Genomic DNA, 121,896 nt, shown 5'->3' with positions numbered 1-121,896 from the left:
TCACAAGAATCAATTTTGTGTAAGATAGGACCTTTAAGAATGGATCCATATTTGAATAGTTATCAGTGAATGCTATATTTGATTTGAACATGTTTATTTCGTATTTGGGTACACAGAGTTTATGAAATTTTAAATCAAGTTCTTACTTAGGCTGTTTCCTTTTAAAGGTGTTGCTACAGGCTTCATACTCTTAAATGAGACGCTGCAGTGACATCTACTGGTGTAACATATGCAATATGTATACCTGTCATAAACTAGAAATTGCAATCATAATCATTCATAATTTTGGACCTCGTGGATAAGAAGCTGTTTGCTTTGGGACAGTGGAGTATGTGCTGATTGGCTGTGTGGGACTCTGAGGCATGTGTGGATTGTTCGTTTGCTCCGGGACAGTGAGGTGTGTGCTGATTGGCTGTTTGCTCTGGGACAGTGAGGTTTGCGTGGATTGGGTCTTTGCTGTGGTGCACTGAGCGAACACTGAGCGTCTACATGTGTCTCCACAGACCCAGACAGAAGCACATATGATGGGTTGGTCCCTTCAGGCTCTGCTCTGGTTTGAGGCCCAGGTGCTGCTCTCCCTGTGGGCCAAGCCGGTCTTGCAAAGTCCCAATGCCTTCTATTACCAGGACCTCACCAACGGCCTCAACAAAAAAGGTATGTCAGGTCTGCATGGCTTATGAGGAACAGGAATATGAGAATGTGAAGGAACTTTTCTGTTTCTTTCTATGGAGATGATATTGCCTTGTTTGAAATGTTATTTTTATTATTATTTTTTTTTTTACATACACACACCTCCAGGTGTATAAATGCAAGATGGATTATAGTATAATGCTAAACTGTGGATAATTTCAAATTAAAACAAAACATTTTTGTGGAGACAAGCAGGTGGACTGCACCAGAAAAGTTACACCGTGCACCTTTAATGTTCACAGCTTTATTGACAATCTAAGGAAAACTTTGAGTGTGGTAAGCATAAATCCTGGCTCTGATAGTTTTGCTGAATGTCTTGAGAATAGGCTAGTTGCAGTATTTGATGTGTTCTGCCCTTGTATTTCTTCTACAATAGATGCAAGTGGAGTGCAGCTGCATATAGACTCGGCTCAGTCCACAGTAAATGCTCAGCAGGGCGGACATGCCACTCTGCCCTGTCGCTTCTGGTTTGAGCCCGACCTGAGTCCTCCAAAACAAGTCCGGATCAAATGGTCCAAAGTGTCCTCCTCCAGAGAGCCCGAGACTGATGTGCTGGTGGCCATTGGGGCCCGGAGCCGCAGCTATGCACACTACAGGTGAACACGGGAGCAGGGCTTACCAACGAATGGAAAAAAAAACATGCCATCTAATTGTGATTAGATTAGAGATTAGATTTGCAGTATTGATACTTTGCGGCTGGTGTCAACATTTCCCTGGGGTGTGATGTTAACTAAGACACTGCTCAATCTCAAGTTCTGTTACTCAAATTAGACTTTAATCTAAACTTTGTTTTAACACAATCTGACCAGAATGAACTGACTTGATTGACACTACAACAGGTGAGCTGATTTGTGCTGTTATTTTTTAGAAAATCAACAATTTTATAGAAAATCAACTAACTATAAACAAAACTGAGGAAATAAACAACAATTTATTTGTACATGTGGAACCCACCCTAGCCAATTAAATTGTTCAACCAGTGAATATTGATGGATTAGATCAGTGGTTCTTAACCTGGGTTCGATTGAACCCTAGGGGTTCGGTGAGTCACTCTCAGGGGTTCGGCGGAGGTCAAGACACGCACCCGACTCATACGATTAGCGGACTGCAAGCATCTCCAGACATTGGCCCATTTCAACAAATGCACCCTTTGATGTGTCTATCGAAGTATCTGCCCAACTTAAATGAGCCGTTTGAACAGCATAAAAACATAAAAATGAAGAAAAGGAACAGACTTTGTTGTGAAAATGACATGAGAGTGGCACTTGCCAAGTTGAAGCCACGCGTTTCTGACCTGGTCTCTCAAACGCACCAGCAGAAGTCACACTGATTTGCAGTAAATATTCATTAGATCAGGGGTCGGCAACCCGCGGCTCCGGAGACGCATGTGGCTCTTTCATCCTTATACTGTGGCTCTGCGTGGCTTGGGAAAATACATTTCAAGTATTTAATTGAAGTGTATTTTATTTGTGTTGGTTCTTTTTTATTGTAGTTTAAATTGGAAGATTATTGTGATCTTGAAATATTAAAATACAATATATTTACAATATATTTTCTTATTTTTCATTGATCAAAATAAGCGGCACACTCCCGGACACTGCTCACGCCTCACAGACACAGCTCACAGTCCTGCGTAAAGACACAGCCCTGATTTTCAGACGCTGTACGCACAGGGGTCAGGAGCAGGAGGATGTAACTGTGGCCCGTACCTCATGACACGCTAATAAGCTTGTCCGTAGATGAATAATGAAAATACTGAGGAAATCGCCACAGAAATCTATTTGATGTTGTGACAAGTTTATTATATCTGTGATAGATCTGCTCTTGTCTCCGCGATGACGTTTCACGTATAACACATCAGACACGTCGCTCAAAAGTAGAGCCACAAGTGAGTGAAAATGAGCCAAAACAAAAGACTTTGGAGAGCTTTTTAACAAAGGAGAAAAGGCCAACTGAGGAGCCAGAAGAGGAGCCTACGACCTGCAAGAAAAAGAAAGCTAAATTTAAGAGACAATACCTGGAGTCCTACTTAAATATGGGTTTGTTGCTACAGGTGAGTCTCATGTGCAGAGTCCACTCTGCGTAATATGTGGGAAAAGCAAATGAGGCAATGAAACCTTCAAAACTATTTTGGCACATGGAGACTAAGCACCTGGGATTAAAAGATAAGCCTTGAGTGTTTTTTGAAAGAAACTACGGAGCAGACTAGACATAATCACACTGCGGGTGTCATTGTCTCTCGTCACTCCTGGATGGCTCCACCACATCGCAACGAAACAAGTGCAGGGCTCCCTCTGATGCAGTGGTTTGGTGAGTTGTATTTTTTATCCACTTAACTTATTTTTGCCATATTTATCTGCCATGTGTAGAAGGCTTGTCCATGAAAATAAAACCTACATTATTCCGTTACATTATTATTATAATTATATACAATGTTATCTTCATTGTAGATGTCAAAAAGTATTTGCGGCTCCCAGTATTTTATTTTCCGTAGAAACTGGGTCCAAATGGCTCTTTGCGTGTTAAAGGTTGCCGACCCTGTAGCGTGATGGAAATTAGGTGATGGGTGTGTGTTAAAATGTTAAAAATAATAAATAGCATAAATACATTAAGTTCTTTATTGAAATACATAAGGTTAAAAATGTAAATAATTTCAGTGTGGTAGTATTTAAAAAAGTCATGTCTTTGTAAAAAGGTGTATATGTGTCGTAACGGTGGATGTAGGATGCAGATCTCGGGACAGATTTACAGTGTTTTATTTACAAGGTGCGGGATTCAAAGCCAATAGTAATAGTCACAACTGGGGGCAAGGTGCAGGAGGCAGAGCGGGCGGGCGCAGGACGGGACAAGGTAGGACGGACCGGAGCGGGAGCGGAGATAGCCAGAACCGGAACAGGACCAGGAGAGACCGAGCAGGAATAATCCAACAGGTGAGAGCCAAGGCGGAGGACGGGAGACGAGCCGGGAACCCAGACGGGACAGGAGGCGAAGACAAACCGGAGCTGGAGTGCAGGAGCAGGAACGAGCGGGAGAACAGGCATGTTTACACACGGACGATCTGGCTCCGAGTGTACTCTGCCGAGCCCTCAAATACTCGGCAGCAGGTGATGGTGATTGTGGTGATGCGCTCCAGGTGCGTGCAGGAGGAGTCAGGGGCTCCTCCCAGCTCCAGGCAGACAGGTAGGGGAGGGGGAGAGGACACAGGAGGACAGGCAAAACAGGCATCATGACAATATGTAATTTGTTGTGAGTTCATGCATTGTATTGGTTTTATTCTTTGAACACAGTGATGTTAATGCACGATTCACATCACTGTGTAATGTTAATGCACGATTCATTTTGTGCACCAGTAAAACATACATGTCTTGAATTTGGAAAATAAATATATATATATATATATATATATTCAATAAACAAGGGTTCGGTGAATGTGCATATGAAACCGGTGGGGTTCAGTACCTCCAATAAGGTTAAGAACCACTGGATTAGATGAAAGAATCATTTAAAATTTGATTTTTAATACATTAATTGAAAGAATGCGACTGTGAATGTGACTGTTGGGTTTGCACTGACCCAAGCATGCCGCTTGACCTAAGTGGACGTAGACGACTTAGACTTTGATGTTCCCATACATAGATTTGTGTTGTGTTTAAAATTTAGCAAGTTCTTTCAAGCAGGTTCTTTCAATCTCTCGATTGTTTAAACTGTAATATATTGCTATAGATATAGATATGTTGTACCACCTAGCTAAAGGCTGCTGCCTCAGTTTTGGCCAAAGTACTGAACTGAAGTTGAAGTCTCTGCACATTATTAGTTGGCCAACATCTTTTGTGTTTAACCAGAGCCTAATGCATTGTGGGGTGCAACCATGTTTAGCTGATCTTGTCTCAAACAACAATCAACATGATGGGATTATTTTGGCTTTGTCTACCTTCACCTGCGTCCATGTTGGTCCAGTGTATATATAATTTTTTTCCCATATTCCAAAATGTGCTTTAATTGTTACGCGCTTAACCCAAAATCCACCTGAAGTGAGCAAATAAACTTTTATGCCAATTAAGGGCTCCAAATGCGATATTTGTGCGTTTCCACCTCCCGTTACTTATGGGAATCTTCAAAATTCATATTAAAAACATGGTGATGGAAAACTGACATTTTAACTTCTTCACTAATACAAGAATCCCATGCATTTCAAAACATGTTTGTAGAGGTCTAAACTACAATTTTTTCTATAAAATGACAGGATATATATATTTTTTTTTTTCAGAAAACATCCTATGTAATTGCAGCCTTTGCGATTTGATCATTTTACCAACTCCAATTGCAAAAATGACATAATGTGCAGCCCTACAGTGGAGAAGGCAGTTTTTAAGTCATTATATTTTGGAGTTTGAAATAAAAATCCCTCTGCTCATTTGAAGCATATTTATAGCTTTTACCATGGTGTGAAAAGTTTAAGAACTTCTCCATTAGAACAAGTACCACCACAAGAAAATAGTGGCCTTTGGAATACCACCACGTCTAACTGAGGTTGGTAAGAGGACTATTCCAGGTCCATATCATGTCATTGCTACAGTAGTTTTTAACTAGCACAAACCAAGACACACCAACTTGCACAAATTGCCTCAGTTAATCTGTTTTGCATCTGCAAATATCAATACAGCTGGCTGCAAAAGCGTTCAAATAGGACATTGTCCCCTTCATGTGGATTTTCATGCATCCAAGCCACTGTGGGACCAGTCTGATATGATTGCAAAGGTTTAAAAAAATGTAATATTGTTCTATTATTCTTCCTGTTCAGTGGGCGTGTACACCTGAAGCAGGACTTAGAAGGAGATGCCTCATTGGTCATCTCTGCTCTGCAGCTCAATGACACAGGCCTTTACCGCTGTGAGGTGGTGGGGGGCCTGGAGGACCAAAGCACCTCCATCTATCTGGAACTACAAGGTAACCACGCCCTGCACCCACTGCAAAATGATTCCACAGCAGAATTTTCTTTTAAAAAACAAAGAAAAATGGCTTTCAATATTCAATTCAATATTATATAGGTCACATATTTTCCAGACTATACGTGGTTCCAGTGTATAAGTTGGACCTGCGAAAAAATGTTTAATAATGAAGAAGAAAACATAAGTCGCACTGGACTATAAATCTCATTTTTTGTGGAAATGTATTTTACAAAATCTGAGACCAAGAACAGACATTTTATCTTTAAAGGCAAGTTATAATAATAACAATAAAATAGAGAACAATAAGCTGAATAGCAGTACAGCACGCTAACGTAACTTATTACCAGTATATTTATTCAGCTACATGAAGCATAGACATCCAACTGAATAAGTGTCTGGTATGTTTACATAAGACATTAACAGTTAATCAGATACACTACACTAACGTAGGCAAGGCAAGTTTATTTGTATAGCACAATTCATACACAAGGTAATTCAAAGTGCTTTACAGAATAAGAAAGACATTAAAATCACACAAATCAAAACATAAATAATCACAAATAATCATCATAAATTTACCATTAAAAAGGGAAGAGTGCAGAATAAAAACCTTTCAGTCGTATGCACAGCTAAACAGAACCGTTTTGAGCCTGTATTTAAACTTTGTCAAAGTAGAGGCCTGTCTCACATCTTCAGGAAGACTGTTCCAGGTTTTAGCTGCATGAAACTTAAATGCTGATTCCCCATGTTTAGTCCTGACTCTGGGCACCAGCAGGAGGCCAGTCCCTGAAGTCCTCAGTGTGCGAGATGATTCATATGGCACTAACATGTCGGAGATGTACTTTCGACCTAGGCCATGGAGAGACTTACACACAAGCAGAGCTGCTTTAAAGTCTTTTCTTTGAGCTACAGGAAGCCAGTGCAGAGACCTGAGCACAGGACTTATGTGCTCGTACTTCCTGGTTGTAGTCAGGACCCGAGCCGCAGCGTTCTGGATGTACTGCAGCTGTGTTAGGGCTCGTTCGGAGAGGCCAGTGAGCAGGCCATTACAGTAATCTAACCTACTGGAGACAAATGCACGTATAAGTCTGGCTTTGACAGTATACCTTTGATTTTTGCAATGTTCTTTAGGTGGTAAAAAGCTGCAGATGTTATTGATTTGATGTGGCTGTTAAAGTTCAAGTCTGAGTCCATTATTACCCCTAGATTTCTAGCCTGAGTTGAAGGTTTTAGAGAGAGACTGGAGGTGACTGCTGACACTTTCTCTATATTTCTGTGGGCCAAAGACGATGACTTCAGTCTTGTCTGAGTTTAGCAGAAGAAAGTTGTTTTGCATCCACACACTGATAAAGCGCTTTGAGCACCTTGAAGGTGGGAAAGCGCTATAGAAAAATGTGACCATTTACCAATGTGACCATTTGATCTGTTGGATGCAGTGCCAGAGTGAGTCCACTGGTCCATATTCACCTGCTGCCAGTGAGACATAGATCTGAGTGTCATCTGCATAGTTGTGGTAGGACACATTATTGCTGCGTATTAACTGGCCTAACGGCAGCATGTAGAGATTGAACAGCAGGGGTCCCAGCATTGAACCCTGGGGCACCCCACAGGTCAGGGACATTTTATCTGATATACATTTTCCAATTTCAACAAAGTACTCCCTGTTTTCTAAATAGGACTTGAACCAGTTTAGTGCCGTACCAGAGATGCCCACCCAGTCCTCCAGTCTCTGTAAGAGGATCCCATGATCCACAGTGTCAAAGGCAGCACTCAGATCTAACAGGATCAAGACTGAGACTTTGCTTGCATCAGTGTTCAGGTGGATGTCATTTGTCACCTTGATAAGAGCAGTCTCAGTGCTGTGGTGGGGTCTAAAACCTGATTGGAAGACTTCAAAGGAGTTGTTCATTTCGAGGAAGTTGTTGAACAACTTTTTCGAGGACTTTGCCTAAAAACGGCTGATTTGAGATTGGTCGTTAATTGTTCAATATTGTGGCATCAAGACCACAGTTTTCAAAATCGCTTGGGAATGTTCCAGATTGAAGTGACATATTAACTGTGAGAGTGAGTGGTGATAGCAAACTGTTGAGCACTGACATTACAAATTTAGTGGGTAACACATTGAGGCAGCATGTAGATGAACTCAGACTGGTGACAATCTCTTGGACAGTTTTGTCAGTTACAGGTGCAAAGTGAGTCAGCTCTAAGTGTCTAGGTGGGTGCTGAGGTATTATTTGCATTGTGGAATTTATGGCATTTTTAATGCCCTGAATCTTGTCATTAAAGAATACTGCAAACTCATTGCACGGCAGTGGAGCTGGGGGGTTTGTTAATCTGTTTACCATTGCAAACAGGACATGAGAGTTGTTACAACAACTTCCAATAATGTCAGAAAAATACTTTGCCTTGTTCTACATAAACTGTAGTTGTACATGTGCATCTTTTCTCTGTAAATCTCATAATGAACCTGGAGCTTTGACTTGCGCCATTCCCGCTCGACTCTCCGGCACTCCCTTTTCTGTGCCCTGACCGAGTCATCATTCCCCCATGGCGCTTTCTGCTTATCTTTAACCATTTTAACCTTCATCAGGGTAATGGTGTCCAGAACATTCAAAACACTCGAAGTTACAGCATTCATTACCTGTGTTTTTGTCGAGCCATGTTTCAGTTAAAAACATAAAATTAAGATTAAAAGAGGAAATAAAATCATTAATTAAAAATTACTTGTTACATAAAGATCTGACATTGAGCACTGCAAGTTTCAGATTAGTTTCAGTAGGACTGGATGTTATCATCTTACAGGGAATGTGAACTAAATGTCTTTGATTGGACAGTCTCACTGTCCTTCTGTTAATCAGTCTACGTGGTGTAACTGTGGATATAGCTCCATCACAGGGCCTCAGCATGATATTATCTTTATCGTGACTGTATGTCCTGAGACAGCAGAGGCCCTGTGTGTCCTAGCTCTTGTTGATAACAGCTCTGGGGGAGGGCAGGGAAGGGCAAGCTGGGGGGAGTTTGGGTGAGGGACCAGGTGAGAGCCAAAGAGGAGCAGGGGGCAGTTTGGGTGAGAGACCAGGTGAGGGCTGAGGAGGCGGAACAGGGGGGAGTTTGGGTGAAAGACGAGGGGGGATAGGTGTGTACGGGGAAGAGTTCAGCATAGTTGATGCCAGTCCTCTTGATCGCACTATATTAGGTGTGAGGGGAGCCATCTTAATTCCTGATCTGATGAGACTTTCTAGATAGTCGGGAAGGGCCATAGGTGAAGGTGGGGAGGAAAAGGAGAGTGAGGAGTCCCTAGAGGGAGTAGATGTAGCAAAGGGGACCCAGGGCTGGTCTGTGGGCAGGGGAGGTGATGTGGGTGCTGCTGGGGCTGTCACAGACAGGTTCAAGGCCTGTGATGTGGGCCCTGGGGGAAGTGACGCTGGAGATGCATCCTTCACTTTTGAAGGTGGTGGTGATGCTGATTTGTTCTCTTGGAGAGGTGGTGGTGCTGCTGAATCCTTCGCTGGGGGAGATGATTGTGGGGCTGGTGATGACTCTTTTGCTGGGGGAGATGATTGTGGTGCTGGTGATGACTCTTTTGCTGGGGGAGATGGTTGTGCTGCTGGTGGTGACTCCTTCGCTGGGGGAGGTGGTGGTTGTAGTTGTGGTGCTGCTGGTGGTGCTGACACATTGGCTCGGTCTGTGGTTGGTGCAGCAGGAATGCTTCTCTCATTCCTCTTTTCTCTCACTGGCCCAGGACCCTGTCCAGGCTGGTGCCTCAGAACGCAGAGGAGGTTATCCGTCAACACTCTTACTCCACCTCTGCTCAGGTGCAGGCCATTTCCCTTGAACAGGTCCTCTCGTTTCCAGAATAGATCAATGTTCTCAATGCAGTGCGGTCCTGTGACCGCACACGTGTTGAACAGCCATGTGTTCAGCTGAAACAGCCGGGTAAATTTGTTCATCTTCCTTCTGTCTGTGCTAGGAAGAGGTCCACTGATGAAAGTCTTAACCTCCACTTTATCAAGCTCCTCAAGTAATTCAATGAAATCCTTTTTCAAGATTTCAGTCTGATTCATTCCGGTGTCAACTGCACCCACGTGCACAATCAGCTGTTTAGCTCCTTGGTATGTTGACAAAACTTTTGGGAGGAGTTTTGTTATCTCAGAGACAGTGTGACTGGGGTACAAGCAAGTTTGGATTTCTCTGTGAGTCACGTCTCTGATAGCACCGTTTCCTAGCAGCAGTGTATGTCTGACCTTGACGTTTGGCACAGACCGCCTGTCTGCCGCTGCTGCTCTTTTGCCAACTTCATTGCTCTTGTTTTGCGACAAAAAATAATTTTCCGTTTGCATATTAACATCAACATCAGTCTGTGACAGTGGTAAAAATCTGTTTGTAAGCTGTATTTTGGGTGATGTAACTATATTAACATTGCCTCTTATCACTTTGATAAGAGGCGTTTGCTTGAAATTCTTGTCTTTACAAAGTTTTGGAAAAGACACCGTATCACTCAGGTTTAAGTTGAAAGTAGCAGTTTTTTCACTCTCTTCTCTGAAAGTAACTGTAGGCTGCTTACCACTGGTAGTCACAAGGAACGTTCGGTGAAGTCCTTTTTCAGACTCTAAAACAAATATCCGTGATTGTAGCTCATTAATTTGTTGTTGATAGTTCCGACAGCGTTTGCAGAAAGAATTCCTTTTGTTTCTTCCCCCGAACATCTTGGTGGCTTGTCAAAAATTTTGTAAAAAAATTTAAAAATGGTTTAAAACTCTTGGTTTACTTAAGAGAAAATCATAACTAACCAAATCTCCCAGCAATGGAAGAGGTAAAATGATTAAAAAAGCAAAGTAAGGAGGAAGCAGCAGGAGCAAGCAAGGTTTGCGTCTGCACTCTTCAGAAGCAGACGCAAAACGTAACATATGCTTGTCCACAAACACGAGACACGAGAGTTCTTTTCACTGGTGTTTACTGTGGTCTGTCTTCTTCATCACAGTTCACATCGTAGAACTAGCAAACACATAAAATATAATATAAGTTCTGGCTCATATTACATATACACACAAACCTGCATATGAAAGCAAGAAAAATATACATACCACTTAGGCCTGCTAGTAAACAAACCGGTGAACCGAAAATTTTATATTTTACTTTTCAATTGTTTCTTAAATTGTGCTCTGTCGGGTAAGACTTTGCATTAGCGTAAAACAGGAAGTAGTTTTCGTGACTTTTAGCTAGACTTATGATAAACTAAACATTTACATATTGTCCCAAATGAAAAATTATCACCTTTATGGTCTTAATAAATAAATAAATGAAGGGGACATAAATAAGGGGAAATTAAATATGAAATGTATAAAAGAAAATGAGTCAAGTACATTTTCTTACAGGTGTTACAAACACATCAGCGCTATCTACTGGTCAAACAAGTGAACTGTAACATGTATAATCAACTGTTACATAACACATATTTACATTAACAAATTGAACAAGTAAAAAAATTGTTAGATTTATTCCTCCAAACCAGACTGACAGGACTGGCTGCCGACCTTGTTGATCACTGATCATAAGAAATTATTGGAATAGTTGGAATAAAATTGGAATATTTAAATTTGATTTCAATTCATTTTTGTGTCTGTTTGAAAATACCACACTTTGTGCATTATTTAGTGTTTTGTCCTTCAAATTATAAATCAGATGTTAGGTCCTTACAGTTACTCTTTAAATTACTGTTACTTGAGTAATAATTTTCTCAAATTCTTTTAATTTTTTTTTTTTTTTACTGTTGTACTACTACTACTACTACTACTACTGAAATATTTTTTGAAGTAACATTACTCTTACTTGAACAAAATTTTTGACTACTCTACCACCTCTGGATGAATTGCACAGATGGTATGGTATTATTTCATAAAGTATATTATTTTATAGCACTGTCCTTTTTTTTTCTTTATCAGTGAGTAGATTTACATGGCTACTAATAATTACATAACCCAGTAATGAAGTCTGATGTGCCTGTTAACCATTGGATTTTATGAGTAACTGATGTATTTAGACAAAAAGCACAATGCATTTAAAATAACTCTCATTGTCAAAACCTGCACAGATGTGAACCATCCTAAAGAAATCCAATTACTCACACATCAGATGCAACCATGTGACATTTCAATAATCTTATATCTCCAGAAATCAAATAATGATCAGATATATGGTGTGCATGTAAAGCTAGTCACTGTAATCCTAACTCCTTCGTATGTCTCTGCTTGCTCCAGGGGTGGTGTTCCCATACCAGCACCCTCAGGGCCGATACCACCTTAGCTTCGGGGGGGCTCAGCAGGCCTGTGCCGAGCAGGATGCGACCCTGGCCACCTTCACCCAACTGTACGAGTCCTGGAGAGAGGGGCTGCACTGGTGTAATGCAGGCTGGCTGGCAGATGGCACCGTGCAGTACCCCATCACCCATCCCCGTGCAAAATGTGGGGGGCCCGGAGTGGTCCCTGGAGTTCGCAGCTATGGCAAGAGACATCCACACCAGCACCAGTACGATGTGTTCTGCTTCTCCTCGGCCCTCCCAGGTACTATGACAAAGGAATTATTTCTGTTTAGAACCCCATGATCGGGCGCTTGTGTGTGTGAGTCTGTTAAGTTTCATTCTAAATAATGAGGTGAGTTATGGCTGGATCTTTTAGAGCCACTCAGAAGACAGGCTCTTTAAAGGGCCCATATTACGCCATGTTCTGATCTATGTTATAATGTTGTTTCATTTGTCTGATAACAAATTTTATCCAGTCGCCACTTGGAGGAATATTGAAGGCTAGGATTAAAATGGTTCAAAGTTGAAATGGGAATCCACTTTTCACTTGCAACAAATAAAATAGAGCTGGGCAGTAATTCAATTTTTTTTTTTTAAATAATTCTTTTTATTTGAGTTTTTCTTTAAAACAAATGTAAAACAAAAACAATGTACAAAGTAAATACATAAAAAAGACAACAAATGTAAAATTAAATAGGTTAAATAATATGCTATCTGAACCCCGCCCCGGGGGGGCGGGGTTCAGATACCATATTCTATACCTGCATATTCACCTGTCTATCCTGTCTATCACAGTTCTCCAGAAATCCATCCCATGTCAGGTGGAAAGTGTCCACTTTCCCTCTAAGTTCGAATTTAATTTTGTTCTAGCTGGACATGTTTCAATATGTCATACAACAGATTAATATAGGTTGGAGGGTTTTTTGTTTCCAGTTCAACAGAATAAGTCTCCTAGCCAATAATGTCACAAATTTGACAAACGTTTTTTGTTCATTCCGGAGATTTGCACCAGCTGAGGGTACGCCAAACAGTGCCAGCGCAGGGTCAGGATCTAACTGAAGTTGACAAACGTCTGACATCATGCGGAATATTTTTGTCCAATAGGGGGACATTTCTGGACAACTCCAAAAAGTATGAGTCAGTGAGGCTTGGCCCTGCCCACAGCGCTCACAAACTGTCCGCTCCAGGAAATATTTTGGAAAGTCGCACCTTTGACAGATGTAGTCTATGTAAAATTTTAAATTGCAGTAGACCATGATGGGCGCAAATCGAAGAGGAGTGGACATTGTCCTGGGCTTTAGTCCACTGATTGTCAGTTATGTCCACTCCAATGTCCTGTTTCCAAGCGTCCTTGAGATGGTCTAGCGTAGGCATATCTTCCAAGTCCAACAAGCCATTACAAATTCTGGAGATTGAGCCTTTTTTCAGAGGATCTCTCAAAAGTATAGTATCAAGTTCATACTCAGGAGGCTGACAGGGGAAGGATGAGAGCGTTGATTTTACAAAACTGCGAATCTGCAAATATTTGAAGAAGTCTCTCTTTTCTATCTTATTTTCCACAGAGTTGATCAAAGGTGGCAAATGTTTTTTGGATAAATAAATCTTGCAAGGAATTTATTCCCATGGTTGCCCATTGACTGAAAGAAATTTCCGAAAGTGCTGGAATAAACTCATGATTATATGTTATTGGTGCCATTGTGGAGATCTCTTTCCATTTAAAGTGTTTTCTAATTTGATGCAAGATTTTAACTGAGTGGGAAACGATAAGATTCTTAAATTTGGGAATAGTCGCTTTTAAAGAAGCATAAATAAGTGCTCGCAGTGAAGTTGGGCGGGCACTGTTTTCTTCAATTTCAACCCAGTCAGCCTCCCCAGCATTACACCAGAAGGACAGAGATCGTATATTATATGACCAGTAGTAAAATCTGAAGCGGGGCAATCCCATCCCCCCAAGCTCTCTGGGTCTTTGTAAAAATGCTTTCTTAATCTGGGGGGTCTTTTTATTCCAAATAAATTGCGAGATCAAACTATCTAATTTGGAAAAAAATGATTTGGTGATGAGGTAAGATATGCATTGGAATAAGAATTTAAAAATTTTGGTAAAATATTCATCCTTACAATATTAATCCTCCCTGCCAAAGAGACTGGAAGACTCATCCATTTGTCGAAGTTCTGTTTCGTTTGTTCATACAGAGCTAAAAAATGTTGTTTAAAGAGACCAGAGAACTCTTGTGTCACATTAATGCCCAAGTACTTAAATTTTATCTGAAACTGTAAAGGGATATGCATTAAGAGGGGGACAGGGCTGTTTAGATACATTCTTGATTAAAAAGAGGGTACTATCCCAAAGTCCTGCAGTACTGACATTATGATTGGTAGGGAGCGTTCGGGATTTGATATGTGCAACAACAGATCGTTGGCATACAAAGATACTTTGTTTCATTTCTCCCCTAATGATGCCTGAATATCCCACATTTGTTTTTAATGCTATGGCCAGGGGTTCAATTTCTAAAGCAAATAACAGAGGGGACAGTGGGCAACCTTGTCTTGTTGATCGGCCTAAAGGAAAGTAGGATGAATAAATGTCATTAGTTTGTATGGATGCTTTCGGGTGTACATACAGCAACTTGACCAAAGATACAAAAGTAGTGACACACCGGTAAACTGGACTCAAATGCAACACGAAGTGAACCGTCAAACGTCTCAAACTACAACAGAAAGTGTCCTTTAAGCAGGTAATTCAGAATATGCTAAATCAGAGACTAAACAACTGAGGAATAAAGTCTTATTTAATGTCAATGAAAAGCTCTTCCACACTGGGGATTCAAATGGGGAAACAGGCTGGACCAATAAACTCAGGAACAGGTAACTCCAACAGATATAAATGCAGGTACAGAATTGCAGAAATGCAAACAACAGAGTATAACAGAGGAGCTTGAAAGTTGCTCTTGTCTAGTCAACAACCTAGCAAGAACTAATTGAACAGAAGCAGTATATATAGGCTACCCTGAGCTGATTAGCACAATGAGAGGCAGCTGCTGGGAAACCAGGAAGGTAACAAAAGAAGGGCCGGAACAGGCTGAAAAACGGAGCCGGACTGAGGAAAAAAACAAGCAAACAGGTAGAACTATGACAAGTAGGGCCAAATCCAAACTTCGACAGGGCAAAGAAAAGGTAGTCCCATTCGACCCTGTCAAAAGCCTTCTCCGCGTCCAAAGAGAGCAGCAATTCCTGATCATTTTTGTTTTCTTGGGTGTAAATTATATTTTGTAATGTCCTAATATTAAAAAACAGATGTCTGTCTTTTATGAAGCCCGTCTGATCTTGAGATATGACAGTCAGAAGTATATTCTCTAGGCATGTAGCCAGGATCTTGGCTAAGATTTTATAATCGACGTTTAACAAACTTATTGGTCTATATGAACTAGGCTCTAAAGGGTCTTTGCCAGATTTGTGTATGAGTGAAATACTAGCTTCATAGAATGATGGAGGCAGCAAACCTCTGATCAGAGCCTCGCTAAACACTTCCAACAGCGTTGGAGAAATCTGGCCTTTAAATGTTTTATAGAACTCAACAGTATATCCATCAGGACCAGGGGCCTTCGAGTTTTGCATTTTAAGTATTGCTTCTTTTATCTCTCCTAATGTTATCGATTTTTCCAACATGGCCCTGCGGTCAGTACTAACTTGAGGAATACTGAGCTTTTCAAAGAAGTTGTTAACTAATTTAGAGTCCCCCTTTCATTCAGACGTATACAGTTTGCTATAGTATTGTTTAAACATGTCATTAATCTCTTTAGGATCAGTTGTGATCTGTCTCAAACCAGTCCTGACTTCAATAATTGATCTTGACGCCTGTTGTTCTTTAATTTGGGATGCTAGGAATCTACCCACCGTCTCTCCATGTTCATAGTATTTATGTCTTAGCTGTGTTAAAAGCTTGGTTGTTTCAGAATTATACAGTAAATTAAGTTCAGTCTGGAGACATTGCCTTTTATTATACAGGTCAGATGAGGGGGAGGTCTCATATAGGCGATCTATTTCTTTGATTTTGCAAATAATAGTGGATTCTTTTTCTCTTCTCTTTTTGTTATTGAAACTGCTCCACGAAACTAGCTGACCACGTAAGTAGGCTTTTTGAGTCTCCCATAAAACGCATCTTGTTATATCTGGGGCGTCGTTAGTGACTTGAAAGAAATGAAGGTGTTTCTCAATTTCTTTCTTGCTTATCTGATCCAATAACAGAGAGTTGTTAAATCTCCACACTTTATTTGTATTTTGCCCAATTGCAATTTGTAATAATACTGGACTATGGTCTGACAAAATTATTGTTTTATATTCACAGCGTTGAACTTTAGATAGTAGGCCCTGATCAATTAGGAAGAAATCAATCCTCGAAAAGGAGTGAATGAATATGTTCAGGGGGTCAAATTCCTGCTCAAAGAGCAGAAGAAGAAAAAAAAAAAAAAAAAAAATTAAAGCCGCAAGCGGCATCGAACGGCCCTTGCGGGCCGTGCTTCGCACTCGGCCGACCCGGCACTCCCTGTGGGTGGCGCTAACGCGCCACTTATCCCTTTTTTATTGCGGCTTTGGGCTGCACTTGTCAAAACACATTGGAAGTGCTGATGCACAAAATGCAAAAACATGGGTTTTCCAGGCGTCGCCATGGCAACACCGTGCAAAATACAAAGTTGGCCCCCGGACTTTTTTGACGGGGACGACCTGAAGAATCACTGTGCCAAATTTCACATTCCTCAATGAAGTGAATAAGTCGTTATAAGATTTTGAAATGTACGAAAATTTTGAAATTTTCCCATTAGGATAACATGGGCTCTTTTGCGCATTGCCATGGCAACCCAGTGAAAAATATGACTTGGGTCTGATTGACTTTTTTGATCAGGATGACATGACGAGTACTGGTGCCAAATTTCACATTATTCCATGAAACTAATATTTTTCCCATGAATGGGAAAAATTGGGAGGTTTCCCTTTAGGATAACATTGGCAGTTTGGCACATCGCCATGGCAACACGGAGCAAAAAAACACATGGGTGTGATTGACTTTATTGATTGGGATGACCCACTGGAATTTTGTGTCAAATTTGGTAACATTTGGAAAAACTAAATTTTCAGCCTTCCATACAAATTTATTTCTTATTCTGTAGGGGGCGCTGTCACGCCAAATGTATTTCTTTCATAATCATTAGAATTAGGCCGGAAAGTTTTACAACTGATTTGAATTTGAGCCAAATCGGACTTTGCATGCGCAAACGGGAGCAAATTTTGAAATTTGAAAATTGTAGTGAGCATTTAAATCCCTCAATGATATGTGTAACTAATCAGTTCATTTCATTCAATTTTATTTTGAAGAGAATAAATACAATTCTACATAGATAGATATTATGATACGTTTATTAGATGCTATTTGGCCATAATATGGATTGGTGAAACAAAAGACTGGAGAATTTTTGAAAAAAACAAAACAAAACATTCAGCCATTTTGCAAGGTTTGGTCAAACAAAAGGCTGGAGAGTTTTTGAAAAAAAACAAAAACATTCAGCCATTTTGTAAGAGTTGTTCAGACTGAAGACTTTTGAATCAAAACATTCGGTCCTGATTGGCTGAGAGACACATCAAAGAAAAGAAGTCTCACTTTCCCTGGCTTCTGATTGGCTGAGAGTTCGCACCACTGATGACGCTGCAGAAGTCTTAAATACAGGTGCAGAGTCGCCCTGCCCCTTTGTGCCTCTCATTCTTCCAAAGTTTGAGCTGCACTTGACTGCCCTTTCGCTGTCTTTTCGCTGACTTTTCATCGATTTTGCGATCATCGGATCACTGGATTACTGTTTTTCGTCGTGTGTCTTTTGTCCGTGATTTTGTCCTGTGCATCCGTGTTTTTGACAAACCTTTTGACTGAGGACATCAAACCATCTTTGTTCTCAATCCCGGACCGCAGAACTTAGGATAAAGGTAAGAAATCTGACTTTTATTTACTTTATACTGCTGGTTTCTTCAAATGTGTGTTAAATAAAGCTGCTTTGTTATTTGAATGTAGCTGTAGTGAAAATTCACCGTCTATTGTGTAAAAGCTAAGCTAACTTTTTTTCTTGGGCGTGTCCCCATGTGCTGTGTGGCTAATGGTTTATATGGGCTGTGTATGTGTGCCTGCTAATGTGCTAATATTCACCATCTATTGTGTAAAAGCTAAGCTAACGTTTTATTTAGGGCGTTTCCCCATGTGCTGTGTGGCTAATAGTTTATATGGGCTGTGTATGTGTGCCTGCTAATGTGCTAATATTCACCGTCTATTGTGTAAAAGCTAAGCTAACGTTTTATTTAGGGCAGGGGTGTCCAAACTTTTTACGAAGGGGGCCGGATTTGATGTGGTCAAATGTGGGGGGGCCGACCTCGGCTGACGTTCATTACATAGAGCAACAATATATTTAAACACATTTTAGCAAGCCATTCTGTGTTTCACATTTGCTTTTTTATTTTAATTTCAACAACCAAACATGCATTTTGGTTCATCTGAAACATGAATATCACATGCAATTGAATATTCAACTTTTTTTTCTTAAACAGAAGTAATTATACTCTTGAGTGCAAATTACATTTGAACATGAATTATATCATCATGGGAGTTCAATGTTCACAGAATTTTTGAATAACAGAAATGAGTAAGCAATAGTCATTAACCACAAGTGCGGGGCTCATTTGATATATGACATATCATCAAATATAAATGTTGATTGAACAGTTTATTCTGAAGTGAAAACTGACTTAGTTTTGTTTTGTTCAGTCACAAATTCAGACAAGTTGTCAGAGAGTTATTTAAATGACAAATGACTTGCCTGCATTAATGTGACGGGTGATACTGAGATCTGGACTGCAGCACAAAGGCCAGGTCTGGCTCAAAGGCAGTGGTATTGATGCGAAAGATGTCTCGTAGGTGAGAGTCTGTGAGCCGTGTCCTCAAACGGTTCTTATTTAAGTTCATAACCGAGAATGTCTTCTCACACAAATACGTCGACCCAAACAAGCTCAGCATTTTCTTGGCAAACTCTCGAATCTCTCTAAACCTGCCTTTATCCAGCTGTCGGTAAAAGTTGGCGAGAGAAAGTTGCTGGTGCCGACTGCGGCTCTCAGCGTCACACTGCAGCTCAATGAGCTCCAGCTGTAAATGGTCTGGAACATCATCTGTGTCCACAGAGAAGGTGAGGAAAAAAAAGCGATATCCTTCTCAATAGCTGCAAAATCCCGAAAGCGTCGTGTGAACTCTTCAGCCAAAGATAAAATATCTGATGCGTACCTCCTCGTTTGCGCACTGACATTGCTCTCTGGGAATCTGGCCATGATTTCTTGCAGCGCTGAAAAATGTGCAGTATTGGGCTGGGTCTGCGACAGGTGTCTTTCAAACAGTTTGAGCTTGGTTCCAAAGGCTTTGATTTGTGAATATAGTTGGCTTATGACTGCGTCTGGTCCCTGGAGATTGGTGTTGAGGACATTAAGGTGCTTTGTAATATCAACTAGAAAACCCAAATCAGCTAGCCACATGGGGTCACTTAGTTCTTGCATAGGTTGTCCCTTTTCAGCCAAAAACTGACCGATTTGCTGCCTAAGAGAGTAGAAGCAGAACCCCGACTGAGCCATCGCACGTCAGTGAAATAGACAACATCTCCATATTCTGCATGAATCTCACTTAGAAACTGTTGAAACTGACGGTGGCATAGCGCTCTGGAGCGGATATAGTTAATAGCCTTTATCACCGGTTTCATAACATGTTCATATTGGAGATGTTTGGCACACAGAACTTGCTGATGAATGATGCAATGGATTTTTACAGCTCTACCCCCTTCTTCACTTACTTTGTTACATATTAGTGTCAAGTAGTTCTTCAGTAATGTTCATTTCATGATCCACTCCCCTCAAAAAAATAAGCAATTGAGCAGTGTCCAAGGCGTCTGTGCTTTTGTCGCAAGCCAGCGAAAAAAATTCAAACTCCTTTCCTCTAACTCCTAATTGTATTTTGATGTCTGACGACACTTCTTCAATCCTGCGTGCCACGGTGTTACGTGCCAGGCAGACTTTAGCAAACTCTTGCTGCTTCTCAGGACATTTTCTTCACCATAGTCATGACGCAGCCTTTGATAAATTCACCCTCGGTGAAAGGTTTGTAATGCTTTGCGATCAGTGCTGCTACCTCGTAACTAGCCTTTGTGGCATTCTCATTTGACTCTCGGGCTCTTGCAAAATACTGCTGCTATGAGATTAAACTAGCTTCAAGTTGCGTCAATTTCTTGCTGCGTTCCTCCCCTGTCACATTGTCGTACATGTCAGCGTGTCTCGTTTGGTAATGACGCTTGACGTTGAACTCTTTAAAAACAGCCACTGTCTCTTTGCAAATGAGACACAGTTGTTACGTATTTCTGTGAAGAAATAGTCCAATTTCCACCCATCTTTGAAGCGTCGACCCTCGCAGTCAACTTTCCTTTTTTTGTTTATTGTCGCCATTTTAGAAAATTGGGGGTAAAAGGTCACACGGGGTGATGTCGCGTAGAGTGCTCCTGCCCTCTAGTGGGTAAATTAGGAACAGCACCCCAATTTTAGGGACTCTCGGTAGTAAGTATATGTTCGGGCCAGAAGTTATTGATTTTATGACAGAGGCTGCGGGCCAGATGAAGTTTGACCAAGGGCCGCATTTGGCCCCCGGGCCGGACTTTGGACATGTCTGATTTAGGGTGTTTCCCCATGTGCTGTGTGGCTAATAGTTTATATGGGCTGTGTATGTGTGCGTGCTAATGTGCTAATATTCTTGTTTAGTCACGGTCTTGTAACGTGCGGTTGTATGTATTTCTACGGGCTATACTTTTAGTGCTAAAGTGCTAGTGAGGCCTAGTACTAAGCGAGGCCTAGTAGCCGCTAATCCCAGCTGCATGGTGCCAGTGTCCGTATCAATACTGACCTATATATAGGTTTTTGTGTGCTTAAAAGTAGTAATATTCTTCTTTAGTCTTGGTCTTGTAACTTGTGGCTGACTTGTACTTAGATAGATATAACTTTATTGCGTTAAAGTGTTAGTCGGGCCTAGTAGGTAGCTCGTTGTAGCTGGATCCCGTAGCAAGTATCAGGGGCACGTGTCAGGGCCTCTGGAGATCCTTTTGCGCCCGTGACTGTAAACTTGCAGTTTAGGAGAAAACTGTGTGCGCTGTTTGTTAGGAACCACTTTGAGTTCTGGTATGATTTGGTTTAATCCTGGTTTTGATCAGGCCCGGTATTATGTGTGCAGGTACAGTGTCTCAGGTTTGGTTTAGTCTGTTGTGAGATGGTTTTGGACCTGAATGAATGAAAGTAATAAACTTTGCACAGATAATCTGTGATTTTTAAATGATGCTTTTCACAATTGATGTTGAGTCATGATGTTTGTTGGTTTAAGTTTTAGTCTTGGTCTAGTCCTGGTTGAGTCCTGGTTTTAACCTGTTTTGGGCCTGGTTTAAACCGGGTCTAATCCAGGTTCTGGTGTGTGTGTCTGGGTGTGCGTGTGTGTGTGTGCGCGTGCGCGCGTGTGTGTGCGCGTGCGCGCTAACCAATCAAAAAGCAGTGAGCCTAGAAACAGCCAATTATATCACTCGATTGCTAAGCTGTTGTAGTGATAGTCTGTTTTGTGAATGGGTGCGGTTTGATGTGTCTCAGAAGAGAGAATTTTTCACTTGTGTTCTGGTCTAGCCCTGGTCCAGTCATGTCCAGTATAGCCTAGTCCGGGTCTGGTCCTGATATGGCCCTGTGTAAGAACGGGTTCTGGTCCTATATACTTTGCTTTAAATGGTTCCAGTTTTTTCGTGGTGTAGTCCTGATCTAGTCCAAATATTGATCATGTTCAGACCAGTTTTAGATGTATTTTCATCGTAAAAGTTATGTTAATTCTATTCTTGCTCTATTCTGTTGTTACTGACCCTACTGTGATTGGTCCAATCTTGGGTTAGGCCCGGTCCAGTCCTGATCTGGTCCTGGTCCTGGTCTGGTCCTGGTCTGGTCCTGGTTGTTATGTGATTGTAAGTGTGTTATAAAACTTATCCTCATTCATAAGCTGTAAGTTTGCTTTAATTGAGTCTGGTCCTGGTTTAGTCCTGTTTCAGTCCTGGTCCAGTTTTGGTTGTACTGTGATTGTGAAGTGTGTGTATTGCGACTTATGCTCATTCATAATGGTCATAACTTTGCTTTAAATGTGTCTAGGTGTGGTCTTGGTGTGGACCTAGTCTTGGCCTGGTCTAGTCCTAGTTTGGTCTAGTCCAGGTCCTGTCCTGGTCCAGAACGGGTTTAGGCCTAGTCTGGACCAGTCCTAATTTGGTCTAGTCCTGGTCCAGAGCTGGTTTAGAGCTGGTTTAGTCCTGGTCTGGTCCTGGTCTGGTCCTGGTCTGGTCCTGGTCTGGTCCCGGTCTGGTCCCGGTCTGGCCTTAATGCAATTGTGAGTGTGTCTTACACAGTTAATGCTCATTGATTATGGTGAATACTTGGCTTTAAACTGTTTTGGTCTTGTCGTGGTGTTGTCCTGATCTAGTCCAGATTGTGATATGTGTTAACCAATCAGAAAGCAGTGAACCTACAAACAGCCAATGATATCACTCATTCCAAGAGCGGGAATCTTGGTTTCCTATCCAGTGTCTGTTTTGTGAATGTGTGCAGTTTGAAGTGTCTCAGAAGAGATAGAATTTTTCACTTGTGTTCTGGTCTAGTCCTGGTCTAGTCTTGGTCCGGTCCTCTACTAGAAAGGGTTTGGACCTAGTCTGGTTTAGTCTGTGTTGGGATGGTTTTGGACCTGAATCCTGGTCTACTCACTGTTTTGTCACTGTTATATTCTAGACTAGGTTTTGTTTTATTTTACTTAACTCTTGTAGTAACCATTTGTGTATGTATTGGATTTTGATCCAGTCCTGGTTGTACTGTTATTGTTCAGTGCATGTTATATGACTTATGCTCACTCATATTGGTCATAACTTTGCTTTAAATGGGTCTGGTCCTGGTCTTTTCCTGGTCTGGTCTTACTGTGATTGTATGTGTGTCTTCATAGTTTATGCTCAGTCATTATGGTGAATACTTTGCGTTAAACAATGTTGGGCTTGTCATGATGTAGTCCTCATCTAGTCCAGATATTGATCATGTTCAGACCAGTTTTAGATGTATTTTCATCATAAAAGTTGTATTAAGTCTGTTCTTGCTCTATTCTGTTGTTACTGATCCTACTGTGATTGGTCCAGCCTTGGGTTAGGCCCAGTCCTGGCCCAGTCCTGGTTGTACTGTGATTGTTAAGTGTGTGTTATATGACTTATGCTCATTCACAATGGTCATAACTTTGCTTTAAATGTGTCTGGGTGTGGTCCTAGTCTTGTCTTGGTCTAGTCCTGGATTACAACAGGTGTAGACCTAGTCTGGTCCAGTCCTAGTCCTGGTGCTTGGTTGCTTTTAAAGGGTTTTGGTTTTGTGGTGTAGTCCTGATCTTGTCCAGGTTTTGATCATGTTCAGGCCAGTTTTAGACCTATTGTTGTCGTAAAAGTTGTATTAAGTCTGTTCTTGCTCTGTTTTCTTGTTACTGATCCTACTGTGATTGGTCCAGTCTTGGGTTAGGTCTAGTTCTCGTCCGGTCCCAGTCCGGTCTGGTCCTGGTTCTTCTGTGAGTGTAAGTGTGTTATGAAACTTATCCTCATTCATTACAGCCATAAGTGTGCTTTAAATGGATAAACTGTTTTGGTGTTGTCGTGGTGTTGTCCTGATCTAGTCCAGATTTTGATAGATGTTAACCAATCAGAAAGCAGTGAGCCTAGAAACAGCCAATGATATCACTCATTCCAAGAGCGGGAATCTTGGTTGCTATGCCGTTGCCATGTAGTTGCACTGACTGTCTGTTTTGTGAATGTGTGTGGTTTGAAGTGTTCTGGTTTAGGCCTGGTCTGGGTCTGGGTCTGGTCTAGGCCTGGTCTGGGTCTGGCCCAGTCCTGGCCCAGTCCTGGTTGTACTGTGATCAAGTGTGTGTAATGCGACTTATGCTCATACATAATAGTCATAACTTTGCTTTAAATGTGTCTGGGTGTGATCCTGGTGTGGTCCTAGTCTTGTCCTGGTCTAGTCCTGGATTACAACAGGTTTAGACCTAGTCTGGTCCAGTCCTAGTCCTGGTCCAGTCCTCGTCCACTACTGGGCAGGTCCTGGTCCGGTCCTAGTCTGGTCCTGGTTGTTATGTGATTGTATGTGTGTTATGAAACTTATCCTCATTCATTATGACCATAAATTTGCTTTAAATGGGTCTGATCCTGGTCTGGTCCTGATGTGGTCTTACTGCAGTCTTACTGCAAGTGTAAGTGTGTCTTGTCCTCATGAATACTTTACGTTAAACAGTTTTGTTTTTGTGGTGCAGTCCTGATCTTGTCCAGGTCTTGATCATGTTCAGGCCAGTTTTAGACCTATTGTCATCGTAAAAGTTGTATTAAGTCTGTTCTTGCTCTGTTTTGTTGTTACTGATCCTACTGTGATTGGTCCAGTCTTGGGTTAGGTCTAGTTCTCGTCCGGTCCCGGTCCGGTCTGGTCCTGGTTCTTCTGTGAGTGTAAGTGTGTTATGAAACTTATCCTCATTCATTACAGCCATAAGTGTGCTTTAAATGGATAAACTGTTTTGGTCTTGTCGTGGTGTTGTCCTGATCTAGTCCAGGTTATGATATGTGTTAACCAATCAGAAAGCAGTTGTACTGTTATTGTTCAGTGCGTGTTATGACTTATGCTCACTCATATTGGTCATAACGTTGCTTTAAATGGGTCTGGTCCTGGTCTTTTCCTGGTCTGGTCTTACTATGATTGTATGTGTGTTTTCACAGCTTATGCTCAGTCATTTTGGTGAATACTTTGCTTTAAACAATGTTGGGCTTGTCATGATGTAGTCCTCATCTAGTCCAGATATTGATCATGTTCAGACCAGTTTTAGATGTATTTTCATCATAAAAGTTGTATTAAGTCTGTTCTTGCTCTATTCTGTTGTTACTGATCCTACTGTGATTGGTCCAGTCTTGGGTTAGGCCCAGTCCTGGTTTTACTGTGATTGTTAAGTGTGTGTTATATGACTTATGCTCATACATAATGGTCATAACTTTGCTTTAAATGTGTCTTGTCTTGGTTTAGTCCTGGTCCAGTCCAGGCCTAGTCCCGGTCAAGGTCCGGTCCTGATTTAGAATGGGTTTAGACCTAGCCCTGATCTAAGCCTGGTCTAGTTCTGGTCCGGTCCTGGTTTTAGACCTGGCCCGGTCCAATCCTGGTTTAGTCCTAGTCTAATACTACTGTCCTCATTTAGACCTGCTGTGATTGTAACAGTTGTGAGTCATGATGTTGAGTCATTATGGTTATAACTTTACTTTAATTAGGTCTGGTCCTGGTCTGGTTCTGGTCTGGTCCTGGTCTGATTATAAGTGTTTCTTATATAATCCATACTGAGTCATTAAGGTATTTATTTAGCTTTAAATGGTTCTGGTCTTGTCATGGTGTAGTACTGATTTAGTTAAGACCAGTTTTAGACTTATTTTGATCATAAAAGTGTTTATTTAATCTATTCTTGCTCCATTCTGGTGTTAATTTTAGTCCTGGTCCTTGGTCTTGTCCATAACTGTACCTGTAAATTTCATTAAGCTTCATGTATGTACAATTTGGTTTTGTAGCCCATTTGTGTTGTGGTTTGGTAACTTCTGGTCAGGGTGTGACCCTACTTGCTAAGGTTAATCTTAAAGCTGCTCAAGGCAGGCGATTTCCCAGTAAATACTATAACAAGGTCAGTAGATTATGCAGCACAAGTGCAAACTCGGGGCCCTGACATCATTTCAGTTAGATGCATATATTAAAAATATATATTTTATACCTTTACTTTCCAATGTATTGGTTTAAGGCTAGGTTTGACTCTTATAATATGTTTACTTCGTTTAATTGTAACAATTATAACTTTGTTATTTTCAGATGCCTAAGGTCAAGGGATGGAAGCACTCCCTTGCTGCGAAGAGGAGGAGGGATGAGCAGCTTGAGGGAAAGCCTGCTTTCCCGATAGCGGTTCACCTTCCGCCTTTTTCTGCCGATGCTGAGACCATTACCCGTAAGTGTATTTCAGTATGTTTTTACAACCTTTATGTCTGTCTAGTTTTGTAAATGCTGAGGTTTTTTTAAAAAACATGGTTCTTTTTTAGGCCTTGGTACTGGTTCTCGCCATTCGGTGAAGCCGTGGCCAACTTCCACAGTCACCGGGAAGTGCCACAAGTTGTACTTGCCGCCGGACCTGTCCCCCGACAAGAAGGCAAGTCTATGAGTTTCAGTATGAAACAAATTCTTAAGTAATAGTTGAGGATTGTTAAATATTTTCTTCTTTTTTCTAGTTCGTTCTGATTGTCAGGAACTCGCATCTTCGTGCTGTCGTTGATGCCATTGTGCCGATGCCAGAGGGCTGCCTGTCCTTTGCCATCAGTGCGACTCCCGGAGGTTCCGCCCGTGACCTTCGGATGCAGCTGCTCAGGAGCTATGAAGGCTGAGCACCTACCCAAAGGTGAGTTTAGTAATGACCATTAGATCATCTTTGGTAAATATTAAATAGTTGAACCATGAACAATGTGATTGAGAAAGTTGAACGAATGATTGTCTTTTTTTTCAGAGCCTGCTTTGGTGTGTGTCATGGCGCCATGCAACAACCTCACGGCCAGCAGGACGGTTGACGAGGCTGCAGAGGAGTTTGGCCAACTCCTCAGGTATGTCTGCGGCCGCTGGCCAAAGGTATGTAAAATAGCTGCAATTCTTTGATAATGATTGTATTGTGTAGTTGGTAAATGGTGATTTATTTCTTAAGGTGTGTGTCGTGGATTTCCCACCTCGCCTTGCTGGCAGCGTGGAAATTCAGACCCTCCTTTGCCAGGAGTACCACCGTGTGTCAGCCTTCAGGTCAACTTTGTCCAGATAGCCGACCACTTTCCCCGACACTGACGAGAGCTGTGGTGCAGGGATGGCGTAAGTACAATCTACGCTCTCATTTTACCAACTTCCTTTTTGCATGTGAGTGGTTTTATGTAACATGCCGTTATAATTTTGTTTCAGATCCACCTGAGTGATAGCGATGGAATGGGGATCCTTGTTCAGTTGCTGTGACAGGCTTGCTACACGCAGCTAGAGGTCTCTTCCCCCGCTTCCTCTGTGGTGGCGCCCCACCCTCGCACATCCACCAGAAAGGTCTCGCCAAGAGTGGTTGTGACGGGACCACTGCCCGTGCCACGACCACCCCCTCCTGAGTGGATTCCCATTGTGCGGGGCAGAAAGGTGAGAGATTGTTACTTTTTTTAGTTTCAAGCCCAAGTGGTTTATTCTGTTTAATGTATATTTTCATTACAGAACCAGCCTAGGGACTCGGCCTCCGCTGCGGGTCCCAAGGGGCGCCTGGTTAAGCGGGAGGTTAGTAAATGTCATTCCTGTCTTTAAATATTGACGTTGACATTATTGTTGTATTGTGATTTATATATTTTTTTAAATTTCTGTTGTAAGGTGGAGACCGTCTTCTCCATCCCCCTGTCGCCCATCCTCTTCAGCCCTGCTATGCTGGTCGAGATGGATGCGAGGTTTCCATTTGGCCTGACCAGCTCTGTGGAGGACGTGGCCACCTTTCCTTCGGGAAAGAAGGTAAGCATCTTGTGTTATTTTCTCATTGCTAAAAGTTAACAATTGCCTGGTGTGAGATTGAGTAACTTATGTATCCTTTTTTGTTTTAGACGTCTCGGGCGAGGCGTCGCAAGGCTGCTTCCTCAAAGAAATGCCGGCCCAAGTGGCAGGTGAGTGTTACACATTTTCAGACATGTTTTGTTGAATTTGTGCTTTTTTTTTTATATTAATATTATTACATTTTATGAAGGCGGAGGCAGCGCCTGTGGTTGTGGAGGTGAGACCCGGCTCACCATCCAGCTTCGTGCCTGCAGTAGAGGAGGACCAGGTTTGTGTCATTTTTAATATGTTGATTGTTTTTGACACATTGTTGCCTGTAATTGTTTTTAATTATATATTGTTTTGTAGGTGGAGGCAGTTGTGGTGGAGGTGACACCAGGAACGTCCCCTACCAGCGTCGTCATCCTGGATACTTTCCTGGAGGACGAGGTTTGTTTTGCTTCTTGCGTTTTGTTTTTATTATTTATCATTTAAACAGAATATCTGCTAATGTAGACATGTTTTTGCAGTCTGGAGATGTGGAAGTGACTCCAGGAACGTCACTTGCCAGTTCCAGGGACCAAATGCAGATGTTGATGGACGAGGTGAGTTTATTTTTAACATTATTATTATAGTAGTAGTATTAGTATTATATTGCAAAAAAATTAAGTGTACAGTAACAGCCTGATTAGATTAGTTTAATAATATATTTTCTTTGCATCTTTAAGGCCATGGACATCAGCTCTCCTGTGACCCCGCTGCTGCCACCTCTGACCTGTCCTCTTCTGACCTGTCAGCCTTCTTCTTCTGTGACCAGTCAGCCTTCACTTCTCAGCCCTCCACCAGCTGTCCAAGAGGAGAGAGCTTCTGACAAAGATAAGTCTTGTTGTGCACATGTTGTACCCGTCGGTGTTCCATCTGTCGTTAGGGATAGTTTTCATCAGGGTGATTTTAGGTTTGAGTATGCTGGTGTACAGTGTATGGCGATAGCTTTGGTAGCTTTAGCTAAGCACTCGGTGTGTAATGTGTTTTCATGGGATCAGAGGCAGTTAGATTTGGTTTTGAATCTTGGGGATGCACTGTACACAGATCGGCGGAATCGGGGCTTGACTCATGGGCGTGACTTGTTAATTGTTTCAGACCTGCCAGATGAGTCGGTTATAGATGGACAACAGCTTTTCTTTCAGTCAGCCAGTTAATGGGGCTGCAAATGTTGTTGAGCATGAGTTTATTGAGGTGGGCGTGTGGGTGACTTTAGATGGTGCTTTAGAGCAAATGTTGGGACAGTGCAACACATGTCTTATGACACTCTGTGGTGCTGCATGTGCCGTTATTAAAGACAATGGGCGGTATGCTGTGGTGGACTCTCACTCGCGGAGTGCTGAAGGGTTGGTAGATCCTAATGGTAAAAGTGTGGTTATGTAGTTTAGTCATATTGATGAACTTTACAGTTTTTTTTGTACATTGGCTGCGTGTTATGGTGATGATTCAGATGAGTCTTTCAAAGAGTTTGAATTGACTGGTGTTGATGTCGTTGTTGCAGCTGATTGTGTGAGGGGCTTAAAGTGCCAAGAGGCCGCAGAAGTTTCTTCTTCTGTACTCCCTGACAAAAACACAAAGCAGGACATTGAAGTTGTTGTATCTGATAGTGTGAGGGGCTTAAAGCACCAAGAGGCCGCAGAAGTTTCTTCTTCTGTACCCCTAAACAAAACGACAGAAGACACTGTTGTTGATGTAGATGTGCGGTGCACCAGTGTTCAAGACAATGCTCTGGTCTTCAATCCACTTAGTGAAAGTGTTTGTAAGGATTTGTGCAAACACATTAAAGTCGAGTTTCAGAAGCTCAGCGTAGCAGATCCTAAAACTGTAGGGCCACTAGGTGCCCCGTGTCAAAATGACAAAATCGTTGCGGACGGTAATTGTTTCTTTCGAGCTGTTTCACAGGCTATTAGTGGCACACAAAAATACCATCGAAAAATTAGACTTGCAATTGTGAAACAGCTCAAAAATAACCCTTCAAAATACAACACCCTATTGCGCAATGACCACTCGTCTGTGGACCAATATATCAGCGAGTCAAACATGCATAAAGTTGGCACATGGGCCACAGAGGTAGAAATTTGTGCGGCCGCGGATTTTTTAGGCATTGACGTATTTACATTTTTTAATGGACATTGGCTGAAATACGGTTGTACTACCGAGCCTCTGTCAAACAATGGCATTTTTCTAGAGAATATTAACAGTTGTCATTATGAAAATGTAATTTGTGTTAAAATACCAAATGCTAATGCTTGTTACGAATGCTGCCGAGTCCACGGATTGTCAATGGAGAGCTACAATAACAGGCCTAAAAAGATAGCTCCCAAATCACAGGTTAATAATGAATTGAATATGAAACCTATATTATCAAAGTATATGCAAAAGAAACAACTTAAGCATTTAAAAAGTAGCTACAACACACATCATGATACAATCAAGGAAAAACAGCGAACACATTATAGACACCCACATGTTAGAGATGCCTCACAAAAAAGATTTAAACTAAAATATAGAGATAGTTTGGAGTACAGAGAGGGGAAAAAGGCTGCAAGTAAACATTCATATAGGATGAATGAATTGTATAGAAAGAAAAAAAAGGCAGCAATTAATGCAGCAATCAAGCAAAAATACAGAACTAACATTGAATATAGACAAAATCTTAAATCAACTTATAAACACAAATACAATGTTGATTTAGAATATCAGAATAAAGTTAAGGCTGCTGGTATTGCTAAATATAAAATTAATTTAAATTATCAAAATAAACTTAAGGCTGCCAGCATCCACAAATATAAAGTTAATCAACAACATAAAGAATATTTAAAAACAGCCAGTAAAGCCAAGTACCACACAAATCCCCTACATAAACAAAAAGTTAAAGCATTTGGGAAACAAAAATATCACAGTAATGAGCAATTTCAAAACAAACTCGGGCAGCATTCAGGAACAAGCAAAAGCAACTGAAACAAAAACAGAAAATTTTTACATTTGTTTTGGATGAATTTTTAAAACAAGATCAAAGTGGTCCAGAGTAGGTTTGCTGCGTTTGTTTGAAACTCTTATTTAGGACCTGGGTCTTGCCTTGTAGAAAGGACAACTTTATGGCTAAACCAAAATGTGCGGAAGTAGCAAATGCCTGTATCTCCGAGGCCTATTTACATATATGCAATAATGACTGCCCAGCTCCATGCCCGCTCTGTGATTGTAGAGGTAGTTTATGGATCTGCTACACGTGCAACTCTAAACTGTGTAAAGGACAAATGCCATGTGAATGCTCAGTAAATAATTTACAATTGGACAATATTCCCCCTGAGCTCGCCTGCTTGAACACCGTTGCTGCTTGCACATAGTTGCACTTAACATACATTTTATGCAAATTTTAGCTTTACCAAAGGGGGGGTCAGCGAGGTATCCACGGTCCGGTCACATGTGTGCCTTCAAGGGTTACAGAGTCAGTTAAGCTATTGCCGCGTAGTAACATGGACGGTTGTTTATTGCCTATAAACCTTAGCGTAAACTTGCGTATAAAGGGAATTATGAGTATCAATATGTAGATACAGGGCGCGTACGGAGAGCTATTGCTTTTCTTAAGCAAAACAACCGGTATTATTTAGACATTGATTTTAATGAAGAGTCGGTTAATGAGTTTGTTCCTGAAGAAGAGGAAGCTATGGATACGGGTGCAGGCATTAATGTAGAAGAAACTGTTAAGGACACATGTGCAGATGTTACTGTTGACACAAAAAACCGGGCAGAACAGGAACAGGCTGAAGATTTAGATGATGAGCTTCTACATGATCGGCAGCGTCATTGTATCCATCAGGATACATTTTTCATGCCTGTTGGTATTGCTCAGGAAGCTCTAGACCACTATTTTGAGGGCATTTTAAATTTAGATCCAGCCGAGGGGAACAGCCCAGTTAGTTTGTTGTCTGATAAAGAGAATGAGGCTAAATGTTTTCCAAAGGAGTTTCCGTTTGGACGCAATATGTTTCATAGTCCTCGGCCTGTTCCTTTGACCATGTGCAGATATTTCATTAACAGACTGCTGCATGTGGATGGTAGATTTGCACAAAATTTTAAGTTTCTTTTCTTGGCGTTATACATGTTGGAAGTTCAGCAGGTCGTATCTAAAGTGTTAATTGCTTTGCGAAAGGGACATTCTGGTCAGGCCAATGCTGCTGCAGGCAAAGGAACTTTAGAAAATTTACTACAATATGATAATGGTTATCGTTTTATGCAGCCTATTAGAGGCACCTCGCCCTTCTGGCAGACTGCACAAAAAGATTTATTTGCATGCATTTGGCAGCTGGGTATTCCGACGTGGTTTTGTTCGTTCAGTTCCGCAGACCTCCGTTGGCCAAGCCTCCTTAAAACGCTCTTAAAGCAGGAAGGTAGTACCCGGAGTGTTGAAGATTTAGATTGGACAGAGAGGTGTGACCTTTTGCGTCGTCACCCTGTAACTGCAGCTCGCATGTTTGATTCCCGATGGCACCATTTTTTACGTAAAGTTATTCTTTACCCCGCTCAGCCAATCGGTAAAGTCATAGACTATTTTTATCGCGTAGAGTTCCAACAGCGCGGGTCTCCCCATGTCCATTGCTTATTTTGGATTGAAATTGCTCCAAAGCTTGGAGTACATACGGATGAGGAAGTAGTTCAGTTTGTTGATAAATATGTTACGTGTGAACTACCCTCTGATCCGGATTTACTGGAAAAAGTTACTTCAGTGCAGCAGCATTCTAAGTGTCACTCAAAAACATGCAAAAAAAAACCCCAACAAAGTCTGTCGTTTTCATTTTCCACGTCCGGTATCTGCACGCACATTTATCAAACAAAAGGTTCCCGATTCAGAGCCTCTTGTTACAAAAGAGGAAGCGGAGTTTATTATGAGCGTGCTGAAGAATGCTATCGTTGATGAAACTAACCTGTGTCTTAGTGCAGAGGAGTTGTTTGCGTCGGTGGGTTTATCGCAGTTCACATTTGAACAAGTGTACAGTGTTTTAGATGGACACACACACATAGTTTTAAAGAGGGACGTGGGCGAAGCTTGGATTAATAACTACAATGAGAAATTATTAACCTGCTGGAATGCCAATATGGACATCCAGTACGTTGTAGATGCGTGGGCTTGTGTCGTTTACATTATTTCATACATTTCTAAAGCAGAGAGAGACATGGGTTTACTTTTAACTAATGCACAAAAAGAAGCTTCCAAAGGTAATGTTAGTGCAAAAGAGGCTTTTAAAAAATTAGGCAGCGTTTATCTTCATAATCGTGATGTCTCGGCACAGGAAGCTGTCTACCGCGTGACAAACATGCACTTAAAGGAGTTTTCAAGAAAAGTTACATTTGTCCCGACAGGCGATAATATAGTGCGTATGAGTAAACCAATTGGCGAAATAGATGATGAAATGGGGGAAGATATTTGGATGACAAACACCATTGATCGTTATTTAAGTAGACCAAATGACAGCACATTTAATGACATGTGCATCGCGACATTTGTTTCTGAATATCGCTTGCTCGGGCCGTCAGACAAATGTAAAAATCCAATTATTTTACAGAACGAATTAGGTGCAATTACTAAAAGAACACGGACCAAGCCCGCAGTTGTTAGATATGCGCGTTTTTCTGAGACTAAAAACACAGAGTTATTTCATCAAAGTATTCTTCATTTATTCATGCCGTATCGCGTCGCCATTGATCTGAAACCGCCTCCATTTGAAACATTTGAACTTTTCTATAAAACTGGGGATATACGTTTGAGTGACGGGTCTGTGCAAATGGTGAAGTCGATAGTTGATTCAAATAGGTGTCGCTTCGAACTTGCAGCTGAGGACTTGGATGAGGTTCATGAGCAGATGGAATCTGGAGAGATACATGAGTATTCATGGGGCTTGCTCTGCCCAGAACAGGAAGTGGAGAGGTTGGAGTCGAGGGAGGAGTTCAGAGAGATGTTGCAGGCTGTTGGTTCTGAGCAAGAGCAAGAAGATGTTCCAGACTTGGCTGTAAGAAACGAGCAAGTTTGTCACTTAGAGAAAAGAAATGTTATGAGTCGTCAAGAGGGTCTTTTACTTGTAAAAACTCTGAATGAGCAACAACTGTCCATTTTTTACAAAATACGGCAATGGTGTTTAGACAAAGTAGCTGGTAACAACCCAGAGCCATTGCACGTGTTTATCACAGGTGGAGCAGGCACAGGGAAAAGTCACCTGATCAGAGCAATTCAATATGAGGCGTTCGCTCCTATTTGTCATAGTCCGGACAATGTTAGTGTTTTATTAACAGCTCTGACAGGGATAGCAGCATATAATTTGCAGGCAGCTACTATCCACACAACATTTAGCATCGGTACTAATGTTTCCATTCCCTACACACCACTGGGGGAGGAAAACATTAATACACTGCGCGTTAAATACATGGATTTACAAATTGTAATTATCGATGAAATATCCATGGTAGATAAAAAGTTATTTACATGGACGATTGCATCAAATCAAACAGTCAGGTGACTTTTCTCCATTTGGAAATGTGTCTTATCGCTGTTGGGGATTTCTATCAATTATCACCGGTCATGGGTCAAGCTCTGTACAAAGAAAACATAGGTGTTAATTTATTTACAGATTTATTCAAGATGGCAGATTTAACAACTGTAGTCAGACAAAAAGATAACACGTTTGCAGAGCTATTAAATCGGCTTAGAGTCCGCTCAAGGTTAACACCACTGCTTGATGGAGACATAGATATATTAAAACGTTGTGAAACAGGTGAAGATCCCAACGTGTTACACATTTTCACTAAAAACAGCTTTGTGTCAAATTATAATTTAAAGATATTGAATAAAGTATGTCCGGAAAAGGTAACAATCAGTGCGCGTGATTTTGGCTATGACAAAAAGACCGAGAAGTTAATTGAGATACAAGGCCATCTCCATAAATCCAAACAGGCCAGTTTGGAGGAGTCTTTAATCTTGGGTGTAAATGCGCGTGTTATGCTTTATAAAAATGTAGATTTAGCTGACGGTTTAGTAAATGGGGTATGTGGTATTGTCACCTATATAGTTGAAAATCCACAGAATAAACAGCCTCCTCTTGCAATCTATGTTAAATTTGACGACGATCGAGTAGGCGCACAGAGGAGGAGGCCCTGCTCACCTGACTGGTTCTACTCGCATAGAACCAGAGGAGGAGCAGGCGAATAAACGAGGGGAAAAGCGTCGTCATTTTCCACTTAAACTCACGTGGGCGTGTACGGTACATAAAGTACAAGGTGTTACCGTAGATCATAGCCTTTTTACTTCATAAAATAGAAACCAAACATGTGAACATTATCTCTGCAAAGGTTGAAACTGATTAGATGAAGCAGATCAAAAAAAGAGTGATTTTAGTACAGGTATGTCAGGCGAGGTTTCCATTTTGGCACCATTTGGCACACATAGTGCCATTTGCATTTCTGTCATGTAAAAGTTATATATTTCATTTTTATATCACTAATGGTGTTCAGTAGACCTAAAGAAAACATTTTTTGACATTTTTAAATTTTTTGTATTAAATTAATAATTATTAATTAATAATTATAATAAATATATGTGTATATGAATGTTTCCCCTACAAATAAAATGACCGCATAAAGCATTTGAATGATTTTTTTTAGATGAATTTAGTGAAAAAAGCAAATCTAAGTTTGTCTGGTGCGCTGTGCGTCCTGCGCGTAAAGGCGCTGTTGCGCACACAAGCGTGCTTACTGTACGCGCGGACTTTACTCCCCAGCGGATTGGTCAATCTGCATGAGTGACACCTCTCTGGAATCGTGAAAGCCAATAGAAAAAGGCTATAACTTGCAATACAAGATTGACAACAAAGCCAGCCAACCAGAAGGGGAAAAACAAAGCCATGTGAAAGTGCCATGCTTTTCCATTGGTTTACAGTAAGCCCTCGGTACGAACTATATATCACTATTGTATTGACTGTTTTAAGTGATGGACAACCGTCGGAGCTAACAGGAAATAGCTTTTATTTACAAATGGAATAAACTTTTCACGGCAAGACGACAAAGGTAAGACAATTTTTACTAATGTGGTTTTGAAAAACAATGTTTTGTGATCTGTTGCGCGTCGCTTCGTCTTTAATCATTTATTTACTTTCATATGACGTGAAATTCTTTTAATTATGGATCATTGAGATTGTTGTAATGGGTTTTAAATGGTTGGTGACTTGTCACTGTGTTGTGTTTATCATGTGAATTGTTAATCATGAATTTTAAGGTGTTGTAATCAGGTGATGTGTTTTTATTGTATATTTAACTCTTATATATGTTTGTATTTAATGTGGCCATACAGTGATGAGTGCACACATACTGTATGGTTTGTCTTTTGTCAAAGTTCCACTGACTGGTCCACCTGCACATTTCTCTCTCCCCCTCTCTCCCCCCAATTCTTTCTCTCACACTCACTATATCTCTTTGTCCAACTCTCCATCTCCCATTCTCCCTCCACCACCCTCTCCATCTTATTCCTTCCATCTTCCTCTCACCATCTCTATGTAGCCATCTGTCTTTACCTCAAATCTCTCTGTAACTCAGTCTTTTCTCATCACCATCTCTCTCTCTAGCTCCCTCCGCAAGTGTCTCTCTCTAAGTCTAGAAAAAAAATTCCACTCTCAAATTCTATAACTCACTCTCTCTCGGCCTCCCCCTCTCTCAACCCCCACCCCCAACTCTCCCTTTTTCTTTAACGCTTAACTCCCTCACTCTAACTCTGTCAAACTGTCTCCCTCTCTCTAACTATCTGTCTCTTGTTAACTCTCTTTCTCTTTTTCTGACCTTTCTGTCCTTTGTTTCCCCCTCCCACTCTCTCTCTGTCCCTTGTTTCCTTTCCTTTCCTCCTCTCCTTGAACCACCACCTTATCGCGGTGGAGAGGTTTGCGTGCCCAGATGATCCTAGGAGCTATGTTGTGAGGGGTTTTATGCTCCTGGTAGGGTCTCTCAAGACAAACAGGTTCTGGGTGATGGGTCAGACAAAGAGTGGTTCAAAATACTGAAATTGATAAAGAAAATAAAAATGTGTTCGTTCATTGCTATTCACATGGTGTTCCCTGTCCCACTCTTCTCTGGGGAGTGCAACTGTTTCAGATGCCTGGTCAGTGTCCGCCGATGATGACTGGACCCTTGATGCCCTCCTGTGTCCTGATCCTGTTCTGTGGACCTGGAACCTCCCTTCCTTCGCTTGGCCTGGTGCCTATCTGGTCTGGGACCTTCTCTCTCCCTTAGTTGAGTGGCTCTGGCCCTACAGACTGAACTCTATCTGCCAATGGATGCACATTAGTCCTTGACACATCTGCAGCCAGTCCGTCCATGGGAATGGAGTTGTCCTTCACTAGTTCTCCTCCAGGTGTCTAAGGACAGGGGGCTCTCTGGGACAGTTATGCATTGTCTGTTTCATTGTTGATTTTCTAACTTTCTGTTGGTTAAATGAATTCTCATGTTCAGCCCTAAGAGACGACTGCTGTTGATTTTGGGCTTTACAAAAATAATTTGAATATAGTTGGTTTTATGTAATGTTTTGGTTTACAGTTACACGGCTAATGTGATCTGCAATAACATGTTAATATCGTATGTTATATATGTTAATATAAACACAATTTTAAATGTTAGAAAAACACAGTTGTATGTATTAACATTGTAAATGCTCTTTGTCAATTTTATTTAGAACTGATGAAATAAGTAAAATCTTTGAAATGAAACTCATTTGTATTTATTTAAAAGAAAATGTATGCAAACATTTTAGTGAATTAATTAGCTGTAATATATATTTAGAAATTATGTAAAAACAATGTTTTGGCACATTTTGACAATGTATAATTTTATTTATTTTTTTCTTTTGATTAATAAAGAGGATAAGTTTAAAACACCACAAACCTTGGGAATGTGAGATGTTTTAAGGCAAAAGACACATATTGGGGTTTATTGTTGGGTGAACATGTTTTATTAGTCCTATTTGGTTTAAAAGTCCATAATGTGGTGTCTCCAGCATAAGCAGGTCTAATATAGTGGGTGAGAGCTTTGACCATTATCTTCCTAATCCACCTTCAGAGTCCAGCAGGCAGCCCAGGACAGAGCTGGCCCTCTTGACCAGTCTTGAGTCTCTGTTTTTTTTTTGCTGGGACACTGCGTGTTGATGAATAGACATGATTAAACATGAGCATAAACACACCGGATTATAGCCAAAGGCTAATTTTCATATGTTGTCCCGAGGGCTGGTGTCGCAAAAGGGTCAAAGTAAAAAATTGCACACTACACTCACTGCAAAGTTCCCATAGTTGCACTTGGTGTTTAGGAGATCACAGTAGCAGGGCTGGGAAAGGTCAGTCATAATATGTCATAGCAGAGACATGCACACTCCAAAGGCGTCTGAGAAAAACAGTACACAGAAGGTGAAGGCCACCTGGTGCACAGAGAGGAACCAGTCCATCGTTTCCTGAGGTACAGCGCACACAGACACTTAATACTGCCCATCACCTCCAGTGATGTAGGTTTAAACACAGTAATGTAGTTTTAAACACTAAATGTTTGGCAATGTGTCATTGGGGCTTAATTGATTAATCTGCCAGTGGTGTCAGACAGATCTTTATCAGAATGATTTTCTTGGGATTCCAGGGAATGGAATAACCTGTGTGTGTATTCGGCCTTTTTTGGATATATTCTACTCAGTTAAGAAAAAAGTGCCTTGGGGATAAAAAACATCAGTAGAGGAAAATGTAAAAAAAATCTGGTGGTTATGAAGTTTACCCAGATTCAGATTTCAGCAGTCAGCTGGTCTCCACAATTTCAACATGGAAACATGACCAAACCATAACATTACTCAACCCCAACCTTCTGCTGATAGTGGCATGACAAGAATACTGTGCCCTTGCCCAATAAGAATAAGTAACGGTTTGTGTGGTCAGAGGGTAAAAATGTTTATTGCATAAAGAAAAATAAATACAAAATGCTAAAAAAAAATACATATAACACAGGACTTGAAATAGAGGTCACGGTTCTGTGAGAGTCAAATCACAATTTAGATTTTTGTTATCTTTCTATTACCTTTAAGAGGTACATAAAATCGGCTTCTGAGAGTTTACATTACCCTGTGATTGGTTAAAGCACTCACTCAAACACTTACAACGGTTAACCAATAGGAATGGATGGAAAAAATTGTGACTGCGAGCTGACAGGTGTATCATATAGACCAAGAGAATCACCATATGTAAGCAGATCAGGATCAGGGTTTGAATATCCTCATCCTGCCCAGCCCTAATGTTGAAGTTTGGTATATTTATGGTGCATTTGTGTGTGTTAAGAATCATTTTTACCATATCATTATGCAATATATCCACTAACGACACTACTGACTGTAGCATTTCCCCTAGATTTTCTAGTTTGACTATTCTGCATGAGTATGTGGTAACGCACATGCATAGAGGAGAAAAATATAGACCTTTATATTATAGATTTATTACTGTCAGTTTCCTTACTGTAATATTTAAATTCCCATGTATTTAACATTGCTTAAAGCAATGTTAAATACACCATAAGAATTTTGGGCATTTTAAATAAATTATCTCACAGTTTGTTTAATTTGATAATAAGCCTTTAATCAGTTGCAGTAAATACTTCTGAAGTTACCACCTAATAGTTATTTCTGGTGTTTCTAAATAAAACCAGCAGCAGACAAAATCAACACAGCAGTCACAGGAGCAAACCTCAGTTTCATTCTTTTATTTCTTTACAGAACCAATGCACACCTAAATGTATCTGTCAAACAAAGTACGCTAGCAGACTTGAAGTAGTTGGTTTACTCTGCATTTTGTTAAATTTCAAAGTGGCACCTATATATAAAAATGTGACCGTTTACCATTACGAAGCATTAATATGCATTTTATTATCATTTACAAAGGCAAGTACAAGGCAACGCTATGCTAAATACAAACACCGTGCAAAATACAAACTTGGCCCCCTAAACTTTTTTTTGAGGAGGACGACCTAAAGAATAACTGTGCCAAATTTCATGTTCTTCATTGAAGGTACTCGTTATAAGACTTTTAAATATACGAAAATTGGGAAATTAGGATAACATGTGCTTGTTTGCGCATCGCCATGGAAACCCAGTGAAAAATATGACATGGGTCCAAATGACTTTTTTGATCATGATGACATGAAGAGTCATTTTGCCAGTTTTCACATTATTCCATGAAACTAATATTTTTCTGATTGACTTTTATTGATTGGGATGACCCAATGGAATTTTGTGTCAAATTTGGTAACATTTGGGAAAACAAAATTTTCGGCCCTCCATACAAATGTATTTTTTATTCTGTAGGGGGCACTGTCGCGCTAAATTTATTTCTTTCACAAACAGTAGAATTAGGCAGGAAAGTTTTACAACTGATTCAAATTTGAGCCAAATCGGACTTTGTGTATGGAAACGGGAGCTAGGGATGGGACGATATTAAATTTTACACTCACGATTATCGTGGCCAAAATAATTGCGATTAACGATATTATCGCGATAATTATTAACCTGTTAACGTTCCGACGGCCCGGGCCTACTTTACAACTTTACGTGTCACCCGCACAAACAATCTACACATTAGTTAGTTAGTTAGTTAGTTACTTTATTGTCCCCGAGGGGAAATTTGTCTTCACAGTCAAAAACACAGAGAAAAACGCCATACATACATACAATGCCACACAAACACATCACATATATTGGACAAACACAAAGGCAGGTAATTGACATTGTAAAAGTGCATAATGATAATTAGAGTTCCGTAGTCTATAAATTGTTCAAGTTAATAATGGCTGTGGGTATGAGACTATTTTTGAAGCGTGCTTTGTTACATCTGAGAGTCCTGTATCGTCGTCCTGAAGGCAGTAGAGTAAAGTACCGGTGCAGTGGGTGAGTGTGGTCCTGTGTTATTGTCTGTGCTATACGAGTGATGGCTTTAGAGTTTAACTGTGACAGACTGGGAGTAGGGAGACCAATGATTTTTGATGCTAGGTGGGTTATTTTTGTAAATGAATTACGGTTTTTAACTGTGAGCATGGTAAGAAAACATGGTGAGCAGTACAGTAGGACAGGTTGGATGATGCTGGTGTACAGAATAAGCAGTAGATGTGGTGAAACATGGAGTCCTTTTAACTTACGGATAACAGAAAGTCTTTGATTGCATCTTTTTGAAATGTCCAGAGTGTGAAAGTCAAAAGTCAGTTTATGATCAATTGTGAGTCCAAGATATTTGAAATGTTCAACAGTGTCTATTGTGATATTGTCAATACTGGTAGGGTCAAATATTCCAGGGCCAAAGGTCATTTCTTGTGTTTTCTTGAGGTTGAGTTGAAGATGATTTTCTTTACACCATGTGGTGAAGTGTGATACAGAGTTCTGATATTGTCCAAGTGATGTGCTGTCTGAGAGAAGTCCTAATATAGCTGTGTCATCTGCATATTTAATGTATACTGTTCCAGGTGATGGGCTGGTGCAGTCATTTGTATATAAAGTATATAGGAATGGACTTAGTACACAGCCCTGTGGCGCTCCGGTGTTGGTGGTAAGAGGGGCTGTGATTGCATTATTAACTCTGACAGCCTGTTGTCTGTTTGAAAGAAAGCTGTGTATTATTTGAATGAGTCGTGATGGAACCTGGAGTTGGTTCAGTTTTGATATGAGTCTATGGCGTTGAATTGTGTTGAAAGCGGAGCTGAAGTCTGCAAAGAGAATCCGTGCTGAAGTGCCAGGAGAGTCCAGATGTTCCAGAAGAAGATGCAGCAGGCAGGCCACAGCGTCTTCCGTCCCTCTCCTGGCCTTATAGGCAAATTGAAGTGGATCCAGTTGCTGTCTGACGACTGGTACAATTATTCCAAGAAGTAGGTGTTCTAGGCATTTCATGATCAAGGATGTTAGGGCTATTGGTCTGTAATCATTTAGTTCTTTGGGTCTGTTTTTTTTGGGTACTGGGATGATAGTGGCTTTTTTCCACAGTGAGGGAATCTTGCAGCTGTCATACACCTCACTGAAGAGAGAGTGAATCACTGGTGCCAGTTCAGATGCACAGGTTTTCAGCATCCTCCCAGATATGCCGTCTGGTCCTGGTGCTTTTCCGGGCTTGCACCTTTTCAACTGGCCACGAACGTCCTCGACTGTGAAAGGAGCCACATCCCCAGGATCCAGAGGAGGGAGATTGTTCAGTTCATTGACACACTCCTGTGAAAAGTCATGTGTGTTGAATCTATTGAAAAAGATGTTTAGGTCGTTACCCAACTCTATTGATGTTACCGATTGGGATTTGGGAGGACCCCCGGTGAGAGTCTTAACCATCTGGAATGCCTGTCTGGTGTTCATATTGCCAAAATTTTGCTCTATCTTTTTTTTGTATCTATGCTTAGCATTGAAAACCTCATTCTTTATTGCGCTGGTATGCAAAACAGACGAGGCGTTTACGTGTAGAGACTGTGCTGTCGCAGCAGAGCGTGCGCCATAGGGAGATGCCCTCCCATCAAATGAAAGCTGCAGTGCTCGTCTTTCTGGATATGCAAACCATTTTCACCTGCAATCACCACAGTGCTGGCAGGAAAGACGTTTTTATAGAAAAGTCACAAAGTGTGAATCTGGACTTCACTTACCATTGAGCGCTCTAGTTCTGTCAAACATCAACATATTCACACAAAGTTGGTCTCATTTCTTCCGTAAAGGTCCAGAGAATATATTCCAGTCAAGAAATTATGTCCACAAAATAACATCCTCCATGTCCAATCTGCTGCAGGAAAGTACTCCAAATATGAAATCTGCTCCGTCACTTCTTTGCCTTTCTTTAGTCGATTTCAGGCATAATAAACTTCTGACAGCGCCAACTTGTTCCCCAGTACTAAACACTCGTGTCAGCTTGTGATTGACACCAGTGTTGGCCAATAAGGTGGGGGCTGTGGGTTACTGAGCCCGCAGACAGCCAATGAGCAGCGGGACAGGATGATGTATCACATGGCATGGTTTTCCGTAAACAGACGTACCCGGAAGAAAATGTGTACTCCTCAATGCCATGCTGTCGAAATGGACCGGTCCTTGTTGCGCCGGAAGTGACGCAAGTGCCCGTCGACGAACACTTAATTTTTTTTAATTAAGGCACTTTGGTGAATTGGGAAACGAGTGGATGCAGAAATGTGTGCATAATGGCGCATTTTACGCACTGTTGTTTTGCGTTTTAAACATGACGAAACGGACAAAACAAAGGGAGGACGTGATCGAGGACACTGTGGATGTTTGTACAAGTTAAACTAGAGGCATCTCTGACCTGAAGCGGTTCATGGCAAAGATTAAAGATCCCACAGTGGACTCAGGAGTAAAGGACCTTATTTTTGATGGATTGGATGCTGTTCTCGATCGGTAAGCGTGGTTTATTCTGCTACTGACTTAATTGTAGGTAAAATATACCGTGTATAATCGTTAGCTTTGCTTCTGTGCATATAGTGCGCATTCGGACCATGCGCTCTGGCACATTTGTGTTCAGCTGTATGAATTAGACTTAATTTGTCTATTGTTTAAAAGGTGTTGTTTTATTCTGCAGTTTACATTATTGTAGGTAAAAATCTAAGATGTACACACATTAGCGTCTCATCTGTGCGCATGGGTGAGACGCGCGCTGGTACGTTCCTGTGGATAGTTACGGATCAGACTTTGTTTATTGTTGATATCTGACAGAATATAGTTCAGACAGAGATAAGCACAGAAGCTACAAGTGTCATTGCTATGTCAGAGTGGGCAAACACCACAAACTAACATCTAAACGTTGTATTGTAACTGGAAACATGAGGCAGTGTGGTGCCGTAAAGGCGATTATAATCGTGCGCGATGATCACGATTATTAAAAAATGCCACGAACGATTAATTGCGGACCTTATTTATCGCGATTAACGATATTATCGTATATCGTCCCATCCCTAACGGGAGCAAATTTTTACTTTTGAAAATTGCAAAAATATCAACGGAATTGTGCGGCTTTGCTGCAAGCAAACCATGATAGGCATCATCATAAATTGGATAACTTTTGATGCCCCACTTGTCTAGATGATGTACAGTGATTTTCAGCCCTGCAGGTGAAGCGCCTTCAGAGGAGTTGATGAAAATGCGATGTCAGCGAAAATGCTGAGTCGGCATTTTGGAATTTTCAATCCAAGATGGCTAACTTCCGTCAGGGGGGTGGCCATAATAATAATTTTTGTTTGGCATCACTTGAAGAATGTAAGTTCCGAATTTCGTAGCTGTACGACAAAGTTGACGTCGGGACGTCTCCCATTGACTCAATGTATTTTGACTTTTGCAAGGGGCGCTGTCGCGCCATTTTTTTATGCCCAATGATGCAACACATAAAAAAATAAATTTTTCGGCAGACCTGAATTTTGGGCAAAATTTGGGGAGTTTTTGAATATTATATTGTTATATAATATTCCAGGCATCGCCATGGCAACACCGTGCAAAATACAAACTTGGCCCCTTTGACTTTTTTGATGGGGACAACCTGAAGAATCACTGTGCCAAATTTTATGTTCGTCGTTGACGGTAATAAGTCGATATAAGACTTTGAAATCTACGAAAATTTGGAAATTTTCTCATTACGATAAGGGCTGTTTTGCGCATCGCCATGGCAACCCAGTGAAAAATATGACATAGGTCCCATTGACTTTTTTGATCAGAATGGCATGAAGAGTCATGGTGCCAATTTTCACATTATTCCATGAAACTAATATTTTTTGCCCAATGATGCACCACATAAAAAAATAAATTTTTCGGCAGGCCTGAATTTTGGGCAAAATTTGGTGAGCTTTTGAATATGTTCAGGGGGTCAAATTCCTGCTCAAAGAGCAGAAGAGGAAGAAAAAAAAATTATAAATTTTTAGCAAAAACAATATATCCGATAACATTACAATGACATATTATACGTTTTTTGACAGCTCTCGACTTTCCCCACGTCACCGTGGGGTCAATGACGTCGGGGTCCGCCATTGACCTCCCATTGACTTAATTTCATTTTAGCAGTAACAAGTATGGCCCATGCCTGCGGCATGGGGGCTTGGATAGGGCTCGATGTTGCGAGCGCCCAACTTCATGAAGACAGTCTGCAACGATGAGTGTATGGGCGAAGCCCATGCACTCATCGTTGCGGAAGCAATAGGCCCTACGCCCTGTATGGGCTCGGGCCTAATTAAAGCCGCAAGCGGCATCGAACGGCCCTCGCGGGCCATGCTTCGCACTCGGCCGACCCGGCACTCCCTGTGTGGCCACTTGCCTCTGTTTTATTGATGATTATTAATGACGAGCGCGTTAGCTTGACTTCCATTCATTTTAGCAGTAATAAGTATGGTCCAAGTAATAAGTATGGTCCAAGGATAGGGCTCGATGCCAGGAGTGTGTTTGGGGGGCTTCGCCCATTGACTCAATGTTGTCGGGTCTAATAAAAGTGTCAGGCCTTATCTCTTAAACAACAGTCGTTTTTTTCCCCCGTTATGTTCATCTCCTGGTCCTCAGCATGGTCCACTTCTTTCAGATGTCCTCGACGCTGTCAGCTGCAGATGCAATGCTTTGAATAAACTTCTCCACTTCCCGTGGCTCGGTAAACACATGTGTAGATCCCTTCACATTTATCGTCAGCCTCGCTGGATAGTATAAGCTGTACGGAACTCCTACTGCGCGTAATTTGGCTTTAACTTGGTTGAATGATGTTCGGAGTCGACTCACTTCTGGGGAGATGTCTGGAAATATTTACAATGGGGCACCGTTATATGAAAGTCCACCTTTCTCTCTGGAGAGTCGTAATATTTTTTCTTTATCAGCGTAGTAGTGCATACGGGCGAGTAGCGCACAGGGACGGCCACCCCGCCTGTTCTACGAGGCACCGGTCCTGAGTGGAGGAGATTCAAAGTTATCTGCCCTCAAAGTTATCTGCCCCCAGGACCTGCTGCAAGAGATGTGCCAGAAAGCGGCTGACAGCACCACCTTCAGCGCCCTCCGTGCCTCCCACAAACCGCAGATTTTGTCTGAGGCTCCGGTTCTCAAGATCCAGGCATTCCTCCCATACTTTTTTGTACTCTTTCGAAAGTGTTTCGTATGATTTCTCCATTGCAGTCATCTTGTCACTGTTGTCATTGAGTGATTTTTTTTCCATCTCGCGCTGAGTTTTTCGGGTCTCTGTGTGCATGCCGCACAGTGTCTGTATTTGTTGGGACAGTTCGGCTCCAAGTGCTGCTGTCTCGGCTTTGGATTCACGGCGGAGTTGGGCAATTTCTTTCTGAAGTTCCTCTTTCATATTCTCCACTTGTATTATCAAGTCAGCCGATATACCCTCCCGGAGAGTTTTCAGTTCGCTTTGCAAGATTCGTACCGTGAGGGAGGAATCCTCCACTCTTTGCTCCGCCACCTGTACAGTGTCCGCCATATTGCTAACCTCCGCCCGATATGCTGGCTGAGGGACCCGATGCTGTCTGAATAGTCTTCTGCATATATTTGCGAGTGCCTTTTTTAGTAGTCATATCCCTGTCCACATATTTAACATGTTGTAGTGTTATTGAAGCTTCGTCTGGCCCAGGGGGGGGTTTAATATCGATGAAAATAAAGCGGAGATGCCACAGGTGTTCTGCTCACTCCATTAGGTGGAAGAATTTTTTATCACGATTAATCACATCCTTGAATTATGATTAATTGTGATTAATCAGATAATATTCTCAAAGTAAAAAAAAAACAATATAATAAAGGTTTTTTGGCTTTTAAATACAGTTGAAACCAGCAGTTTAAATACACTATATCAGGGGTGGCAAACAAGTTAGGTACAAAGAGCCAAAATTTTCAACCATAAGAGTCAAAGAGCCACACGATGCACTGACCTGCCAAGACAGACACACACACAATTACAACAATATTACTTCCCAAAACAACAGCAAGCATTGTACTTCTGTTCATTTCAAGATGAGTGTCCACCCTCAACACACACATCAAAGAGGTCAGATACCCCCCCACATACACACATAAACACACAGGCATCTCTTCCTCTCTCTTTCTCTCGCTCTATCAAACACACACACACACCTACACATGCACCCCCCCAAACACACACACATTTGCTCTTTATCTTCATCTCTGTCTCTCTGACACACACAACTACTGAACACACTTCAGAAACACCTGTATAATGTAGATACAACCTTATACAACCTGTATAATGTAGGGCCTGTATAATGTAAACTGATGGAATATATTTAGTTTATTTTTTAAGTCTATTTTTAAAATTATTCTAAGCTATTTATATATTATCTTGTTCAATTGCATATACCTTTTTCCTTCTGTTATTTAACTGTGCGGTGCAATACTGGAATTTCCCCACTGTGGGACTAATAAAGGCTTATCCTATCTTATTAAAATATTAACACAAGCATAAGTCAGGTGTTATAGCTACAACATCGAGAGCAGATTTTAAGGTGAGCATTGTTCTGTCAACCAATTGATCAGTGACAATTGGATTAAAATTATTTTCATTGTCACATGACATATCTTTCAGTAATGGCTCAATAATTTCTTTAAACTCTGTAACCGATTTATCTGATAATGTTCTCTTCATTATAGTTTTTTTCTGTGGGGCTGGATAGTCTTTTAGAATAAATTGAAAGGTAATTAAGAAATGGTCAGAGAGTATAGGGTTTTGAGGAAGGACAATTAGATCATTAATCTCAATACCATAGGTTAGAACAAGATCTAGAGTGTGATTGTGACAGTGAGTCGGCTTATTCACACTCTGGGTGAAACCGATCCCATCCAGGAGCGCGCCAAAAGCATTACTGAGGCAATCACTGCTGTTATCTACATGTATGTTGAAATCTCCAACTATAACAATCCTTTCCCAATTCAAGACTAAACTTAAAATGAAATCAGAAAACTCTGTCAGGAAGTCGGCATATGGACCAGGAGGTCGATAAATTATTATAAATATAACAGCTACAAACTACATCACAGATTTTCTTACCTTGTGTCGTAATGGGTGAGTGTAGCGGACCAAAGGATGCAAACTCGGGGAATATTTACAGGATTTATTGTAAGAATAGGACAAGTACAAACAGTGGGTGATCCGGAGGTGAGCAGGTGAGCAGGAACACAGGAAACACAGGGACCGAGGACATGAAGGGACGAGGTGCGTTGATTGCGCTGATGGGCTGCAGGTGCGCGCAGGAGGAGCCAGGAGCCCAGCCCAGATCTGGCAGGTGAGGGAGGGAAAGAGCAGGACAGGAGTAAAACCAGGAGCGGACAGTGCGGATCATGACACCTTGTTGGAGTGATGGGATGATAATCTCAATGGGATTTTTTATTATCTGGAGCCAAGGTTTCAATTACATCCACAAAACTTTAAAAAACAAAGTTTTAAAAACTCTCCTTCGTTGTACGTTTTTTTTTAGCACGGGCAACTTTATAGGATGCAAGTGTCACAGTTTCTCCATGCTTTTTCAATTGCTGAAACATTTGAAACTGTCTTTTTACCTGTTTTTTCAAAGTGCTCAGTTTGTGCTTGCGTAGTTCAGAACCTTTGGGGAATTCCTTGTCCATATGAGCCTGGAGAGTGCTAAAATGACGCTGAAGATTTGAAGCCTTGAAATGTGATATTGTAGTATTGCAGATTAAACAGTGTGATTTGCCATTCCGTTCAATAAAAAAGTAAGCATCTTCCCATTCTTCCAGAAATGTCCTGTGTTCATCCTCATATTTGCGTTTAGTTTTGCATTTTGCCATTTAGACGACGAGGGTAACAGTCTGCACGTGCATGAAATGTTTACTTATTTTCGTGGCATTAGACGTAACCCGCGCAGATGACTAGCGGTCACGTGTCAGACGCAGCGTAAAAAAAGCTGATAAATCAGTTTTTATATATTGTTTATTATTTGTTTTAATGAGCCCTGGCGGATTTGAATGTGTTTTAAGACAGAAAAAATAAGTGAAACATTAAAGCCGCAAGCGGCATCGAACGGCCCTCGCGGGCCGTGCTTCGCACTCGGCCGACCCGGCACTCCCTGTGGGTGGCGCTGACGCGCCACTTGTCCCTTTTTTATTGCGGCTTTGGGCTGCACTTGCACAATTCCGATGGAAATTTGCGGCTTCGCCGCACGGAAACCGTAAACGGGATCATCATAAATTGGATAACTTTTGATGCCCCACTTGTCTAGATGATGTACAGTGAATTTCAGCCCTGCAGGTGAAGCGCCTTCAGAGGATTTGACGAAAATGCGAGGTCAGCGAAAACACTGACTCGGCATTTTGGAATTTTCAATCCAAGATGGACGACTTCCGGTGCGTCCGAGGGCGTGGCCATGATAATATTTTTTGTTTGGCATCACATGAAGAATGCGTGTACAGAATTTCGTGGCTGTATGAAAAAGTTGATGTTGACATCTCCCATTGACGTCAAAAATTTGACTTTTGCAGGGGGCGTTGTCGCGCCATTTTTTTCATGTCCAATGATGCACCACATAAAATTTTTTTTTTTTCGCCAGACCTAAATTATGGGCAAAATTTGGTGAGTTTTTGAATATGTTCAGGGGGTCAAATTACTGCTCAAAGAGCAGAAGAAGAAAAAAAAAAAATAATAATAATAATTTTTTTTTTTTTTAGCAAAAACAATATATCCGATAACATTAGAAACACATATTATACGTTTTTTGAAAGCTCTGGACCTTCCCCACGTCACCGTGGGGTCAATGGCGAATGACGAGCGCGTTAGCGCTCGTCATTCGCCATGACGTCGGGGTCCACCATTGACCTCCCATTGACTTCCATTCATTTTAGCAGTAATAAGTATGGCCCATGCCTGCGGCATGGGGGCTTGGATAGGGCTCGATGCCAGGAGTGTGTTTGGGGACATTAGCGCTTCGCGCTGCGTCAGCGTCAACATTGAGTCAATAGGCTTCACCCATTGACTCAATGTTGACGCTGACATGCTAGCAAGAACAAATATGCATGTCCCATGCCTACGGCATGGGTTGCTAGGACACAGGAGTCTGTGCAAGGTCGCGGTGCTGCCACGAAGTTGCGCGCTTCGCGCGCAACTTCGTGAAGACAGTTTGCGGAAGCAAGACAGTTTGCGGAAGCAATAGGCCCTACGCCCTGTAGGGGCTCGGGCCTAAAAAAATAATAATAATAATATTTTTAGCAAAAACAATATATCCGATAACATTACAATGACATATTATACGTTTTTTGAAAGCTCTCGACTTTCCCCACGTCACCGTGGGGTCAATGGCGAATGACGAGCGCTAACGCGCTCGTCATTCGCCATGGCGTCGGGGTCCGCCATTGACCTCCCATTGACTTCCATTCATTTTAGCAGTAACAAGTATGGCCCATGCCTGCGGCATGGGGGCTTGGATAGGGCTCGATGCCAGGAGTGTGTTTGGGGACATTAGCGCTTCGCGCTGCGTCAGCGTCAACATTGAGTCAATGGGCTTCGCCCATTGACTCGATGTTGACGCTAACATGCTAGCAACAACAAATATGGGTTGCTAGGACACAGGAGTCTGTGCAAGGTCGCGGTGCTGCCACGAAGTTGCGCGCTTTGCGCGCAACTTCGTGAAGACAGTCTGCAACGATGAGTGCGAAGCCCTATGAGGCCGTATGAGGCCGTATGAGGCCCTACGCCCTGTAGGGGCTCGGGCCTAATAATATTTTTAGCAAAAACAATATATCCGATAACATTAGAAACACATATTATACGTTTTTTGAAAGCTCTGGACCTTCCCCACGTCACCGTGGAGTCAATGGCGAATGACGAGCGCTAACGCGCTCGTCATTCGCCATGACGTGCGCTAACGCGCTCGTCATTCGCCATGACGTCGGGGTCCGCCATTGACCTCCCATTGACTTCCATTCATTTTAGCAGTTATAAGTATGGCCCATGCCTGCGGCATGGGGGCTTGGATAGGGCTCGATGCCAGGAGTGTGTTTGGGGACATGAGTGCTTCGCGCTGCGTCAGCGTCAACATTCGCCCATTGACTCAATGTTGACGCTGACATGCTAGCAAGAACAAATATGCATGTCCCATGCCTACGGCATGGGTTGCTAGGACACAGGAGTCTATGCAAGGTCGCGGTGCTGCCACGAAGTTGCGCGCTTTGCGCGCAACTTCGTGAAGACAGTCTGCAACAATGAGTGCGAAGCACTCATCGTTGCGGAAGCAATAGGCCCTACGCCCTGTAGGGGCTCGGGCCTAATTATACGTTTTTTGAAAGCTCTCGACCTTCCCCACGTCACCGTGGGGTCAATGGTGAATGACGAGCGCGTTAGCGTTGGGGTCCGCCTTTGACCTCCCATTGACTTCCATTCATTTTAGCAGTAATAAGTTTGGCCCATTCCACAGGCATGGGGCCTTTCATAGGGCTCAATGCCAGGAGTGTGTTTGGGAACATGAGCGCTTCGCGCTGCATCAGCGTCAACATTGAGTCAATGGGCTCGCCCATTGACTCAATGTTGACGCTGCCATGCTAGCAAGAACAAATATGCATGTCCCATGCCTACGGCATGTGTTGCTAGGATAGTGGAGTCTGTGCAGGGGGCGACGTGGGACGACTCCTGCTATTGACTCCCGTTGACTCATGTCAGCGTCAACATTGAGTCAATGGGCGAACAAATATGCATGTCCCATGCCTACGGCATGGGTTGCTAGGATACAGGAGTCTATGCAAGGTGCGCGCAACTTCGTGAAGACAGTCTGCAACGATGAGTGCATGGGCTTTGCCCATGCACTCATCGTTGCGGAAGCAATAGGCCCTACGCCCTGTAGGGGCTCAGGCCTAATAAAATACAACACAGGCAAGGCAAGGCAAGTTTATCTGAATTACTTTGTGTATGAATTGTGCTACACAAAGTGCTTTACAGAATATGAAAGACATTAAAATCACAATACTACAAAACACAAATAATCATCATAAAATTTACATTAAAAGTGTAGAGTGCAGAATAAAAACCTGTCAGTCATATGCACAGGTAAACAGAACTGTTTTCAGCCTGGATTTAAACATTGACAAAGTAGAGGCCTGTTTCACATTTTCAGGAAGACTGTTCCAGCTCATAGCTGCTTAAAACTGCAAAGCTGATTCCCCATGTTTAGTCCTGACTCCGGGCTCAGAGTGCAAGATGGTTCATATGGCACTAGCATGTGGGAGATGTACTTTGCTTGTGTACAAGTCTCTCCATGGCCTAGCACCAGAGTTGTTTTAAAGTTTATTCCCTGAGCACAGGACTTACGTGCTCGTACTTCCTATTTCTAGTCAGGACCTGAGCAACAGCGTTCTGGAAACCAATGAGCAGGCCGTTAAAATAGTCTAATCTACTGAAGACAAATGCATGGATAAGTCTCTCCAAGTCTGGTTTTGACAGTATAAATTTTGCAGTGTTTTTAGATGGTAAAAAGCTGCAAATGTTATTGACTTGATGTGGCGCACTAAAGTTCAAGTTCGAATTTGATTATTACCCCTAGATTTCTAGTCTGATTTGAAGGTTTTAGAGAAAGAGACATGTTCTTAGATTCTGTGGGCCAAAGACTATGACTTCAGTCTTGTCTGAGTTTAGCTGGAGAAAGTTGTTTTGCATCCACACACTGATCTGTTGGATGCAATGGCAGATTGAGCTCACTGGTCCACATTCTGCTTCCAGTGAGACATAGATCTGAGTGTCATCTGCATAGTTGTGGTAGGAAACATTATTGGTGCGTATTAACTGGCCTAACAGCAGCATGTACAGATTGAACAAAGGGGGTCTCAGAATTGACCCCTGGGGCACCCCACAGGTCAGGGCACATTTTCCAATTTCAACAAAGTCTTCTAGATAGGCCTTGAACCAGTTTAGTGCAGTACCAGAGATGCACACCCAGTTCTCTTTGCCTACGAACGGCAAATTTGCGACAGGTCGGTAATTGTTCAGTACTGTGGCAACAAAACTGCTGTTCTTTAGGAGAAGACAACAGCAGTTTTCAGAGCTCTTGGGAATGTTCCAGATTGAAGTGACATGTTAACTATGTGAGTAGTGATAGCAAAATGTTGAGCACATACTAGTGGGTAACACATTGAGGCAGCATGCAGATGACAGTTTTGTCCAAGAGATCATCACAGGGGCAAAGTGACTCAGTTCTAAGTGTTAACGTGGCTGCAGGATTGTTATTTGCGTTGTGGAATTGATGTCATTTAGAATGCCCTGAACCTTGTCATTAAAGAATACTGCAAAGGTCTTGCACTTAGATGTGGAAATTGGTTCTAACAGCAGTGGAGCTGGAGGATTTGTTAATCTGTTTGTTGTTACACAACGAGAGTTGTTACTGCAACTCCCTTTTCTGTGCCCTGACCAATTCATCATTCCCCCATGGCAGTTTCTGCTTATCTTTAACCATTTTAACCTTCATCGGGGCAATGGTTTCCAGAACATTCAAAACACTCAAAATCATGGAGTTCAACAAATCATCAACATTAGAACATGATGCATTTTCAAAGTGTATCATTCCCATGAACAGTGCTCCTGTGTTGTCATTTATGTGTCTCCTTCGAACAACTGCAGGTCCAGCTTTGTTACATAAAGATCTGATACTGAGCACAGCAAGTTTCAGATTAGTTTCTGTAAGACTGGATGCTGGCTTCTTCCAGGAAACGTGAATTAAATTTGGACAGTTGAAGTGTCCTGTTTACCAGTCTACATGGTGGAACTGTAGTTCCATCACAGGGCCTCAGCATGATATTACCTTTATCATAACTGTACATACTGTGACAGCAGAGCCCTTGTTCTTGATGATAACAGCTCTAGGGTAAAGCAGGGGAAGTTTGGGTGAGGGGCCAGGTGAGGGTTGAGGAGATGGAGCAGAGGGGAGTTTGTGTAGGGAACCAGATGAGGGCCGAGGAGACGGAGCAGGAGGGAGTCTCGGTGAAATATGAGGGGGGATAGCTTGGAGTGCCTTTGCTGGTGAAACAGCTTTGTGCAGGTTCAGATGACAGAACTCTTGTTCATGCTAGAGGGTTGGAAAGGGCCATGGGTGAAGGTGGGGAAGAAAGGAGTGTGAAGAGTCCCTAGAGGGAGTAGAAGTAGCAAATAGGGCACAAGGCTGGTCTACGATGGGGGTGCTGCTGGGACTGAAACCTCTGCTGAGGCTGTCAAAGACAGATCCAAGGCCTGTGACGAGAGCCCTGGGGGAAGTGATGCTGGTGATGAATTTTTTGCTGGTGGAGGTGGTGGTGCTGTTGACTTGTTTTCTGGGGGAGGTGGGGGTGGTGGTGCTGGATCTCTCACTGGTGTAGGTAGTTGTGCTGCTGGTGATGACTCCTTTGCCGGGTAGGTGGTTGTGGTAGTTATGATGCTACCGGTGGTGCTGACATATTGACTCAGTCTCGAGCTGACACAGCTCTCTCATTCCTCTTTTCGCTCACTGGTGACACAGAACCCCGTCAAGGTCAGTGCCTCAAAGCGTGGAGGAGGATATTCACCAGGACTCTCACTCCACCTCTGCTCAGGTGCAGGCCATTTCCCTTGAACAGGTCTTCTCGTTTCCAGAATAGATCGAAGTTCTCTCTGTGTTCAGCTGAAACAGTCGGGTAAATTTGTTCCTTTGGTCTATGTTAGGAAGAGGTCCACTGATGATTGTCTTAACCTCCACTTCCTCCTTGAATAATTTAGTGAAACCTCTTTTCAAGACTTCAGTCTGTTCCATTCTGGTGTCAAGTGCAACCACGTGCACAATCAGCTATTTAACTCCTTGATGTTTTGAGAAAACTTTTGGGAGGAGTTTTATAATCTCAGAAACAGTGCAACTGGGATAGCAGCATGTTTGGATTCCTCTTGGCTCACATCTCTGATAGCTCTGTCTCCTACAAGTAGCATATTTCTGACCTTGACGTTTGGCACAAATCGCCTTTCTACCTGTGCTCTTTTGCCAACTTCATTGCTTTTGTTTAGTGACAAATTCATTTTCTGTTTGTATATTAACATCAGTCTGTGACAGTGGAAAAAATCTGTTTGTAAACTTTATTTTGGGTAACCAATATTAGCATAGTCTCTTATCACTTGCTGTTTAGGCTTGGCATTTTGGCCTTTACATAGTTTTGGAAAAGACACAGAATCACCAGACACCAGATTTAAGTTGAAAGTAGCAGTTTTTTGGGCTTCTTATGACTGGAAGACAGAGGCAGAGTCTGATGAAGTCAGATTTTTCAGATTCTAACGCAAATGTCCATGCTTGTAGCTCATTAATTTGTTGTTGATTTTTTTTTTTTTTTTTGAACATGTGGCTCATCACATATTTTGTTAGAACATGTAAAAATGGTTTAAAAGTCTTGATTTACTTAAAAGAAAATCTTAACTAGACAGATTTTCGAGCACTGTCAGAGTTAAAATGATTAAAAAGCAAAGTACAGAAGGAAGCAGCAGGAGCAAACAAGGTTTGCGTCTGCAGTCTTGACAAGCAGGAAGCTAATGCCAAAGAACTAGGCAAAGAACAATACAAGAATTTCACCCGATATGAACTAGGGAGCCACTGCAGGTTGCACAGCACAGATGTGCTCTCATCTTAGTTTTTGTGGGCAGACGAGCTGCAGCATTCTGGACATTCTGTAAGTGTTGCAGGGAGCCCTGGTTGAGCCCCACTTACAAAGAATCACAATGATCCAAACACTATGTTACAAATGCATGGATTGCTTTTCAAAATCCACCTGGGGAAGGTAGAGCTTTACTTTGGCAAGTAGCCTCTACTGAATGAAGCTGGACTTTATGACAAAGCTGATGTGAAACCATACTCTAAGGGACACACAGCGGAGTACTGCCCTAAGCTCACGGAAAAAGTCCTGTCTGACAGATAGGAATGAATCTGTGTGTGGGAGTGCTGTACCCCATAATTCCCACATGTGTCTGTCATAACATCTGACAGGAGGGACCAAAAAGACAGAACCCGGGGAAGGTTTAACAAGTGTTTATTTACAAGAGTGCAAGTTCAAAACTGATGGTAGATCAAACGGTGAGTCAGGAGCGGGGTGTTTGCTGTGGTCCAGGGACAGAGCATGAGTAGCAGAGATGGAGACAGGACGAACAGTACGGCTAGAGAAGAACAGGGTCGGAGGCGGGAGAGCTGAGCGGGTCCAGGGAGCAGGATCTGGTGAGTAGCAAAAGTATCCAGTTTAGCAGAGTCAAAAAGCGAAAAAAAAACATGAACTGAGGCAAGCAGGGAGTACCACAGAGACACGTGGATGATCTGGCGCTGAGTGTCAGGCCAAGATCTCCGCTCCAACTCCAGGCTCAGACACAGAAAGGAAGAGAAAAAGACAAAGAAAAAAAAAGGCAGAACAGACAGGGATCGTGACAGTGTCTCATAGTCGGGACAGAAGTATGCTGTGATCCACCGTGTCAAAAGGCAGCGAATAAATGTAAAAGCAAAACAACTGTGGATTTCCCAGAGTTAACAATAAAAAGCAGATCTTTAAATACTTTTAAAAGAGCTGTTTCAGTACTGTGCTGGGATTTAAAACCAGATTGGATTTTTTCTACAGTTCGTCATATGCAACCTTATCTAAAACCTTAAATACAAAAGGCAGTCATCTCCATTCATATTTTCAGATGTGCTGAATGCTCCAGAAAAGAAAGACAGAGTCACAGAGTTCATTGTGCTTGCTCACCGTGCTAGGCTACACGGTCTAACTACACTTTTAGGAGAACAACACATCAAAGTCGTCCGAAAAGTATATCAAGACCCACCAAGGACACCACCAAGACCAAAGGGCACCACCAAATCCAGGGTGTGTCCTTGCTCGTATGTTGAAGCCAAATGGGTTAAGATAAAAGACTTTTTAAAGTTGATTAACCCATTTTGTCAGAGGTCTGGATTCACAACAGAAATGAATATTAACATCCCCAACAATCAAAAACTTTTATGTAATCCAGAATAAAATCTGATATTATAATTTCTGAATAAATAAATAAACCTTTTTACAAATATAAACAGAGCAAAATAGATCTTAATTTACAAACAGTACCAGCATATTAGAAAGGATAACTTGGTTCTTTTTTGAAGAGTTACTGGTCAGAAGAGAAGAGGATGCAGAGGAGAAAGGCAGAGGATGTAGAGGAGAGGGTCAGATGGAGCATTGATGTGATCTTTTTTTCTAATATAATACCTATCCTTCGAGCCGGATGTTTACACTGCAGACTTCAGACACAACACGGACAGCCGCATCCTGCAGAAGTTCTCTGATGACTCTGCCATCATTGGCCTCATCAAGGATGACGATGATGTAGAGTACAGAGGACTAACACAGGACTTTGTGGACCGGTGTCAGCAGAACCACCTCATCATCAATACAGGGAAGACCAAGGAGATGGTGGTGGACTTCCGCAGACGGCACTCTACTACCCCCTCAGTGCACATCCAGGAAAGGGAGATTGAGAGAGTTGACTCATACTCATAAGTATCAGGGTGTTCATCTGAACAACAAACTGTACTGGAATCACAACACAAGCACACTGTACAGGAAGGGCTAGAGCAGGCTTTATCTCCTGAGTAGACTCAGGTCTTTTGGAGTGAGAGAGCCACTCCTGAAGACCTTCTATGACTCTGTGGTGGCATCAGCCATCCTGTACGGTGTGGTCTGCTAGAACAGCAGCATCACAGAGAGGGAGAGGAAGAAGCTGGACGAGGTCATCAAGAAGTCCAGCTCTGTCCTGGGCTGTCCTCTGGACTCAGTGCAGGAGGTGGGGGGCAGGAGGGTCCTGACTAAGGTCCTTTCTATGCTGGGCCATCAGTCCCACCCCCTGCAGGATGCTCTCTCTGTCCTGGAGAGCAGCTTCAGTGACAGACTGATTCACCCTCACTGTGTGAAGGAGAGGTTTCGCAGGTCTTTCCTTCCTGCTGCTGTCAGACTGTACAGCGAACACTGTTAACACTGAACATGTGTCATACCCATGTGCAATACTGAATACCATGTAAATCTACTGAAGTCACTTTACTGAGATCTATTCTGTTTATATGCAGCACTGTTACTCTTTTGTACATAATAAGAAACAGTGTGTTACATTAGTCTATATTTTGTTTATTTTTTTGTTTATTTTTAAATTATTTTAAGCTATTATCTATTATTTTGTTGTATTGCATGTTACCATTTTCCTGCTGTTCTTGAACTGTGGGGTGCAATGCTGGAATTTCCCCACTGTGGGACTAATAAAGGCACATCTTATCTTACCTTATCTTATCTAAACTTCAAAGATGTTGGTACATCCTTCAGCCATCACTGTTTTAGAATTAACTTGCTTTCCTTATTCGACTTCACATCCTGGATCTCTTGGCTGGGTGACCCTGTCAAATTCTCTGTCCATCCAAGCCTGAGTGCAGTAATGAAAATGTGTTTTTGTCATAATGCTGGTGTAGGGTGGACCAAAAAGGTGCAAAACTCGGAGCAGATTTACAGTGTTTATTTACAGTTTGTGAAATAATAGACAAGAGTTCGTTAAACCGACAAGGAGTGAGGAGCAGGGTGCGAGCCAGAGTCCAGGAATGAGTCGCGGAGAGGAGGGACAGGAACAGCCAGTACCGGAGCGGGGACAGGACCGGGGATGGAGCCAGAGGTAACAGAGCAGGGGCAGTCCGGGAAACGGGAGCCAGAGCGGGAAACGTGGGGCAAGCCGGAGTCCAGGACAAGACAAGGTGGTGAATACAAGGAGCAGACTATACCGGAGCAGGAGCGCGGGTAGTGATGGGTCATTTGAAGCCGAGGCATCGAAGCTTGTACCGAGTAATAGGGGGCATGTCAAATGAAGCCCTGCTTCGAGGCTTGAGTCAGATTGCTAAAAAACACGTGACCGGCGCAAAGCGAGGCCTCACTTCCCACCGGTCATGTGACTGGTTTAGGCTACGTGTCACTTTTCTAAATAAAAGCGCGCAGCACCTCGCGGCATGTTGTGGGTGTCGTAGGTTGGTTGTAGTTTGAGCGAGTCAGTGACAGATAGTAATAAAGTGTTAGGAATAAAGCGTTCCTGCACTCATAATTTGTTAATTCAGTATACTTAGAGAGTCATGTTGGGAATGGCAATGAAACATAAAGTACAATTTAACAAGTGAATACGTTCAGCAATTGATAAAATGTTAGAAATCTATCACAAAATTGCCATGAAATAGGTGGCACGATGGTGATAATGATGTGTATAACCTGGCAAACACGGAGCGCGTAGGTTTAGAAAGCAAAAGGTTGGAGGATCGCGATTCACTGCTCTATTACTGAAAAATATCATCATTGTCAATACAGAATTGTCTTACAGACAGACAAAATAACTTTTTCTTTAATAAAATACGTTTTTATTTAGTGTAAGACACTATGACTTTACCTGCTTCACTTGTTTATGATCACAACATGTTGCACACTTGCATATGCTTCAGATTCCCAAAACGCACGTGATCTGGCATTGCGAGGCTTCGCTTTTGTGAACATGACATCATCGCTTCATTTACGTGTCGCTTTACCTACGCGCTCCCATATAAACCACTTTCTTTCCCTTTTCATTCACATTCACTTTATTAAAACTAAGATTTTGAAGCTCATATTTTTAGGACTGGTAGAAGTTCAAATGAGCCACGTTTAGTTTACCGTTCGAGGTTTGTAAAAACTGCTAAAGTAGTTTAGTAATTTTATAAAGTGGTTCAGTTCTTATGGGATGTACAAAAGCAACACAGGCGCACAGACAGTCTTTAGAAACGTGTTGGATTGTGTTTGCGAGGTTTTCAATGTAAAACAAGCGCAATGAAAATTACAATTTAACTTTGAAAACGTTTCATCACTCTCACTAAACACATGTATTCAAAAGATGAGCTACTTATTCTTCAGCATGTGTTCAGTGTTTGCCTGGCATGCAGAGGGTTGAGAGATTGAGACTTGGGCTACTCAAATTATACTTCGAAATATAAATTATACTGTAATAGAATGATTGCATGCAAAAAAATAAAAATAAAATTGTGCACTATTTGTGTGATTTTCTCAATTAAAAGGTCAATTATTTGCTTTATGACAGTGCATCACTTGACATGTGTACACTTTTTATGGCCACAAGATGGCAGAGTCGAGCAATTACACTCTGGGCAAGGCATCGACTCTTGTACCGATACAATTGGCTGAAAGCCTCAGGTGGTTCATGAGGCTTCAGTTGACCATCACTAAGTCAGGAACGGAGCTGGGACGGTTGAGTGAGCAGGAATCTGAGGGGCAGCAAAATCCAGTAAGCATCAAAAAGGTAGGTAACAAAGAGTACAAAAACAGAGCTGGGATAGTCACGTTTGATACGTGGACGATCTGGCACCGAGTGTCTGGTTCTGGCTCCTCTTATCCACGGGGCGCAATGAGCAATTACCGACAACCAGTGTGGGTAATTGGGCAAGACCCTTCAAGCTACTGCCTACCTCATACAATGATGAGTGTATATATATATATTGATAGGTTCACCCTTTTAACCTATATTACAGTTCAAAAAGAGAAGAGAAGACAAGAGATTATTTTGTCTCAATATTGAGGAGAAAGAGCGGGGAGGCAGAACCTTCAGTTACAACCTCGCACCCCTTTCTGAAGTCTCCACCTTCTTTCTCCTCCTTTTATTTACTTAGGAACCCTAGTTACAAATGCACTCTCAAGGGATGGGGGACATACTTTACATACTTTGCAAGCAGTGTAAAAACATATGATGAAATTCACAGAGAAATATATTTTGTTTTTGCATTTCTAAAGGTCATTCCCAAGATGTTTCTGTTTCAGGGTTTCAGAGTGACCTTCTTCCCGTGGGATCCTGCAACTTTCAAAAGACATTTTCTGCAAGACTCAAGAACAAACATTAGTGCAGATTACATAGTTTACATAGTTGAAATGAATATAATGATTATAGTACCTACAGTTACATTACAGTACCTACAGTACCTACAGTACTTTTAAAATGAACAGTGAGATATATATAACTTGAATATATATTTTGAATCCATCATATATATATATATATATATACACATATATATACATATATACATATATATATATATATATATATATATATATATATATATATATAACAAATTTATTTCTTTTTCAATATATATCAGTACATCCATTGCAATAGCAACAGTATGCTGTTGCTATTGCAATTATGTTTTTTCTCAAATTCTCTCAAATTGTTGACTACTCTCTGGTTATTCACTATTGCATGTTATTGTATACACAGAATTGTAAATGTAATACCAGCATTAGTTTGATGTTTAGACAGATGTTACACATTTCTGTTATATTTGCTCCTAACCACTGATCTGTACCCCCAGGTGCAGTGTTCTACCTGCAGCCGGCACACAGGATGAGCCTGGAAAAGGCAGAGCGGGCCTGTGAAAAACAGGGAGCAGTCATCGCTAAAGTGGGACAGCTATATTCTGCCTGGAGGTTTCAGAGCTTGGATCACTGTGAGGCTGGCTGGTTGGCCGATGGCAGCGTCCGTTATGCCATCACCAAACCCCGTAAGAACTGTGGGCCCCTAGAGCCAGGGGTGCGCAGCTTTGGCTTCCCCCCTCCACATCACAAGTATGGGGTGTACTGTTACAAGGCGCACCATGGATGATGTGGAACAATCTTTCACGTTAAAAATCTATTACTGACTATTTGGAACTAATGCCGAGTATTCTCTGATATATGTACCTTTGATGAAATACCTTTGACTATATTTTGGGAGAATGTTGTCACACTTAAAATCCAGAGTTATTAGGCATATATTGAATTTAGTTTATTCATGATTCTTGAGCGTTGGGACAGGTCCTCTCTAAAACACAGCAATTTGTAGAAAATATTTTCAAAATATCCTAATTGGCATACTTGACATTAATAACATTAAATCTAAGGGAAGCTATTTATTAAAACATATTTTTGATTTTTTTTTTTTTACAATTTTGATGTAAATGTAAATTCAGTGTAATTTTGTGTGTCCAGCGTTCACATAGTTCATCTGCTCAAAAAACATTTAAAATGTGATATTACAAGGATTTAAATATTCAAAAGGTAAACTTGTGAAAATATTTTTCTTCAAAATTCATCTTGTCAAAGTAGTGTTCCATCTTTTTTCTCAACAGGGCCGGACATTTTTAAAAACCTCAGTAAATCAGGGAGAAATGTCACTATCTAATAATTAAGGGGCATATTTATTACCCTTACTCTACTGAACGTAAACATTACCACACACAGTCTGGTAACTTTTACGCTTGTTGACTTGAAGTTGTTGATATTTCTGCCATCATAGCTGGAAAGTGTCAAATCTGTCAGATTCACTCCAGTATTGTTAAATTTTTTTCTTGACAAAAATATATTATTGAATAGATTATCACATTCTATATTGCTTGAAATAGTATTGTCTGTTATCACCTATATTATGCTATATCACAATCAAGTGAACACACTAGTTTGCAATGCAAAGTAAAATATGCAAGATCACCAACATACAAATTAATACAAACATTAATACATTAATACAAATTAATGGAGGGACAGAGTAGTGGGAGAAGAATTGAAGAGAAACACTGGAGAGGAAGAAGAGGTGAAAGGGTGGATAGAGAGTAAAATACGGGTGGAGTGGACGTTCCTCCCCTATAGTTCTTTTGGTGGTTGGAAGTGAAATAATTGTCAGTGTTTTTGAGATGTTTAGTATTAAACTTGTAGAATCTGTTTTAATCTGGATTAAAACATACTTTGTTTTTGTTTTTTTGTTTTTTTTTGCCATTTAAAAAAAAAAGTTGACTTTTGCATTTGAGTTTATGTGATTTAAGCAGTAAAGGAAAACCTGATTTGTATCGATTACAGTAATGTATTTTATGACATTAAAATTGAATATATATATATATATATATATATATATATATATATATATATATATATATATATATATATATATATTGTGTATGTATATATATGTATGTGTATGTGTGTGTGTATATATATATATCCATCCATTTTCTTCCGCTTATCCGGGGCCGGGTCGCGGGGGCAGCAGTCTAAGCAGGGACTTCCAGACTTCCCTCACCCCGGACACGTCCTCCAGCTCCTCCGGTGGGACCCCAAGCCGTTCCCAGGCCAGCCGAGAGACATAGTCCCTCCAGCGTGTCCTGGGTCTTCCCCGGGGCCTCCTCCTGGTGGGACATGCCCAGAACACCTCCCTAGGGAGGCGTCCAGGAGGCATCCTGAGCAGATGCCCGAGCCACCTCAACTGGTTCCTCTCAACGTGTAGGAGCAGCGGCTCTAGTCCGAGCTCCTCCCGTGTGACCGAGCTCCTCACCCTATCCCTAAGGGTGCGCCCGGCCACTCTGCGGAGGAAGCCCATTTCAGCCGCTTGTATCCGCGATCTTGTCCTTTCGGTCATTACCCAGAGCTCATGACCATAGGTGAGGGTAGGAACGTAGATTGACCGGTAAATCGAGAGCTTCGCCTTCCGGCTCAGCTCCTTCTTTACCACAATGGACCGATACAGCGACCGCATCACTGCAGACGCTGCACCGATCCGCCTGTCAATCTCCCGCTCCATCCTTCCCTCACTCGTGAACAAGACCCCGAGATACTTGAACTCCTCCACTTGGGGCAGAGACTCACCACCCACCCGGAGAGAGCAAACCACCTTTTTCCGGTCGAGAACCATGGCCTCGGATTTGGAGGAGCTGATTCTCATCCCAGCCGCTTCACACTCGGCTGCAAACCGCCCCAGTGCCTGCTGCAGGTCCTGGCTCGAAGAAGCCATCAGGACAACATCATCTGCAAACAGCAGAGATGAAATCCTGTGGTTCCCAAACCAGGCCCCCTCCGGCCCCTGGCTGCGCCTAGAAATTCTGTCCATAAATATAATGAACAGAACCGGTGACAAAGGGCAGCCCTGGTGGAGTCCAACATTCACCGGGAACAGGTCTGACTTACTGCCGGCAATGCGAACACAGCTCCTGCTCCGGTCATACAGGGACCGGACAGCCCTTAGCAAAGAGCCCCGGACCCCATACTCCCAGAGCACCCCCCAAAAGGCACCACGAGGGACACGGTTGAATGCCTTCTCCAAATCCACAAAACACATGTGGACTGGTTGGGCAAACTCCTATGAGCCCTCGAGGACCCGATGGAGAGTATAGAGCTGGTCCAGTGTTCCACGACCAGGACGAAAACCACACTGCTCCTCCTGAATCCGAGGTTCGACTATCGGTCGGATTCTCCTCTCCAGTACCCTGGAATAGACCTTACCGGGAAGGCTGAGGAGTGTGATTCCCCTGTAATTGGAACACACCCTCCGTTCCCCCTTCTTATACAGAGGGACCACCACTCCGGTCTGCCATTCCACAGGTACTGTCCCCGACCGCCACGCGATGTTGCAGAGACGTGTCACCCAAGACAGCTCCACAACATCCAGAGACTTGAGGTACTCAGGACGGATCTCGTCCACTCCCGGAGCCTTGCCACCGAGGAGCTTGCCAACCACCTCAGTGACTTCAGCCAGGGTGATGGACGAGTCCGCCTCTGGGTCCCCAGTTTCTGCTTCCTCCTCGGAAGACGTATATATATATATATATATATATATATATATATATATATATATATATATATATATATATATATATATATATATATATACACACTAAGGGTTATAGAGCTTTACTTTAGAAAAGCTCTACAAAAAAGACTTAACAGGTAAGTCTTTTTTTTAGAGCTTTACTTTAGAAAAGCTAAAAAAAATAAATAAAATTATGTATTATAATTATATTTTATTAAGTATTTGTTAAGGTTGGCCAAACTCCAAAGAAACAATAATAGAATTTTCACATTATTTTGGCATGTAATAATGATTAAGAACCAACTAACTCCTTTAGTTCATGATTAGTTCAACAAGTATGCTGTTTTGTAAACACTTCTATTTAGACTTAATTAAGTATTTGTTAAGGTACTATACTAGCCATTATCTAAGCTCAGAGTGGCATGACTCATTTTCTCCTGAATTTGAGAGAGTTGGCCAATAAGGCGGGGGTTGTGGGTTACTGGAGCCCCAGACAGTGACTCAGTGCTACAGATGACTGAAAGATTATGCCCCCCTTGTTGCAGTTACATTACACACATTTAGTGATGTTTTCCCCTTACAACCAATGCGCAGCGGAGCACGACGATGCATGACATGCCATGGTTTCCCGTAAACAGACGGAGTATGCTGCGCATATAAAAGGAAGAGATGCAAAGCTCTGCGCGTAAAATTACGCACGCATAATTGCCTAATTTTACACACTGTTTTACATTTTAAACATGACGAAACGGACAAAACAAACGAAGTACATGACCGAGGACACTGAGGATGTTTGTACTAGTTAAACTAGAGGCATCTCAGACCCGGAGCAGTTTGTGGAACCGAGTGAAGATCTCATGGTGGACTCAGGAGTAGAGGACCTTATGTTTTGATGGACTGGATGCTGTTCCTGATCGGTAAGCGTGCTTTTCTGCTATTGATTTAATTGTGGGTCAAATATATCATGTGTAATCATTAGCATTAGCTAATGCTAATCTGCGCCATCGGCCCCTCCACCACCACCAATCTTTCACGCACACACCACTTTCATACTAAGCAATGGGTGAAGTGTCTTGCCTAAGGACACAATGACTTGACTGCAACCTTCAGTTGGGGGACTGTTGAGGAATTTAGCCTTTTCCTCTTGTGTTCGTTACTTTCTGCTAAGACAAAGAATAACCTTGAAACAGAGATAAAGTTCAGAAAAGTATTTTACTCCATCAGCCAGTAAAGAGCAATACTTGTACACGGAGTCTGTGCAACTGACATTCCCAGGCAGAGACTGATTGTTTACGCCTATACAATGAATTTTTATACGCATACTATAGTGGGAGGCCACCATGGTTTAGACTTAGAGTCTCTTTGTTGGTGCACAGGCCAGACAGGCCTCTTGGCACTTGCACAGTCTTATCAGACTGTGACGAGCATCCTTGTTGTCTCTTGCTCCGATTGCTTACACCTATTTTGCTGGCTTAACCAGGGTGACAAGTCATGAGTCAGTACATGCCTATCAATAAGTCATTGCCCTGCTTAGTTATTTGATTAGATTTATAGATAGATGTAGAATATGTTGTACATGTCCTGAACATATATCTGTGTCACACAGCTGTAATCAAGTCCTCGTCTTCACATGAGCACTGGTACAATAATGAACTTTAGCAATACATTAATAAATGATGGCAGTGGTTATCCAGAATAGCTAAGCACAGTTATTTTTCCTAACAGGACCAAAGCTCTAACCCCTGAGCCACTGTTGCATAATGTCACACAGTCATAATCATGTACAGTGTGTTTTCAGTTTGCAGTGTGTGTTTGTTTACATTTTGAAGTGTGTGTGTTTGTTCACTGTTTGCAGTGTGTGGTTTGTAAATATATATTTATTTTGACCCATACCACTTGTTTTGACTATATTTTATATACAAATATACATTTTATTTGGTGTTTTGATATTCTATATAAATAGCCCTCATTGATGTCTGTGGGTTGAAGCTTTCAAAAGTTATTGCATTTTTTCCAAACGTTCTCCAAATGTCTCCATTTGGATAGGTTTGGAGAGGCCTGAATCTACTAATGATAAATGAGTGTAAAAATCTCATTTTCATAGATATTGACCTCAAATTTGAAATGTGAGTTGTCAACAATATTTTCAGTTGAGATCTAGGGTATTTTTGTTCCCAGCTACCTACTGCAGCTTTCTACACCTTCAGTTTAACAAAAAATTTTAGGTGAGGATAAAATATTTTTATGTGTGTTCCAAAGTGTAAAAATGCTTACCAGACATACTTACACTGATTCTGACACCTGTGGGTAAAACTATAGGGTGTTACCTTTACAAAGACCCCAAATTTGTGTATATGCTACTGAGGGTTCATTAATGGTTATCATTTTGATTTGGAGAGGTCAGAACAAAGGCAATTTCAACAAAATGACCCAGAATGGTAAGGGGTTAATCAAAAAACATGCCTGAAGAGGTTTTAGATTCATCCATGAATGTTTGAGTGTTTTATCGAACTCTCGCCCTATTCTCCACCCTACTCTTCTTACGGTTAGCTGTAAGATTCAGTCCAAGCCTACGTCACTGTCAAGAAAACTCTATTCACAGTCACCCATGCTCCCACACGACAATTTTCCATAAATATCAAAACGCATATTGATTGTGAGGTAATTGCACTCTGAAGGGGGGGTAACTGATTAGTGGTGTGGGAAGCAAAGGAAGGTGAGACACAGCAACTGAAAGGGAAACTTATAAACTATACTTTGTTTTTGGCAAATATGGCTTTTTAAAAACAATAAAAGGTTTTAGCAGTCAATACCCCCTCTTTAAACATTCAACATAGTTCAGAAAATACATGATGAAAATGGGAAACTCCTGAAGCATGCCTGAGCTTTTGAATGGAGATCAAAGCATTTGATGAACATGTGCTGCAACCTGTTTCAGAGCTCATGGAGCAGAGACACAGCACAGGGGGAGGATGTCACTGTTCACACGCACATGTGAAGGCTCTCTCATGTCACACAAGACACATAGCTCGGACTTCTGGTGTTTATGTATTATCTCTACATTTGCAACATTTGACACAGAATACATTAGAGCGCTGTAATTCAACTGTTATGTTATAGACCAATTATTGTCCATTATGCTAGCTAATGGCTATGCATAATGCATTGAAATATAGTTATTGTCCCATTTTAAATGGAGACTGTATTTAAATAGAATACGGTGTACCAAGTAATCTCACAGCCACATCCAACATTAAATACGGAGAGGTTTTGATAGTTGAGCAGTGAGAACATTGATGAAACCATACTCAACATTCTCAATGAAGATAGATACGTTTTACGTCTTACCATTTGATATTATAGCCAAAGGAACATTTCTATTGAAACAAGCAGGAGGAGGCCCTTCTCTAGGCCAAATAACAGTCAGGTTTGTGGAGATGCAAGTCCACTTACAATAAGGGATGGTTTTCTTAGATTTTCAGTGCAATAAACACCTTCCTTATGTCTTTATACTATAGATAATTACAGATTGTAGTAGTTTTGTCTAGATTACATTCAAGATTAAACACTGACAATAGACACTGATCATATTTCACAAATATAGCTTACATTTTGGTTCTTATACCTTGCATGCCAAAGATATGAGCATTTCCATTTTCTATTCCCTTAGAAGCATTTTCAGCACCTGAAAATCTAATACCACTTTTGGGGAGTTCAATGCAATATCCTATAGGGACCCCAGAATCTGAAACGTGAAATTGTGAGGAAACTACAATACATATACAAACTTTCTGTTGTGCAAAGAGAGGATGAGAACCTGTACACACTTTTAAAACTTTGGTTCTGTCACCTTGTATGATAAGCGTTTTCTCTTTTTATTGCCTTAAATGCATGATCATGTCATGTATATTTATATGCACATGATGCTTTTATGGTCTAAAACAGGGATCGGCAACCCACAAAAAGAAGTTGCATGCGGCTCTTTTATCCTTATACTGCGGCAGCTCAGCATGGCTTGGAAAAATACATTTTAAGTATTTAATTGAAGTGTAATTTGTCTTAGTTCTTTTTACTGTAGTTTAAATTTGAAGATTATTGTAATCTTGAAATATTAAACTAAAATTATATGTTCTTATTTTTCGTTCATCAAAATAAGCATCACACTCGCGGAACAATGTTAAAAACAATCACCGCTCACGCCTCACAGACGACAGCTTACAGTCCTGTGTAAAGACACAGCCCCGATTTTCAGATGCTGTGCAGAGGTTCAGGAGTAGGAGGATTTTCTCCAACGTAACTTTCGCCTGTCCCTCGTGACACACTAATAAGCTTGTCCGTAGTATATAATGAAAATCTGGATTTGGTCCAGAGTCAGCTTTGTTCTCACTTTTAGCTTAGCATTGGAATTATTCCGTTAGCATTTTCAGGAGCAGTTCTATTACACCAACTTCACAGTACTCTGATATAAGTGATCAGAACAGTGCTTTCATACATTGTGGGTGCTTTTCAAGTAAAAATGAGTAGAATCCAGAAGCAAACTCACTCATAACTAATTTGGTGTGTGGAGGACACTCATATGACTTTCACCAGAATTCAATGCAATTTCCCATAGGCACCCAGAACTGAAAAAGTGAAATTGTGAAATATCCATAATAGATATCAACTCAATTATTGCTGTGCAAAATAGGGCATGGGGACTTGTACAACATACATTTTAGAGTTTGGTTATATCACCTTGCAAACTACAGTTATAGGCGTTTTCATCTTTTATTGATGTAGCGACCTTAAGCCTGTGTTGCTTTGAGAGGAGTCCGTGTCCAATACCTCGATCTGACGCGCTAATGTTTGGAAAAACTGAATGACTCACGAAGTGGGTTTTATGGTGGTTTAATGAGTTGAGTATCTAAGCATGTTACACATACAGAGATGGTAAGTTGTAGGCCTACAGAAAACTAGTATGGTAACAAGCATAAAATAAAGCGATCAACGAAAAATATGGCTACCCCTCTCCACCTGTCAGACAGCAGGAAACCCGAAGCCTGTGAACCTCCCAGCACGTCACCCGTGCCCACGTGAACCCCTCACGCATTACCATGGCAACCAAAACACCAAATGACTCCTACAATTGGTGCATTCACAGTTTCAGGAGCTGAACAGCTCTATTACGCCAACTTCACAGTACTCTGATAGAAGTGATCAGAACAGTGCTTTCATACATTGTGGGTGGTTCTCAAGTAAAAATGACTAAAATCCAGCAGCAAACTCACTGATAACTAAGTTGGTTTGTGCAGGGCACTCATATGACTTGAGGCAATTTCCCATAGGCACCCTGAACTTGAAAAGTGAAATTGTGAAAAATATCAACTCAATTCTTGCTGTGCAAAATAGGGCATGGGGACTTGTACAATAAACATTTTAAAGTTTGGGTTTATCTCTTTACAAACTAAAGTTATAGGCATTTTCATCTTTTATTGATGCATTTGCATTTTCAGGCGCTGAACAGCTCCTTTTCACCAACTTCACAGTTCTCTGATGTAAGTGATCAGAACTGTGCTTTCATACATTGTGGGTGCTTCTCAAGTAAAAATGAGTCAAATCCAGCAGCAAACTCACTGATAACTAAGTTGGTTTGTGCAGGGCACTCATATGACTTGAGGCAATTTCCCATAGGCACCCTGAACCTGAAAAGTGAAATTGTGATAAGTGAGTGAGATAAGTTGATGTGTGCATATGACTTTAGGCGTAATTTAATGCAATTTCCCATAGGCACCCTGAACTTGAAAAGTGAAATTGTGAAAAATCCACAATAAATATCAACTCAATTCTTGCTGTGCAAAATAGGGCATGGGGACTTGTACAATATACATTTTAAAGTTTGGGTTTATCTCTTTGCAAATTAAAGTTATAGGCATTTTCATCTTTTATTGATGCATTTGCATTTTCAGGCGCTGAACAGCTCCTTTTCACCAGCTTCACAGTTCTCTGATGTAAGTGATCAGAACAGTGCTTTCATACATTGTGGGTGCTTCTCAAGTAAAAATGAGTGTAATCCAGCAGCCAACTCACTCATAACTAAGTTGGTTTGTGCAGGGCACTCATATGACTTGAGACGGATTTCAATGCAATTTCCCATAGGCACCCTGAACTTGAAAAGTGAAATTGTGAAAAATCCACAATAGATATCAACTCAATTCTTGCTGTGCAAAATAGGGTGTGGGGACTTGTACAACATACATTTTAAAGTTTGGGTTTATCACTTCGCAAACTAAAGTTATAGGAGTTTTCATCTTTTATTGATACATTCACATTTTCAGGCGCTGAACCGCTCCTTTTCACCAACTTCACAGTACTCTGATATAAGTGATCAGAACTGTGCTTTCATACATTGTGGGTGCTTCTCAAGTAAAAATGAGTATAATCCAGCAGCAAACTCACTAATAACTAAGTTGGTTTGTGCAGGGCACTCATATGACTTTAGGCGGAATTCAATGCAATTTCCCATAGGCACCCTGAACTTGAAAAGTGAAATTGTGATAAGTGAGTGAGATAAGTTGATGTGTGCAGGGCACTCATATTACTTTAGGAGGAATTCAATGCAATTTCCCATAGGCACCCTAAACTTGAAAAGTGAAATTCTGAAAAATCCACAATACATATCATCTCAATTCTTGCTGTGCAAAATAGGGTGTGGGAACTTGTACAATGTACATTTTAAAGTTTGGGTTTATCACTTTGAGATCAAAAGTTATAGGCATTTTCATCTTTTATTGATGCATTCGCATTTTCAGGCGCTCAACAGCTCCTTTTCACCAACTTCACAGTACTCTGATATAAATGATCAGAACAGTGCTTTCATACATTGTGGGTGCTTCGCAAGTAAAAATGAGTAAAATCCAGCAGCCAACTCACTCATAACTAAGTTGTTTTGTGCAGGGCACTCATATGACTTGAGGCGGATTTCAATGCAATTTCCCATAGGCACCCTGAACTTGAAAAGTGAAATTGTGAAAAATCCACAATAGATATACACTCAATTCTTGCTGTGCAAAGTAGGGCGTGGGGACTTGTACAACATACATTTTAAAGTTTGGTTATATCACCTTGCAAACTACAGTTATAGGCGTTTTCATCTTTTATTGATGTAGCGACCTTAAGCCTGTGTTGCTTTGAGAGGAGTCCGTGTCCAATACCTCGATCTGACGTGCTGCTGTTTGGAAAAACTGAATGACTCACGAAGTGCGTTTTATGGTGGTTTAATGAGTTGAGTATCTAAGCATGTTACACATACAGAGATGGTAAGTTGTAGGCCAACAGAAAACTAGTATGGTAACAAGCACAAAATAAAGCGATCAACGAAAAATATGGCTACCCCTCTCCACCTGTCAGACAGCAGGAAACCCGAAGCCTGTGAACCTCCCAGCACGTCATCCGTGCCCACGTAAACCCCTCACGCATTACCATGGCAACCAAAACACCAAATGGCTACTACAATTGGTGCATTCACAGTTTCAGGAGCTGAACAGCTCTATTACGCCAACTTCACAGTACTCTGATAGAAGTGATCAGAACAGTGCTTTCATACATTGTGGGTGGTTCTCAAGTAAAAATGACTAAAATCCAGCAGCAAACTCACTGATAACTAAGTTGGTTTGTGCAGGGCACTCATATGACTTGAGGCAATTTCCCATAGGCACCCTGAACTTGAAAAGTGAAATTGTGATAAGTGAGTGAGATAAGTTGATGTGTGCAGGGAACTCATATGACTTTAGGCGGATTTCAATGCAATTTCCCATAGGCACCCTGAACTTGAAAAGTGAAATTGTGAAAAATCCACAATAAATATCAACTCAATTCTTGCTGTGCAAAATAGGGCATGGGGACTTGTACAATATACATTTTAAAGTTTGGGTTTTTCTCTTTGCAAACTAAGGTTATAGGCATTTTCATCTTTTATTGATGCATTTGCATTTTCAGGCGCTGAACAGCTCCTTTTCACCAGCTTCACAGTTCTCTGATGTAAGTGATCAGAAAAGTGCTTTCATACATTGTGGGTGCTTCTCAAGTAAAAATAAGTAAAATCCAGCAGCAAACTCACTCATAACTAAGTTGGTGTGTGCAGGGCACTCATATGACTTTAGGCGGAATTCAATGCAATTTCCCATAGGCATTCTAAACTTGAAAAGTGAAATTGTGAAAAATCCACAATACATATCAACTTAATTCTTGCTGTGCAAAGTAGGGCGTGGGGGCTTGTACAACATACATTTTAAAGTTTGGGTTTATCACCTTGCAAACTAAAGTTACAGGCATTTTCATCTTTTATTGATGAATTTGCATTTTTAGGTGCTGAAAAGCAAATTTTCACCAACTTCACAGTACTCTGATATAAGTGTTTAGAACTGTGCTTTCATACATTGTGGATGCTTCTCAAGTAAAAATGAGTATAATTCAGCAGCAAACTCACTCATAACTAAGACGGTTTGTGCAGGGCACTCATATGACTTTTTTTACTGCTGGATTCTACTCATTTTTACTTGAGAAACACCCACAATGTATGAAAGCACAGTTCTGATCACTTATATCAGAGTACTGTGATGTTGGTGAAAATGAGCTTTTCAGCGCCTGAAAATGCGAATGCATCAATAAAAGATGAAAACGCCTATAACTTTAGTTTGCAAGGTGATAAACCCAAACTTTAAAATGTATGTTGTACAAGTCCCCAGGCCCTACTTTGCACAGCAAGAATTAAGTTGATATGTATTGTGGATTTTTCACAATTTCACTTTTCAAGTTTAGGGTGCCTATGGCACTGAATTGCATTGCATTGAATTCCGCCTAAAGTCATATGAGTGCCCTGCACAAACCTTAACCCTAACCGCAACCCCAACCCTAACCCTAACCCTAACCCCAACCCTAACCCTAACGCTAACCCTAACGCTAACCCTAACGCTAACCCTAACGCTAACCCTAATGCTAACCCTGACGCTAACCCTAACCCTAACGCTAAACCCCACGCCCTACTTTGCACAGCAAGAAATAAGTTGATATGTATTGTGGATTTTTCACAATTTCACTTTTCAAGTTCAGGGTGCCTATGGGAAATTGCATTGAATTCCGCCTAAAGTCATATGAGTGCCCTGCACAAACCGTCTTAGTTATGATTGAGTTTGCTGCTGGATTATACTCATTTTTACTTGAGAAGCACCCACAATGTATGAAAGCACAGTTCTGATCACTTATATCAGAGTACTGTGAAGTTGGTGAAAATGAGCTTTTCAGCACCTGAAAATGCAAATGCATCAATAAAAGATGAAAATGCCTATAACTTTAGTTTGCAAGGTGATAAACCCAAACTTTAAAATGTATGTTGTACAAGTCCCCACGCCCTACTTTGCACAGCAAGAACTAAGTTGATATGTATTGTTGATTTTTCACAATTTCACTTTTCAACTTCAGGGTGCCTATGGGAAATTGCATTGAATTCCGTATAAAGTCATATGAGTGCCCTGCACAAACCAACTTAGTTATGAGTGAGTTATCTGCTGGATTATACTCATTTTTACTTGAGAAGCACCCACAATGTATGAAAGCACTGTTCTGATCACTTATATCAGAGTACTGTGAAGTTGGTGAAAATGAGCTTTTCAGCGCCTGAAAATGCGAATGCATCAATAAAAGATGAAAACGCCTATAACTTTAGTTTGCAAGGTGATAAACCCAAACTTTAAAATGTATGTTGTACAAGTCTCCAGGCCATACTTTGCACAGCAAGAATTAAGTTGATATGTATTGTGGATTTTTCACAATTTCACTTTTAAAGTTCAGGGTGCCTACGGGAAATTGCATTGAATTCCGCCTAAAGTCATATGAGTGCCCTGCACAAACCGTCGTAGTTATGATTGAGTTTTCTGCTGGATTATACTATTTTTTACGAGAGAAGCACCCACAATGTATGAAAGCACAGTTCTGATCACTTATATCAGAGTACTGTGAAGTTGGTGAAAATGAGCTTTTCAGCACCTGAAAATGCAAATGCATCCATAAAATATGAATACGCCTATAACTTTAGTTTGCAAGGTGATAAACCCAAACTTTAAAATGTATGTTGTACAAGTCCCCAGGCCATACTTTGCACAGCAAGAATTAAGTTGATATGTATTGTGGATTTTTCACAATTTCACTTTTCAAGTTCAGGGTGCCTATGGGAAATTGCATTGAATTCCGCCTAAAGTCATATGAGTGCCCTGCACAAACCGTCTTAGTTATGATTGAGTTTGCTGCTGGATTATACTCATTTTTACTTGAGAAGCACCCACAATGTATGAAAGCACTGTTCTGGTCACTTATATCAGAGTACTGTGAAGTTGGTGAAAATGAGCTTTTCAGCACCTGAAAATGCAAATGCATCAATAAAAGATGAAAATGCCTATAACTTTAGTTTGCAAGGTGATAAACCCAAACTTTAAAATTTATGTTGTACAAGTCCCCACGCCCTACTTTGCACAGCAAGAATTAAGTTGATATGTACTGTGGATTTTTCACAATTTCACTTTTCAAGTTCAGGGTGCCTATGGGAAATTGCATTGAATTCCGCCTAAAGTCATATGAGTGCCCTGCACAAACAAACTAAGTTATGAGTGAGTTTGCTGCTGGATTATACTCATTTTTACTTGAGAAGCACCCACAATGTATGAAAGCACTGTTCTGATCACTTATATCAGAGTACTGTGAAGTTGGTGAAAATGAGCTTTTCAGCGCCTGAAAATGCGAATATATCAATAAAAGATGAAAACGCCTATAACTTTAGTTTGCAAGGTGATAAACCCAAACTTTAAAATGTATGTTGTACAAGTCCCCATTCCCTACTTTGCACAGTAAGATTTAAGTTGATATGTATTGTGGATTTTTCACAATTTCACTTTTCAAGTTCAGGGTGCCTATGGGAAATTGCATTGAATTCCGCCTAAAGTCATATGAGTGCCCTGCACAAACCAGCTTACTTATGAGTGAGTTTGCTGCTGGATTATACTCATTTTTACTTGAGAAGCACCCACAATGTATAAAAGCACAGTTCTGATCACTTATATCAGAGTACTGTGAAGTTGGTGAAAATGAGCTTTTCAGCGCCTGAAAATGCGAATGCATCAATAAAAGATGAAAACGCCTATAACTTTAGTTTGCAAGGTGATAAACCTAAACCTTAAAATGTATGTTGTACAAGTCCCCAGGCCCTACTTTGCATAGCAAGAATTAAGTTGATATGTATTGTGGATTTTTCACAATTTCACTTTTCAAGTTCAGGGTGCCTATGGGAAATTGCATTGAATTCCACCTAAAGTCATATGAGTGCCCTGCACAAACCAGCTTACTTATGAGTGAGTTTGCTGCTGGATTCTACTCATTTTTACTTGAGAAGCACCCACAATGTATGAAAGCACAGTTCTGATCACTAATATCAGAGTACTGTGAAGTTGGTGAAAATGAGCTTTTCAGCGCCTGAAAATGCGAATGCATCAATAAAGATGAAAACACCTATAACTTCAGTTTGCAAGGTGATAAACCCAAACTTTAAAATGTATGTTGTACAAGTCCCCAGGCCCTACTTTGCACAGCAAGAATTAAGTTGATATGTATTGTGGATTTTTCACAATTTCACTTTTCAAGTTCAGGGTGCCTATGGGAAAATGATTTGGATTCCGCCTAAAGTCATATGAGTGCCCTTCACAAACCAACTTACTTATGAGTGAGTTTGCTGCTGGATTATACTCATTTTTACTTGAGAAGCACCCACAATGTATGAAAGCACAGTTCTGATCACTTATATCAGAGTACTGTGAAGTTGGTGAAAATGAGCTTTTCAGCGCCTGAAAATGCGAATGCATCAATAAAAGATGAAAACGCCTATAACTTTAGTTTGCAAGGTGATAAACCCAAACTTTAAAATGTATGTTGTACAAGTCCCCAGGCCCTTCTTTGCACAGCAAGAATTAAGTTGATATGTATTGTGGATTTTTCACAATTTCACTTTTCAACTTCAGGGTGCCTATGGGAAATTGCATTGAATTCCGCCTAAAGTCATATGAGTGCCCTGCACAAACCAACTTAGTTATGAGTGAGTTTGCTGCTGGATTATACTCAATTTTACTTGAGAAGCACCCACAATGTATGAAAGCACTGTTCTGATCACTTATATCAGAGTACTGTGAAGTTGGTGAAAATGAGCTTTTCAGCGCCTGAAAATGCAAATGCATCAATAAAAGATGAAAACGCCTATAACTTTAGTTTGCAAGGTGATAAACCCAAACTTTAAAATGTATGTTGTACAAGTCCCCAGGCCATACTTTGCACAGCAAGAATTAAGTTGATATGTATTGTGGATTTTTCACAATTTCACTTTTCAAGTTCAGGGTGCCTATGGGAAATTGCATTGAATTCCGCCTAAAGTCATATGAGTGCCCTTCACAAACCAACTTACTTATGAGTGAGTTTGCTGCTGGATTATACTCATTTTTACTTGAGAAGCACCCACAATGTATGAAAGCACAGTTCTGATCACTTATATCAGAGTACTGTGAAGTTGGTGAAAATGAGCTTTTCAGTACCTGAAAATGCAAATGCATCCATAAAAGATGAAAATGCCTACAACTTTAGTTTGCAAGGTGACAAACCCAAACTTTGGTAACACTTTATAATAACTACACCCTATTTAGCCTTAATAAAGCATGAACAAAGACTTAATTAATAATGAACAAACACTTAATTAATAGTGATTCAGGCTTAATAACTACTTAATTACAACCTTAATAAACACTTAATTAGCAATTGATTGACTTGTGTTGTGTATAGTTACTCATACTTATTTCACAATTAGTTAATCTTTAACTAATCATTTGTGTGTGTATTTGTAAATGCATATTTAAGTATCAACTCAAACGCTTGTTAATGATTAGTAAGCTATGAAAGAATGATTTACTAATCCGGCAATGCAATGATAATTCAGGCAGCTATTACTGGTTAAATAAGTCTTTTTGAGAGCTTTTCTAAAGTGAAGACTAATTATGCTTTATTAAGCATTTGTTGAGATTGGCCAAATCCCAGAGAAACAATAATAGAATTTTCACATTATTTAGGCCTGTGATAATTATTAAGAAATGTTTGAATAACACCATTAGTTCATGATTAATTCAACCAGTAGCTAATACCTTTTCGTAAACCCTTCTAAAGTGAAGACTCTTTTAACTTTAGTATAGTACCTTAACAAATGCTTGACATTATCTAAGCCCAGAGTGCCATGACCCATTTCCCCATGAATTTTAACTTCAACAGAAGTGGGAATCAACTATACTTAAAAAAGCAAGAAACATGGATATCAAACTTCAGGATGTGTATTATGTATCAAAATCCGTTTTGTCTGCTAAACACATTCAAGCAGGATTCTGTTTGTGAACTCTTCTTTTAAAGGTCTCAAAGAACTTTGATTAAAAACAAAAATCTGGCAATCAAATGTTTTTAAAAAAACTCCAACTTATCAATAAATGTGCCTTTACAGTTTTGAGGTCACATAAAAAAAAAAAAAAAACAGTATTAAAACCCCCTCCCCGAACCGCCACCTTAACGTGGTGGAGGGGTTTGAGCACCCGAATGATCCTGGGAGCTATGTTGTCGGGGGCTTCATGCCCCTGGTAGGGTCACCCATGGCAAACAGGTCCTGGGAGACGGGTCTGACTAAGAGCGGTTCAGAAGCCCCCATGGAAAGTAAAAGATCAAGGCCAGTTACGTCGCCCGGACTGGCGTTACCGGGGCCCCACCCTGGAGCCAGGCCTGGGGTGGGTGCTCGCCAGCGAGCGCCTGGTGGCCGGGCCTTTCCCCTCGGGGCCCGGTCGGGCCCAGCCCGAAGGAACGACGTGGGGCCGTCCTCCCGTGGACCCACCACCTGCGGGAGGAACCATGCGGGGCGGGTGCAAAGAGATCCGGGCGGCAGTCGAAGGCGGGGACCTCGACGACCGGATCTCCGGACATGGAGACTAGCTCTGGGGACGTGGAACGTCACCTCGCTGGGGGGGAAGGAGCCTGAGCTTGTGCGGGAGGTTGAGCGTTACCGGCTAGATATAGTCGGCCTCACCTCCACGCACAGCTCGGGCTCTGGAACCCAACTTCTTGAGAGGGGTTGGACTCTCCATTTCTCTGGCGTTGCCCGCGGGGAGCGGCGGCGAGCTGGTGTGGGCTTGCTCATTGCCCCACAGCTCAGCCGCTGTGTGTTGGGGTTCACTCTGGTGAACGAGAGGGTCGCGTCGGGGACAGGTCTCTCACTGTTGTGTCGGCCTACGGGCCAAACAGCAGTGCAGAGTACCCGGCCTTCTTGGAGTCCCTGGGAGGGGTACTAGACAGTGCACCAACCGGGGACTCCGTTGTTCTCCTGGGGGACTTCAACGCCCATGTGGGTAACGACAGTGACACTTGGAGGGGCGTGATTGGGAGGAACGGCCTCCCCGATCTGAACCCGAGCGGTGTTGTGTTATTGGACTTCTGTGCTAGTCACAGCTTGTCCATAACAAAAACCATGTTCGAGCACAAGGGTGTCCATCGGTGCACATGGCACCAGGACACTCTAGGTCGGAAGTCGATGATCGACTTTGTTGTCGTGTCATCTGACCTCCGACCGCGTGTCTTGGACACTCGGGTGAAGAGAGGGGCTGAGCTGTCAACTGATCACCACCTGGTGGTGAGTTGGATCCGCTGGCGGAGGAGGAAGCCAGACAGACCTGGCAGGCCCAAGCGCATTGTGAGGGTCTGCTGGGAACGTCTGGCGGAGCCCTCTGTCAGGGGGGTCTTCAACTCCCACCTCCGGGAGAGCTTCTCCCTGATTCCGGGGGAGGTTGGAGACATGGACTCCGAGTGGGCCATGTTCTCCACCTCTATTGTCGATGCGGCTGCTCGTAGCTGTGGTCGTAAGGTCTGTGGTGCTTGTCGCGGCGGCAATCCCCGAACCCGATGGTGGACACCGGAAGTAAGGGATGCCGTCAAGCTGAAGAAGGAGTCCTATCGAGCCTTGTTGGCTCGTGGGACTCCTGAGGCAGCTGATGAGTACCGGCGGGCCAAGCGTGCCGCGGCTCGGGCAGTCACAGAGGCAAAAACTCGGGGTTGGGAGGAGTTCGTAGAGGCCATGGAGAAGGACTATCGGACGGCCTCAAAGAGATTCTGGCAAACTGTCCGACGCCTCAGGAGGAGGAAGCAGTGCTTCACCAACACACAGTGCGGGTGGAGAGCTGCTGACCTCGACTGGGGATGTTGTCGGGCGGTGGAAGGAATACTTTGAGGATCTCCTCAATCCCACTGTCACGTCTTCCGAGGAGGAAGCAGAAACTGGGGACCCAGAGGCGGACTCGTCCATCACCCTGGCTGAAGTCACTGAGGTGGTTGGCAAGCTCCTTGGTGGCAAGGCTCCGGGGGTGGACGAGATCCGTCCTGAGTACCTCAAGTCTCTGGATGTTGTGGGGCTGTCTTGGCTGACACGTCTCTGCAACATCGCGTGGCGGTCGGGGACAGTACCTGTGGAATGGCAGACCGGGGGGGTGGTCCCTCTGTATAAGAAGGGGGACCGGAGGGTGTGTTCCAATTACAGGGGAATCACACTCCTCAGCCTTCCCGGTAAGGTCTATTCCAGGGTACTGGAGAGGAGAATCCGACCGATAGTCGAACCTCGGATTCAGGAGGAGCAGTGTGGTTTTCGTCCTGGTCGTGGAACACTGGACCAGCTCTATACTCTTCATCGGGTCCTCGAGGGCTCATGGGAGTATGCCCAACCAGTCCACATGTGTTTTGTGGATCTGGAGAAGGCATTCGACCGTGTCCCTCGTGGTGCCCTTTGGGGGGTGCTCTGGGAGTATGGGGTCCGGGGCTCTTTGCTAAGGGCTGTCCGGTCCCTGTATGACCGGAGCAGGAGCTGTGTTCGCATTGCCGGCAGTAAGTCAGACCTGTTCCCGGTGCATGTTGGACTCCGCCAGGGCTGCCCTTTGTCACCGGTTCTGTTCATTATATTTATGGACAGAATTTCTAGGCGCAGTCAGGGGCCGGAGGGGGCCTGGTTTGGGAACCACAGGATTTCATCTCTGCTGTTTGCAGATGATGTTGTCCTTATGGCTTCTTCGAGCCAGGACCTGCAGCAGGCACTGGGGCGGTTTGCAGCCGAGTGTGAAGTGGCTGGGATGAGAATCAGCTCCTCCAAATCCGAGGCCATGGTTCTCGACCGGAAAAAGGTGGTTTGCTCTCTCCGGGTGGGTGGTGAGTCTCTGCCCCAAGTGGAGGAGTTCAAGTATCTCGGGGTCTTGTTCATGAGTGAGGGAAGGATGGAGCGGGAGATTGACAGGCGGATCGGTGCAGCGTCTGCAGTGATGCGGTCGCTGTATCGGTCCGTTGTGGTAAAGAAGGAGCTGAGCCGGAAGGCGAAGCTCTCGATTTACCGGTCAATCTACGTTCCTACCCTCACCTATGGTCATGAGCTCTGGGTAATGACCGAAAGGACAAGATCGCGGATACAAGCGGCTGAAATGGGCTTCCTCCGCAGAGTGGCCGGGCGCACCCTTAGGGATAGGATGAGGAGCTCGGTCACACGGGAGGAGCTCGGAGTAGAGCCGCTGCTCCTACACGTTGAGAGGAACCAGTTGAGGTGGCTCGGGCATCTGCTCAGGATGCCTCCTGGACGCCTCCCTAGGGAGGTGTTCTGGGCATGTCCCACCGGGAGGAGGCCCTGGGGAAGACCCAGGACACGCTGGAGGGACTATGTCTCCCGGCTGGCCTGGGAACGCCTTGGGGTCCCACCGGAGGAGCTGGAGGACGTGTCCGGGGTGAGGGAAGTCTGGGAGTCCCTGCTTAGACTGCTGCCCCCGCGACCCGGCTCCGGATAAGCGGAAGAAAATGGATGGATGGATGGAATATTAAAACCCTATCAAATATGTATTCTTTAGGTACCAATGGTTGCCCCTATTGGCCTGTACAGTTACTTCAATGTCCTGCATTCCTGTATAGGCTTGTAAGGGCAACCACTGGTACCTAAAGAAGGCCGTATTCTGCATTAGACAGATTGTACAGGCCAGAGAACCTTATAGATTGGGTTCTTATATTATATTAATTTGAAAAAAAAAAACAACAACACTTATAACATACATCAATGAAATGATGACCAAACAAAAATCATAATAATAACAGAGTGCTACAAATCAATTGAACTGTTTCCCTATATCATAGATCAATCTTCCTAACGGTCCGTCAACATGTTTTTTGCGAGCCATTCCATCCATTCAATTGCAGCAATGTGCTCAGATAACAAATTATCAGTTCTATTCCCCCTCAGACTCCAGACCTCCTCTTTGTAAGAGCGCCATGCCTGTTCAATATGTTGTGTATGGGCCCCTGTGTTTGGATCTACATAACTCCTGCTGTGGTTAACTGTGTAGTGATGGTATCCCAAAATCTGATATGCTCGCCATTCATCACTGATAACCGATGAGCCGACTCTCACATGACGTGCAATGATGGGGACTAAATGCCTCCTTGATCTGCACGCTACAAGCCGTAGAATTGGCTTTCTTCCACCATTATTTCGCACACCCAACATTCCAAATACCCATCTCTTCCTCTTCCATCCACCGGCCTTTCTGCCCCTTCCGTACTGCAACCAAAGTCAAACATGTTAAAGGTTATATTAGATTGTTAGATTGCATGAATCTTTGTTTTAAGTTTACCTTTCATTTGTGTCGAAAATAGCTTTCATCTATTACTACAAATTCTCTTCTTCCTCCAATCATTTGGCCAGTCTGTCTCTTCAGTCTTTGCATTGCTGTACAACACACATCTCTTACTTTTTTGGCCATTTTTTTGTAAGTGTCGCTGAACTGGCAGCTATGGAGTCATCCATCATGTCTATTTGTCTCATTCTTAATCCTTGACAAAATAAAAAAAAAAAACAGACAAAAGTATTTAAATCAATAAGGACATATCTTGCTAAATTGACTTCTAACCATGTCATAACAGTTGTATTTTGGCTGATTCATAAATGTTTGTGTAATCCTTTAAATTATCCAGCTTTCAAGTTGAATGTACACCCTGTACTTGTACCTGTTCTTAAAAAAAAAAAAAAAAAACCATAAAAAGCTTTGGACTGTAGACTGAAAGTCCCTATGTTAAGTATGCCAAATACTTTTTTAATAGAATTTGTTGATGTAATATATTCTATGGTTTTGATGTAATAGTTTTATGGTTTTAATGTTACTTTTATGCCATAAACTAGCATAAAAAAAGACATTCATCAAATCCAAGTTAGAGATAAACCGATATATTGGGCTCATATTTGGACTTTTTGGCATATCAGGTATAGGTATAGGGTGACGGGGACCCCAGCCTCTATCAGAATGAGATTCACACACGCACGCATACACAACACACACAATGGGTGAGAGAGTGAGAGAGAGAGAGAGAGAGAGAGAGAGAGAGAGAGAGAGAGAGAGAGAGAGAGAGAGGTGGGGGGGAACTCAGTCAGCATGAGATTGGCACACACACACACCCACCCACCCCTACTGGTCCACACACGCACCGATCCACACACACTGATCCAGACACACACTGATCCACACATGCACAGATACACTCACACACTGATCGACACATGCCCTGATCCACACACACGCACTGATCCAGACGCACTGATCCACACACACGCACTGATCCACACACACTGATCAACACAGGCACTGATCCACACACTGATACACAAACACACTGATACACACGCACTGTTACACACACACACCGATACACACGCACTGATCCACAGACGCACTGATCCACACACACACTGATACAAACGCACTAAACCACACATGCACTGATACACACGCACTGATACACATACACTGACACACACGCACTGATCCACACACTTACTGATACACACACTTACTGATACACACACACACTGACCCACACACACACTGACCCACACACACACTGATACACACACACACACACAGATCCACACACACACCCCTCCACACACGCACTGATCCAGACGCACTGATCCACACACACACACACACACACACACTGATCCACAGACGCACTGATCCACAGACGCACTGATCCACACACACACTGATACAAACGCACTAAACCACACATGCACTGATACACACGCACTGATACACATGCACTGACACACACGCACTGATCCACACACTTACTGATACACACACTTACTGATACACACACACACTGACCCACACACACACTGACCCACACACACACTGATACACACACACACACACAGATCCACACACACACCCCTCCACACACGCACTGATCCAGACGCACTGATCCACACACACACACACACACACTGATCCACAGACGCACTGATCCACACACGCACTGATCCACAGACGCACTGATCCACAGACGCACTGATCCACACAGACGCACTGATCCACACACACACCCCGACACACACATGCACTGATACACACACACACATACTAATCCACACACGCACTGAGCCACACACGCACTGATCCACAGACGCACACTGATACACACACACTGACACACACATGCACTGATTCAATTCAATTCATTTTATTTTTGTAACGCCCAAAATCACAACAACAGTTTTGTTTTAATAGCCAAGCCTATACAATTCTAAGTCTCAAAAGTGATGATTGAAAAGCACAGTAAAACATGTGGCTATATGGGTCAATGTATAAATGAGTAAGATACAATTAGCCGCAACTGTCATTGGTAACTTGACAGTAGTGAATATTTATATTGAAACACATTGTAAGAAATGGAAACAGGTTCAGTATAAAGACACTGATGCCCTGTCCATATAAGCCAGGTGAGCCAATCAGTGTCACCTTACAGCATTATGTAATCTGGTGCCTTCTAATGAGCTAAAATGTGATCACTAACAACTAATTCTTGTAAAGTACAAGTTCAAACTAACTAGTTTAATGCTTAAAAATTCCTGGTAAAAAGAAAATATGGCAGGTTGAGCCCCTTCACTTTTGCCCAGTTAAACAACTGTTTTTAAAATATGTAAATGAATTTGGATTTAAATACTCTAGATTCACTCTTTTGTTTCACAACCTATGGACATCAAAATACTGTAATAATGCATATGTAAAGTAGCATATTCAAGCTTTAAACAATGCTTTTTGCTGTCAACAATGCTTTTTTTCAGGTAAGGCCTTGAGTTTCATGAAAAAATGATACATTTTTGTTGCATAAATTAATGCATAATAAATGGTGCAAATATATAGAGCTGTTTTAATCCTATACTGTATTTATTTATTTTTATTTTTTTTTTACATTACCGCCCAATGCAACTCTTTACTTAGAAAGTATTCTAAATATTCAGAATACACTACTCTGATTTTTACCATGTAACAGAATACATTCTAATTCAACTATTCAGAATTGATTTGAAAAGTATTCCTCCCAACACTGGTGTCATATATCTATACCTGCCAATATTGCACAAGCTATTCACTCTGCATGTTGTAATAAATGTAACAATTTACTGAACAAAATGCATACATTTAATTTTGCAATCAAGTTATTAGTTTACCCCTTGTAAGATATGTATGCTTGGTCATACAAGCTGTAATCAATATAGTGGTCTACAACCAATCAGAAGTAAGGCATAGGGAAAATGCAACACACCCTTTTAGATGGTTATCTCTGTGTGGTCTGGAGCGCTCTCTAGTGGCGCCTGATCAAACTGACAGTTCATATTAGGACAAAAGCAAAATCTTAGTCTGTTTGATGCTTGTAAACTCTATTTTTATTTACATATATAGCTTAAAATTGCAATTTAAGAGAACGTGCCATCTGTTCACCATGAAACTAGAATGGACCAATTTCTAAGAGAATGACATGGGTGTGGTTTCCGAGACACTTCAATAAGCACACATTGGTTCTGACTTGGTTCGTTGTTTTATTGCTGGTAAAAGTAATATGCTCTATTGTTTTATAAGGGTTTTTTTTCATGTATTCATGTGTTTTCTGTCTTTGTAAAGAATATTTTACTATTTCAATTCCAAAGAAAAAAACCCAAACACTGACATTGTTCAGGGTAAATTTCTACTTATCATTCAGTGCACCTGGCCAAGTGTTGATGTGATGAGGCACTTATCTAACCAATATTGTCTATGTTCTATTTTTCTCTTCTCAGCACTTAATATATTCTATACCCACCATTTTCAACAGCTACCTTTCTGTCAAGTTAATTTGTGGATTAAAAAAACTGTAGGTAACATTCACGTCAAAATATCAAATGGAGGGGTGAGCCTATAGCAATTTTGTTTTTGCATAGCATTTGTGTCTATTGTGTGTAAATAATTTCAAATATGTTAATTTATGTTGATAGAGAAGACATTGTTACCAGTTTCATGTGGAATGTCTCAGTAACTGCACAAATATTAACCAAAAACATGATAAACATTCAGAATTTTGTCAGTACAATAGCAATATCCTCCATATAAGTCTGTATTATAGGTTTGTTGAAAATGAAATTACTTGAACATGAGTTTAATGTCTAATTTAATTTATTCATAATGATGCATGTATTAGAATCAGAAGAATCAGAAGACTTTTATTGCCATAGTCTGTGAACACAGTTCACAAACTAGGAACTTGCTTCGGTGAAAAAGTGCAACATAAACACACTGAATAAATACAAATACAAATACAAATAAGGGCATCCACAAAGTTAAAAAGATATGCTTAAAAAAATCAAATGAAATACTTAGAGGGAGAAAATATGTACAATAGCAGCATCAGAACAACAGTGCAAAGTGGCTTATTAAAGTGACCGGTGTTATAAAGTGTCCAGTATAGTGCAGATATTATAAAGTGTTCATGAGACAAACAGCAGAGGGGAAGAAACTGTTCTTATGGCGAGAGGTTCTGGTCCCAATGGACCGTAGCCTCCTGCCAGAGGGAAGTGGCTCAAATAGTCCATGTCCAGGGTGAGAGGTGTCAGCTGCTATACGGCCTGCTCGCCCCCGAGTCCTGGAGACGTACAGGTCCTGTATAGATGGAAGGCTGCAGCCAATCACCTTCTCAGCAGAGCGCACAATTATAAAGCAGACTTGACCTTCACCGTGACCCGGAAAAATTAGGTCATCAAAAAATATATAGCCTTGTGGATGATGTTGTTTTAGTGCTAAAAATGGACAAAAACAAAGCTCTGATTGTGATGTAAGAGATAATCGAATATTACATTTGGGTCTGGGATTAAATAAATGATACTTCTTCCCACTCCCTTTTTTTAGGTGGAGATTTTGATCACAGTTCATTATCACAAGGTAACAACAGCTATCTGTTGTGTGAGAGAGGTCACATTTGGTGAACTCCACCTGTCACCATAAACAAAACCTCATCATCAAATCCACGGGTCAGGCATGGAGGAGAGCTGGAGGAGCTGTCCACGGACCAGTGCTGCTGACCTCTGCTCCTATTTGTCTGCACCCCAGTGTGTCTTCACAATGGAAACCATATCATATAGGTCTCTAGTTTGAATCGCACCTTAGCATAGCATTATGGGAGATTCAATCGGGGCAGTAACTGAATCTGTATCTGAAGACCTACCTTGCTTGTGTGACCCCTCTCTTTCTCTTTCCCTGCTCTCTTGTATTTATTTACTTTTATCTTAGTTGCTCTCTTTTTTTATTTGCTCTCTCATTTGACAACGCTTTTCATTTATTGCTAGTCACACATCTGTCTATATCATTATGTTTGTTAATGCCATTAAATGTTTCCTTTCTCTGTAAAAAAAAAAAAAAAAAAAAAGCTCATAAATGTAAAAAATGATTTTTAAAATTTATTTTGATATTATGAGAATATAAAGTTAATCGATAACCTATATTATTTTGGAAATAAGTTATGTAGGCTACATTACTTGCAGTTTTTATGTTTAGTCAATGAATTTGTTCCACGTGTCACTTTTCAAAAAACAAACAAACAAAAACTGTTACTTGTACTGTATACAGCGCAGTATACAGGTGTCTCAACTCACCAGCAACAGAAAGTGCAAGTGTGGACTAAATTATTATCAGTACACTTTCTAATACTTTCTAATAGGATGTGGAGATTTGGGTTTGCCCACTAACTTGTCGATTGGTGGGACACTCGTACTTCTCCTGTTTAAGTGTTTTCGGAATATAGGCTATTGTACAATTAGTATACAAGTAGTATACAAATAACTAATATTATACTAATATTAATATTATAATGTATGTATAATGTACTAATACTAATATTATAATGTATGTTATGTTCCTATAAACAGTTTCTGTGGAGACTGTACTTTTACTTTATAAAGACTTATAACTTGTGGAAATTTAGATTTGTCCACTTACTTGTCGGCAGGTGGGAAACTCCCTGCTTCTCTTGTTTAAATTGAATTTTAACTGTATATAATGTTTACATGATAAAACATTGTACTTGCTTCTTCGCACAGCATATTTGTACAAAAAAGCCTCTGTTTTTACGGTTGTTCATTGAAAGAAGGCCCTAAACTAAATGGCATTTCTGTAGGCTAGTATTTGTGGATTTGACCCTGTTGCACTAATTCTTCTCCTATTACTACCACTACCATTACAAATGCTACTGGTACTATTATTCCTAGTCCTTCCCTTTAACCTGACAATTGAACCTCTCTCTCCCCACCTTTAACCCTACTATACAAGTGAGTTGTGATTGTGCGTGTACATGTTTAGACAGCTAGCAGACAAAAACAAAAACAAATCACACACTGTAAACATTGAAATATGGTTAATCATTATACAAGTTGAATTTTACCTCAAACAGAAGGTAGGCAGGGCTGTTTCCTCCATGTTCTTGGCTGTCATCCATCTTAGACCCTTGTCCATCTTGATAGTTGATCTGTAAGCCTCTCTGACCCTACGTCATACCCTAAGAAAATACTACTCCTAATGCCATGGCTGCTACTACTACTCCTACCAAACAACCCTAATCCATCTTGAAGACCCCGGTCCATCTTGTAGCCCCCCCTTGACCTGAGCTGTGAAACTGTTTTGACTTAATTCTGACCCTACGACACAAGTGAGTTGTGTAGGTGCTCCTAATATAAAGCCCTATTCCATCTTGAAGACCCTGGTCCATCTTGTAGCCCCCCTTGACCTGAGCTGTGAAACTGTTTTGACCTAATTCTGACCCTACGATACAAGTGAGTTGTGTAGCTGCTCCTAATATAAAGCCCTATTCCATCTTGAAGAACCCGGTCCATCTTGAAGCCCCCCCCCTTGACCTGAGTTGTGAAACTGTTTTGACCTAATTCTGACCCTACGATACAAGTGAGTTGTGTAGCTGCTCCTAATATAAAGCCCTATTCCATCTTGAAGACCCCGGTCCATCTTGAAGCCCCCCCTTCACCTGACCTGAGTGAGAACCTGCCTGACCCTGTTGCACTAATGTTACTGACTGATACTAAGAATTCTTCTATTACTACCACTACCATTACAAATGCTACTGGTACTATTATTCCTAGTCCTTCCCTTTAACCTGACAATTGAACCTCTCTCTCCCCACCTTTAACCCTACTATACAAGTGAGTTGTGATTGTGCGTGTACATGTTTAGACAGCTAGCAGACAAAAACAAAAACAAATCACACACTGTAAACATTGAAATATGGTTAATCATTATACATGTTGAATTTTACCTCAAACAGAAGGTAGGCAGGGCTGTTTCCTCCATGTTCTTGGCTGTCGTCCATCTTAGACCCTTGTCCATCTTGATAGTTGATCTGTAAGCCTCTCTGACCCTACGTCATACCCTAAGAAAATACTACTCCTAATGCCATGGCTGCTACTACTACTCCTACCAAACAACCCTAATCAATCTTGAAGACCCCGGTCCATCTTGTAAGCCCTCCCTTGCACCTGAAGCTGTGAAACTGTTTTGACCTACTTCTGACCCTACGTTACAAGTGAGCTTGTGTAGGTGCTCCTACTATAAAGCCCTATTCATCTTGAAGACCCCTGGTCCATCTTGTAAGCCCCCCCTTGACCTGAGCTGTGAAACTGTTTTGACCTACTTCTGACCCTACGATTACAAGTGAGTTGTGTAGGCTGCTCCTAATATAAAGCCCTATTCCATCTTGAAGAACCCGGTCCATCTTGTAAGCCCCCCCTTGACCTGAGTTGTGAAACTGTTTTGACCTAATTCTGACCCTACGATTACAAGTGAGTTGTGTAGCTGCTCCTACTATAAAGCCCTATTTCCATCTTGAAGACCCCGGTCCATCTTGAAGCCCCCCCTTCACCTGACCTGAGTGAGAACCTGCCTGACCCTGTTGCACTAATGTTACTGACTGATACTAAGAATTCTTCTATTACTACCACTACCATTACAAATGCTACTGGTACTATTATTCCTAGTCCTTCCCTTTAACCTGACAATTGAACCTCTCTCTCCCCACCTTTAACCCTACTATACAAGTGAGTTGTGATTGTGCGTGTACATGTTTAGACAGCTAGCAGACAAAAACAAAAACAAATCACACACTGTAAACATTGAAATATGGTTAATCATTATACATGTTGAATTTTACCTCAAACAGAAGGTAGGCAGGGCTGTTCTCCTCCATGTTCTTGGCTGTCGTCCATCTTAGACCCTTGTCCATCTTGATAGTTGATCTGTAAGCCTCTCTGACCCTACGTCATACCCTAAGAAAATACTACTCCTAATGCCATGGCTGCTACTTACTACTCCTACCAAACAACCCTAATCAATCTTGAAGACCCCGGTCCATCTTTGAAGCCCTCCCTTCACCTGAACTGTGAAACTGTTTTGACCTACTTCTGACCCTACGTTTCAAGTGACTTCTGTGGGTGCTCCTACTATAAAGCCCTATTTCATCTTGAAGACCCTGGTCCATCTTGAAGCCCCCCTTGACCTGAGCTGTGAAACTGTTTTGACCTAATTCTGACCCTACGATACAAGTGAGTTGTGTAGGCTGCTCCTACTATAAAGCCCTAATTCCATCTTGAAGACCCCGGTCCATCTTGTAAGCCCCCCCCCTTCACCTGAAGCTGTGAAACTGTTTTGACCTACTTCTGACCCTACGTTACAAGTGAGTTGTGTAGGCTGCTCCTAATATAAAGCCCTATTCATCTTGAAGACCCCGGTCCATCTTGAAGCCCCCCCTTCACCTGACCTGAGTGAGAACCTGCCTGACCCTGTTGCACTAATGTTACTGACTGATACTAAGAATTCTTCTATTACTACCACTACCATTACAAATGCTACTGGTACTATTATTCCTAGTCCTTCCCTTTAACCTGACAATTGAACCTCTCTCTCCCCACCTTTAACCCTACTATACAAGTGAGTTGTGATTGTGCGTGTACATGTTTAGACAGCTAGCAGACAAAAACAAAAACAAATCACACACTGTAAACATTGAAATATGGTTAATCATTATACAAGTTGAATTTTACCTCAAACAGAAGGTAGGCAGGGCTGTTTCCTCCATGTTCTTGGCTGTCGTCCATCTTAGACCCTTGTCCATCTTGATAGTTGATCTGTAAGCCTCTCTGACCCTACGTCATACCCTAAGAAAATACTACTCCTAATGCCATGGCTGCTACTACTACTCCTACCAAATAACCCTAATCCATCTTGAAGACCCCGGTCCATCTTGAAGCCCTCCCTTCACCTGAACTGTGAAACTGTTTTGACCTACTTCTGACCCTACGATTCAAGTGACTTGTGTGTGTGCTCCTACTATAAAGCCCTATTCTATCTTGAAGACCCCGGTCCATCTTGAAGCCCCCCCTTCACCTGACCTGAGTGAGAACCTGCCTGACCCTGTTGCACTAATGTTACTGACTGATACTAAGAATTCGTCTATTACTACCACTACCATTACAAATGCTACTGGTACTATTATTCCTAGTCCTTCCCTTTAACCTGACAATTGAACCTCTCTCTCCCCACTTTTAACCCTACTATACAAGTGAGTTGTGATTGTGTGTGTACATGTTTAGACAGCTAGCAGACAAAAACAAAAACAAATCACACACTGTAAACATTGAAATATGGTTAATCATTATACAAGTTGAATTTTACCTCAAACAGAAGGTAGGCAGGGCTGTTTCCTCCATGTTCTTGGCTGTCATCCATCTTAGACCCTTGTCCATCTTGATAGTTGATCTGTAAGCCTCTCTGACCCTACGTCATACCCTAAGTAAATACTACTCCTAATGCCATGGCTGCTACTACTACTCCTACCAAACAACCCTAATCCATCTTGAAGACCCCGGTCCATCTTGAAGCCCTCCCTTCACCTGAACTGTGAAACTGTTTTGACCTACTTCTGACCCTACGATTCAAGTGACTTGTGTGGGTGCTCCTACTATAAAGCCCTATTCCATCTTGAAGACCCCGGTCCATCTTGAAGCCCCCCCTTGACCTGAGCTGTGAAACTGTTTTGACCTAATTCTGACCCTACGATACAAGTGAGTTGTGTAGGTGCTCCTACTATAAAGCCCTATTCCATCTTGAAGACCCTGGTCCATCTTGAAGCCCCACCTTCACCTGACCTGAGTGAGAACCTGCCTGACCCTGTTGCACTAATGTTACTGACTGATACTAAGAATTCTTCTATTACTACCACTACCATTACAAATGCTACTGGTACTATTATTCCTAGTCCTTCCCTTTAACCTGACAATTGAACCTCTCTCTAGTAGGGTTAAAGGTGGGGACCTTTAACCCTACTATACAAGTGAGTTGTGATTGTGTGTGTACATGTTTAGACAGCTAGCAGACAAAAACAAAAAGAAATCACACACTGTAAACATTGAAATATGGTTAATCATTATACAAGTTGAATTTTACCTCAAACAGAAGGTAGGCAGGGCTGTTTTCTCCATGTTCTTGGCTGTCATCCATCTTAGACCCTTGTCCATCTTGATAGTTGATCTGTAAGCCTCTCTGACCCTACGTCATACCCTAAGTAAATACTACTCCTAATGCCATGGCTGCTACTACTACTCCTACCAAACAACCCTAATCCATCTTGAAGACCCCGGTCCATCTTGAAGCCCTCCCTTCACCTGAACTGTGAAACTGTTTTGACCTACTTCTGACCCTACGATTCAAGTGACTTTTGTGGGTGCTACTACTATAAAGCCCTATTCCATCTTAAAGACCCCGGTCCATCTTGTAGCCCCCCCTTCACCTGAACTGTGAAACAGTTTTGACCTACGTCTGACCCTACGATTCAAGTGACTTGTGTGGGTGCTCCTACTATAAAGCCCTATTCCATCTTGAAGACCCCGGTCCATCTTGAAGCCCCCCCTTCGGCTGACCTGAGTGAGAACCTGCCTGGCCCTTTTGCACTAATGTCACTGACTGATACTACTAATTCTTCTCCTATTACTACCACTACCATTACAAATGCTACTGGTACTATTATTCCTAGTCCTTCCCTTTAACCTGACAATTGAACCTCTCTCTCCCCACCTTTAACCCTACTATACAAGTGAGTTGTGATTGTGCGTGTACATGTTTAGACAGCTAGCAGACAAAAACAAAAACAAATCACACACTGTAAACATTGAAATATGGTTAATCATTATACAAGTTGAATTTTATCTCAAACAGAAGGTAGGCAGGGCTGTTTCCTCCATGTTCTTGGCTGTCATCCATCTTAGACCCTTGTCCATCTTGATAGTTGATCTGTAAGCCTCTCTGACCCTACGTCATACCCTAAGAAAATACTACTCCTAATGCCATGGCTGCTACTACTACTCCTACCAAACAACCCTAATCCATCTTGAAGACCCCGGTCCATCTTGTAGCCCCCCCTTGACCTGAGCTGTGGAACTGTTTTGACCTAATTCTGACCCTACGATACAAGTGAGTTGTGTAGGTGCTCCTAATATAAAGCCCTATTCCATCTTGAAGACCCCGGTCCATCTTGAAGCCCCCCCTTCACCTGACCTGAGTGAGAACCTGCCTGACCCTGTTGCACTAATTCTTCTCCTATTACTACCACTACCATTACAAATGCTACTGGTACTATTATTCCTAGTCCTTCCCTTTAACCTGACAATTGAACCTCTCTCTCCCCACCTTTAACCCTACTATACAAGTGAGTTGTGATTGTGCGTGTACATGTTTAGACAGCTAGCAGACAAAAACAAAAACAAATCACACACTGTAAACATTGAAATATGGTTAATCATTATACGAGTTGAATTTTACCTCAAACAGAAGGTAGGCAGAGCTGTCTCCTCCATGTTCTTGGCTGTCGTCCATCTTAGACCCTTGTCCATCTTGATAGTTGATCTGTAAGCCTCTCTGACCCTACGTCATACCCTAAGAAAATACTACTCCTAATGCCATGGCTGCTACTACTACTACTACCAAACAACCCTAATCCATCTTGAAGACCCCGGTCCATCTTGTAGCCCCCCCTTCACCTGAACTGTGAAACTCTTTTGACCTACTTCTGACCCTACGTTTCAAGTTACTTGTGTGGGTGCTCCTACTATAAAGCCCTATTTCATCTTGAAGACCCCGGTCCATCTTGAAGCCCCCCCTTGACCTGAGCTTTGAAACTGTTTTGACCTAATTCTGACCCTACGATACAAGTGAGTTGTGTAGGTGCTCCTACTATAAAGCCCTATTCCATCTTGAAGACCCCGGTCCATCTTGAAGCCCCCCCTTCACCTGACCTGAGTGAGAACCTGCCTGGCCCTTTTGCACTAATGTTACTGACTGATACTACTAATTCTTCTCCTATTACTACCACTACCATTACAAATGCTACTGCTATTGGTACTATTATTCCTAGTCCTTCCCTTTAACCTGACAATTGAACCTCTCTCTCCCCACCTTTAACCCTACTATACAAGTGAGTCGTGATTGTGCGTGTACATGTTTAGACAGCTAGCAGACAAAAACAAAAACAAATCACACACTGTAAACATTGAAATATGGTTAATCATTATACGAGTTGAATTTTACCTCAAACAGAAGGTAGGCAGAGCTGTCTCCTCCATGTTCTTGGCTGTCATCCATCTTAGACCCTTGTCCATCTTGATAGTTGATCTGTAAGCCTCTCTGACCCTACGTCATACCCTAAGAAAATACTACTCCTAATGCCATGGCTGCTACTACTACTCCTACCAAACAACCCTAATCCATCTTGAAGACCCCGGTCCATCTTGTAGCCCCCCCTTGACCTGAGCTGTGAAACTGTTTTGACCTAATTCTGACCCTACAATACAAGTGAGTTGTGTAGCTGCTCCTAATATAAAGCCCTATTCCATCTTGAAGACCCCGGTCCATCTTGAAGCCCCCCCTTCGGCTGACCTGAGTGAGAACCTGCCTGGCCCTTTTGCACTAATGTCACTGACTGATACTACTAATTCTTCTCCTATTACTACCACTACCATTACAAATGCTACTGGTACTATTATTCTTAGTCCTTCCCTTTAACCTGACAATTGAACCTCTCTCTCCCCACCTTTAACCCTACTATACAAGTGAGTTGTGATTGTGCGTGTACATGTTTAGACAGCTAGCAGACAAAAACAAAAACAAATCACACACTGTAAACATTGAAATATGGTTAATCATTATACAAGTTGAATTTTATCTCAAACAGAAGGTAGGCAGGGCTGTTTCCTCCATGTTCTTGGCTGTCATCCATCTTAGACCCTTGTCCATCTTGATAGTTGATCTGTAAGCCTCTCTGACCCTACGTCATACCCTAAGAAAATACTACTCCTAATGCCATGGCTGCTACTACTACTCCTACCAAACAACCCTAATCCATCTTGAAGACCCCGGTCCATCTTGTAGCCCCCCCTTGACCTGAGCTGTGGAACTGTTTTGACCTAATTCTGACTCTACGATACAAGTGAGTTGTGTAGGTGCTCCTAATATAAAGCCCTATTCCATCTTGAAGACCCCGGTCCATCTTGAAGCCCCCCCTTCACCTGACCTGAGTGAGAACCTACCTGACCCTGTTGCACTAATTCTTCTCCTATTACTACCACTACCATTACAAATGCTACTGGTACTATTATTCCTAGTCCTTCCCTTTAACCTGACAATTGAACCTCTCTCTCCCCACCTTTAACCCTACTATACAAGTGAGTTGTGATTGTGCGTGTACATGTTTAGACAGCTAGCAGACAAAAACAAAAACAAATCACACACTGTAAACATTGAAATATGGTTAATCATTATACGAGTTGAATTTTACCTCAAACAGAAGGTAGGCAGGGCTGTCTCCTCCATGTTCTTGGCTGTCGTCCATCTTAGACCCTTGTCCATCTTGATAGTTGATCTGTAAGCCTCTCTGACCCTACGTCATACCCTAAGAAAATACTACTCCTAATGCCATGGCTGCTACTACTACTACTACCAAACAACCCTAATCCATCTTGAAGACCCCGGTCCATCTTGTAGCCCCCCCTTCACCTGAACTGTGAAACTCTTTTGACCTACTTCTGACCCTACGTTTCAAGTTACTTGTGTGGGTGCTCCTACTATAAAGCCCTATTTCATCTTGAAGACCCCGGTCCATCTTGAAGCCCCCCCTTGACCTGAGCTGTGAAACTGTTTTGACCTAATTCTGACCCTACGATACAAGTGAGTTGTGTAGGTGCTCCTACTATAAAGCCCTATTCCATCTTGAAGACCCCGGTCCATCTTGAAGCCCCCCCTTCACCTGACCTGAGTGAGAACCTGCCTGGCCCTTTTGCACTAATGTTACTGACTGATACTACTAATTCTTCTCCTATTACTACCACTACCATTACAAATGCTACTGCTATTGGTACTATTATTCCTAGTCCTTCCCTTTAACCTGACAATTGAACCTCTCTCTCCCCACCTTTAACCCTACTATACAAGTGAGTCGTGATTGTGCGTGTACATGTTTAGACAGCTAGCAGACAAAAACAAAAACAAATCACACACTGTAAACATTGAAATATGGTTAATCATTATACGAGTTGAATTTTACCTCAAACAGAAGGTAGGCAGAGCTGTCTCCTCCATGTTCTTGGCTGTCATCCATCTTAGACCCTTGTCCATCTTGATAGTTGATCTGTAAGCCTCTCTGACCCTACGTCATACCCTAAGAAAATACTACTCCTAATGCCATGGCTGCTACTACTACTCCTACCAAACAACCCTAATCCATCTTGAAGACCCCGGTCCATCTTGTAGCCCCCCCTTGACCTGAGCTGTGGAACTGTTTTGACCTAATTCTGACCCTACGACACAAGTGAGTTGTGTAGGTGCTCCTAATATAAAGCCCTATTCCATCTTGAAGACCCCGGTCCATCTTGAAGCCCCCCCTTCACCTGACCTGAGTGAGAACCTGCCTGACCCTGTTGCACTAATTCTTCTCCTATTACTACCACTACCATTACAAATGCTACTGGTACTATTATTCCTAGTCCTTCCCTTTAACCTGACAATTGAACCTCTCTCTCCCCACCTTTAACCCTACTATACAAGTGAGTTGTGATTGTGCGTGTACATGTTTAGACAGCTAGCAGACAAAAACAAAAACAAATCACACACTGTAAACATTGAAATATGGTTAATCATTATACGAGTTGAATTTTACCTCAAACAGAAGGTAGGCAGGGCTGTCTCCTCCATGTTCTTGGCTGTCGTCCATCTTAGACCCTTGTCCATCTTGATAGTTGATCTGTAAGCCTCTCTGACCCTACGTCATACCCTAAGAAAATACTACTCCTAATGCCATGGCTGCTACTACTACTACTACCAAACAACCCTAATCCATCTTGAAGACCCCGGTCCATCTTGTAGCCCCCCCTTCACCTGAACTGTGAAACTCTTTTGACCTACTTCTGACCCTACGTTTCAAGTTACTTGTGTGGGTGCTCCTACTATAAAGCCCTATTTCATCTTGAAGACCCCGGTCCATCTTGAAGCCCCCCCTTGACCTGAGCTTTGAAACTATTTTGACCTAATTCTGACCCTACGATACAAGTGAGTTGTGTAGGTGCTCCTACTATAAAGCCCTATTCCATCTTGAAGACCCCGGTCCATCTTGAAGCCCCCCCTTCACCTGACCTGAGTGAGAACCTGCCTGGCCCTTTTGCACTAATGTTACTGACTGATACTACTAATTTTTCTCCTATTACTACCACTACAATTACAAATGCTACTGCTATTGGTACTATTATTCCTAGTCCTTCCCTTTAACCTGACAATTGAACCTCTCTCTCCCCACCTTTAACCCTACTATACAAGTGAGTCGTGATTGTGCGTGTACATGTTTAGACAGCTAGCAGACAAAAACAAAAACAAATCACACACTGTAAACATTGAAATATGGTTAATCATTATACGAGTTGAATTTTACCTCAAACAGAAGGTAGGCAGAGCTGTCTCCTCCATGTTCTTGGCTGTCATCCATCTTAGACCCTTGTCCATCTTGATAGTTGATCTGTAAGCCTCTCTGACCCTACGTCATACCCTAAGAAAATACTACTCCTAATGCCATGGCTGCTACTACTACACCTGCCAAACAACCCTAATCCATCTTGAAGACCCCGGTCCATCTTGTAGCCCCCCCTTGACCTGAGCTGTGAAACTGTTTTGACCTAATTCTGACCCTACAATACAAGTGAGTTGTGTAGCTGCTCCTAATATAAAGCCCTATTCCATCTTGAAGACCCCGGTCCATCTTGAAGCCCCTCCCCTTGACCTGAGCTGTGAAACTGTTTTGACCTAATTCTGACCCTACGATACAAGTGAGTTGTGTAGCTGCTCCTAATATAAAGCCCTATTCCATCTTGAAGAACCCGGTCCATCTTGAAGCCCCCCCCCCTTGACCTGAGTTGTGAAACAGTTTTGACCTAATTCTGACCCTACGATAGAAGTGAGTTGTGTAGGTGCTCCTAATATAAAGCCCTATTCCATCTTGAAGACCCCGGTCCATCTTGAAGCCCCCCCTTCACCTGACCTGAGTGAGAACCTGCCTGACCCTGTTGCACTAATGTTACTGACTGATACTAAGAATTCTTCTATTACTACCACTACCATTACAAATGCTACTGGTACTATTATTCCTAGTCCTTCCCTTTAACCTGACAATTGAACCTCTCTCTCCCCACCTTTAACCCTACTATACAAGTGAGTTGTGATTGTGCGTGTACATGTTTAGACAGCTAGCAGACAAAAACAAAAACAAATCACACACTATAAACATTGAAATATGGTTAATCATTATACATGTTGAATTTTACCTCAAACAGAAGGTAGGCAGGGCTGTTTCCTCCATGTTCTTGGCTGTCGTCCATCTTAGACCCTTGTCCATCTTGATAGTTGATCTGTAAGCCTCTCTGACCCTACGTCATACCCTAAGAAAATACTACTCCTAATGCCATGGCTGCTACTACTACTCCTACCAAACAACCCTAATCAATCTTGAAGACCCCGGTCCATCTTGAAGCCCTCCCTTCACCTGAACTGTGAAACTGTTTTGACCTACTTCTGACCCTACGATTCAAGTGACTTGTGTGGGTGCTCCTACTATAAAGCCCTATTCCATCTTGAAGACCCCGGTCCATCTTGAAGCCCCCCCTTCACCTGACCTGAGTGAGAACCTGCCTGACCCTGTTGCACTAATTCTTCTCCTATTACTACCACTACCATTACAAATGCTACTGGTACTATTATTCCTAGTCCTTCCCTTTAACCTGACAATTGAACCTCTCTCTCCCCACCTTTAACCCTACTATACAAGTGAGTTGTGATTGTGCGTGTACATGTTTAGACAGCTAGCAGACAAAAACAAAAACAAATCACACACTGTAAACATTGAAATATGGTTAATCATTATACAAGTTGAATTTTACCTCAAACAGAAGGTAGGCAGGGCTGTTTCCTCCATGTTCTTGGCTGTCATCCATCTTAGACCCTTGTCCATCTTGATAGTTGATCTGTAAGCCTCTCTGACCCTACGTCATACCCTAAGAAAATACTACTCCTAATGCCATGGCTGCTACTACTACTCCTACCAAACAACCCTATTCCATCTTGAAGACCCCGGTCCATCTTGTAGCCCCCCCTTGACCTGAGCTGTGAAACTGTTTTGACTTACTTCTGACCCTACGATACAAGTGAGTTGTGTAGGTGCTCCTAATATAAAGCCCTATTCCATCTTGAAGACCCTGGTCCATCTTGAAGCCCCCCTTGACCTGAGCTGTGAAACTGTTTTGACCTAATTCTGACCCTACGATACAAGTGAGTTGTGTAGCTGCTCCTAATATAAAGCCCTATTCCATCTTGAAGAACCCGGTCCATCTTGAAGCCCCCCCCCCTTGACCTGAGTTGTGAAACTGTTTTGACCTAATTCTGACCCTACGATACAAGTGAGTTGTGTAGCTGCTCCTAATATAAAGCCCTATTCCATCTTGAAGACCCCGGTCCATCTTGAAGCCCCCCCTTCACCTGACCTGAGTGAGAACCTGCCTGACCCTGTTGCACTAATGTTACTGACTGATACTAAGAATTCTTCTATTACTACCACTACCATTACAAATGCTACTGGTACTATTATTCCTAGTCCTTCCCTTTAACCTGACAATTGAACCTCTCTCTCCCCACCTTTAACCCTACTATACAAGTGAGTTGTGATTGTGCGTGTACATGTTTAGACAGCTAGCAGACAAAAACAAAAACAAATCACACACTGTAAACATTGAAATATGGTTAATCATTATACAAGTTGAATTTTACCTCAAACAGAAGGTAGGCAGGGCTGTTTCCTCCATGTTCTTGGCTGTCATCCATCTTAGACCCTTGTCCATCTTGATAGTTGATCTTTAAGCCTCTCTGACCCTACGTCATACCCTAAGAAAATACTACTCCTAATGCCATGGCTGCTACTACTACTCCTACCAAACAACCCTATTCCATCTTGAAGACCCCGGTCCATCTTGTAGCCCCCCCCTTGACCTGAGCTGTGAAACTGTTTTGACTTACTTCTGACCCTACGATACAAGTGAGTTGTGTAGGTGCTCCTAATATAAAGCCCTATTCCATCTTGAAGACCCTGGTCCATCTTGAAGCCCCCCTTGACCTGAGCTGTGAAACTGTTTTGACCTAATTCTGACCCTACGATACAAGTGAGTTGTGTAGCTGCTCCTAATATAAAGCCCTATTCCATCTTGAAGAACCCGGTCCATCTTGAAGCCCCCCCCCCTTGACCTGAGTTGTGAAACTGTTTTGACCTAATTCTGACCCTACGATACAAGTGAGTTGTGTAGCTGCTCCTAATATAAAGCCCTATTCCATCTTGAAGACCCCGGTCCATCTTGAAGCCCCCCCTTCACCTGACCTGAGTGAGAACCTGCCTGACCCTGTTGCACTAATGTTACTGACTGATACTAAGAATTCTTCTATTACTACCACTACCATTACAAATGCTACTGGTACTATTATTCCTAGTCCTTCCCTTTAACCTGACAATTGAACCTCTCTCTCCCCACCTTTAACCCTACTATACAAGTGAGTTGTGATTGTGCGTGTACATGTTTAGACAGCTAGCAGACAAAAACAAAAACAAATCACACACTGTAAACATTGAAATATGGTTAATCATTATACGAGTTGAATTTTACCTCAAACAGAAGGTAGGCAGGGCTGTCTCCTCCATGTTCTTGGCTGTCGTCCATCTTAGACCCTTGTCCATCTTGATAGTTGATCTGTAAGCCTTTCTGACCCTACGTCATACCCTAAGAAAATACTACTCCTAATGCCATGGCTACTATTACTACTCCTACCAAACAACCCTAATCCATCTTGAAGACCCCGGTCCATCTTGTAGCCCCCCCTTCACCTGAACTGTGAAACTGTTTTGACCTACTTCTGACCCTACGTTTCAAGTGACTTGTGTGGGTGCTCCTACTATAAAGCCCTATTTCATCTTGAAGACCCTGGTCCATCTTGAAGCCCCCCTTGACCTGAGCTATGAAACTGTTTTGACCTAATTCTGACCCTACGATACAAGTGAGTTGTGTAGCTGCTCCTAATATAAAGCCCTATTCCATCTTGAAGACCCCGGTCCATCTTGAAGCCCCCCCCCCTTGACCTGAGCTGTGAAACTGTTTTGACCTAATTCTGACCCTATGATACAAGTGAGTTGTGTAGCTGCTCCTAATATAAAGCCCTATTCCATCTTGAAGACCCCGGTCCATCTTGAAACCCCCCCTTCACCTGACCTGAGTGAGAACCTGCCTGACCCTGTTGCACTAATGTTACTGACTGATACTAAGAATTCTTCTATTACTACCACTACCATTACAAATGCTACTGGTACTATTATTCCTAGTCCGTCCCTTTAACCTGACAATTGAACCTCTCTCTCCCCACCTTTAACCCTACTATACAAGTGAGTCGTGATTGTGCGTGTACATGTTTAGACAGCTAGCAGACAAAAACAAAAACAAATCACACACTGTAAACATTGAAATATGGTTAATCATTATACGAGTTGAATTTTACCTCAAACAGAAGGTAGGCAGAGCTGTCTCCTCCATGTTCTTGGCTGTCATCCATCTTAGACCCTTGTCCATCTTGATAGTTGATCTGTAAGCCTCTCTGACCCTACGTCATACCCTAAGAAAATACTACTCCTAATGCCATGGCTGCTACTACTACTCCTACCAAACAACCCTAATCCATCTTGAAGACCCCGGTCCATCTTGTAGCCCCCCCTTGACCTGAGCTGTGAAACTGTTTTGACCTAATTCTGACCCTACGATACAAGTGAGTTGTGTAGCTGCTCCTAATATAAAGCCCTATTCCATCTTGAAGACCCCGGTACATCTTGAAGCCCCCCCTTCACCTGACCTGAGTGAGAACCTGCCTGACCCTGTTGCACTAATGTTACTGACTGATACTAAGAATTCTTCTATTACTACCACTACCATTACAAATGCTACTGGTACTATTATTCCTAGTCCTTCCCTTTAACCTGACAATTGAACCTCTCTCTCCCCACCTTTAACCCTACTATACAAGTGAGTCGTGATTGTGCGTGTACATGTTTAGACAGCTAGCAGACAAAAACAAAAACAAATCACACACTGTAAACATTGAAATATGGTTAATCATTATATGAGTTGAATTTTACCTCAAACAGAAGGTAGGCAGAGCTGTCTCCTCCATGTTCTTGGCTGTCATCCATCTTAGACCCTTGTCCATCTTGATAGTTGATCTGTAAGCTTCTCTGACCCTACGTCATACCCTAAGAAAATACTACTCCTAATGCCATGGCTGCTACTACTACTCCTACCAAACAACCTTAATCCATCTTGAAGACCCCGGTCCATCTTGTAGCCCCCCCTTGACCTGAGCTGTGAAACTGTTTTGACCTAATTCTGACCCTACGATACAAGTGAGTTGTGTAGCTGCTCCTAATATAAAGCCCTATTCCATCTTGAAGACCCCGGTCCATCTTGAAGCCCCCCCCCCCTTGACCTGAGCTGTGAAACTGTTTTGACCTAATTCTGACCCTACGATACAAGTGAGTTGTGTAGGTGCTGCTAATATAAAGCCCTATTCCATCTTGAAGACCCCGGTCCATCTTGAAGCCCCCCCTTCACCTGACCTGAGTGAGAACCTGCCTGACCCTGTTGCACTAATGTTACTGACTGATACTAAGAATTCTTCTATTACTACCACTACCATTACAAATGCTACTGGTACTATTATTCCTAGTCATTCCCTTTAACCTGACAATTGAACCTCTCTCTCCCCACCTTTAACCCTACTATACAAGTGAGTTGTGATTGTGCGTGTACATGGTTAGAAAGCTAGCAGACAAAAACAAAAACAAATCACACACTGTAAACATTGAAATATGGTTAATCATTATATGAGTAGAATTTTACCTCAAACAGAAGGTAGGCAGAGCTGTCTCCTCCATGTTCTTGGCTTTCATCCATCTTAGACCCTTGTCCATCTTGATAGTTGATCTGTTAGCCTCTCTGACCCTACGTCATACCCTAAGTAAATACTACTCCTAATGCCATGGCTGCTACTACTACTACTAAACAACCCTAAGAGGCTCACTGCGTTGTCGTTTTCAGTTCAGTGCATAAATGCCTATTTTCTCAAAAAGTTGGGAGAAGCTCTCTAACAGTGTTTACCGCTTCGCCGCCATCTTGGCCCCTCCCAAAATGTGTTGATGAGAAGGAGAACAATTGGTAACTGCCATGAACTGTTTCAAGATGACAAAGTATGACCCCAGGATCAGGCTGCGGGATGTAAGAATCCAGCTGTGCGACCACAGGAAGGTGCGTGGTCCGTCCCAGCGGTGCTCGGCGGCGATGGACGCGTCGTTGTCCGAGTGTCCAGCGGAAGAGGATGGAGCTGTGCGGTCTCTGACTTCTCCTCCAGTGGCGGTCTGCCAGTCTGAACTGTGAGTAATACCTGACTTTTGTAAAAGTGGGGTCTGTGTGCCGGTCTGAACTGTGAATAATACCTGACTTTTGTAAAAAAAAAAAAAAAAAAAAAAGGGGGGGGGTCTGTGTGGTTTCAGGGGGAGACTGTACATGTATGCTGGCATGTATGTGAATATGTGTAACTGAAATGCAATAAAAGAGTTAAAAGGGTGAAAGGGGCGATGTGTTTTGCTTAGTGATGGATTTATTGAAATGACTAAGGTCAAAATATTAATAATCACACGTAAAATGAGGTTGACATCGAGGCGGGTGTTTATGACTGCCACACATCTTCAGGTAGATTTTGTTTATGTTGTTTGATGCATAAAAGTGAAATGTCAGATGGTTATGCTTTAAAATGTGATGCGTGATGTGTTTGACCCCCCCGCGCTCTGAGCTCCAGGCCTCGGAGCAAATGCGCGTTCTCGTACGAATGTGTAAACTGAGTGTAAAATGAGTTTGACATCGAGGCGGGTGTTTATGACTGCCACACATCTTCAGGTAGATTTAGTGTCTGTAATTTGATGCATACAAGTGAAAAGTCAAATTTTTATGCTTTAAAAAAGTGATGTGTTGACCTCCGCGGGCGTGCGGAGTGGTTGGGGGCGGGTGTCCGAATTGTGGCGCTTCTGAGCGGATAGAGTGTTCGGGTTCCGCGCGGTCTGAGCTCCAGGCGCCGGAGCAACTTGGAGTGAAATGCCTTATTGTGATGTTTGGAAATGAGAATGTGTTTGCCTACCTCTGACCCGTGCTCCTGGCGTGCGAGGCAGTTAAAGTGAAGTCCGAAGTGTGGTGCTTCTTAACGGGAAGCGTGTTTTGTTCCGCGCGGTCTGGGCTCCAGTTGCATTTTAATTCCCAGTTTGCAAAATATCCTCACAAAAAGTATTCAAATGAAGTAATTCCACAATGAAATAAGCAACACTATGGTAGAAAGCCATTTGACTGTCTCTTTGTGCGCTGCCTCCGCGGCTCGTGCTGTTCTCCCTCATGCGCGCTCCCGCGTTTAAAGTGACACATGGAGTAACAGGATCAACAGCTGGACTCTGGGGGGGGGGGGGGGGGGGGGGATCCACCGCAGGGTGGATCCTGGATTTAAGAGGAGAACAACTGACCGCCCGCTATGGCTGACACCACTGACCAAAAAAATGAGGCTATCGCTGGGAGGCCGTGTCCCAAGCAGCGTCCCCAGGTTCAGCCCCAAGACCACAGCGGCCATAGAGAGCAGGATGGTGGGAGGAGGCATGCGCAGGGCTCTCTTGCGCAGGATGGGGAGAAAAGCATCCTCCTCATGTCCACCCAGGGACGAGTGAATCCCAGCGCAAGGAAGAAGAGGAAAATTCTTCCTTCCTCGACCTGGGTGGGCCTGCGCAGCCCGTGGACCCCCCCGCCCTGCGTCGTCTGTGCGAGAAACCTGCTGACCCTGAACCAGGCCATCCAGCACTTCCGCAAGGCCCACATGGCGAGGAAGATCCTGCTGCTGTGCAAGCGGTGCGGGACCGCCGGCCATGTGGCTAAATGTGGGCGAAAGGTGGGCCCCTCGGACAGGAGCAGCGGCTGTGTGTGCAGCCACTGCCCAAAGACTTTCAATACAAAGAGAGGACTGTCACAGCACCAGCTGAGGGCCCACCTGGAGCTCTACATGGAGGGGGTGAGGCTGGAGCCAGGTCTCCCGGCGGCTGTGGACAAACCCCAGGGACAGGCAGAGGAGGAGGACGCGCTCCTGCGGGCCGAGGTCAGGCAGCTCTTCAACGTTGAAGTGGAGCCGCCTGTGGAGCCAGAGTCCCAGCTGGCTGCATTCCTGCAGAGCTGTGGCATGGAGAAGCTGCCCTCCAGGCAGCAGATTAACCAGGACGCCCGGGACCTGGTCAGGACTATTAAGAAGAGGTTCGGCCTCAGGGACACCCACGCCAAGGGCCTCACTCTCCGTCGCCGTCTCCCGCCGGCAAGGGACAAGAAGGCCAGCTACGCCCGCCTTCAGCGGACCTGGAGGAAGAACAGCTGAGCGGCGGCCAAACTTGTCCTCGACGGAGAATCGAGGCCCTGTGAGATCCCCCTGGAGCGGGTGTCCCGTTTCTACCGGGATATGTGGAAGGGCGGGGCGGAGGTGACGTCCCTGGCGGGCTTCGGGTGCCTTCCATCGGCGGACAACGCCAGCTTGATGGTCCCGGTCACTGCCAAGGAGGTAAGATAAGGCAGATAAGATCTGGCTTGTCCCACAGTGAGGACTAATACACATAGGTGTTGGTTGAATGACCCGTGTTCAGTGTTAACAGTGTTCATTTCTACAGGTGGTGGAGACCCTGCGGCAAATGAAAACCAGCAGCAGCCCGGGGCCCGACGGCATCCGCCAAGCCCACCTCAGCCTGGTCGACCCCGAGGGCACAGCGTTGGCGTCCATGTTTAACGCGTGGATGGCCCTCGGGGTCGTCCCTACCGTCTTCCGGAGCAGCCGCACCACGCTGATCGAGAAGGCGGGGAGCTAGGACGCCGCGGACATCAAAAACTGGCAGCCGCTGACCATCAGCTCGGTCATCCTCCGCCTCTTCTCCAAGGTGGTGGCCAAAAGGCTGGCGGAGGCCTGTCCCGTGCACCCGCAGCAGAGGGGCTTCATTCGGGAGCCCGGGGCATCCGAGAACATCACCGTGCTGGACGGTCTCATCCGGACCAGCAAAAAGAACAAGACCGGCCTGGCGGTGGTGTTCGTGGACCTGGCCCAGGCCTTCGACACGGTGCCCCACGGTCTCATCCGGGAGACCCTCCGGAGGAGGCAGGTGAGCCCTCTGACAGTGGACCTGATCACCAGTGCCTACACCGGGTGCAGGACGGTGATTACGTTGGCGAGGCAGACCTCCACTCCCATCGCGGTCCAGCTGGGAGTGAAGCAGGGTGACCCGCTCTCCCCCCTGCTCTTCAGCCTGGCCCTAGACCTACTCCTGTACGCCCTGGAGGACAACGGCGTCGGCCTGGCACTGGGGCAGGACCTGGGGGTGACGTCGATGGCCTACGCCGACGACCTGGTGCTCGTCAGCCGAGCGATTCTGGACGCCTTCTCGGAGAGGACGAGCCTGAGGGCGAACCCTCGCAAATGCTCGGACTTCCTCCTCTCCAAGAAGGGCAGACGCATGGTTCTGAACCAGAGTCCCCCGTGGAGGATAGCTGGAGTGCCAGTTCGTTGGCTCGGCGAGAGGGAGACGGTGCGCTACCTGGGCATCGACGTCCACCCCTGGAGAGGCATCTGCAGCTCCACGTCTGTCCTGAGCATGCTGGACGGACTGATCGGGCGAGCGTCCGGGGCCTGCCTCAAGCCATCGCAGAAGCTCCACCTGCTGCGGACCCACATCCTGCCCCGCATCCACTACATCTGCGACTTCTCCGGCTCCAAAGCGGGCGACCTGAAGGAGGTAGACATCCGGGTGAGGCGTGCGGTGAAGAGCTGGCTGCACCTGGAGCACTTCACCACGAACGGGATCCTGCACTCAGCCTTCGCGGACGGCGGCCTCGGTCTGCCCAGGTTCGAGAAGCAGGTCCCGGGGTCCAGGTTGCGGGGGCTCCTCACGATGATCCTCTCGTCCGACGCCGTCACCCGCGAGGTCGCCCGACTGACGGAGCTGTAGCGGCAGGTGGAGCTTCTCTACAGGACGGTGACCGGCGCAGACCCTCCAGAGGACCTCGTCGTCGGCATCAACCTGAGGCTCCTCTCTGCCCGAGCTCTGAAGGCCCAGTCCTTCAACAAGTGGGCCGCTCAGCTCAGCCACGGCAGAGGGGTGGCCAACTTCAAGGAAGAAAAAATCTCCAACGGTTGGTGCCGAGACCCGACTTCCGCAGGTCTCTTGGAGTCGGAGTTTATCACGGCCCTGCAGCTCCGCTCCAACACCTTCGAGACGGTGAGAAAGTATGGGTCCTCGGCAGCGGCGGTGGTCTTTTGCCACTGTCGTCTGTGCGGCTTCGCGAAGGGCTACCTGGCGCAAGTGGTGGGCAATTGTCCGGCGCTGAGGGAGAACCGCATGCGGACCCACAACGACGTGGGCCAAAGACTGGCTAACATGGCCGAGGACAACGGCTGGAAGGTGTGAAGGGAGCACAGGCTGTGTGTGGATGGGGCAACGGGGGTCCCGGACCTTGTCCTCGAGAAGGGTGGCGTGGCCCACATAGTGGACGTGGCCATATGCTTCGAGCAGAGCCTGACCACGCTCAGTGAGGCCGCGGACAGGAAGGCGGCAAAATACGCGGCCTTCCAGGGAGCGGTCAAGGCCTGGCTCGGAGTAGCAGTGACAACGGCCAGAGGGTTCCCCATGGGAGCGAGGGGAATGTGGTACCCACCCAACGAAGTCATCCTGAGAGACCTAGGGGTGACGACAAAAAAAACTCAGTTTATGTTTTGTCAAGACGACCCTTGGCGGGACCGTAAGACTGTGCCGGGCTTTTCACAAACTGTCCCCCCCCCAGCTGAATCAGCTGTTTCAATGACTTTTATTTAAATCACTTTGAATGAACTTTAAAAAAATAAAAATAAATAAATAAATATGTGTATATATATATATATATATATATATATATATATATATATATATATATATATATATATATATATATATATATATATATATATATATATATATATAGTAAATACTTGTTGATTATTATGATTATTGAACTTTTAAAAAAATATATATATATTGTAAATACTTGTTGATTATTATGATTATTGATCTTTAAAAAAATATATATATATATTGTAAATACATGTTGATTATTATTATTATTACCTTTGTTATTATTATTATTATTATCATCATTGTTTGTATTATAGTTATCATTGGCATTTTTTATTATTAATATATTATACTTGTGATCATCATTATTGTTGTTGTCATTATTATTATAGTTATTATTGGCACATGTATCTTGAGACTGTTGTGTATGTATGAGTGTAACTGTGATTTTAAGCTGCGGGCAGTGAGCCCAAGACAACACAGCTATGTGACCTCAGGATGGAGCTGTGTGGCCTGGGGATGGTGCGTGGTGCGTCCCTGCGGTGCTCGGCGGCGGTGGACCCCTGTTTGGCCGAGTGTCCGGTGGAGGAGGATGGAGCCGTACGGTCGGTGTCTTCTCCTCCAGAGGTGGTCTGCTCGTCTGAACTGTGAGCAATATCTGACTTTTAGAAAGGGGGTCTGTGTGGTTTATGGGGAGACTGTACATGTATGTTGGGGATGTCCGTCCATTGCTCTCGATTTACCTGGCCTGTTGTAAGTGTAATGGTTGGCGTAACGAGCTCTCAAGGCCCAATCCTTCACCAAGTGGGCCGCTCAGCTCAGCCGCGGCAAAGGGGTGGCCAACTTCAAACTAGACATCTAGTAGATAGATCTCCAACGGTTGGTGTCGAGACCCGACTGCAGCGGGTCTCTCGGAGTCCGAATTCATCATGGCCCTGCAGCTCCGCTCCAACACCTTCCTGATGGTGAAAAAGTATGGGTCTTTGGCGGCGGAGGCGGTCTTTTGCCATTGTCGGCTGTGTGGTTACGCAACGGGCTCCCTGGCGCACGTGGTGGGCAACTGTCCATCGCTGAGGGAGAACCACATGCGGACCCACAACGTGTGCCAAAGACTGGCTAACGTGGCCGAAGACAACGGCTGGAAGGTGTGGACGGGGCACAGGCTGTGCGTGGATGGGGCAACGGGGGTCCCGGACCTGGGCGACGTGGCCCATATAGTGGACGTGGCCATTTGCTTCAAACAGACCCTGGCCACGCTCAGTGATGTCGCCAGCAGGAAGGCGAAAAAGTACATGCCCTTCGAGGGGGCGGTGAAGGCCTGGCTCAAAGTCCATAAAACCACCGCCAGAGGATTCCCCATGGGAGCGAGAGGCAAATGGTACCAGCCCAATGAATTGATCCTGAGGGACATAGGGGCGTTTAGGAAAACTGAGTATGTCCTTTGTGAAGACGGCCCTAGAGAGATTGAGTTTCCTGTTGAAACACACGACACCGGGAAGAGAGCATCTGGTACGCCCATGGATAAAATATTTCCACACCAACAGTGATGACGATGCTCATGCGATCGGTGTCATCGAACTGGGTCCACGGCCAGTATCTGCCAGTGGTCTCTTCCCTTGAGATTTGAATGTCAAAGTGAAGAAATTCAACGAAGCGCGGGTAAACGGCAGGAGTAACTATGACTCTCTTAACCTAGTCAAATGCCTCGTCATCTAATTAGTGACACGCATGAATGGATGAATGAGCTAGGTGACAGGTTCTTATATCTGCTGCTCTGAGTAACAGCGCCAGTTGCAAAAAGGTGTGGAGGAGGAGAACACGCAAGAGAGTTGTTTTTTTTTATTTTCTACCGTTGGTGACTGTAATTAACATAACCGTTTCCAAAATGTCCATGAAGAGGATGAAGCTGTGTGACCTGAGAATTGAGCTGTGTGACCTGAGGATTGAGCTGTGTGACCTGAGGAAAGTGGGTGGTGCGTCCCTACGGTGTTCGGCGGTGGTGGAACCCCCTTTAGCCGAGTGTGCAGGGGCAGAGGATGGACTGTGTTGTTTTTGTTTTTGGAAGGGGGGTCTGTGTGGGGTAAGGGGGTGACTTTGGCGGTTAGCTTCAGGCTAGGCTCCTAGCTAACCGGCTAACGGTTGGCTCAGCAGGCGGGACAGAGGCACGGCGGGTTTATATGTGTGTGTGTATATATATGTATATGTGTAACAGAACTGCTGAATTAAATCAAATGTTGAAAGTGGCGGGGTGTTTTGCTTAGTGATGGATATATTCAAATCACTCGGGTCAATAATGTTGTATGACATTGAGTTTTGTGTTCATGGCTGTTTCACGTCTTTAGCTAGGTGTTGTTTCAGTTATTTGATGCATAAAAGTGAAATGTCAAATGGTTATGCATCAAAATGTGATGCGTGATGTGTTTGACCCCCGCAGTCTGAGCTCCAGGCATGCGGAGCAGTGGAAAGTGGAAGGCCGAATTGTGGCGCTTCTTGGCGGGAGACGTGTTTGGGTTCCCCGCGGTCTGAGCTCCAGGCGTCGGAGCAGTTGCGCGGGCTTGAGGCCTGATTGCAGCATTTTAATTCACAGCTTGTAAATATCCTTACAAAAAGTATTAATTGAAGCAACTCAATAAATAAACAACACTATGATATAAAATTCATTTGGCAGGGTCTTGTGCGTGTAAGGTATTTTTTTTAACAATGTAATGCTACCCTCAGATGCCTGTAGCCCTGCTCACCAAAGACCCCCACCCTGAGAGGGTCGTAAAGCAATCTACAGCACTGGGGCCAAGAAGATAACACCTAGGACCAGGGCCACTTCTTATCTGTGGCCCTGTTCACCAAGGACTGAGTGCCCCCATCCTGTGAGGGTCATAAAACAATAAGATTGATTGACTTAAAAACGCACATTCAGGGATTTTGCCAAAAAGGTTTTTAATGTGTAATCACATGCTGCCGAGAGGAAGACCCGCCTCACACACTGGGAGGCCTATAAAAGCTGGAAAGACAAACATCTCAGGACTCTCTTCCTATCCTTTCCTGAGAGTCCGGTGCTCCATTGTTAACTTTACCTGTGATGAACTCATTAAACCCTTCTGACTTATATTTCAGTCTCTTTCTCCTCTTTGACGCTTGCATCAGAAACGAACATTTCTATCATGCGCTGCCTCCTCGGCTTTACAGGATTTCACAGCTCGTGCTTTTCTTACTCATGCGCGCTCCCGCGGCTGGAGTGACGGTATTTGCGTGTAACTTGAACAATGATAATCCCAAGATATTTGCCAAAATCTACTTTAATGCCATTAAACTGGTATGGCCTATCCATATATAACCAAATATTAAAATGATAACAACATGACTACATCTATCAATATAACCAAATATTAATATTAAAACAACATAAACTACATCTATCAATACAAACCAAAATATTAACATTAAAACAACATTAACTACATCTATCAATCTATTAATATGAAGCATTAGCTTATATATGACATTAGCTCTTATCGGTTGTAAGAACTCGTTTGGCAAGGCAAATTATGTTTCTATGTGATTAACATTAATCTACAACTTTATACTGGGGATGTTAATGGAGGAAATTCTCGTGTTATGGAGCCAGACAGCTTTTACTCCGAGACTGCGGGTCTTTCAGCGGGACGGCCGTCTAGCTGTGCCCGGGGATGGTAGCTCAGATGCAGAGAGGTTATTAGCGGCTGATGCGTCAGCGTTTTATTCCCTTATCAATAAACACACTTGTTAGACATATCATAATGTCTCTTTGTGATTTACATTTCATATACAATTTAAACTGGGGATATTAACGGAGAGGATCCCCATTTCATGGAGCCATATTGAGCTTGGAGGCGGTTAGCTTGTTAGCTTGTTAGCGGTAGATTCGTCAGCGTTGTAACTCTTTTATCAATTGAATGAACTCGTTAGACAGGGCAGTTATGTTTCTTGTGGGTCACATGTAGTATATAACTTAATCTGTGGATAATAAACTAGAAATTTCCGTGTTATGGAGCCAGATAGCTTTTGCTCCGGGGCTGCGGGTCTTTCAGCGGGGAGGCCGATAAGCTGTGTCCGGGGATAGGAGCTCAAACGCGGGTAGTTTGGTAGTGGCTGACACGTTAGCATTAGCTCTTATTGATTGAATGAAGTCGTTGGAAAGGGCAAATTATGTTTCTTGTGATTCACATGTAATGTATAACTTAAACTGTGGATGATAATGTAAATAAATTTCGTGTTATGGAGCCAGTTAGCTTTTGCTCCGGGGCTGTGGATCTTTCGGCCGGGCGGCCGCCAAGCTGGGTCCAGGGATGGGAGCTCGAAAGTGGATAGTTTGTTAGCAGCTGCTGCGTTAGCATTAGCTCGTGTCGGTTGAATAAACTCGTTAGACAGGGCAAATTATGTTTCTTGTGGTTTACATGTAATATACAACTTAATCTGTGGGTATAACGTAGAAAAATTCCGTGTTATGGAGCCAGATAGCTTTTACTCCGGGGCCGCAGGTCTTCGACGGGCGGCCGTGGAGCCGTGGCCGTGAATGTGAGCTCATAAGCGGATAGATTGTTAGCAGTTGACACGTTAGCTTTGCTCTCTATCAATTTAATGAACTCGTTAGACAGGGCAAATTATGTTTCTTGTGGTTCACATGTAATGTGCAACTCAATCTATGGGTGATTATGGAGAAAATTCCGTGTTTATTGAGCTAGATCGCTTGTGCTCCGGGCCGTGGGTCTTTTGCTGGGGCTTCAGTTGAGCTGTGTCCGGTAGACGTGAACTCGGAAGCGGATACATTGTTAGCGGCCAAGACGTCAGTGTTTTACTCTTATCAATATATAAACTCGCTAGACAAGGCAAATTGTGTTTCTTTTTGGTTCACATTAATATACTAATCAATCTGGGATAATAAAGGAGAAATCCCGTGTTGTGAAGCCAGATCGCTTTTGCTCCAAACTACGGAGCTTTTGGCGGGACATTGGCTGAGAGCTGTCCCGGCGAGGTGAACTCAGGGCGGATAGGTTATCGGGGGCTGGTGTGTTCTATGGATGACTCTTATTAACTTACTTAACTAGTTGGGCAAGGCAGATTATGTTGCTTATGGGTCATATTGAATATACAAGTAAGTGCTTTACCATTATACAGCAACTTTAATGCAAAGTGTGAGGCAGAATTATAAATCGTCACAAAGCTAATGTCATGCACTGTGTATTATAACTTGTGCAAATGTGCTAATATGACTGTAAATGTAATGTCTATGTTTGAAATATTGTTTGATTGTGAGAAATGACGCTGTCTTGTGGGCAATGTATGTTTATATTGTTCTTATCATTGTTATGCATTAACGCTTTATCTATTGAATATTATAATGAACTCGTTTAGCAAGGCTGTTATGTCAATTACCAAGGAACATTCGAGACATATGTTAACATACTGGGACTTATTGCATTATCAGACCAATAATCCCATGTGTGATATTCAGTGTTGGGAGTAACGGCGTTAAACTATAACGGCGTTACTAACTGCGTTACTTTTTCAGTAACGGAGTAATGTAACTAATTACTTTTCCTAGTGTCGTAACGCCGTTACCGTTACTGACAATAAAATGTAGCGCTTTTAATTGAGTTCACGCTGCTCTTCATCAGAGTCTCTCAGCCGAGGAGCTGCTGTTGTGTTTCTTTGGTGAAAGAGGAGGCTGGGGTGAGATAAAAGGCTCGTTTGAGATGAGGCGGGCGCAGATACGACGCTGTCAATCGGTGCGCGGTGCATGCCGGTTAGTTTTGTGTCCAAGATGCCACCGACTTGCTCTAACGTATGCGCCGGTAACGGGAAGTTTTTGAGCGAGGTGAGCGCAGCAGCTCTCCACCGACTGCGGCCGCCTGCATGGACTACAAACGCGTAATGCATGATGGGAAATGATGTCCTGTCCACACGTGCGTTCACAGCAGATTAGGTCCGAGTTGTGTTTTGATCAGAAACGTGACTGTGTTCTCTCCAAAGAGGAACAGGCTCAGATCAGAGGTGATTAATATTTGAATACTGGACAGAGAATTACAGTGTATGGCCAGAGAAGGCCTAAAGGTTTTGTCTTATTTTACATGATTTACATTTGAATGCCTTAGTTTTGCAAAACATAGTAATGAATCTTTTCAGTATTTTACTGAAAGCACTTTATTGTTATTGTTTATTTTAATGAAGAAAATACTTGAAGTTCAGTTGTCTGAAACTGTGTGACATGTTGATTTATTTGCACTTCAAATGAAATGTTTTATTTTTATTTTTTATTTTTGATACATTCTATAATTTACTTGAAAACAAATGCAATATAATTGCAATCTGTTAAAGTGAAATAAATGTTAAAGGTTCACATCTGTTGTGTTTTTATTGTTTTAACATAATAAGTAACGTGGAGTAAAGTAACGCAGAGTAGTTACTTTGCCTAGTAACTAGTTACTTCTCCCAAAAAGTAACTGAGTTACTAACTCAGTTACTTTTTGGGAGAAGTAACTTGTAACTATAACTAATTACATTTTTGAAGTAACTTGCCCAACACTGGTGATATTACTACGAGCCCTGGGTAAAATCTGAAACCTTTAAGAGCTCACAAAAGATGGGTGAAATGGGTCCACAGCCATTGCTCCTTTAACCCATACGATATCAATACATGCTGTGTGAAGGGAGAGGGCCCTCACCAATGAAAGTAAACAATCACAGTGAGACAAGTACTGGATCCACGGCCAGTAACCACAGAGTTAGAGACTAAGAGTGGTACTCACAGACACAGAGCCATCAACCAGTGCCCGAGTGTTAAGAGTTGGACCCAGGAATGGAGAGGGCCGACTGGGTTGTGATAGTCACAGAATTTGTTGCAAAGTTAGAATGACTACCAGATAAGATGAGTGAACTGGATCTGCGGCCAGTACCCTTATTAGCTTAATGAAAATATCTCGGGTAACAGTCTTAGCTATCATAAGCTAGACTCTGTTAGGATAACTACAATATCAGCGTTAATTACAATAATATACAACAATATCACAAGAAAATACAACAAGAATAACTACATTTATCAATAGTAACATTATCTAATAATTATAACAATATCAGCAGTAAATACAACAATATAACAATGAAATACAACAAGTATAACACCAATTATCAAATAGCAATAACAATATTAACATTAACTCATCGACGTTAAGTGCAACAATATACAATATTACAATACAATACAACAAGAATAACAACAAATTATCAATAGGAACAACAAATATCAAATAATAATAACAATATCAGTGAATTACAACAGCATCTACAAAAAAAAATAACAATACATCAACTAATAACATCAAAAGTACCTACTAAAATCAACTATATACAAATACAAACTATCAGCCACACTGCAGGTATAACACACATAAGGATTCATTTGTCTACTGTCAGTTTCTTGAAGGCCCTGCACAGTCTGATAGTCCCACCAAGGGCAGTTTTCACAAAGGCCTGTCTTACTTTTTTAATCCCTCGAGGGGTCAGCCCTATGTCGTCTAGGATGGCCTCGTTAGGCCTATGCCATTTTCCTCTTGCTCCCATGGGGAATCCTTGGGACGTGACCGTCTGGACCTGGAGCCACGCCTTCACCTCCTCCAGGTAGGGTCTATACTTCCGGGCCTTCCTCGCAGCGGCTTCGCCCAATGTGCCCGTATTCTGTTCAAAGCAAACGACCACGTCAATCACGTGAGCCAGGTCCCCCTTCTGTATTACGAGGTCCGGAACCCCTGTCGCCCCATCCACGGTTAGGCGGTGCTCCTTCCACACCCTCCAACCTTTCCCCTCATCCACGCTGGCGAGTCTCTGGCACACTTTATTATGGGTCATCATCCTATTTTCCCTTAAAACCGGATAATTTCCAATTATGTGTGCCAAAGATCCAGTTTCATATCCGCACAGACTACAGGGGGCGATTTGCAGGGTCGTTATGTGCCTCTTTGGATTAACTAAGGTGTTTGATCGGAGCTGGAGGGCAGTTATAAACTCCGAATCCGTCAGACCAGATTCAACAGGGTCCCTGCACCAAAAGTTGGAGATCTCGTCCTTCTTAAAATTAATCACCCCCTTTCCGTAGCTAATCTGTCCGGCCCACTTGGCAAATACCCGGTCCTTGATTGCCCTCGCCGATATGGAGCCTCGGTCTAGTTCATCAAGGTTTCCCTGCTTCACTCCCATTCTGACCTCTATGGGATTGGAGCTCTGGCCAGCGGAGGTTATTGTAGTGCTGGATCCCCGGTACGCGTCCAAGATGAGACTTACTGCCAGCTGACTCACCTGCCTCCTCCTCAGGGTCTCTCTTATAAGGCTGTGGGCCACCGTATCAAAAGCCCTCACCAGATCAACGAATACCACGGCCAGGTCCGTCTTATTCTTTTTGCTGTTCTTTATCAGGCCGTCAAGTACGATTATATTTTCTGATGCCCCCGGTCCTTCAATAAAGCCCCTCTGTCTAAGGTGTACTGGGCAGGCCTCCGTCAGCCTTTTGGCCACCAGATGGGAAAACAGGCGAAGAACGACAGAGCTAAGAGTTAACGGTCGCCAATTCTTAATTTTGGTACTATTGTCGCTCCTGGGCTTCTTAATCACGGTGGTTCGGCTGATCTTGAAGGCTCTAGGGATTGCCCTGCACGCTATCCACCTATTAAACATGGTCGCCATCTTTGTGCCCTTGGGGTCATACAAGGCGAGGTGGCACCTCCTTATACCATCAGGACCAGGGCTGCTGTTGGGCCTCATCCCTCCCAGTGTAGCTTGGACCTATAGATTGAAAGGATCTATTAGATACAATTTGGTACAAACATATCTGCCACAGACCTTGATGTAATGGTGAATAAATTAATAATTATTTTAATCAAATCACTAACTTGATGGCACCATATCCACAATAAAATAAATAAACAAAAGACTATAGCACTAAGGCTCAGATGCATTCACATAAATTAACAGCATGCACTAAAAATGATTACATATGTAACTTATCTACTTATCTGTAACATAAGCTTACTATTTTGCAGAACACACTACTACTTGGTAATTGCAAACACTGTAGCTCGTTTCATTGTGTCATATTGCTAGTTTAATGGTTCCCTTTGTACTTCTCCCATAACCTACTTCACATAATCCTCAGAGAAGCATGTATTAACATTATGTAAGTAAACTGGATTATCCTCTCTAAAAGATTTAGTAACTCTAGTAACTCTGTGGGTGTTTTGAAATGTTTCATAACTCTTGGACGTTCATACTGTTCACACTGTTTACCAGAAATGAACTTGGGACAAGGATGTTGGGAAATGTTTTGATAAATGAATGTCAAGGTGACCTTTTCGAGAGGAACCAGATGCCAGAGTGAGCTCAGATCCCATCTCACTCCCTTCTATGGTCAGAGTTAGGTCCGGTGTTAGAGTTGTACCAAATTACATCAGATGGGTGGACGGTCCAAGGAAGGGGTGGAACCTCGATTCAAGTAGATCTAATAAAAGTAATAGTCACACCCAAATCTGGGGCTTTTCTGGGGTTTCGGGTATCTTGGGCATCTTTAGATTCAGAGCCACTTGTTTCTCACTGAACTGGTCTGGGTTCTCTCAATTGGGTCTAGTGAATGAGACACCTAATCTGTATACTCAAGTAATTTCTGTTCGTACTCAAAACTTCAATAAATCTGTGGAACCTTATTTCTGGACTCGGCTTCTTTCGGGAGAAAGCACCCACATAAATTTTGGCGTCACGAACAGGATAGGAGAGGATTTTAAAAATCTGATGGCTCCCCAATCCAACATGGGGAACAGATTTCTAAGTTATTGTTGGCTATGCTGAAGCCTAAAGCATTAGCCATCATTAAGTGCCCCGCCCATCAAAAGGGATCCTCGTGGGTGACCAGGGGGAATAGAGCAGCGGACGAGGCAGCAAAAAAGGCTGCAGGGGCAGGAGAAGAAACTATCATGGTGTCACACGCAGTTGATATTGAGGACAAAATATCCCTAAAAGACCTGTCGTTGTTGCAGGAGGAGACGCCAGAAGCTGAAAAAGTGGTATGGGTGGGACTAATTAAGTCCGCACAACCAGTGGAAATTAAGCTGAAGCCAGGATGTCACTCGCCCTGGGTGCCACAGTACCCGCTGAAGCCGGAGGCTGAGGCTGGAATAGAGCCAATCATCAAAGGTCTAGAAAAAGCTGGAGTACTGGTGAGGGACCCCAATCCATGCAGTAACACACCAATTTTTCCGGTGAAAAAAGCGAACAAAAATAAGTACAGATTAGCTCATGATCTCCGGGCATTGAATGAGATCATAGAGGGGTGCATATCACAAGTACCAAACCCGCACACTTTGTTAACGAATGTGCCACCAGAGGCAAAATGGTTTACGGTGGTGGATCTGTGTTCTGCGTTTTTCAGTGTCCCCTTGAGCCCGAGAAGCAGTCATCTCCTGGCATTTACATACAAAAATGAATCATACAGATACATCCGATTGGCACAAGGCCTGAAACATAGTCCACACCTGTTTAACAAAGCATTAAAGGAGGACATGGCAGAGTTACCTAGCAAGATTTCTAGCACTGTAATACAATATGTGGATGACATTCTGTTGTGTGCACCTGACCTGGAGACGTGTCACCGAGATTCCATAACCTTGTTGACATTACTGGCAGAAAAAGGTCATAAAGCTTCTCTGGAGAAGTTGCAATATTGCAAACCAGAGGTTGAATATCTGGGCCGATTGATCAAAGAGGGGTCAAGGGCGTTGGCCCCAGCTCAATTAGAAACAATAACAAGAGCTCCAAAACCAATTACGGTGAAACAAATGCTGAAGTTTCTGGGGATAACGGGGTACAGTGCAGAATGGATCGACGGATACTCTGCCATGGTACAGCCACTGAGAGACATGATTAAAAAACAGGGAGCGAATAATTTAGGAGCTAAACTGGAGTGGACTCCAGAAGGCCACATGGCATTTGAAACGATCAAAAATTTATTACAGCAGGCACCAGCTTTGGCTCTTCCAGATTACGACAAACCTTTTCAATTGTTTGTGTCGTGTCGTCAAAATCATGCATGTGGGGTTTTAGCTCAGACAACAGGAGTTGGCCCGCATGCCCAACCTATCGCTTACTATTCTGTCGGACTCTCAGCGGTAGAATTGGGGCTGTCAGAATGTTATAGGGATCTGGCAGCGGCACACCTTATTTATGAAAAAGCGTCAGCAGTAACTATGGGTTACCCTGTGGAACTTCTGTCGCACCACAAACTGGTAAACTTAATTGAAAAAGGGAGATTTGTCTTAACGGCACAGAGACTTAACGATTACTATCCATTACTTGAATATCCGGATGTGACAATTAAGGTCTGTAAAGTGAAAAATCCAGCAGATCTTATACCTTTACCAGGTGAGGGAGAACCTCACGACTGTGTGGGAGAATCTGAGAAATATGCTAAACTACGGGCTGACCTGAGTGCGACGCCACTGCAGGAGAGTGAAATGACGCTGTTCGTGGATGGTTCCTGCTACAGGGAGGGAGACACACTTAGAGCAGGATATGCATTAGTGGAGGTCAAAGGTGAGGAGCTGACAGTGGTGAGAGAGCAACGGTGTAAGCAGCCATGCTCTGCGCATTTAGCGGAGCTCAAGGCGTTGACGGATGCCTGTGAGTATGCGGAAGGAAAGGTGGCGAACATTTACACAGATTCCGCATACGCCCATGGTGTGTGTCATCTCTTTGGTGCTGCTTGGAGGGGGAGAGGATTTAAAAAATCTGATGGCTCCCCAATCCAACATGGGGAACAGATTTCTAAGTTATTGTTGGCTATGCTGAAGCCTAAAGCATTAGCCATCATTAAGTGCCCCGCCCATCAAAAGGGATCCTCGTGGGTGACCAGGGGGAATAGAGCAGCGGACGAGGCAGCAAAAAAGGCTGCAGGGGCAGGAGAAGAAACTATCATGGTGTCACACGCAGTTGATATTGAGGACAAAATATCCCTAAAAGACCTGTCGTTGTTGCAGGAGGAGACGCCAGAAGCTGAAAAAGTGGTATGGGTTCAAAGAGGTGCATCAAAGGATGAGACAGGAGTCTGGAGAAATCACGAGGGGTTAGTTGTAGCACCTCTGGAGCTGTTATCACTAATGATAGGAGAGGCGCATGGCGTGAGTCATGAATCAAGAAGGGAGGTATTGCGAAAAATCAGACAATGGAATTTCTGGGCGCCAAATTTACAGCAACATATCGACAGTGTGCTAAGCCGGTGTGACACATGTCTAAAAAGTAACATCAGGAAAGGCGAATCCCCGCCCGCAGGACACATCCCAGCACCAGAAGGACCGTTTATGCATTTAGCCATGGATTTTGTAGACATGATTAGACCAGTACAGGGGAAAAGGTACATGCTGGTGATTGTGGACAGGTTCAGTAGATGGGTGGAGGCAGTGCCATCAAAACACAAAAATGCAGACACAGTAGTGAAGTTCCTGTGTAGAGAAGTTATACCTCGATTTGGTATCCCAAGTCGGATCAGCTCAGACAATGGTCGTGAGTTTGTGGACAAAGTAGTAAAATGTATCTTACAAAAACTGGGAGTTAAACAGAGACTCTCTTGTGTCTACGCGCCTTGGGCCAACGGAATGGTGGAAAGAGCGAATGGTGTGTTGAAAAATAAACTGTTAAAAATCTGCATGACCACAGGGTTAAATTGGGTGGAGGCCCTTCCACTGGCATTGATGGCATATAGAGCAAGTGCAAACAGAACGCTAAAATTGTCACCACATGAGGCTCTAACGGGGAGGGTTATGCCAACACCAGTGTATAAAACTACCAAGGGCCCACCGTTAGATATTTTGGTGAATGACTTAAAGGCGTATGTACGACAACTAACCAAAATCCATAGGAGCATCTCTGCTCGTGTGGCTTCTTTGTATTTGCAGGAAAAAGGAGACGAGGAGGAGAAACCCAAGGTGAAACCAGGGGATCTCGTGTACGTCAAGGTCTTCCGGAGGAAGTGGGACTGCCCACGGAGGGAAGGACCGTACGAGATTACCAGGGCCACATCGACCGCTGTACAAGTTAAAGGGTCAGACACTTGGTACCATTTAAATCACTGTGTGAAAGTCCCGTCGGATTTGATAGACTCTGGTGACGGGGAGGCTCAAGATGGTGCTGGATTCCAGGAAAAAGAATTTCTGGAAAAGGGGGGAGGTGATCTTGATGATCTTGATGTTTTTGACTCTCCTGTTAACAGTGCAGAGTGTGACGAGGAGCGAAAAGGAGAGACAGAGACGTAAAAGGGCGAGTGACGTTGTAACTCCAATAGACTGGCCCACCAGCGATAAATGGATGACCTCAGGAGAGATGGAAAATGTTGATCATCGATGGTCTGTGAGAATGTCAAAATATGAATGGTCTGACCGTGTCAGTTATTTCCAATTACAGGTGGTGAAGGGAGAAGATGTAAGACACCATCTGTGTGGATTCACGTGGAAGAAAGGATGGTTTGGGAGAATCAGTTTTAGTAAATGGGGACAATCTGTGTGTGTGATGCATGTGGTTGAAA

At 42.8% G+C, this 121,896-nt stretch overlaps 1 protein-coding gene across 1 annotated transcript; it reads left to right on the top strand.

Moving 5' to 3' along the window:
- The first annotated feature begins 524 nt into the window (after positions 1-524).
- LOC129457434 (hyaluronan and proteoglycan link protein 3-like) lies at positions 525-61,331 on the top strand. The gene is made up of 5 exons (XM_055232550.1): positions 525-654; positions 1,067-1,286; positions 5,492-5,637; positions 11,897-12,199; positions 61,042-61,331. The coding sequence occupies exons 1-5, from the start codon at positions 525-527 to the stop codon at positions 61,329-61,331; spliced, it is 1,089 nt and encodes a 362-aa protein (XP_055088525.1).
- Positions 61,332-121,896: the final 60,565 nt, after the last annotated feature.

This window comes from Periophthalmus magnuspinnatus, chromosome 3 (genome assembly GCF_009829125.3).
Source record: "Periophthalmus magnuspinnatus isolate fPerMag1 chromosome 3, fPerMag1.2.pri, whole genome shotgun sequence".
Taxonomy (NCBI): Eukaryota; Metazoa; Chordata; class Actinopteri; order Gobiiformes; family Gobiidae; genus Periophthalmus; species Periophthalmus magnuspinnatus.
Note: the sequence above shows the minus strand (reverse complement) of the source record. Positions and strands in the feature narration are given on the sequence as shown.

Excerpts from the sequence above, each read along its gene's own strand:
- LOC129457434 (XM_055232550.1), top strand. The coding sequence starts at position 525 with ATGGGTTGGTCCCTTCAGGCTCTGCTCTGGTTTGAGGCCCAGGTGCTG. Across the intron at positions 655-1,066 it reads CAACGGCCTCAACAAAAAAG|ATGCAAGTGGAGTGCAGCTG; the intron begins GTATGTCAGGTC and ends CTTCTACAATAG. Across the intron at positions 12,200-61,041 it reads CTTCTCCTCGGCCCTCCCAG|GTGCAGTGTTCTACCTGCAG; the intron begins GTACTATGACAA and ends CTGTACCCCCAG.